The sequence below is a fragment of the Bos taurus genome, chromosome 8 (genome assembly GCF_002263795.3).
Source record: "Bos taurus isolate L1 Dominette 01449 registration number 42190680 breed Hereford chromosome 8, ARS-UCD2.0, whole genome shotgun sequence".
Taxonomy (NCBI): domain Eukaryota; kingdom Metazoa; phylum Chordata; class Mammalia; order Artiodactyla; family Bovidae; genus Bos; species Bos taurus.
In genome coordinates, this window is record NC_037335.1 from 84,891,069 (window position 1) to 85,034,242 (window position 143,174).

The window sequence follows — 143,174 nt, forward strand, 5'->3', positions numbered from 1 at the left end:
GTTTCCCCATCTATTTGCCATGAAGTGATGGGGCCAGATGCCAGGATCTTAGTTTTCTGAATGTTGAACTTTAAGCCAACTTTTTCACTCTCCTCTTTCACTTTCATCAAGAGGCTCTTTAGTTCTTCTTCACTTTCTGCCATAAGGGTGGTGTCATCTGCATATCTGAGAACACCATGAACGTATGAAAAGGCACACTTTCATACCTATCAGAAAAACCCAGAAGGCTTCCAAAGTTCCCACGGCTTACTGTTCATTTCAACTGCTTTTCGTTTAGATCACCAAGGTCTAGGTAGTCCAAGAAGAGCCTGCTCTTAGAACTTTCTTTGCATTCATCACATGAACTCATCCACTAACGAAAGCACACACCCAACCTTGAATTAGTGTCTCCTTTCTGACATCTCCCCATGACATCTATTACTTGTCTGTTTCTTGCTCTGGCATATGAGCTCCTTGGAGGTAGGGATGGTGTATGCCTTGTCCATTACTATAACATATGCACTAGTTGTTTGCCAACACATTGGATAATCTAGATTAAATGAACAAATTCCTAGGAACACACAGCCTACCCAAATTGAATCATGAAGAAATAGAACATCTGAATAGAACTAAAGAAAAACTCATAATTTAGCTTCACTGAATTCTATCATACATTTAAGGAAAATTACATCAATCCTTCTTAAAGTCTTCCCAAAAACTGAAGAGGAGGGAATATTCCTAATCCTTTCTATGAAGTCAGGATTACCCTGACAAAAGCCAAAGATTCTGCAAGAAGATTACAAAACAATATTCTTTATAAACATATGTTGAGGATGGAGAATCCTCAACAAACTACTAGAAAACCAAACTCAACAGCATATTAAAAGGATCATACACCCTAACCAAATAGGATTTATTCCCAGGATGTAAGGATGGTTCAATATCCTTAAACTCAATTTTAAAAAATCAGTGTAATACAGACCACATTAACAGAATGAAGGGGAGAAAAACAACCATATGATGATCTCAACTGATGCCAGGAAAAAGCATTTGACACAAAACAAAACAAAAAAATAAATAAACAAACACACAAAAAATCTACAAAGAATAGAAAGAAACTTCTTCAATATAGTAAAGGCCATACATGAAAAGCCCAAACCAAACATCATACTCATACTTTCACCTACAAATGGTGAAAGACTAAAAAATTAAAAAACTTTTCCCCTGAGATCAGCAACAAGGGAAAGATGTCCACTTTCATCAGTTCTATTCAATGTGCTATTGGAAGTTTTAGCCAGAGTAACTGGGCAAAAAGAAAGAAAGAAAAATAAAAAGCATTCAAATTAGAAAGGAAGATGTAAAATTATTTCTGTTCATAGATAATATGATCTTATGTCATGTAAAATCATCAATATTTAAGAACTCTGAGGATTCTACAAATAACAGAATTAAAAAACAAACTCAGCAAACATAGAACATACTGCTGCTACATTACTTCAGTCGTGTCCGACTCTGTGCGACCCCATAGAAGGCAGCCCACCAGGCTCCGCCGTCCCTGGGATTCTCCAGGCAAGAACACTGGAGTGGGTTGCCATTTCCTTCTCCAATGCATGAAAGTGAAAAGTGAAAGTGAAGTCGCTCAGTTGTGTCCGACTCCCAGCGACCTCATGGACTGCAGCCTACCAGGCTCCTCCGTCTATGGGATTCTCCAGGCAAGAGTACTGGAGTGGGGTGCCATTGCCTTCTCCAGAACATACTGAATCAATACCAAAAATTAGTTTGTTTCTATATACTAAGAAAGCACAATCCAAAAAGGAAATTGGAAACACAACTCCACTTACAATAGCATCCAACAAATAAAATACCTAGGAATAAACTTAGCCAAGGAGACAAAACACTTATACACTGAAAATGATAAAACATTGCTGAAAGCAATTTAAAAAGACATCCCATGTTCATGGATCAGAAGACTTACTGTTGTTAAGATGTCAATACTACCCAAAGTGTTCTACAGATGCAATGCAACCCTTGTCAAAATTACAGTAGCCCTTGTGCAGAAAGGAGAGGCCAATCCTCATGGCTCAGATGGTAAAGAATCTGCCTGCAATGTAGGAGACCTGGCTTCAATCCCTGGGTTGGGAAGGTCCCCTGGAGAAGAAAAATGGCAATCCACTCCAGTATTCTTGCCTAGAGAATCCCATGGACAGAGGAACCAGGCAGGCTACAGTCAATGGGATCACAAAGAGTTGGACACAGCTGAGTGACTAACACACAATCCTCAAATTAATATGGAATTGCATGGGGCCCAGAAAAGATAAAACAAGCTTGAAAAAGAAAAGCCAAGTTGGAGGTCTCATCCTACCAAATTTCAAAGCTTAATACTGAGCCATACTAACCAAAACAATGTGGTACCGGCATAAAGATACACAAACTGATGAAATACAATAGAGAACCCAGAAATAAACCCTGGTCCATATGCTCAAATGATTTTTGACAAGGGTGTGATGACCATTCAGCGAGGAAAGGACAGCCCTTTCAACAAATGGTGCTGGGAAAACTGGATATTCACACATCAAAGAATTAAGATGAACACTTACTTCACATGTCCTATACAAAAATTAATTGAAAATGGACCAAAGTCCTATACTTAAGAACTACAACACTTTTTTTCTTTTTTATATTCTTAGTTTATTTTTTAGATTGCATATGTGAGTAATAACATACAGTGTTTGTCTTTCTCTGACTTATTTTACTAAGGACAATTCTTTCAAGGTCCATCCATGTAAAACTACAACACTCTTAGATGAAAATATATGGAGGAAAGCTTCATGATATTGAATTTAGCAAAGATTTTTTGGATATGACATCAAATGCATAGGCAACAGAACAAAAAATAGATGAATTGGGCTTCATCAAAATTAAAAACTTAAAGTGCACAGGATGGGAGAAGATAATTGCAAATCATATATCTGATAGGCAATTAATATCCAGAATATATTAAAAAATCTTCTGCAACTTAGCAAAAAGCAACCAACTCAAATCAAAAATGAAGAAAGGATTAGAATAGACATTTTTCCAAATAATATATATATATAGCCACTAAGCACATAAAAAGATACTCAATACCACTAATCATTAGGGAAATGTAAATCAAGACCACAGTGATCATAGAGTTTCAGTGGAACTAAATTTTTGCCATTAAAAATTGGTATTATATTGGACTATACATTGAGAAATCAATCAAAATAGAAAAAAATGTACTTCAAAAAAAAAACCCACAATGAGACACCAGTTCCCACACATTAGGATGGCTATAAAAAATAGAAACAAACAAACAAGTAAAACCCAAATCAGGAACAATATGCTGATGAAGATGTGGAGAAATTAGAACACTTGTGCACTGTTGGTGGACATTTAAAATGCTGTAGCTGCTGTGAAAAAACAGTATGGTGGTTCCTTAAAAAGTTAAAAATAGAATCACCACATGATTCAGCAATTTCACTTCTGGGTATACACACAACAGAAGTGAAAGCAGGGACTTGAACAGATATTTGTATACCCGTGCTCTTAGCCAAACGGTCGGGACAACCTGTGTCTAACGACAGTGAGCAAATAAACCAAATGTGGCATATCCATACAACGAAGTATCTTAAAGTCTTAAAAAGGAAGGAAATTCTGACACATGCTATGCCATGGATAAACTTTGAGGACATTCTGCTCAGTGAAATAAGCATCACAAAAGGACAAATAATGATGCCACATATGAAGTCCCTAGAGTAATTAAATTCATAAAGACAGAAAGTAGAATGGTAGTTATCAGGGGCTGGAGGTAAGGGGTATTGGGGAGTTAGGGTCAGAATTTCACTTTGGAAAGATGAGAATGGTTGTAGAGATGGATAAGGTTGATGGCTGCACAATATTGTAAGTATACTTAATGCAACAGAACTGTCCACTGAAAAATGGTTAAAATGGTCAATTTTATGTTGTGTACATTACCACAGTGGAAAATCCTGCACCTGCATGCGGTACACTTTGTTGAGTAGTAGGTGAATGAATAAACACATACTGGAAGATGCTGCTTTTCCACTGGCTAATAAGGTGAATAAAGCACGTCTTGTCCTCAGATGCTTTCTGCAGAGTATGCAGCACTGCAGTCGTGCTTCACCAGAGCGCCAGGGTGGAGGGGCAGTGCGTGGGCCATGTAGTTTGGCAGCCCACCCCCTCGCCCCTACAGTATGGCAGGGGTGAGTCGTGAAGTCTTGGACGCTTGCACAGACTCACGGGTGATGTGCCGTGAGGAATGGGGCAAACTTGGGGGAATGGGTGTTGAGGCAAGGGGCAGACCACATGGAGGGCCACTGATCTTAGGGTGGAAGAATACCAAGGTCACCCCCCATTTTTTCCTAGGTCCTTCCATCTAAGTTCCCTTTGTTTTCCTTCCCTAACTCACCACTTCTAGGCCTCTGCTTTCAAGTCACCTCAGAAGCTCTCTGCCTCTGCCCAGCCCTGACACTGTGCCAGTTTCCATAGGGCACTGTGGTGCCCAGCCCACTATATGTGTTGCTGTTTCCCTTTACTGCCATATGAGCTTCACAACACTTGGGGCTGCTAAGTGCTCAATGGCTACAACACTGCTCAGCACACAGCAGGTGTTCAATATATGTTGACATAAATATATTTTGAAATAAATGACAGAGAGGGAGGACACAAAGATAAGGCAGGCTTTCTGACAGAGGATAAGAGAGAAGTCATAGGGAGAAAGTCTCTTCCAAAGAGAAGAAGAGTCTGGGACCCATAATTGGCAGGCAGCCTTGGAAGTGCTTTGAGTAATAGGAAAGTATCTCAATAGACACTTCCAGATACAAGAGGTTATGGATGTAGACAGGGCAGTGCTGGAGGGCAGGGGGTGGAGATGGGTGGGGTGGGGTGGCCAGAGCCATCCCAGAGGTCGGTGGTGAATGATTGGGGGCGGAGGACGGGCTCCCAAGCCTACTGCATGTGCTCGGGGTGCCCTGGGAGGCGACCAAGGGGTGGCAGTGCAGGCTCAAGCCCTGGAGAAGTCTGGGCTCCTGGCTTGCTCCTTCCTCTCACTAGTCAGCTGACTTTCTCCATTCAACTGCTCTGAGCTTCAGTTTTCACTTTCAGAAAATGGCATCAATACTATACCATGTCTATTAGTTGCTCAGTCGTGTCTGACTCTGCGACTGCATGGACTGTAACCTGCCAGGCTCCTCTGTCCATGGGATTTTCCAGGCAAGCATATGGGAGTGGGTTGCCATTTTCTCCTCCAGAGGATCTTCCCAATCCAAGGATCAAACCCCTGTCTCCTGCATTGCAGGCAGATTCTTTACCATCTGAGCCACCAGGGAAGCCCTGTACCCTCTCTACAACACCTGTTTATATACCTATCTCTAAAGTGGCAGCAGTCACACCTAAGGTGTCAATGTGAGTGCTGAGTTTGTAATAATCACTACCCAGGGGATATGCTAAGTGCTTTACAAGCAGCTGGGTGAGTTCTGGTCCATGTCTGAAGAACTAAACACAGTGTACTGTACCTGGTAAGCATTTGATAAATGCTGGGTACCTATTATCATTATTTGTAAAGTAGGAAATGGAACTGTTAGAGATGAGGACTGCCCACAGTCAGGTTGGCTTCCCCTGGACCACAGTCAAGTTGGTCTCCAGAAGTTTCTGGCTCTAATAGATGACAAGTGGGGGGAATGGGGATATTGCTGGTTTAAGTGCTTCAGTACTGACATGAAAAGTGAAAAATAGTGAAATTGTTCGTCCTTCAGTCGTGTCTGACTCTTTGTGACCCCATAGACTGTAGCCCACCAGGCTCCTCTGTCCATGGGATTCTCCAGGCAAGAATACTGGCGTGAGTAGCCATTCCCTTCTCCAGGGCATCTTCCTGACCCAGGAATTAAACCTAGGTCTCCTGCATTGCAGGCAGATTCTTTACCACTTGAACCACCAGGGAAGCCCATTCAGTGCCATGGGAGAAGGTAACTCAGCAGTGCCCAGGCCAGGCTCTTTGGGCTTCCTTGCAGACTTTGATCTACTGGCTGAGCACTGTTTACTTGCACCAATTCACATCAGGGTGTTAATTGTGGACAATGCTTAATAGTTACTCCCTTTCCAGGGCCATCCAGGCTGTCATCAGAAGGATCAGAAGGAAGGACTCTGGAAGGGAGGATAACAGCTGGAATTCAGATAAGAAGGTAGTCCAGATCCTGGGCAGCTCACCAATGTGTAAGAGTGTGTGTGTATGTGTGTGGGGGGGAGATAATTCCTTTCTCCTTACTTCCCCTTTCTCCAGCTTCTTTTCCCCACTCTCACCTAGTCCCTCCCAGCTAAGGCCCAGCTCTGGGCATTGCTCAGGCTGCAGTTGAGGGGTCATTTGTAGAGGGAAGCTGGGCAACAATGTGAAGGCAGATTTTGACTCAACAGAAGAGAGGGCTTCAACTGAGCTGCCTACAAGTGGAGTAAGTGACTCTTAGGAGCTGTAGGCCTTGGTAGGGTACCTGTCAGGGATGCTTCTGTGAAGTGAGCTGGACCGTTTCCTGCCCCAAATCTGGAATTCTATGCTTGTGGCAGCCTGCATCTCCTAGCACCATACAGAGAGGATGGGGAAGGCCAAGAGAGTGAGGGAGCACAGACAGGTTCCTTACTTTGAATTAGGAGCCAGCTCTGCTCTAGCATCCTGAAATGATCTCGGATCCCCAAAGTATACAGCAGCTGGGTAGCAGGCCGGGGACAGTCTGCTATAGAATGCCTTGGGAAAAGATTCCTCAGAGCCAGGGCCTGAACCCCTCACCCTCCACCCGCCAAAGACCCTGACCGTCATAGGTGAGATGGATGACCATTAGCCCAGAGCAACATGGCAGTCCTCTCCTCCTATATCCTTGTTTCTCGTCTTCCTATATCCTTGTTGCCACCAGCAGAACTCAGCAGTTTGGGACACAGACAGGAGGCCTGGGGCCTAATGTCCTTCCTGTGCGTTAGGTCTCCCAGGCCTGGGGGCTCCCACCAGGGCTCCTGGGCAGCTCAAATACCAGGTAACCTCTTCCTCTTCACAGAGCTGACTCGTGCCGGCATGCTTCTGGATCCTTTGAACTATGTCCTCCTCTGAGGGCTCAGCATCAAGGGAAGTCCACAGATCTTGTGAAGGAGGGAGGGCAGTCCCCAGCCAGGAATAAGGGAGAAAGGGAAGTTGTATTCCAGCCAGAAACTCAGTTGGGAAGGTAGGAGGGAGGAGGCAACAGGAGGAACAGCCCCCAAGCTGCCCCCCTGCTCTGCTGCTTATCAGAAGAAACTTAAGAGTCAAGTAGTTGCTCCTCTGCCTTCTTAACCAGGAAGGACGTCTTCCTTCTCCTCCTCCAGGGTCTCACCCCACACCCAGGGGTCTCCCAGACCTGCCTTCCCCTTGCATCCTCGGGCCACCTTCTACTCGGGGAATCCCCTGACCCACCTTCTTCCAGGTGACTGTCTTCCAGCTCACCTTCTCCCCTTCAGGGGTCTCCTAGCCCACTTTCTCCGTCTTCCCAGCCCACTCTCTCTCCCTTCAGGTCCCCCGACCCACCTTCTCCGGGCAGGGTCTTCTGGTCCCTCTTCTCCCCCAGCACGGTTCCCCCGGACCACTTTCTCCCCCGGCAGAGGGGTACCCTGGCCCGCCTTCCCCGCGGTCCCCGGCCCGCCTTCCCGCGGCGGGAGCGGCGGCCCTGGCTGGCGGGCGGAGGCGGCGCCACCCGGGGCGCTGACGTAGAGGCCGCTCGGCGGCCGGGGGTCCCTTCGGTGGGGCCGCGGCTCCCCGCCCGCCGCCCCCGCGCGTCCATTCCCTTTTGTGTCCCGCGCGCGGCCCGCTCCCCGCGCACACTCGCGCCCTGCGCCCCGCGGGCCGGCGGGCGGCTCCCGGCGCGGCCCTGCACCGCGCGCCCCGCTTTGTGTGGACGCGCCGGCCGGGTGCGCGCGGGCTGTCGTGCGCCCCCGGCCCCGTCCCCGGCCCCGGCTCCGGCCCCGGCCCCGGCCCCGGCCCCCGCCCGGCCCGGCCCGCCCGGCCCGACCCGGGAGCGCAGCGCGGGCCGAGGGGCGGGCGGGCGGCGCGCGAACATGGCGACGGTGCCCGTGTACTGCGTCTGCCGGCTCCCCTACGACGTTACCCGCTTCATGATCGAGTGCGACGCCTGCAAGGACTGGTTCCACGGCAGGTGAGCGCGCAGCCGCCCGGCCCCGGCCCCGGCCCCGATCCCCGGCCCCCGGGCCCCCGGCCCCCGGCCCCGGCCCGGTCCGGTGAGCGCCCTGCAGGCCCCCGCCCGCCGCCTCCCGCCGGCCGCGCGCCCTTTTGTGCCCGGGGCGGGGGCCGGGGGCCGGGGCCGGTCGGGCGCCCCTCACTGCCGCCGCGCACAAAGCGGGTCCGCGGGGGGCGGCGGGCGGGGGCCGGGCCGGGAAGTTGGGGCGCCGAGCAGGCCGGACCGCCTGACAGCGGGCCCGCGGAGGCCGGGCTCCCGAGGCCCAGGCCCGGCGCCTCCCCCGCGAAGTTGCAGGAACTTTCCCCGCGCGGGCCCGGGAGACGCGCGAGTGGCGGGCTCGGACGCCGGCGGGGCTGGGACGGACGTGGGGCCCGGCCAGGTGGCGGCGGCGCGCCCACCCTCCGCCGCAGCCCGGAGCTCCGGCACCTTGTCCGGGAGGCAGGGACCCCTGCCCGGCCCCAGCGGGGCTCCTAGACACGGCCGGCCTGCACATCCCCGGCAGGCGTGTGGGTGACAGAATGGTGGGTCTGTGTGGGTGTTGTGGCTTTGCCGCCTCCTCTTTGGCCGTCACGTTTCCCCGTTCCCCTCCTCTGTGTTCCAGACACAGGCCCACCCTGGTTTTGACTTGACCTTCTGCTCTCAGAGGAAGATGGGGTGGGGGGAGGTGAGGCTTGGCCTTTGCCCGTGACCATGACCTGGCCCTGTGCCGAGTTTTCAAAAGCCAGAGGCCCCTTCCCACCCAGAAGTAAGTGGCGGAGGAGGAAGAGGAGGTGATCCTGGTGCCCAAACTGCTCCAACAGGTTCTCCTGTGTTTGGGCCTCAGCGGAACCGCCAGAGGCTGGCCAGGGTAGTGTGCCCTCCTAGGCTCCAGTCTTAGACCCAGCAGGAGCAGGGCTGGGGGCAAGAGGCTGTGTGTGTGCTGGTACGTGGTCCCTCAACTTCCAGGGAGACGAGCCCCTCACCCCCTACCCCGGTTTTAACTGTGGATGGGCGAGTGGCCCTTAAAGGTAGGTTGTGTTATCTACTTCTGACAGTTTGCATGTGTGGGGCTAGGCAGCCAGATGTGACAGGGCTTGCTTAGGTTGGTCAGTGCCAAGCCTGAGTCCTAGCTCAGTGCCTGTGCCAGGGACACCAGTGAGGAGGGCTGAGCCGCCATGGGATAGGAACTCCCACTGAGATCGTGGGGATCCTGGGCTGCCTTCCCAGGACTGTGGAGACCCTGCAGAGCAGTGGAGGCTGGAGTATGGGCATTGGGGTCTGCCCAGAACAGTGCTGTTATGCACACCCACCAGTTGGCATCCTCTCAGAGTTCATGGCTGGATCAAGGGTGCAGGCTGCCATATGATTGTTCATGGCTCCTCAGGTCCAGAGATGCTGAGAAGCTGGCCGGGAGTGCCCTGAAAGTGGTGGGACCTCTCCCTCCTCCCCTACCCCTACCCAGGGCCTGCAAGCCTGCCCAAGGTGCCCAGGCTGGAGGAGTGTGAGGGCCTGGGAGGACCCTTGTGTGGCTTCCCTCCTTTGAGTTGGGCAGGCAAAGCCAGTTCTGAGCTGGACTTTGAGAAGGGGCGTAGTGAGTGGGAGGAGCGGAGTGGGTAGGGAGAGACCTGGGAATGAGAGCGAGCAGGGGAAAGGGGCTGAGGGCTGGGATGGTGGCATTTACTGGATTGGCTTAGGTAGAGACAGGGAGAAAGATGTGCCCTGACACCTCAAAGGGGATGTTTTGGGGAAGTCTTCTCTCTTTATTTCTTATTTCTCATGTGAAGTCTTTGATTTAATCTGATATACACACAGATCATTTGACCAGCACAGATTCGTTTCCACCTATGTGGGGTCACCCTACGGTCTGAAAGGGGCTGTGCTTCCCTCGTGCCATGGGACACATCTTCTCTGTGTGTAATCAAGGGTCCTTTACAGAAGTGAGTGAACCCTGAGGGGCCAGAGCACCTCCTGTAGTGCTTCGTCCCCTGAGTAGCTCAGGGGAGGTGCTGTGTTGGGAGAACATAGGGTCAGAGTTTGGGACCATTGTTGGCGAGGTTGGACAAGGCTATATGCGGCCCTCACACCCCTGGGCAAACCTCCCACCTCTCCTGTCATGACCCTTCTCCACTGTGACAGAAAGGTGTATGACATGATCCACAATGTTTCCAAATCTCCAGATATTCCTGGATGGATAACCCTCTACTCTTTTCAGATCCATGTACCATCTGTACTGTTGTTCACTTCATATTCAAACATCTCAACTCACTTTCTAAAAGTTTGAATACTTTGTAACTTTTTGTGTTGAGAGAATTTGAAGAGTTACAAAAAAAGGTACAGTTTCCCTGTACCCCACACCCTGCCTCCCCTGAAGTTAACATCTTATCAAATTATGTTACAAGCATAGAAACAGGCAGAAACACTGGGGCCACACTGCTAACCAAACTTCAGGCCTTGGGCAGATTTATTTAGTTCCAGGACCCCACATTGCATTTCACTCTGGTGTCTCCTTACTCTCCTGAATCTTTCTGTTCCAAGGAAACTTCGTATCATTCCCTGAAATAGAACATTAGTATAACTTGCTGTAGACAGTACTTGTAAAAATAAACATAACTGTGAAAGTAACAGGCTCCCTCTTGTTCCACCTGTGACCCATCACATCCCTACAATGAACCCCGCTTTGGATGGATTGGAAGGGGGTCTCTGAAGTTACTTTCACTCCCAGTGGCCTACTCTTTGCTGGTAGGACTCTAGTAGCAGTGCCGGCTGAGATCATGGTTGAGGCAGTCTCCTTCCATAGGGGAAGAACCTGCTCCCAGGATGTGTCCACCCTGGCAGGAAGCCTGGAGAACCCTGACTACCCCTTCTGGCATTCTCTGCGGCAGTCTTTCTGCTGGACCGAGCTGGTACTTGGGCAGCCAGGAAGGCAGGAGCTCGTGTTCCACCCTATCTTGACCATGACTGGTCACTCCTGGGGCTAGGATAACGTGTCAACCCAGTCTGCCTTCCTTGCACCCACTGCAGTGTCACCTGGAAATTGATTGACTGGGAAGGGATAGATTTTGTGGCTGGGTGTCCTCAGAGCTGTCTTATCTGTCTGAGCAGATATGGCACCACTCAGGCATTGGGAACCTTCCTCCTCAATTGGGGTGCCACAGAGCCAGAAATGGGGGCCAAGAGATGGGGGGCTTCTCCTGCTTGTGCCTCCTGCCAGACCCTGTGTGTCTGCCTTTGGCAAGTCGTCTAACTCTAGACCAGTAAGTAGCTCTAGGGAGTGACCTGGACATCTCACCTTTTCACCATCTTGACGTGAAGAGTCTCTGTGAGATATTAGAGATCCTGAAGCTTCCTGACCCTCTCTAAGTTCCTGTTGTATTGAGCTTGAAGGGTTTTTGGAAGCATAATCAGTAAAGTTGATTTTAAAGAGTTTGAAAGCTGAGGTGCTGTGCCAGTCCTTTAGAGGCGGAAGTTCCATTTATTCCTCAGCAAGTACTATGGGGTGCGTGTTCTGTATGGGGTGCAGTGCTAGCTTTGTGGTTTCCTGGGGTAACAAGGCAGATCCCCTTGCCTCTTACAGGTTTTCTTCTGTGAGAGTCAAACTTGTGGGCTGGGAGTTCCATCCCAGCCTGGGGAGTGTTTCAGAGCCGGAGGAAGCATTGTGTGGGGCAGGGAGGTGCATCAGGGCCAGCCTGCAGGTGTGGCTGGAGACAGGAACCACTCTGGGGCACTGAGCAGAGCAGTGGTAGGAGGGGACTGAGGACTTGACAGGGGTCCTCTGGATGCTGTGCACGCAGCTGGGGAAGAGGACGGGGACAGGGGTCCCTGCCCAGATGAGAGGGGACAGGCAGGACCTGGGGTGAGGACTGGGGTGGGGAGAAGGGGTTGAATTCTACAGGTACTCTAAGGTGGGCTGGCAAGACTTGCCTGCTATAGATCCCCTCTGATTGCTGTGTGTTTGTCCTGCCATCTGGACTCCACGTGCCCTCCTCGCCAGGGCCCTATCTCTGTGCCCATCCTCCCCAGGACTGGTTGACCTTTGTGGGCTTTTGCCATGTCTTTCACCCCACCCAGCCTTAAGCTTTTTAGGGCAGATCCTCTTCCTGGGTCCTTGGCCCTCATGGCTGCTCAGTACCACAGAGTGGGATGGTGGGTGGCTCTGTTGGCCAGCGAACTGTGTGAACTTGGAGAGAAAGAAGGGCTTGCCAGGGCTCAGGCCTCAGTGCCACAATCTGGGAGAGCAGAGCTGACAATTAAATCTTCTAATGTGAGATCCCTTAATATAGTGGGAAGTGCCATTCACATGGTGACCGAGTTGTGGCATGTTTGACGTGGTTAGGAATAATGATTTGTCATTTTAAAATGAAGAATTCTCACTGAATGAGCTTAAGAAGTTCCAGAGGAGGTTGGGGGAATGTCCTGCCAAATTATAGAGGGCAGAACAGATATCCCCTGTCCATTGATCCTTTCCAAATGAGATGAAACTCAAAGGAAGCTACTTGGAGCTCATGGTAATCACCAGAATGTTTGCTTTTGTTGAAAATATCGGCCTGGAAGCATGCTTGATGCGAGCCTCTGCACTGCAGCCTGCATTTGTTTGGGGCCTCTTGGGCTTAGGTGCGGCTGCAGATGGCCTGAGTTCGGGCAAAGTTTGGGATACTTGAAGCGGACCCTGCCACGCTCAGTTACCATCTGTGGGTCCATCCCCTCACCTCTGTGATCATGGCACCTGGCCATGTGCAGGGCCTTTTTCCAAAATAATGAGAAGTTTTGCTGTTAGGAGGGAGTGTTGGCCAGAAAATAATGTTCCACAATAGAGTATGCTAGAAGAATCCAACTGCTAAGATTCCTGTGTGGGTAAAGCAAAGCTGTTAAGTGACTGGTGTGACTAGTAGCACTGCAGGGCTCACACTCTGTCTGGCCTTTGTGGTGTCAGGATTAGTTCCCAATCATCCTTTTTTATTGGATGGTGGTGGGCCAGGCAGGCCACCTTGGCCTCCTACTTCTAGCACAGGGAGAGGGCCCTTGTCTCCTCACCCACTGCTGGTGTAGGCATCTCTGCCAGGGGTGGGGGCAGAAGTGGCATTTGGCATATTCTGGCTCAAGTGTGCTGAAAACTCCATACCTGTCCATGGGTTTGAAAATGCAGTGTGGATAGAGACATCTTCGCAGCGGAAAGGCCACATCCGGTGGCAGGTAGGGAAGCTGGGCTCTCTGCACACCCTTGGTGCCTCAAGTGTACCCAGCAGCACCCCCGGCCTCCCACTTAGAGCCACGTCTCCATCTCTGCACCCTGCCTCCATGTCTCACTCCAGCTCCATTCCCTACTCCTGTCTGTCTCAGTTCTCAGCTTTTTGGCTTGGTGGTGAGGCTAACAGCGCTCTTTGGAATGGGTCTTGGCCCTGTGCTTTAGGGCACAGGGTCTCTTCACTTCCCTCCAAAGTGTTGGGTCATCTGTGGACAAACGTAGTTAGAATTCCAGCCAGTGACTGGCTTTGCCTCTAAGCATAAGAACTGAAGGTCCTTGTGGTGTTTGTCCAGGCAAATGGAGAAACAAGCCTTTCATCCTTTTTTAAAAATTAGGGTGAAATTCACATACCATGAAATTAACTGTTTTATAAATTTAAGTGTTAGTCGCTCAGTCGTGCCTGACTCTTTGCGACCCCATGGACTGTAGCCCACCAGGCTCCTCTGTCCATGAGATTTTCCAAGCAAGGATACTGGAGTGGGTTGCCATTTCCTTCTCCAGGGGATCTTCCCAACCCAGGGACTGAAACCGGGTCTCCCACACTGCAGGCAGATTCTTTACTGACTGAGCTACAAGGGAAGCTCCTAGTGCACAGTTAATAGCATTTAGTACATTCAGGACATTTCGCAGCTGTCACCTCTGTCTAGGTTGTGAACATTTTTATCACCCCCAAAGAAAACCCATTAGACAACTTCCCCATTCCTCCTCCCGTCAGTCCTGGACAACCACCCATCTATTTCCTGTCCCTATGGGTTTATCTATTCTGGACATTTCATATAAATGGAATCATACTATATGTAACCTTCTGTGTCTGTCTTCTTTCACTTAGCATAATGTATTCTTAGGATCATCCGTATTGTGGTGTGTATCAGAACTTCGTTGACTTTTTATGGCTGAATAATACTCCAGTGTAAGGATATACCACAGTTTGTATATACATTCATCTGTTTAGGGTTATTTGGGCTTTTTCCACCTATGGCTATTGTCAGTAGTGGTGCTGTGAACATTTGTGTACAAATATTTGTTTGAAGACTTATTTTCAATTGTTTAGGGAATTGCTGGGTCATATGATTAGTCTATGTTTAACTTTTTGAGTAACCAGCAAACTGTTTTTCCATAGCATCTGCACCATTTTACGTTCTTAACATCAATGTGGGAGCAATCTGGTTTCTCTTCATCCTTACCAACACGTTGTTTTTTATTTTTAAAATTATGGGCGTCCTAGTGGGTGAGAGGTGGTATCTCATTATGATTTTGGTTTGCATTTCCATAATGGCTGATGATGTTGAATATGTTCTCATGCACTTGTCCATTTACATATCTTCTTTGGAGAAATGTCTGTTGAAACAGGTTGCCCATTTGAATTTTTTTTTTTTTTTAATTTTAAGAGTTCTTTATATATTCTAGACAATAGACCCTTATCAGATACAAAATTTGCACGTGTTTTCCATTCGATGGGTTGTCTTTTCACTTCTGTGTTAATGCCCATTGATGCATAAATATTTTTAATTTTGGTGAAGTCTAATTTGTCTTTTTCTTCTGTTGCTTGTGCTTTTGGTGTTATATCTAAGAATCCATTGCCAGATCTGGAGGTCATGAAGATTTACCCCTTTGATTTCTTCTAAGAGTTTTACAGTTTTAGCTCTTATATTTAGTTTTTGACTCATTGTCAGTTGATTTTTATATATGATTTGAAATAGGGATCCAACATCATTTGTTTGCATGTGGGTGTCCAGTTGTCCCAGAGCCATTTGTTGGAAAGACTGTTTTTTCCCTATGAAAGTCTTGGTGGCCTTGCTGAAAATCGTTTGACCATATCCACGAGGATTTAATTCTGTACTCTCTTCCATTCCACTGGTCTGTGTGTCTGTCCTCCTGCTAGCACCACGCTGTTTTGGTTACTGTAGCTTTGTAGTAATTTGGAAGTGGGAGACTTCCAACCTTGTTCTTTTTAAAAAAATTTTTTTGAATTTTTGGGACTCCTTGCAAATTCCATATGAATTTGAGAATTGGCTTCTCCATATCTGCAAAAAGGGCTTTTGGAATTTTGACAGGGATTGCGTTGAATCTGTAGATTGCTTTGGGTAGTATTGACATCTTAGTATTATATCTTCTGATGTATGAGCATGGGGTGTCTTTCCATTTATTTAGATTTAGGTATTCCCTGATTACTTCCAGCAATTTTTTGGTAGTTTTCAGTGTGCAAGTTTTAAATTTCTTGATTAAGTTTATTCCTAGGTACCCCATCTTCTTGGATGCAACTATAAGTAGGATTGTTTCTCTAATATCTTTTTTGTATTTGTTGCTAGTGCTTTTACACATTTTAATTTTTTTTTTTTTAAATCACCTTTTAACATGTGGTGGTGAAATTTCCTGAACCAGACATGCTTGGGTGCAGGTGCTGAGGTATGCACATGCTCAGCTGCTCGCCTTTGGATGTCATGTGTCCAGAGTGTCTGCATGCCCAGGGAGGAGTGCTACTTTCCTTTTTAATCTTAAGTGTTCATTGAGCCTTCCCTCTGTCACATCCTGGGTTAGGCATTTTTCATACACATGTGGTGGGGGTGCTTCTTGTGTTGTCTGGGGATTGCCATACAGGTCTCTGTATCCTTTATGGTGACCGTTAAGGAAGTTACAACTGAGTAGTCAGGGCTTGCTGCTGGGTTTGTAGTGTATGTGGCCTTGCTGACCTTCCCACTGCCTCTGAGTGCTTGGTGGTGGTGGGCCTTTCTGATTGAGAGGCAAGCAAGCTGAGGCTAGAAAGATCAGCTCTCTGAGGTCAACACTACCACATGATAGGCTGGGACGACAGCAGCTCCCTCTACCCATGCCCCTTCATTGATGTTAATGACAAGGTTCAGTGCCTGGGACCCCAGAAGGTGAGAGTTCCCAGCAGTTGTGAAGCTGTGGGTTGGGTCAGCCCTGCTCCTTGGGCTGAGCAGCACATGAGGGCAGCGAGTAAGCTCCTGGGATGGTAGTGCAAGCTGCTGACTAAACGATGAGCCTTACGCTGGGGTAGGCTGCTTGCCCAGGAAACTTTGGGCACAGTCTGGCTGGGTGCATCTGGGTCTGGGTCCCTCCAGTAGGGTGCCGTTTTCTGCTTCACATAAAAGTGCAGGGTGGAACTCATTTCTTGTGCTCTACACAGCATGGGCTGGGCACAGGTCCCATGGTGCTGGATAAGTGTGAGTGGCTGGATAGGCCTTGGAGACTGCCCTGGGGCCAGGTCTGAGCTCATAGATGCCTCCCCCTGGGACAGCCAGACTTACACTGGTAATCCCAGACTGATGCATGATCAGCCCAGCTACATGGACTCTGATACTTGAAAATCTTTTTGTAACTTTGTGACTTTGCCTCTCATTTTATCCAGCCCCTAAGAACTGCCCCCAGATCAGAGTCTGGATGTGAATTCCAGCAAAGTTGGGCTGGAAGGGGAGTGAGAAAGTGCTTTCTGGGAACAGTGGGGGCACATAGGCCCTTCCCTGCCCAGGCTCCATCTCACCACCCTCCTGGGCTGACTTGCTGTCACCTGGAGAGATGACACAGGAATAGGTATTCAGCCCCCATCTCCTGCAGAAGAGGCTGGGGCCTGGGGCCCTGTGCAGTATGACTCTAGGCATCCTGGGACAATCAAGAAACTGCAGCCTGATCCAGTCTGCCTGCCAGATGAACAAGGCCCAGAGAGGTGTGCAGTGAGCTCCCCAAGAGGACTCCCCAGACCCTGTGGGGAGGGAGATCCCATGACACCCCGTGAAGCAACACGGGGGGTGTGCATCAGAGCTGGGATGGGTTCTCACTAAACATCCTTCTGCTGACATTTGCAAAACTCCAGGGTTAGCTGCCTTTGTTGGTACTTATGGAATCTCTTTCCTGGAAATTTAAGATAACTGTGGCTAATCTCCCAGCTGTTTTGGAGCTATTGCCCATAAAAAAGGGGGTGCCTGGGGGTGGTGATGCCTCATTGCTCCCAGCAAGATACTTTCTGTCATCCCCTTGTTCTTTCAGCAGCTTCCCGAGGGCACCACACTTGGGTCTGCCTAGGAGAATCTGGCTTGGAGAGGGCCAGCAGCCAGCCTGGGTCACTGGCTGGTAAGTGGCACGTGGGGCTCTGCCACCCCGCCCTCCCCTTGGCAAGGTGAAAGTCTGGCAGGCACTGCTTCACCCGTGCTGTTGGAGGGTGAAGTCTTAGCTGCTGTTCGGTCTTGTGGTTCTCATGATGCCCTGTTGTCGTGGTGACCTTTTGATCCCAGTCTGGGTTCTTATGTAGCCGACCCCCGTCCTGTCCTGGTACTGCCCCTGGACCTCTCCAGCGTCCCTCTCAGAATCCTGGGCCCCTGTCTGCCAGAGCCTCTGCCCCCTGCCCAGTGTGTAAGCATTAGGTACTTGCATTTCGGTCTCTGGCTCCAGAAGTGGAGGTGGACAGGGGAACCTGGGCGTGACTCACTAAGTGGGGGTGGGCATCTTTGTGAGTCTAGGGGCCGTGTTGTATTATATCCTCTCACTTCACTGGGCCACTGCTAGGTGTGAAGACTTGTACCTAGGTTGCCTCAAAAGCTGTGCTTTCCCAGACCCTGCACGCCATGTCCCAGTCCTGCCCATCCAGTCCCCTTCTCCAGCTTCCCAGGGCACGTGGTTCCTTTCCTTTGCTCCACAGACAGCGTGACCCTCTGGAATAGAAGGTGGGTGTTGGTGGGACCAGAGAGCACCATGTGGCTGTGCTCCACCTGGCGCTCAGCGGCCGAGGTCCAGAGGTGCAGCCCTGCCTGATCCTTCTGCAGAGCAGCCGTGCCAGCCTCAGGGCTGTGAAAAAACCAAGTGCTGGGTTGAAGCTTGGAGAAAGAGGCGGACAGATCTGCATTCAGTTTGAGAAAAAACTTTTTGATAATTGAAATTGGCCCTAGACTGGACTGTCTGGGGAAATATACCATGCACGTTAAAGCAGGATCTCTCCATCTGGGCTCTGTGGACACTGGGACCAGAAAGTTCTTTGCGGGATATGGAGCAACCCTGGCCTCTGCCTACTAATCCAGGAGCACCGCCCCTCAGTTGTGACAGCAAAAGTGCCTCTAGGCATAGGCCGATGTCCTTCGGGAGATACAGTTGTCCCTGGTGGAGGAGAAGAGGTGACTGAACATCTGCAGAAACATATTCACTTTCGTTGGCTGAAAAATGGAGCTTCTGACCCCTTTTCTTTATGTTTATTGTGATAGGAATAACTGCATTTATTCACTTAAAAATAGTTATTTGAACAAATTTGCAAGTGGAATACTAGGATCTGGCTTTTTAAAAAGGAGTGTGAAGGAATCGGTAGTGAAAAGTTATCTTCTCTCCAGAACCAACTCGATTGCAGCTCTTTAAGAAAAGCTCCAGGGAGATTTCTGTTTATACAGCATTTGTGTGGCGCAGCCGCCCCCCTCCCTTTCCTCAGGCACACAGGCGCATAGGTGCATGCTGTGGGCACGGTTCTGCCTGGGACAGGGGTCTCACCGAGGGCTCTGTTGTGCTGTCTGCGCTCAGGGATGCATTTTCCTGACTCCTAGGTCCTGGTTGGCGTTAAGCTTTCTTCTCATCTGTAGCAACTGCAGTTTTGCGCAGGGAGCATCCTGGTACATACAGTTATGTGGTCACATGTACAACTTTATCTGTTGGATAAATCCCAAGATATAAGGCTGCTGAGTTGAAGGGGAACGCATTATAGGTTTTAAAATTGCCAGATAGGTTGTACAGATTTCTCTACACACTAGCAACACATTTTCTGAACTTTTTGATTTTTTTTTGTCAACTCTGTCTAGAAGGTGAAAAATTGTTTATCTCACTGTGGTTTTAGAGTGCAGTTTTCATACATTATTACTTCAATTTCTAGTTGTCTAGTTATTAACTCACTTTTAAATTCTTTTTGCCCTGCAGTTGTAGGATTTTGGAAATGGCCCTGATGCTTTCTAATAAAGACAAAAAGAGCAGATTGAATCTGAGAAGTAAAATGAGAGGCAGCCTTCTTCTGTTGGGTCAGGGCAGGGTGGGATGGGTGTCACTCCCATGCTCTCCGTCCTCCTGCTCCAGTAGTACTCTGAGCCCCTGCAAACCTTTAGGACTGGCAGAGGGTGAAAGCCCACTTGTTTGCTAAATATCCCCTCTCCCTTCCTTTTTAAAGTAATTTTATTTATTTATTTTGCTGTGCTAGGTCTTTGTTGCTGCGAAGGCTTTTCTCTAGTTGCAGCGAGCAGGGGTTACTCACCAGTTTCAGTGCATGGGCTTCCCATTATGTGGCTTCTCTTACTGTGGAGCACAGGCTCTAGGGCGTGCGGACTTTAGTCGTTTTGGCTCCCGGACTCTAGAGCACAGGCTCAATAGTTGTGATGCACAGGCTTAATTGCTCTGTGGCATGTGAGTTTTTCCTAGATCAGGGATCGAACCCATGTCTCCTTCACTGGCAGGTGGATTCTCTACCATTGAGCCACCAGGGAAGCACCCCCTGCCATCTCTCCTTTCCTTTTGAGTCTTATTGTGAGGTCAGCCTCATTTGCTTTTATTTCTTTAAGAACTTTTATTTTAGACTTGTTTTAGGTTTGTAGAAAATTTGCAGCCTTGGTTGAGTTTGTGCATACTCTGGCTTAGTTTCCCTGATTGTTAGCGTCTCACATCACTGCCCTACCCTGGTCACAGAGCAGGAGTTCATGTTGTTCCATTGCCATACACTCCCAACTCCTGGTCCTCCCCACAGAACCAGGTTTGCTTTAGGCCTTGCGTGCCTTGTTGTGGCCTCTCAGATCCCTTTGTCCTCTGATCCTGACACTGAAGACCCTCCAGAGTTTGTGTACCTTTGAGGAACCATGTCTCCGGCTTGTGTGACTTCCTTGTGGCACCTTCACACACCCCTAAACCTGGGACCCCAGCCCCAACATGGGCACTCTAACTGCTCTTGGGGCTGTCTGTGATCCTGTGAGAGAGCTGGGCATCACTCAGCAGCCCCATGGTGGTCCCTGCAGCACAGACATGGGGTGTATTCCACGTGGTCCTGATCACAAAGGCTGCCATTAAGGATCATGGTGCTGCTCCCCTTTCACAGTTTCTTCTAGATCTCAGACTTGTTTTGTTTTATTAGATTTCAAACTACTCTTTGGAAAAGAAAGATGTAATTAGGGTGGTCTTTTGCACCTCCCCTCTGAAAAGCTGACTGAGAGAGTGGCCGCTCCCCAACCCTTGTGCTCTGCCTTGGGGACCAATGTTACCACCATCCAGACACTTCAATGGCTCCTGCCCTCTGGACACACCATTGGAGTAGGGTGTGCGAGTGGGGGTGTCCCAGGGAGCATTTGGTCCAGCCCTCTCTTTTGCAAACAAAAAATGAAGCTCTTTCCAGACCCTGGGGCGTTCCCACAGATGGGCTGGAACCCTCCTGGTTGGTTCTGCCCTGGGGAAGGCCCCCTGCCTCCAGTGCTAAGAAGCACACGTTTGAGTGCTGGAAGCCCTTTATCCTCTGTGACTTCAGTGAGTGATTGATGACTGTGAGCCCCTATTCGCCTTGTGGTCGGGCTGCCTATCTGCAGTGGGAGGCTGTGACCAACTGGCCTTGAGTTTCTGGGGTCAGTAGGATGTGGCCCGATGCTGTTCTGGTAGAGGCCTGCCCGCTGCTGGGTTGTCCTTCTGGAGCCTCCCCTCTCTGCCTGCCCTCCTGCCCTGTCCGTGGAGCCTCTATCACCTAGGAGGCCTGGGCAGCTCCCCGAGGTCCCTTGTTGGAACGATGGATCAGGATCCAGCCTATCTTCAACATCCCCTGCCACCCCAGAGCTGGTCACTAGAGGCCTGAGGGATGGCAGAGCTGGGCCTGGTTGTGTCCTTGCCACTTCCCTGCTGACGCTCTGGGATTCCAGGATTCAGTTCATTTTTAAACTCCTGGGGCAGTCCCTGTACAGATGGTCCCTGTGCTGGGGCCACGGGTCTGGATGATGGCTCACGGTCACAGCACCCTGTTGTACCGGGGGTCCTCTGGGAGCGGACAGTCACCTCGCGGTGCTGGCCTGTTCACCGTGATCTGCACGCACTGCGAGTTAGTGAAGGAAAAGGCTCTTGGCAAAGCCACCCAGCAGCAGTTGGCAGCCTGCCATTCTGACCAGTCGCTTGGCAGGAGAATCTTAAAGGCCTTTCCGGAAATGTCCTGTCTGTAGGGCGGAACTATGGACACGGCCTAGTGTGCTTGTGCTTGCTGGTATCGTCAGCGTCGGATGGACAGAGGACCCTGGCACCCCTGTACAGTGAGATCTAAGGTCTTGTGTGCCTCATCTCGTCTGCAGGGCCTGTTCCAGGAGCCAGGTGAGGCCCCTGACTTAGGCTGGATGTGGTCAAGCGCAGCCAGTGTCCTTTTGCCATGCTCACTGCCCAGTGGCTATGATGGCTGCTGTTAAAGTGTCCCTTGAGGCCCAACTTGTACCATCCTAGACCCATGGCCTGGTCCCCTCTGGGATAGGGTCCATCAAAAGGCGTACCATAAGATGCTCATCTCAGAGGGCTGCAGCACACGTCTGCTCCAGGCCCACACCTTTTTTTGTGCCTTCTGAGAGTCTTGAGCAAGGGCCCACTGGAGCCCATCCAAGTTTCCATAGCCTGATCTTTGCTTTTCTTGTCCTCTATGGTAAACACATGAACACACACAGACACCAAAAAAAAAAAAAAAAGCAAAGGACAGATATTAGAATGTTCCACCAGGATAGAAGCACACCAGTTAGTCCTCCATCCAGATGTGGCCACACTACAACCAGAGCACATCCTTCATCTGTGCTGTCACCTGGAGGGTCACAGCACAGAGCTGGATCCCAGGCCCTACACCTAAACACCTTCCAAGGGATATGTTAGGGGCTGAGGACAGGCACCTCACCTCCCTGGGCCTAGAGTGTTATTTCTGTTGATATGACCTTGGATTGCATTTGCTCTCAGGTCAAATTTGTCTTCCCAGCCACCTTGTGAGTCTCTGAGGATTTTATCCAGATGGAAAGCTGTAATTCCCAGAGCTTGTGTTTGCTGTATATCTGCATACAATTGGTTTCCTTAGAAACTGCTGGAATAAATGCTCCAGAACCTGCTTCTGATTTTTAAAGAGAACATGCCATTTATCTGGAATATCTATTAAAAATTCACCGGGACAGGTTTAAAAATATATAAAGAGACATTTTGAATATTCATTTAATATATCAAGGATTCTAGACTCTTATTAGATTGAGGGGATGATTAAATAAATTATAATGTACTCACAATAGGAAATTATTCAGTCTCAAACAGTAGATGTTTATGACAAGATTTTAATGATATGGGAAAACATTTACGCTATAATATTAAATAGGAAAATAAAACAAGATGCTATATCATCTATATAGGATGTTAGTTGGTATGAATCAATTAAAACAGAAGACATGCTGGAAGAAAATGTTAAGAGGGTTGAGAGTGTCTTTTTTCCTGTTGCTTTCATACTCATCTGTACTTTTCATCTTGTTTTCTAGGAACATAAGGTTACTTTTATAAGCAGAACTAAAATAAGCATGAAAATAAGGTTGTCAGAGTGTAGAGGTCATCCTGCCCTTCCTCGCATTTTACAGGTTTTGGAGACTATAGTAAGGCCCCTGTATATGAACAAGCTCTGTTCTGAGAGCAGGTTTGTAAGTCCAATGAATTTAGCCTAGGTACGTGACTAACACAATTGGCTATATAGTACTATACTATGATAGGTTTATATTACTTTTCACACAAATAATACATAACAAACAATCACAAAAAATAAATACCATATTTTAAATCTTACAGTACAGTACCTTAAAAAGTACAGTCGTGCCAGCTATATTGCCGCTGCTTTTACGCTTGCTTCCAGACACCTTGGGCTTGAAACAGACACTGTGCTACGGAACTCTATACAGTACTGTAGTGAAGTACACAAAAGTACAACTGCTTGTAGAGAATGCACGCACGTGACACTTGTGTGATTGTACGTGAGAATGCACATTCGCATCTTTGAAAGTTCTCGAGTTGAAGGTTCATATGTAGGGGACTTACTCTATAGGTTTTATAGACATTTGGGAATGAGTGTCTCCCAACCTCACAGCCACCTGGAAGCTAGGCTGAGGGCAGCCTTCTGTAGGACCCTTGACTCTGAAGGTCCTTCAAGCAACCTTTCTTCTGATGCTATTCCCCCTAGCCCCCAGTAATGCACAGTAGCCTGGCCTGCAAGCTGTCTGCTGAGAAGGGGCTCCATCTGCCACCCAAGAGCCCCATCACCCCCAAGCATCTTTCTGCAAGTGGAACTTCAAGCCTCATAGGACCCTGTACCCACTTTGGATCTCCCAGGGATGGGGCCTCAGGCTAATGGGTTGAGGTAGGCCCCTCAGCTAACTAGGCGCAGTGACTGAAGCCCTGTGACCACTTCCCAAAGCAGCAGGACCATCCTGTCACAAGCTGCTCTTATGCTGGAGTGTCCCACTCTAGATGGGGACCCAAGAGTGCAGCCAGCTTTGGAGGGCAGAGCCTGTAAGCCAAGCTCCTTCTGGTCTGTCCTCACATTTCTCTCCTTTAGACTAACTAACTAGGCTAAGCCCCTAGTTACTGCGCTCCATGTGAGGGATGAGCAAGTGGGGCCTCAGTGCCCCAAAATGTGGTTTGCAAGGCTGATGGGGGTGTGACCCAAGAGGGGGCCCTTGGGGAGATACCAGCGGACACCAGCCTTATCAGACATGCTAAAGGCACAGAGCTTTAAGCCATTACTTAGACATGCCAGATAGTTACTCATATATACTTGGATACTGCTGTGCTGCTGCTAAGTCGCTTCAGTCGTGTCTGACTCTGTGCAACCCCATAGACGGCAGCCTACCAGGCTGCCCCGTCTCTGGGATTCTCCAGGCAAGAACACTGGAGTGGGTTGCCATTTCCTTCTCCAATGCATGAAAGTGAAAAGCGAAAGTGAAGTCGCTCAGTCGTGTCCGACTGTTCGTGACCCCATGGACTGCAGCCTACCAGGCTCCTCCATCCATGGGATTTTCCAGGCAAGAGTACTGGAGTGGGGTGCCATCGCCTTCTCCACACTTGGATACTAACAGATACTAAATTATTAGAGTAACCTAGGGCCAAAGGTATGGAGAGCTACTTTCAGTTGGATCTACTTTAGGAATAATAGCAAAGAATTCTGAAAATACAATGTAAGCCTTTAGGATTTGGTGTTATAGAAAATATTTCCTGACCACATTCAGTGTGTGACCATTCATTTTCAAAACGGCGATTCTGGAATGCCCTGAGAACATGTTCATCTGTGTGTCTGTGCACATGTCCTTTCTGAGTGTGCCAGGTGGCATTTTGCAGTGCACAAGGAAGAACATCCTACAGATGCACCCACTGGGCACGTGTCCTTTCCAAGTCTGTGTGTCCACACAGCTGGTTTGCACCAAATATGTGCATATTCAAAGATGCCCTATTCTTTTTTCTTAAACATTTTACAAAATTCAGTTTTATTCTTTCCAACTTTATTGAGTTATAATTGACAAAATTGTAATGTATTTAAAGTGTACAATGTGATGATCTAATATAGGTATACATTGTGAAAAGATTCCTACAATTGAGTCAATTAACATATCCATCATCTCACATAGTTAGTTCTTTTTTTTTTTTTGGTTGGAACACAAGTTTTAATCTCTTGGCAAATTTCAGTTATATAATACAGTATTATGAACGCTAGTCCTATGTTATACATTAGATCCTCAGACTTTGCCCTTTACCAGCCTCCCCCACTCCCCACAAAGATGCCTTGTTTTGGAGGGATGGTAGACCTGGGATTCCAAGATGACCCCATCAAACAGAAAGTCCACGTCCCTAAGTCAACTCACTTTCTCTACTTCACCGAGCTCATATTACTGTTAGTTTTACTGCCATCACACAGGTGATACTGTACTGTTTCAGATTTGATAACTGGTTTCTGTTTGAGTTGTGTCTGTGGCAGCCAGCAGGAGTGGACGTTTTCCCAGTTGCTCACTTTCCGACCGTCCATCCTTTTGGGTGAGCTGAACCCAGCTGTTCCTGACTTTTCTTTTGAGCCAGGCTCCTCCTCTCCTGTTTTCTTGAAGCAGAAGAGGCAGAACCAGGTTGAGTGGGTGGCTATCTTGGGGGGCAACCTTGAACAGCTGTGGGTGAGGAGAAGTCAAGGAGCTTTGCTTGTTTCCCAGAACAGGATGGAAGGAAACTGCGTGTAGCACTGGGTCAGCAACCCAAAGGGGTCTGGAGGTGCCCACTGAGAACCAGAGCAGAGACCACCCTGTTGGGACTGGTAGCCTTGTTGAGCCTTGCCTTCTCCACCTAGCCCAACCCTGTGTTGCACCTGGCAGATACTGGGGCTCTGGAAATGATGAGCAGGCTGTCAGGTGTGGCTGAGACCTCTAGAGAAGTGAAGTGAAGTGAAGAGAAGTCGCTCAGTCGTGTCCGACTCTTTGCAACCCCATGGACTGTAACCCACCAGGCTCCTCAGTCCATGGGATTTTCCAGGCATGAATACTGGAATGGGTTGCCATTTTCTTCTCCAGGGGATCTTCCCGACCCAGGGATTGAACCCGGGTCTCCCGCATTGTAGCAGATACTTTACTGTCCAAGCTACCGGGAGAAGGTGATGTCAAATACTTTCCCAGCCCTAAAGTCCTGCACTTCTTGAATGTGATTGTTTTCTATGCTTGGATGGGTCTATCCTGGGGAGAGAGAGGGTTTCAGACCATCGCAGCTGGCCCCTAGAGCTTTGAGGAGCTGGTGGGCAGGGCCAATGGGTAGAGTTGTTCTAGCTTCTTGGGGGCTTCCCTCCCGGGGTGATGCTGATGCCGACAACTGAAGGTGTGTCTCTGGACGGAGTTAGGGAAATTGTGCCTGAGAGTCTCAGAATTTCTGCCGAGTCCTAAAAAAATTAAAAAGTGCCTGGCTCTGAGGTGCTGGGTGGTGTGCAGCAGGTGTGCATTCTGGGACCTTTGTTCTGGTTCCTCTTTGCTCCTGGACCCCCACCTGCTGGCCACGGGAAGGGGGAAGATGGAGCTCTGGAAGGAAGGAGAGCAGAGGCTGCCAAACCTCAGTTTCCCCACCTGCAGAGCTGGAAGCGGCTGCTGCTGGGTGTGTGGGGCGGTGGACATGCAGTGCCCAGCATGGTGTGGCTTAACAGCTCTGCTTATATTGGGACGTGAGAGATGGCTGAGTGTTCTGAGGTCTGCTGGGGAAAGGCCTCTGTTGTCTCTCGGAGGAACCTGGCACATCCTCTCAGGAGTCTGGGACCTAGCCTGTAGGTGACATTTCAGTTTCCCAGCTGCTGAAGCCCTGTCATTCGTCCCTACCGCATTTGTGGACTCTTTCAACCGCCCTTTCTATTCAGTGTGGGAAATATGCATATAGCCATGAGTAGGGGGTTTTAGGAGAAGGCAATGGCACCCCACTCCAGTACTCTTGCCTGGAGAATCCCATGGATGGAGGAGCCTGGTGGGCTGCAGTCCACGGGGTCGCTAAGAGTTGGACATGACTGAGCGACTTCACTTTCACTTTTTACTTTCATGCATTGGAGAAGGAAATGGTAACCCACTCCAGTGTTCTTGCCTGGAGAATCCCAGGGACGGGGGAGCCTGGTGGGCTGCCATCTATGGGGTCACATAGAGTCGGACACGACTGAAGTGACCTAACAGCAGCAGCAGCAGCAGCAGCAGGGAGTTTTAAAGAACTCCTCTCTTCCTAGCTCTCTGTTTCTCTGATTTTCTGACTCCTTCCCTGTCTAGGAGGGCACCTCAGCCTGGCATCTTCCTCCTCTAAGCACCCAGAAGGGGGATGACCGATGTGTACCGTGGTGCTCAGGAGCACCCTCTAAGTTTCAACACTTCATGCAGCTCAACTCACAGGCACCCGCATTTCATCTTTCCAGAGGGTCAGCCGGTCTGCCCCTGTGGCCTTTGGCTGCTCAGCCTTGGTGAGAGGCCTGCTGCCTGTCTCATGACCACCAAAGTCCAAAGGCCCCTAAGAGAAGACAGGAGAGCCTGATCCCTTCAGGCACAAAACCCACTGTGAACCCTGTTTATTCTGACCGGTGAGAATCAGGCTGACTGATAATGATGACGCCAATTCCCTATGAATGTGGCTACGCTTCGTGGGAGCCTTGCCGACTTCCTTGTTGCCAGATCGTTGACACTCGGCTCCCATCCCACCAGAAAGGCCATGACGAGGGGCATTGGGTATTTGCAAGGGATGGTCAGCCAGCAGGGACCCCATGAGCTGGATGGAACTTCCGCAGGTGGTGGTGATGAGCAGGGAAAGCCACCAGTCTCAGTCCGAGTGCTGTGCCCTGCTAGTCCTGGCCCTGGCGGCTGTCCTCTGGAGGAAGGCACGGCCCTGCATCCTGGCTCTTTCTGGGAGGCCCCGCTCACCTTTCAGGCTCTGAGAAGGCCCAGCCGGGTGGCCCTGAGGCTTGGGGTGGGGTCCCCTTGGCTGGGAAGATGGGCTGAAGAGGAGCACCACAGGCCTTTTAGGCCAGGCTGGTTCCACAGCTGGCAGTCTTGGCTGCCATGTGCTCAGGTCTCATCCTTGTTTTGTGTCCCCAAGAGTGGCACCCTCAATGCTGGCCCCTGTGGGCCTAGGCCTCTCTGCCCCAGGACTGGCTGTGATCCAGAGAAGAGCCCAGGAGGGTGTCCTATTGACCCAGAGCCCCAGAAATTACAGTTGTCCTTCGGAGAATTCTACCACAGGCGTGTGCTGTTGAGTGTGTCCTGGTGGGTCAGCCGCCTCTGACCCCAGGAGAGGTCCGGCACAGAGGCCCCTGTGCAGGGGACTGTGATCATCTCCAGGAGGGCATTTCCCTGCGGCCCCACTCTGCCCCTCCACTGCTGGGGGTCCAGCACGAGCCTCCACCTTTCCACACGTGTGCTTCTTGCCTGTGCCCTCAGAAACTGTTTTTATTGTGCGTGTTCTTCATAAATGATTTCATTTGTACCAGTTTTGTTCTGCAGCCCTTGCCTCCCTTCAGTCCAGGCCTCAGCAAGCCAGCCCTGCTGGACACCCTTGGTTGTCCCAGAGCCCAGGGTGAGGTCTGCTGACCAGCCCCCGCCTGAAGGTAGAGCCGCTTAGACACCTGTTCCTATGGGCCCTGCGGAGGATCTCAAGGGCAGTTTCAGGGGTGGCTTGTGGGGCTGGGGCTGCCCTCAGGGTTACTTTTCATGTCCGGTACATTCACCTTCCTGGGGCAGTGGCAGGCAGGGGATCAGGTGGCACTGGGCTGGCCTGGGAAGCAGACATGAACTGCCCCGGAGCAGGCTCACGGGGCACACACTGCTGCTGCTGCCCCTCCACAACTCTGGCTCAGCCTTTCTAATCTGTAAGTCCAAGAAGTGAGTTTCTAAAGGGATCAAGGAGGAGTTTCAGACAAATTCTGAGTGAGCGATGGTCAAGGTTTTGTAAGGAGATGGGGGTGCCCAGAGGATAAAAGGCCAAATAAAAGAAGTGTCTACATTCATTGTTTGAATGCCAGTGTTTCAAAACAAGACCCAGTGCCAGTAAACAGCTCACGAGGGAGCCAGCCTGCCACCTGAAGTGTTTGATGGTCACGCCTGCATTTCACCTTTCCTGGTCTCCACCAAAGCATGCAGTGTCTCAGCTGAGACACATGGGGTCCAACCATCGTTTCACACCTTGTGGGGTTCAGAGCCAGAAGGGATTTAGACATGCAGGTAGGGGTGCTAGATAAAAATAGCTTGAATTTCTATTTATCAGAAATTCATATCTGACCGGTGTCCAGTATTTTCATTTGCTAACTCTGGCCACCGTGTAGCCCAGACCTGTATCTTTGTCAGCCAGGAAAGGTGGGACTCCCAGGCTCCCAGCACTTTGCAGGGAGGGAACCTGGCCACTGGGGTGCCTTGTGTCCCCCAGATTGATCCAGCCTGCTTTACCAGTGAGAGGAGAACCTTGCAGAGGTGTGTGTGTGTGTATGTATGGGGTACATGTGGGGGATGCAGTGTACATGTGTAGAGTGTGTGTGTGTGTAGTCTGTGGCATGTGGAGTATGTGTATATGTGTTGTAGTGTATTTGTGTGTGGATTTATGTGTGTATATGTGTATATGTATTTTTGTATATGTGTGTGGTGTATTTGTGAGTGTGTTTGCATGTATATATGTATGGTATGTGAGTGTGTGTGTGTGTGTGGCAGCCACAGAGCAATGGAGTAGCATATGGCCACCTGTGTCAGCACCCTGAGAATTTGGGAGGGCCCTTGTAAAATGTTGAGGCCATGGATGCTGCACATGCTTTCTCCAGAGGGGAAAAAGCAGACACACTAGGAGGAGAGTCTAAGAATTTTCCAGAGCATCACCTTGTGAATCTCTTAGTCAGAAATCTGTCCTCACTGTGGGAGCCCAGCACAGTGCTCCACTGATGTGAGACCGCCTGGCCTTCCTATGGGGTGGGATGGTTTTGCACCTTCGGATCTGTACAGCCTCCTTCAGCACCTGGCCTGAGTGAGCCCCTCACCTGTCCCCGCTTCCCACCTGTAGAGTGAAAGTGGGAGGGCCACTTTGAAGGTTGTCATGCAGATTGAGTCCCAGGCCAGCAAGCACGCTGTGATCACATCCTGTGACCTGTCAAACCCAGGCCAGTGTGGACAAGGTCTCAGCCCCCCAGCCTGGAGGCAGTCAGCTGGAGCCCCCTTGGCTCAGCAGGGAAAGTTTCAAGTAGCATTATGTCATGAAAGAGTTAAGTGTTGCTCGGGCCTGAGAGAGGGAAAGACTGTCATGACACCACAGTCATGCTGAGTTTACAGCCAGGCTCTGACTGGTGGAAAACACACAAAGGGGGTCTAATCCTTTCTTTTTTTTTTGTTTTGATATGTTTATTTGGTAAAAATTAGAGAAGAAATTAGGCAAATTAGGCAAATGGACTTTAAAAACCAGAGTTTGGGGTTACTTGGCATTTTGGAAGGGGTAATTGATGGCTGGCAGGAGAATCGGCATCCTCATCCCTTTCACTGTTGCCAGGAGGGTCTGCATGGGCCTGAGAGGACCCGGGAGGTAGCTCAGTGCCCAGTGAGAGCCCCAGTGCCTAATGGGCACACCAGAAAGGCTCCCAGGAGGGTGGGAGCAAAGCCAAAACATTGTTTTTGGAGGACGAAGGAGGGATTGTTTGTTCCCTAGGATGTTCCAGGTATCGAAGCAACTGGTCCCCCCACTCCCTATGAACATGATGGCAGCAGTGGGAAGAGGTTCTTGGAGAAAGGGAAGCAGGGCTTTGCAAGTGGCACCGAGGTGGATGTTGGGCTTCTCCAGCTATTTACTTTCCATCTTGCCCTGGCTTTGCTTCCTAGAGCTGAGCTAGGCCTTTCTTAGATTCCGCACAGCCCTCAGTCTCCATCTCTTGGCCTTCCTTCCATTCTCCTCTCACCTCCCTGCAACAGTTTTTCTCTTGTGTTGGGCCTTCTCATTCTCTTTCATGGCCCTTAACTTTGTTTTCACGTATTCCCATGTCTTTTTCTTTGTGTGTTACATTCTTGGTGACTCCAGTTCACCAATTCTGTGAACCCTATGAACACATTAAAAAAATGTGTCTAGTTGGTTGCTTAAGCTGTTCATGGAATTTAAAATTTTAATATCATTTTTCACTTCTAGAAGTTGGAGTTTTTCAGATTTGTCTGATCATTTTTTTCCCCAGCATGTGTGAGTGTGTTTCATGCTTTTGAATCTTTTTTTTCCCCCTCCAATTATTTAAAATTGTTTTATGTGTTCTATTAGATGACTATTATATAATGTACTCGGGGGTTTAGTCCTCCTTTCCCTCAGGGTAGGTCATCGCCTGTGTTTAAAATTCTGTTCTCCCGAGGCCTCGGGGAGCTGCTGTTCCCCCCGCTCCAAGGGGCTGTGAGGCTGGCACCTGCCCCCCAGTGTAGTTTCTAGGGGCTGTTGGAGCATCTGAGATGGCCCCCTACAGTGTACCCCCTCTCCCTTGCTCGCTGGGCTCTGGAAACGCCACGCCTGTGCAGCGGCTTAGCCAGCTCCTGTCTGCTATTCTGTGGGCTTGGGCCGGTCCTGTGTTGATTTGCCTCTCTGGCAAGGCCTGAAAGGGACTGGAGCCGTGACTGAGCGGTGCAGGACTGTGAGAAGAGTTACTGATCAGTAAAGACACCTATAGCGTCATGAGGAGAAACGAGGCCCAACAGCAGGCCCACCCATAGTCTACCATGGTCTGCAGCCCTGTGTTTGCTCCCCTGGCCTTCAAGGCCGCGGGTGCCATTTCCACAGGGTTGGAGACATGTCCTGATGTTGTAAACGTTTCCCTGTGTTTTTCCGTGTCCTCAGTTTCCCCAGGGTGTGGCTCCCCGTGAGTGCCTTGGTTAGTGGCATCTGTGCTTCAGGCCTCCTGTATGGGATACCCAGTACATCAGAAACATCCTGGGTTCTTTGGAATCACCTCTTGGGGGGCAGTCCCAGCAGTGAACTTGTTTGATCAAAGGAAAGGACCTGAGGCTGGTAGTATGGCTCACTTGTTGCAATATTGCCCCCTCAGGGGCACACAGGAGTGGTTCTTGTGCTGTGACGGACTGGTGAGGCCATAGGGAGATAGAACTTTCTAATTCTTCCAAAGCCCGGGGCTGGGGGCCCTGCCTAAGAGTCTTTCCATCAGGGAGGAATGAAGGACCGACCCCTGAGTCTCCTGGACCAGCAGGGGCACCGATGTGGGGAGGGAGCTGAGACATGGAGATGGACTCCCAGGTCTGTGGTTTCCCTTCCCAGGGGCCCAAGGCTGCAGAGGCAGTTGGCCCAGGTGACGGTGCTGATGCTGGGAGCCTCATAGTGGTGCCCTGGGTCATGGTGCCCAGTTAGGACAAGGCCCAGTCTAGATACTTCAAGGCCGCCGGTGCCATTTCCACACGGTTGGAGACATGTCCTGATGTTGTAAACGTTTCCCTGTGTTTTTCCATGGCCTCAGTTTCCCCAGGGTGTGGCTCCCCGTGCCTGCCTTGGTTAGTGGCATCTGTGCTTCAGGCCTCCTGTGTGGGATGCCCAGTACATCAGAAACATCCTGGCTTCTTTGGAACTTTTATCTGATGGCATCCCCATGGGGTTGTATGTTGGGCCTGGCCTAGTACACTCGCCTTCAATGCTCACCTTGTCATTGCCCCATTAGTCAGCACCTGGAGGCTGCCCAGCGGCCACCTCTGAATCCCCAGGCCACAGCCAGTTCTGGTCCTGATGGGCTCAGAATCTGGGGTGGCCCATCCTGCACTCACTCAACCCTGCTAGAGTGTCTGTGGCTATCTCAGAAGCCTGCTGGCCAAGGGGGCATTTTTGCTGTTTGAGAGGACACTCTGATCCTGACCTGGGAGCGTATGGGGGAGCATTTGCGAGGGGGCAGGAGAAGCTCCTGAGATAAGGAGGCCCCTCTGAGGTGGGAGACAGATGGTGCTCCAGATATGAGACCAAGAGGCAGATGGTGGGTGGTGGGTGGAAGAGCCCCTTCACCAGGTGGGTGCTGAGGGTCAGGCATAGTGGGGGCCTCAGCCTGGAGCCCGGAGCCCTGAGCTCTCCTCCTGGCATCAGGGAATCAGGGAGAAGAGTGAGCTTAATGGGGGTGAACAGGAGGCCTAGGCCTTGCTTTTCAATCTAGAGAGATGATTTACATTTGTATCAGGTTCCAAAATTAAACAGCAGCATGTTTCACTATCTCATTACCCAGTAAGTCAGCATTTCTTATATCCTAGTTTTTGTCTATTTGCTTGCTTATTTTTAAGTTGTTTTAGGTAATCTGTGAGATATATATTGTTTCTGTAGGTTTTTATTAATATTTCCTTCATAAGATTTTCTCATAAGATTTTCATAGCTTTTCTCCAGCATTCTCACTGGATGGCTCCCCACATCTCTCTGGGATTTTTGTTAGTAAGCATGTGGACACATGTGGAACTTTTCCATGTGATTAAAAAAAAGACTTTTTAGAAGTAATTTTAGATTTACAGGAAGATTGTGTGGAAAGTATAGAGTCCCCATGTATCCCTTCATACCCACCTCCAGCCTCCCCTATTATTAACATCTTGACAGTGTGATATATTTGTTATAATTCATGAGCCAGTATTGATACTCTATTACTAACTACAGTCCATAGTTTACATTGAGATTCTCTCTTGGTATTTTACACTCTATGGGTTTGGACAAATGTATAATGACATGTATTCTCCATTATAGATATAATATAGAGTATTTTCACTGCCTTAAAAATCCTCTGTGATCTCTCCCCCAATCCATACTCCCTGGCAACCACTGATCTTTTACTGTTTCCATAGTTTTGACTTTTCCAGAATGTCATATAGTTGGAATCATACAATATGTAGTCTTTTTAGATTGGTTTCTTTCACTTGGTGATATGTATTTAAGTTTTCTCTATGTCTTCTCATGGCTTGATGGCTCATTTCTTTTTAGTGCTAAGTAGTATTCACCATGGCATGGATATGCCACAGCTTATTTATCTGTTCAACTACTAAAGGACATCTTGTTGCTTCTAAGTTGAATAAAGCTGTTAAAAACACCCATGTGTAGGTTTTTGTGGGAATGTTAAGGTTTCAATTTATTTGAATAAAAACCAAAGAGTGCCATTTCTGGATTGAATGATAAGAGTACACTGAGTTTTTTTTTATTGAACTATTTGTTTTGTATTGGAGGTTAGCTGATTAACAATGTTATGATAATTTCAGATGGACAGCAAAGGGACTCAGCCACACATAAACATGTATCCATTCTCCCCCGAACTGCCCTTCCATCTAGACTACTGCATAACATTGAGCAGAGTTCCCTGTGTTGTACAGTAGGTCCTTGTTGGTTATCCATTTTAAATATAGCAGTGTGTACATATCCATCCCTAACTCCCAAACTATCCCTTACCCCTGGTAGTCATAAATTCTTTACGTCTGTGAGTCTGTTTCTGTTTTGTAAGTAAGTTCATTTGTATCATGTCTTCTTGAATTTACAAAGGATGTCATATGGTATTCTGGTTCTCTAACCTCTCTTCACTCAGTATGATAATCTCTGGGTCCATCCTTATTGCTGCAAATGGCATGATTTCATTCTTTTTAATGGCTGAGTAATATTCCACTGTGTATATGTACTACATCATCGTTATCCGTTCCTCTGTTGATGGACGTTTAGGTTGCTTCTGTGTGCACCCCTATGTTTATTGCAGCACTGTTTACAATAGCGAAGGGTACACTTAGTTTCCAAACAAACTGACAAGCTGTTTTCCAAAGTGGCTATACCTTTTGCATTCCCACCAGCAATGAATGAGAGCACCTATTGCTCTACATCCTTACCAGCATTTGGTGTTATCAGTGTCCCGGTTTTCGACCATTCTAACTGGTGGAGCTGTATCTCGTTGTTTTAATTTGCATTTCCCTGATGACATATGATGTGGACCATTTTTTCATGTACTTATTTACCAGCTGTGTACCTTTCTTGGTGAGATGTCTATTAATGTTTTTGATCCATTTTTAAATTGGGTTGTTTTCTTTTTTTTATTTTTTTCATTTAATTAATTTATTTTAATTGGAGGAGAATTACTTTACAATATTGTGGTTTTTGTCATACATTGTTGAATTTTTAATAGTTCTCTCTATATTTTGGATACTAGTAATTTTTCATATATATGCTTTTCAAAGACTTTCAGTTTGTGGCTTATCCTTTCATTCTCTTAAAAGTGTCTTTTGCAGAGCAGAAGTTTTTAATTTTAGTGAAGTTCAGTTTATCAATTTTTTCTTTCAGAATCATGCTTTTTATTGTATCTAAAAGTTGTAACCAAACCAAGGTTATCTAGGTTTTCTTGTATGTTATCTTCTAGGAAAGGTATAGTTTTGCATTTTATACTTAGGTCTCCCACCCGCCTCCTTTAAAAAAATATTATTTGTTTATTTTTGGCTGCACTGGGTCTTCCTTGAGACATGTGACTCTTGCTGTGGCCTGTGGGCTTCTCTTTAGTTGTGGCACGTGGTCTCCAGAGCATGTGGGCTTGGTAGTTGGCGGCACATGGCCTCTCTAATTGAGGCACGTTGAGACATATGACTCTTGCTGTGGCCTGTGGGCTTCTCTCTAGTTGTGGCACGTGGTCTCCAGAGCATGTGGGCTTGGTAGTAGGTGGCACATGGCCTCTCTAATTGAGGCACGTGGGCACAGTTGTGGCACACAGGCTTAGTTTCCCTTTGGCATATGGAATCTTAGTTCCACAACCAGGAATCCAGCCTTCATCCTCTGCTTTGAAGGGTGTATTCTTAACCACTGGACCGCCAAGAAAGTCCCCCACCCCCTTCTTTTTGCATGTGGGTGTTCAGTTGTTCTAACACTGTTTGTTGAAATGACCATCTTTCTCCCATTGTATTACCTTTGTTTCTTTATCAAAGATCAATTAACCATGTATATGTGGGTTTATTTCTGAAGTCTTTCTTTTGCTGAATTGATCTGTTTATCCATTCTTTCACTGATACCACACTTTTGTTTAATAGTAGAAGGTCTTGAAGTTGGGTAATCAGTCCTCTAACTTCTTTCTTCTCCTTTAGGGTTGGCTATTCTGTTTAAAATTTAGAATCAGTTTGTCAGTATCCACAAAATAACTTGCTTTCTTTTTGATTGAGATTGCATTAAATCTGTAAAGCAAGTTGTGAAGAACTAACATCTTGACAGTGTTGATTCTTTGTGTCCATCAGTATGGAGTACTTTCCCACTTATTTAGTTCTCATTCATCAAAGTTTTATATTACAGTTTTCCTCATATAGACCTGTACCTGTTGTGTTAGATTTATATCTCAGTATTTATTTTTTGGGGGTGCAAATGTAAATTGTAAAGTGTTTTTAATTTTAATTTATCATTGTGGTATATAAAAAACAGTTTATTTTTGTATATTAACATTGGTATCACACAACCTTGCTCTAATCACTTATAGTTTCAGAGATTCTTTTGTTGATTGCTTAGGACTTTCTACATAGACAGTCATATCATGTGTAAACAAGGATAGTTTTATTTCTTCTTTTCCAATCTGCATATTTTTATTTCTTCTTCTTGTGTTATATTATGAGCTATATTTTAAGAGCTTCTAGTACCATGTTGAGTAAGAATGGTGGTAATTAATATTTTTGCTTTATTCGTGATCTAGTTTCTCATATTAAGTATGATATTAAGTTTTGGGGGTTTTGTTTGTTTGTTTGTTTTTTGTTTATTTGTTTTTTTAGGTCTTTTTTTTTACCAAGTAGAGGAAATTCCCCTCTATTCCTAGTTAGCTGTGAATTTTACATGAAGGAATGTTGGATTTTGTCAAATACTTTTTCTACAGCTATTGATATGATTATATAATTTTTCTTCTTTAGCCTGTTTTGTGGTGGACTGTGTTATATTTTCAAATATTAAACCAATATTACTTATAGGGGAAATAAATCCCTCTTGGTCTTTTTATATACTGTTGAATTTGTTGCTAATGTTTTATAGATTTTTGCGTCAATGTTCAAAAGAGATATTGGTCCATCATTTTCCTTTCTTTAGTCTTTGTCAGTCTGCTATTCCTTTCTCTGTCTTTGTCTGGTTTTAGTATTAAAGTAATGATAGTCTCATAGAATGAGATTGGAAGCATTTCCTTTGCTTCTAATTTCTAGAAGAGATTGTAGAGCATTGGTATAATATTGTCCTTAAATGTTTGGTAGAATTAATCAGAGAGCCCATCTGGGCCTAATGCTTTCTGTTTTGGAAAGTTTTAAAATATTGATTCAATTTCTTTAATATAATAGTTATATAGTCATAAGCAGATTATTTCCCCTTGTGTGAGGTAGATTGAACTTTTCAAAAAATTGGTTCATTTAATCTAGGTTATCAAATTTTTGAGCACAGAGTTGTTCATAATATTCCTTCATTAACCTTCCAGTATCCATAGGATCTGTAGTGATGGCCCCTCTTTCATTTCTACATTGTGTTGTCTCTCTTTTTTCCTTTGTTAACCTGGCTAGAGGCTAATCAATTGATTGATTTTTCCCCAAAACCATACTTTGCTTTCTTTGATTTTTTTCTATTGGCTATTTTAAATTACATTAATTTTTGCTCTTATTTTTATTATTTTTTTTCCTATACTGACCTTGGATTTAGTTTTCTTTTTCTAGTTTCCTCTAGTGGAAGCAGAGATAACTGATTTTAGATCTTCTTTTGTAGTATTTGCATTCAGTGCTATATATTTCCCTCTAAGCACTACTTTTACTACATCCCATAAATTTTCTCAAGTTGTGTTTCATTTTCATTTAGATAGAAATATATTAAAATTTCTCCTTAGACTTAGTCTCTGTGTTACTTAGAAGTGAGTTGTTTAATCTCCAAGTATTTGGAGGGAGGGGAGTTTCTAGATGTCTTTTTTTTTTTTTTACTTGTTTCCAGTATAATTCCATTGTGGTATGTGAGCATTCTTTGTATGACTTCTAGTCTTCTAAATTTACTAGTGTGTGTTTCAAAGCAATCAGGGCAGAAAAAGAAATAAAAGGAATCCAAATTGGAAGAGAAATAAAATTCTCTGTTTGCAGATGACATAATCCTCTACATAGAAAACCCTAAAGACTCCACCAGAAAATTACTAGAGCTAATCAATGAATATAGTAAAATTGCAGGATATAAAATCAACACACAGAAATCCCTTGCATTCCTATACACTAATAATGAGAAAATAGAAAGAGAAATTAAGGAAACAATTCCATTCACCATTGAAACGAAAAGAATAAAATACTTAGGACTGTATCTACCTAAAGAAACTAAAGACCTATATATAGAAAACTATAAAACACTGGTGAAAGAAATCAAAGAGGACACTAATAGATGGAGAAATATACCATGTTCATGGATTGGAAGAATCAATATAGTGAAAATGAGTATACTACCCAAAGCAATCTATAGATTCAATGCAATCCCTATCAAGCTACCAACAGTATTTTTCACAGAGCTAGGACAAATAATTTCACAATTTGTATGGAAATACAAAAAACCTTGAAAAGCCAAAGCAATCTTGAGAAAGAAGAATGGAACTGGAGGAGTCAACTACCTGACTTCAGGCTCTACTACAAAGCCACAGTCATCAAGACAGAATGGTACTGGCACAAAGACAGAACTATAGATCAATGGAACAAAATAGAAAGCCCAGAGATAAACCCACACACCTATGGACACCTGATCTTTGACAAAGGAGGCAAGAATATACAATGAAGAAAAGACAATCTCTTTAACAAGTGATGCTGGGAAAACTGATCAACCACTTATAAAAGAATGAAACTAGAACACTTTCTAACACCATACACAAAAATAAACTCAAAATGGATTAAAGATCTAAACATGAGACCAGAAACTATAAAACTCCTAGAGGAGAACATTGGCAAACACTCTCTGACATAAATCACAGCAGGATCCTCTATGACCCACCTCCCAGAATAGTGGAAATAAAAGCAAAAATAAACAAATGGGACCTAATTAAAATTAAAAGCTTCTGCACAACAAAAGAAACTATAAGCAAGGTGAAAAGACAGCCTTCAGAATGGGAGAAAATAATAGCAAATGAAGCAACTGACAAAGAATTAATCTCAAAAATATACAAGCAACTCCTGCAGCTCAATTCCAGAAAAATAAACAACTGAGTCAAAAAATGGGCCAAAGAACTAAACAGACATTTCTCCAAAGAAGACATACAGATGGCTAACAAACACATGAAAAGATGCTCAACATCACTCATAATTAGTTCAGTTCAGTTCAGTCGCTCAGTCGTGTCCGACTCTTTGCGACCCCATGAATCACAGCACGCCAGGCCTCCCTGTCCATCACCAACTCCCGGAGTTCACTCAGACTCACGACCATCGAGTCAGTGATGCCATCCAGCCATCTCATCCTCTGTCGTCCCCTTCTCCTCCTGCCCCCAGTCTGTCCCAGCATCAGAGTCTTTTCCAATGAGTCAACTCTTCGCATGAGGTGGGCAAAGTACTGGAGTTTCAGCTTTAGCATCATTCCCTCCAAAGAAATCCCAGGGCTGATCTCCTTCAGAATGGACTGGTTGGATCTCCTTGCAGTCCAAGGGACTCTCAAGAGTCTTCTCCAACACCACAGTTCAAAAACATCAATTCTTTGGCACTCAGCCTTCTTCCCAGTCCAACTCTCACATCCATACATGACCACAGGAAAAACCATAGCCTTGACTAGACGGACCTTTGTTGGCAAAGTAATGTCTCTGCTTTTGAATATGCTATCTAGGTTGGTCATAACTTTCCTTCCAAGGAGTAAGCGTCTTTTAATTTCATGGCTGCAGTCACCATCTGCAGTGATTTTGGAGCCCAAAAATATAAAGTCTGACACTGTTTCCACTGTTTCCCCATCTATTTCCCATGAAGTGATGGGACCAGATGCCATGATCTTCGTTTTCTGAATGTTGAGCTTTAAGCCAACTTTTTCACTCTCTTTCACTTTCATCAAGAGGCTTTTTAGTTCCTCTTCACTTTCTGCCATAAGGGTGGTGTCATCTGCATATCTGAGGTTCTTGATATTTCTCCTGGCAATCTTGATTCCAGCTTGTGTTTCTTCCAGTCCAGTGTTTCTCATGATGTCCTCTGCATATAAGTTAAATAAACAGAGTGACAATATACAGACTTGACGTACTCCTTTTCCTATTTGGAACCAGTCTGTTGTTCCATGTCCAGTTCTAACTGTTGCTTCCTGACCTGCATACAGATTTCTCAAGAGGCAGGTCAGGTGGTCTGGTATTCCCATCTCTTTCAAAATTTTCCACAGTTTATTGTGATCCACACAGTCAAAGGCTTTGGCGTAGTCAATAAAGCAGAAATAGATGTTTTTCTGGAACTCTTTTACTTTTTCCATGATCCAGTGGATGTTATGCAAATCAAAACCACAATGAGGTACCATTTCACTCCAGTTAGAATGGCTGCTATCCAAAAGTCTACAAGCAATAAATGTTGGAGAGGGTGTGGAGAAAAGGGAACCCTCTTACACTGTTGGTGGGAATGCAAACTAGTACCGCCACTATGGAGAACAGTGTGGAGATTCCTTAAAAAACTGGAACTAGAACTGCCATACGACCCAGCAATCCCACTGCTGGGCATACACATTGAGGAAACCAGAATTGAAAGAGACTCGTGTACCCCAATGTTCATCACAGCACTGTTTATAATAGCCAGGACATGGAAGCAACCTAAATGTCTATCAGCAGATGAATGGATAAGAAAGCTGTGGTACATATACACAATGGAGTATTACTCAGCCATTAAAAAGAATACATTTGAATCAGATCTAATGAGGTGAATGAAACTGGAGCCTATTATACAGAGTGAAGTAAGCCAGAAAGAAAAACACCAATACAGTATACTAGCACATATATATGGAATTTAGAAAGATGGTAATGATAACCCTGTATGTGAGACAGCAAAAGAGACACAGATGTGTAGAACACTCTTTTGGACTCTGTGGGAGAGGGCGAGGGTGGGATGATTTGGGAGAATGGCATTGAAACGTGTAATATCATATGTGAAATGAATCACCAGTCCAGGTTCGATGCAGGATACAGGATGCTTGGGGCTGGTGCACTGGGATGACCCAGAGGGATGGTATGGGGAGGGAGGTGAGAGGGGGGTTCAGGATGGAGAACATGTATACACCAGTGGCAGATGCATGTTGATGTATGGCAAAACCAATACAATATTGTAAAGTAATTAGCCTCCAATTAAATATTACATTTAAAAAATGTGTTAGTATGTGTTTTATTGCCCAGAAATGTGATCTCTCTTGGTGAATGTTCTATGTGACTTGAGAAGAATGTTTATTCTGCTTTTGTTGGATGATGTATTCCTTAAATGTCAATTAGATCAAGTTTGTTGTGGGTGGTGTTCTGTTCAGTTATGTCCTTACTTAGGTTTCGGACTGTTGGATATGTCAACTACTGTTAGAGGATGTGAAAATCTCTAATATAATAATGAATTTGTCTATTTCTCCTTCAGCTTATCAGTTTTTGCCTTTGGTATTTTGATGCTCTGTTATTAGGCATAGACACATTCAGGGTTGGTATATCTTCCTGGAAACTGAACCCATTTATCATTATGTAATGCCCTTCTTTATCCTGATGATTTTTCTTCCTCTGAAGTTTATTTTGTCTGAAATTAACTTAGCTACTCTGGCTTTCTTTTTCAGTAGTGTAAGAAACAATATATATTTCTTCATCCTTTTGCATTTTCCCCTTCATCTAAATTTTTTTTACTTATTTCCTAATAGACTTTTAATTTTTAGAGCAGTTTTAGATTCAAACTGAGCAGAAAGCGCAGAGAGCTGCCATACTGCCCCACCCCCACATTGTCCCTTTACTTTTAATCTCTCTCTTAATATTTAAAGTGAGTTTCTGATAGAAAATACATGTTTTATTACCGCCCCCCCCTTATTTCTCTTTTGGTTTGTATATTCAGACCATTGATGTTTAAAGTAATTATTGAAAATGTTGGATTGATCTATTTGTTGTCTTTTTCTATTTGTTGTCCTTGCTATTGGTTTTTGTCTTCCAGTCTTTTTTTTACCTTCTCTGGTTTTAATTGAGCATTTTATATGATTTTATTTTTTCTCCTCTCTTAGTATATACTTCTTTTTAAACTTTTTTTTAGTGATTGCCCTTGAGTTTGCAATATATATATTTATGGCTAAGCCAAGTCCACTTTCAAATACACTCTACCACTTATGGATAGCTCAAGTTCCTTATGACAGTGTCCCCTATTCCTCCCTCTCATCTCCTGTGATGTGGCCATCGTTCGTTTCTCTTATCCATAAATTCATTGTTGCTGTTATTGTTGTGAACAAATAAGGTGGGTGTGCAGTCTTCAGTAGCTGCAGCATGCACGCTTCAGTGATTGTGGTACAGAGGCTTAGTTACTCTGAGGCATGTGGAGTCTTCCCAGACCAGGGATCAAACCAGTGTCCTCGCACTTCTATTGTTCCTTTCTTGGGATTTCCATCTCTGAGCTTACATGGCCCATGTGTTCTTACATGTTGTCCGTTTATTCCATTAAAACCCTTAACATAGTAATCATGTGCTGTGCTTAGTCGCTTCAGTTGTGTCCAACTCTTTGTGACCCCACGGACTGTAGCCCTCCAGGCTCCTCTGTCCCTGGGGATTCTCCAGGCGAGAATACTGGAGTGGGTTGCCATGCCCTCCTCCCGGGGATCTTCCCCACCCAGGAATTGAACTCAGGTCTCCCATATTGCAGGCAGATTCTTTACTATCTAAACCACCAGGGAAGCCCATATAGTAATCATAGTTATTTTAATTCCTTATCTGATAATTCCAACATCCCTGCTTTCTATCTCTCTCATATCTCATGCTTTCTCTGTTTCTTCAGACGGGTTTTTTTTTTTTGCCTTTAATATGCTAATTTTTTTGTTCAAAAAAACATTTTAAAGACAAGAAAACTGTCCCCTCTGCAGTGATGCTTACTTGTAACCACTGTTCCCAGTAACCTCCCTCCCGTCTCTCCTGTGTGTGGATTTCAGGATGACTCAGTGTACTGCTTCCTGTATTAGGGCATAAGCGTGTCACTGTCGGTACAAACCTTTGGATACATAATGATCTGATAGGTGGAAACTGAACAGCTCCCCTCTTGTTGGGTACTTTAGTTGGTGAGTTTTTTTGTCTCTCCTGACCTGGGGAAGCTGAAAAGTAGACTTTCTTGCTGTAGTTTATGGACATGGAGGCTGAGAGAGGCCCAGAGGGGCAGCCCCTTCAGCCACCCTCCTCCATCCTGCTCACCCTGATGCTGCTGCAGGCCTGGGTTAGACTAGGACTCTTGGCATCCTGGTGTCGTAGCTTTCCACATACTAGCTGTGCTGTTAGTTCGGCAGGTCAGTGTCCCAGGGTAGCTCCAGGCCCAGAGTCTCCTAGGACCGATGCAGTCCCTTTGCTGCTGTACTGCCTTTCAGCCAGAATGTGTGCAGACCCCATGCTGGTGGGGAAGGAGGGATTGCTGCCCCAGACATCACTGAGGCCTGGTCAAGGACATCACTGGAAGGCCTCAGAGGCTAGGGGCACCTCTCACTACCCTGACACTGGGCTGTGCAGGAGGGCCTCAGCTGGGCTCAGTTGCCCAGAGCAAGGGGGTACCTTTTGACCTTGTGTCTGGGGTAGGGGTGGGGCTTGCAAACTGCCCACTGGACCACAGGTGTGTGCAGGGCCCATGATGTTGGTCCACACAGGGTTTTCAAAAACAGTTCCGTTAGCTACAACATACTAAAATCATGAGTTCCCTGGTGGCTCAGACAGTAAAGCGTCTGCCTGCAATGCGGGAGACCTGGGTTTGATCCCTGGGTCAGGAAGATCCCCTGGAGAAGGAAATGGCAACCCACTCCAGTACTCTTGCCTGGAAAATTCCATGGATGGAGGAGCCTGGTAGGCTACAGTCCATGGGATCGCAAAGAGTCATACACGACTGAGTAACTCCACTGGTTCGCTGGTCACATAAAGATGCGCATTCCTAGGTTTTCTTGAACAGTTGGGAGATCTGACAGCTCAGTGCGCATCCACAAGGTGCCCCCACGGGCCTGCTCGGCCTTGGGCTGTGGTGTCCTCATCTCCATTGCTCGCTGAGCTGAGCTGCACCTGCCCGCTTTGCCTTGTGGCCCGCCTGCAGTGTCCACTGTGCACAGTCAGGGCCCACTTGGCGGGTTGTTCTGGATGACCTTCAGATCCCCGCCGTGCAGACATGTGGTGGGTGTCTGAGGGCCGGCCGCGTGGAGACCTGTGAGCGCCAGGCTTCTGTTGTGTCCTTAGAGCTGTGTCAGGGAAGGCTGTCCCTGTGCACTGGGCAGCCTGCTTCCCGCCGTGTCCCAGAACAATGCTAAACGAGATTTGTAAAAGGAATTAAAGCGGAGTGGGCAGGCCTGCTGACCATACTTGGCCTTACTGTCCTTGTCTCACAAATGAGAGGCTGGATGGGATTGATTTTTGCTGAGAGTACCTTCATTTCTGATGCTACAAGAGCCTTTAGTTCCTACCTGCTTCAAGCAGCTCTCAGAAAGTTCTGAGCACATACCATAAGCACACGCCAGCACTTGTTTATGACCCACATTCTATGCAGATTTATTTTCAAGAGTCAGAAGAGTATTTCTTTGAAAGTTTATTTGTATATACTTAAGAAATTCAAATAGCTCTGATGTGAATCAAGTCAGTTTATTGGGATTACAGTTGTTTTTTATAATGTTTAAACGGAGATAGCAATATGTACACACAGGAAATGGAGAAGGCAATGGCACCCCACTCCAGTACTCTTGCCTGGAAAATCCCATGGACAGAGGAGCCTGGTAGGCTGCAGTCCATGGGGTCTCGAAGAGTCGGACACGACTGAGTGACTTCACTTTCACTTTCCACTTTCATGCACTGGAGAAGGAAATGGCAACCCACTCCAGTGTTCTTGCCTGGAGAATCCCAGGGATGGAGGAGCCTGGTGGGCTGCTGTCTGTGGGGTCACAGAGAGTCGGACATAACTGAAGTGACTTAGCAGCAGCAGCATAGCACACACAGGACAAAACTTGTCTTCAGTGACAAGTCTGTCTCCTCCCTACTGACCACCAGGCTTCTCCAAAGGTAGCCACTGGGGTTCTGTTTCTGAGTCTTTCCAGAACATTCTGATTACAGAGGAGCATGTGTTTGCATTTCCTTCAGTTCAGTTCACTTCAGTCGCTCAGTCATGTCCAACTCTTTGCGACCCCATGAACCGCAGCACACCAGGCCTCCCTGTCCATCCCCAACTCCCAGAGTTTACCCAAACTCATGTCCATTGAGTCGGTGATGCCACCCAACCATCTCATCCTCTGTCATCCCCTTCTCCTCCTGCTCTCAATCTTTCCCAGCATCAGGGTCTTTTCAAATGAGTCAGTTCTTCGCATCAGGTGGACAAAGTACTGGAGTTTCAGCTTCAACATCAGTCCTTCCAATGAACACCCAGGACTGATCTTCTTTAGGATGGACTGGTTGGATCTCCTTACAGTCCAAGGGACTCTCAAGAGTCTTCTTCAACACCACAGTTCAAAAGCATCAATTCTTCTGCGCTCAGCTTTCTTTATAGTCCAACTCTCACATCCATACATGACTACTGGAAAAACCGTAGCCTTGACTAGATGGACCTTTGTTGGCTAAGTAATGTCTCTGCTTTTTAATATGCTGTCTCGGTTGGTCATAACTTTCCTTTCAAGGAGTAAGTGTCTTTTAATTTCCTTCAGTGCCCTCCAGAATGAGTGTGGGCCGTGCCCCCTCCTGAAATTTGTGCTCTTTGCTGCACAGTATATCTTGGAGATTGCTCAGATAGCAAGTGTAGAGTTTGTATTTCTTGGCACTCCAGACATTTGCCTAAGTCTCCCCTGGATGGGGACCTGGCTGCTGCTGCAGTCAATGCCCTGTGCACACCTTCGCTCGTGTACCTGTGCATTCTTGGGAGAGAATCGCAGACAGGATGCATACGTTCTCAGTATTGGCAGCTCCCATCCTACAGGCTTTGCCAGTGTGTGTTTTCGCTGAGACGTTGAATGCTTGTCTGTCTGCAGTGTCACCACACCAGGTACTCTCCAGCGTCTTAGGGCTGTGCCAGGCAATAGGTGGGAAACCTTGCATTTGGGTTTGCATGTCTTACTACAAGTGCTGTTGCATTCCTTTCCATATGTTGAAAAACCACTTTGTCCTTTTCTGTAAATTGTTTACTTAAAGCCATGATTTGAATCACTGGTCAGGCAGTTTCACTATTTTTTTTTTTTCCCTGCAAAAAGTCTTCCTACTGTTTCCACCATTCTTGACATGTGGTCCAGACCTAAACTGAGGTCTCCCTGAGGCACATAGCACTCCACAGAAAGCTGTCATTGATTTGGGTACTTGGTATTTTTTACTCCTGGTGCTGCTGTTCATTGTTTGGAGTTATTTGGATTTTTGTGTCCCTGAGGCCAGAAGCAAGGCACCCGTTCAGGGCCGTGGGGAGGTGTTCCCCTCAGCTGCATCTCTGTGGGGTGTGGGAAGGGCCAGGTTTCCCTTGGGGCCCGTGACCAGCTCTGCTGTGGCCTTGGTTAATTAATTAGTGTCAGGAGCCTCTGTGTCCTGCTTGCTTCTCTCCAACAAATACTTACCTACCCAAAACCTGCAGATGTGGTTTTGTACTTTTACATGCTCTAGGGGTAAGGTTTTAAGAAGGCAGCCCTTAGGAGGATTGTTTCAGCTAACTCTGCATGAACATTATGGGACCTTAAGTGCCAACCTCCCTCTGGTCCTCTCCTGTTCTTGTTTGCGCAGGGTCGAGGGGTGTCTGCTCAGTGCTGGTTCTGTACTGGAGTCTCTGGGCTGACTGGAAATCAAGGACTTCCCTGCTTTCTCTGGGACGGGGCTGCCTGTAAGTTTCTAGGTCATGGAATTTTAGCGCTGTTGGGACTTTGGAGATGCGCTGGGCAAAGCAGTTTGCTTAGTGCTGAGTAACAGGGTTCATGGAGGATAAGTGACTTATGTCTCACGTGGAGGGGGTCTGCTCCATCTGTGGTTTCCTCCAGTCAGTCGCTCTGGGGGTTTTCCTTTAGCAAATATAGTCAAGAAATGAGGTTGAACAGTGAATTCCTAGGTAAAGCTGGCACCTGGGCGGAGACCATGGCCGAGGGCCAAGGATGCTGACCAGGAGTGAGCCTGGGACTCATGCTGTGCATGTGGCCTGCTTTTCTGCAAGGGGTTATAGCCCCAATGAAGGAAGTTATAGCTCCGATGGCTCACAGAAACCCCAGGTGAGAGCTGAAAAGAGCATAGGCTTGGCCCCACCTGGCTTCCTAAAATAGGCCCTGTTCTCGCAGCTCCTAGGCCCCAGCTTGTCTTTAGAAATGGGCCTGATCCAGTAAGTTAGGTGGGGCTTGGGGTCCAGATCTTCAAAGCCTTCCCAAAAGTTGTCTAGACATATTGCCAAGACAATATATTTGCCAGAACATGTTGTTAAGTGGAAATCCCAGGGCAATAACTGGGTCAGCCCTGGACACTGAGGCTGTAGGTCAGACATTGCAGGGGCAACAGAGTGACCTCCCCCCCCCCACAACAGAGTCCCTTCTTTTTGACCTGATAGTGGGCCTGTCCCACCCAAGAGACTCCAGTCTGCATGTCCATGGGGGCACAGCTTGACCCTTGGGGGCACAGCTTGACTCAAGTCTGTGATCTATGCCAACACTCCCCATGGGGCATTTGTGTCAGAAACGCAGCTCAGGTGTGGTCGTGCAGAAACACCAGGCAATCCAGAACGCAGAGTACATAGGAGACCACCAGCCTGGAGCCTGCAAAAGGCCACAGCACCAGAGAAAAATAGCACCCCTACCCCAACTAGGACTTCCCTAGTAACTCAGCTGGTTATCCAGAATCCACCTGCAATGCGGGAGACCTGGGTTTGATCCCTGGCTTGGAAAGATCCCCTGGAGGAGGGCATGGCAACCCACTATAGTATTCTTGCCTGGAGAATCCCCATGGACAGAGGAGCCTAATGGGCTACAGTCCATGGGGTCTCAAAGTTGGACACAACTGAGCACCTAAGCACACACAGCAGCGCCCCCATTTCAGGAGCCAGAGGCTGGGCAGCTGGTGCCATGTGTGATCTGGGGTCAAATACAAACAGCTGTGAGGAATGTTGTTGAGACAACTGGGAAAATATGGATATGTAGACACGTGCTTTAGGATATGTCTTATGGTGTTAACTTTGATGTTGTGGTTATGGTGGAGACAGCTCAGTTCTTAGGAGACTGCAGGGTGATGAATTAGGGGGCCAGTCCTCACGTCTGTAACAGATTTTCAAATGTTTCAGAAAAAAAAAAAGAAGGAAACTACAGAGATATAAAGCAAATGAGGGGAATTGTTAACCATTGGAGAACCTGAGTGAAGGGAAGACAGGTATCCATTGCAATTTTTCTGTAGGGTTTACAATTTCAAAATGGGAAGTGGGTTGGGAGAGCCCTCTCAGGTGATGGTGACATGGAGTGGACAGCACACTGTCGCCTGTCCGCCTCTGCCTGTGTCTCTTACCTTCACCAGGGAGGGTCCTGTCTGTCCCAGAGTGGAACCTGTGTGTAGACTCCCCAAGGCTTCACTCTGCCTCACTTGGGACGCTTCCCAGGCCCCTATGCTTGCTCCTCTCTGTCCTGTGAGCCCTCTCACTGCCCCTCGCACTGCCTTTGTGCCTATACCAGATGAAGGAGACTAGGGACACGAGTCACTTGCCTCACGGTGGCTGGCCGAAGAGGTATGTGAACATGGAGGACCTTGACCTCCACCTCCACCCATTAGACTGAGCGACATCAACTTACAAGGTCATGACCCACCTTGCTTAAACCTTTGAACTGGGAGAGAGGGGTTTCTTCCCCTACAGTGGTGCTTCCTCCAGATTGCTGTGGGTGGTGCTCTTGGGTTGGCCTGGAGAATGAGGGAGACTCCTGTCCAGCATGTCTGCCTATGGCTTTTATCCCCCCATCATGGCTTTGTCCCCCATGGCTTCCATTCCCCCATATCTTCCATCCCCTTGGAAGCTTATATTCCCCTGGGTGCCCCATCCTGCTGAGGGAAGTGTGGAAAAGTACTAACAAAGACATTACAGCCAGGAAGGAAAAGCTGTGGGCATGATGGGGTGGGTCTCAGCTGAGCAGAGGCCACTGGCCCCTTATTCTCTCCTTGGAGACAGGCAGGGCTGGGCTGCAGTCCATTCACCTCTGAGTCCTGGAGGAGTGGACATGACACATCTGGGAATAGGAATAGATGTTGACATTCTTTCCATGCAGATTCTTTGTTTTGCGCTGGAGTTTTGCTCTTTCTCAGCCACTTGCTGACAGAAGGGAGAGCTTGTGTCATGATCCATCGCTCATCGGGAGAAATTGATGACAGTGATGATGATGGTGATGGTGTTGATCATGATGGTGATGACTGTAGTGACCATGATGGTGATGACTGTAGTGACCAAGATGGTGATGACTGTAGTGACCAAGATGGTGATGGTGATGGTGGTGATGATAATGGTGATGGTGTTGATCATGATGGTGATGACTGTAGTGACCATGATGGTGATGACTGTAGTGACCAAGATGGTGATGACTGTAGTGACCAAGATGGTGATGGTGATGGTGGTGATGATAATGGTGATGGTGTTGATCATGATGGTGATGACTGTAGTGACCATGATGGTGATGACTGTAGTGACCAAGATGGTGATGGTGATGGTGGTGATGATAATGGTGATGGTGTTGATCATGATGGTGATGACTGTAGTGACCAAGATGGTGATGGTGATGGTGATGGTGGGTGATAGTGGTGATGGTGTTGATCATGATGGTGATGGCTGTAGTGACCAAGATGGTGATGGTGATGGTGGTGATGATAATGGTGATGGTGTTGATCATGATGGTGATGACTGTAGTGACCAAGATGGTGATGGTGATAGTGATGGTGGGTGATAGTAGTGATGGTGTTGATCGTGATGGTGATGGTTGTAGTGATGATGATGGTGATTATGACTGTGAAGGTGGTGATGACTACAGCAAGCAGTAAACTGTCTTTGCAGGCCCTTGCATTGTGCCAGGTATGGCGCTGGGCATTGTACATACAGTCCTTTCTAAGCTTACCTGCCTCCTCAGCAGGGGCTAGGAGAACAATTGTCCTTCATGTTCTGGAACCTCTTTTCATTTCTTCTGAGTATTCATCCCTCCCCACAGCCCTAGTTATCTGTGACTGTGTAATAGCCACCCCCAAATGTAGTGGCTTCTGACAATGCCTGCCTGGGTTTTTTCTACGAGTCTACATCTGGGCTCAGCAGACAGACCTGCCCGCACCAAAGCTCTGTCACTGTTCTGTAACTGGGTCCCCACAAGGTCCGGATGGAAGCCACATGGTCTGTGTGACCCTTGTTGGTGTTGTTCAGTCTCTAAGTGATATCCAGCACTTTGCACCCCTATGGACTGCAGCATGCCAGGCCTCCCTGACTATCTCCTGGAGTTTGCCCAAGTTCACGTCCATTGAATCAGTGATGCTAACCATCTCATCCTCTGCCACCCTCTTCTCCTTTTGCCTTCAATCTTTCCCAGTCAGGGTCTTTTCCAGTGAGTCGACTCTTCACATCAGGTGGCCGAGATATTGGAGCTTCAGCATCAGTCCTTCCAATGAATATTCAGGGTTGATTTCCTTTAGGATTGACTGGTTTGATCTCCTTGCAGTCCAAGGGACTCTCAAGAGTCTTCTCCAACACCACAGTTTGAAAGCATCAGTTCTTTGGTGTGCAGGCTTCTTTATGGTCCAACTCTCACATCCGTACATGACCACTGGAAAAACCATAGCTTTGACTCTACGGACCATTGTCAGCAAAGTGATGTTTCTGCTGTTCAATATGCTGTCTAGGTTTGTCAGAGCTTTCCTTCCAAGGAGCAAGCGAGCATTTTTTAATTTTATGGCTGCAGTCACCATCCACAGTGATTTTGGAGCCCAAGAAGAAAAATATCTGTCATTGCTTCCACTTTTTCCCCTCTATTTGCCCTGAAGTGATGGGACCAGATGCCATGATCTTAGTTTTTTGATTTCTGAGTTTTAAGCCAGCTTTTTCACTCTCCTCTTTCACCCACATCAAGAGGCTCTTTAGTTCCTCTTCGCTTTTTGCCATTAGAGTGGTGTCATCTGCATGTGTGACCCTTGGGGGTCCTGATATACTGAGTCCTCAGGCTGACTACCCTCCAGAGTTGGGAGTGAGACCCTCCTCTGTGGCTCAGTGTCTTCCGCTGCCCCCCCAGGCCATGGCTGGCACTCTGTCATCCCAGGCACCCAGGCAACCCACTGGCAGGCTCATCCAGCTGGGCCAGGTCTGGTGGTTTCCTGTTTCCTGTTCCTCTTTATGAACTTGTCCTTTGAGGGCTCAGCTGCACCAGGGGTCCAATCCTTATTGCACTCCCAGCTCCTTCTGTGGCAGAGTGTTTGCTACCCGCTTCTGCACAGCAGGCTGGCTGACTGGGAGCTGTGAGGGCTCCTGAGGTGCATATGAGGTGTGGGGTGCAGACAGACCTGGCTGACCTCACCTGCTCTTGCCCCACTTCTATGTGGTCCAGGTGAATGTGGGCCTCTCTGGGCCTTCGTTTTCCCCTCGCACACCATACCTGAGGGTCTTAGGGTGAAACCACAAAACCTGTGGACAGCTGCTGCCTGGGAGCATCTTGGGAGCACCAGGCACACTGTCTTGAGCCCCTGTATGGCTCTGAAGGGGTCAAATCCCTTCTCCCACTGTGATTTCTCCCCTGTCGTGTGGAGGTTGTGTGGCTCCTGGACTAGTGGCTGGGCACTCAGTGAGTGGTTGCTCACGTGATTAGGGTCTAAAGGACCACCTTAAGTTTGATGATATGTGGCTGGTGACCATCTTGAAGCAAAGTTGTAACTGCGTTGTGATCCCTATGGCTTTGTCATGTGGAAATGTGCCAGTGACCCATTTCTGGGCGCCTTCTGGAGACTGCAGGCAGAAATGTGGGAGAATGCAGGAAGAAGGGGATGGCCCTCAAGTGGGGCTGGCTTGACATGGGATGAAGTCATCATGAGGGGAATTGCTGGGCACCCCCAGGCCTTCTGGGGCTCCCTGGCCCGCCCAGGCTTCCATACAGTATCCACCCACCCTGCCTCTCCCTGTTGTCTGCAGCGTGGACTCATCCCTCTGCGAGGCTCCCAGGGGAAACCCAGGGGCCCTGAGATGAGTGTCCTAGCCTTGTGGCAGGGTGGACAGCTCAGGAACCCTTCTCAGTGGGATACCAGGACCTGAGAAATGTAGAGGAGATGAGCTAGGAAGGGACATCGTTCTGATCTTCTGAATAAAGCAAGACTTTTGCTACTTGTTATGGAAAGAAATACACACTCATTTCAGTGATTTAGGGAAGTACAGAAAAGTGTAAAGAGAAAACAAGCATGCCATTGCCTGGCACCAGGGTGGAGCCCTCTTGTGTCACTGTGTGCCAGGGCTATAGTTTAGTGTCTGCACATTGTAAACACGTAAACTCAAAAATGTGTAAAACCTGAGTTTTGGTGACTGTGTGATATCCTGCTGTGTAAGCAAAGCATGACCTGGGTCTCTGACCTCCTGGCTGGAAAAGTTTACTGTTCTTAATTTTTCACTATTGTGAATAATCATGGGGTGGACCATCTTGCATGTGAATCTTGTGTGCATTTCTACTTTCTGCCTTATACTAGGTTTGAGATTGTGGAATTACTGGCCCAAAGGATGGAAACCTTTTTTAAACCTGGGCAACACGACTGTATCTGGGGAGGCTTCTTCCCATGTTAGTTTCTCCACGGGCAGGATGAGTCCAAGTGGCCCCACATGCCGTGACCATTATTGACAAATCAGCTGTGCCACCTCTGACCTCCTCGGTGCTTCACAGTGCGGGGGCTCCACCTTCCCTCTGGAATTAAAAGGGGCCACCTCCTTTTTTTGAGGCTCCTCCTCTAACTTAAAAAAATCAAAACAGTGTTACAGAAGTTGTGATTTACGGTAAATCAACATCCTTGACAACACAATAGGAAAAAACCACAATGCAGTCTAATTTTGGATTCATGAGAAAATTCCAACCTTGATTCTCAAAGACTGAGCAGAGGAGAGTGGTGGGGTGTCCAGGCCGTGCCAGGAGCCTGTGCTCTGGGGAGCTCCTCTGGCAGGGCCGTTACCATGAGGTTGTACCCTGCATGCTTGGGGGTAGGATTCTAGAACGTGCTACTGAAAGTCACCCTACTGGCTGGCAGAGCTGGGATTCCTGTGGGATGGCCATAGAAGAGCTATTCCTCTCTTGATCCCCCTTGGCCCTTGGTCTCACAACCGGAGCATCTCCAAGGGGTAGGTTTGGATTTTGTACAAAGAACAGGGAACCCAGGCTTCCTTGCAAGCAGGACTTCCTGGAGGGTGGATGGCTGCTTTGGCATTTCTGACCTGATTTTGCCACCTTTGCAAGTGTCTGAAATCTGCAGCATCAAACTCCTCAGTTCTCTTTTTCTTGGTTATCTTTGGTGTCTTATCTCCCGCTCACTTCTGTCTTTGAAAATTCTGTTGTCTTTCTACTTACTGGGCTCTGGGGACCAAATGAACTTAACATTTGTTTGGGGTAGACTTTCTGACATGCTGGGGTCCCTGGGAGCTCAGATCAAACCAGTTCCCAGCCTCATCAGGTCATGAGCCCCTGAAAATGCAGTAGAAACATCACTCATTCATTTCAGCCTTCTCCTAGGGACCTGGGGTCCTGGGTCCTGATGACCTGGATTCTCTCCAATGTAGGGAACGTGGGGTCAACAGGGTCCATGTTGATGTCTTAGGTGGTCCTGGCAGTCTGTGCTTCTGCCTGCTGCCTACCACCTGGGTGGACCACAGCTTTCCACCCTGGGCACTGGGGCTGGGCAGGCTGGATTTGGCCCTCACAACTTCCTGTCCTTTAAGAAATATGGCCTGTGGGGTGCTTGGGGAACCACTATTCTCATCAGATGGAGAAGGCAATGGCACCCCACTCCAGTACTCTTGCCTGGAGAATCCCAGGGACAGGGAAGCCTGATGGGCTGCCGTCTGTGGGGTTGCACAGAGTTGGACACGACTGAAGCGACTTAGCAGCAGCAGCAGCATTCTCATCAGAGTTCAAAAGGACTGTTGCTGCTGCTGCTAAGTCGCTTCAGTCATGTCCGACTCTGTGCGACCTCATAGACAGCAGCCCACCAGACTCCTCCATCCCTGGGATTCTCCAGGCAAGAACACTGGAGTGGGTTGCCATTTCCTTCTCCAATGCACGAAAGTGAAAAGTGAAAGTGAAGTCACGTAGTCGTGTCCAACTCTTTGCAACCCCATGGACTGCAGACTACCAGACTCCTCCTTCCATGGGATTTTCCAGGCAAGAGTACTAGAGTGGGTTGCCATTGCCTTCTCCATTAAAAAGGACAAATGCTACAATTATCTGGCTGCCTGTGTCTTTGCCAAGGTGTCAGAGCTGTTGAAATTGTCGTTCTGTTTTTGAACGGATATCCTGGATGATGTTTGTCCCCATCTAGCCTCTGAGGTCTATGTACGGTTCCCCTGCCTTGGTCCCACAGCACCTTTCCCAGCTTCTGGTCTTTTCCCTCTTCTGCCCTGAGCTACCTGCCTCCACTTCCCCTCTCTCTCGCTCCCCTCCCCTACCTTACCCTCATGCTCTCCCCAGTGTGCTCCCCTGGCCAGCTCTGCCCAAAGAGCTGACCCTCCCAGGCTGCACTTGGGACTGCCTTGAGTGGTTGTGATGATCCTGGGGACATGGATGCAGCTGGGCCTGGCCATGTCCAGGACCCAGCTTGTAGCTGATGCCCCTCATCCTCCTTTTTCTCTTGGACCATTGGCAGGTAACTTTGAACCCTTGCTTGGGCCTGGAGTGTGTGGCAAGCTCCAGTGCCTACTTCCCAGGAGGGCAATACCCACCTTCCATTGAGAAGCCCCTGAGTCTGGGGCTGGTTGCTGCGAGGACCCTTCTCACCCGCCTCTTTGGCTCACTGTGTCCGCAGAGAGCCTTTGCTGCAGTCCCACAAGGGGCAGGGACAGGTGAGGACCTTGGGCACCTTGCCGTGGATGCAGGAGGACTAGAAGGCTGGGCCTGCTGAGCCCCCAGTGTCCATCCAGAGAAGTCCTTGGGTGTCCAGCTCTTGTTGTGAGCCAGCAGGGGTCTCCAGTGGGGAGAGTATCTTCCGTATTCAGTACAGTCTGGCTGCTTGGGTTCAGGTGGCCCTTAACAGGGTGCCTGTAGAGGGCATGCATGTGCAGACACGTGCATAATTGGAATTTTCTTCAAACTGATGCTCCTTGGTGGCTCAGCAGTAAAGAATCCACCTGCAGTGCCCAGAGCTGCAGGAGATTCAGGTTCGATCCGTGGGTTGGGAAGCTTCCCTGGAGGAGGAAATGGCAACCCACTCCAGTATTCTTGCCTGGAGAATTTCATGGACAGAGGAGCCTGGCAGGCTACAGTCCATAGGGTCACGAAGAGTCAGACAAAACCAAAGTGACTTAACGTCCATGCTGGATGCTCTTTAACTATTGATACTTGCCCACTGTACTTAAGTACAGCAAGGCAGGGGATTGGTGTGTATTAATGTGAAATGTGTGCTTCTTTTTTTGTCTTTAAATGATGACTCATCACACTAGCAGCCACTTAATGTGAATACATCTGCATTTCTCTTCTCACCATGGATGGCGTTGATCACGCACACTAAACGATCACCTAGGTGATTGATCCAGATGCATGTTGGGGTGACAGTCTCCCTCAGAGTCGCAGTGTCTTTGCTTCTGGCTTTGGGGCAATAAAAATGCTTCTGATGTTTCTCTTGTTCTGATTTTTTATAATATCTCAAATAATTTCTTTGGAGCACTCAGAAAGGCTTAACTTTGGGATAATAAAATAAACGAGCTGCTTTCAGTAAGCAACCCTGACAGAATGGCAGTGAGCAGGTGTGGTCTAGTGCTCTGCACACAGGATCTTGAACTGGGCAGTGGGTCGCTGGATCTTTAAGACAGGATTGGGGTGGTTCCCCCCTGTACACGGTACATCCAATGAGCTGAATCTGGGGACTTCATTTCCACAGGTGGCCTTGTTAGGGTCATGGACACATACAGGGCGGTGATGCATCGCTCTGAGGGGGGTTGCTGCTGGTATTTCCCATTAGGAGAGGGCAGGCTTGCCTGGGGTCACCTCCCTGGGAGCCCCAAGCCCTGGGTGGCTCTCCTGGGTGAGGGGCAGCCCTCAGGTGTGCCCAGCAGAACGGGGCCCACCTTCCTTGTCTCTCACTTTCCCTTTCAGTCCCAGGACCTTCCTGCACAACACAGCAAACAGCCAGACCCATCCTGGACCATGTGAGCCCTGTGCCCCCCAGATGGTGGTGTTCTAAAGAGCGAGCTCCCAGGGCTGCGGTGGGAGTATCCGCATGCACAGTGCACATGGCTGTGACCTCTGGGTCTCAGTTTCCCCATCTGTCACAGAGGCCCCTGCTGTGGGCCTTCCAGAGCATGATGAGGCTTCAGGGATGTGTGGGACCAGTAGGTGGTATTTGGGGGAGCCAGTCTGAGGAACTAGGCCTGAGAAATGCCAACTGGGGGGTTTGTATTTTAAGGTGCTTTGGTTTCCTTCCCTTTGATTGACTTGAAACTCAACCCTTATGAGGCCTTTGGGTGGGAGTGGTCCCCCCTGTGCCCTTAGAGCCTACGTTGGAGAAGCCCCTTGGGCTTTCCACGGTATACCTTACTCCCGACCTGTTGAATGGGCCCTGTGTCATCTGACCTGAGACCTTCTGCCTGCCTGCAGGGTCAGTGCTGGCACATAGAGGCCTTGCAGCAGAACCATGACAGCCCTTCTCGTTTGTCCTTGGGTCCTGGGGCAGGCAGGGGTTCCCAGTGGGCTGTGGGTATGCATGACTTCTGCTGGGACAGAGGAAAGCCCTTCAGGGCAGGTTGCCATCCTCAGCGTCTGTGAGCTCCAGGAGCTGCCAGTGAGAAGTAGCCTAGAACCACTGCCCGGTGTGGACTTGCAGTATGCACTGTTCATCTAAACTAATGACACAGCCAGCTATTTTACCAGCAAAATGGGTTTATTCAGGCACAACAAAGAATTACGGTTTGAGACATGGTCTCTGGTGAGCACAGGCAAGTCCAGGGAACAAAGGAGAGGACCATTCTTTTGTAGAGGAAAAGGGGGCGTTGGGAGGAGCTGCTGTTAACAGAGTCCATTGGAGGAAACTGGGAATTGGAAGTGCAGTGGCGCTACCAGTAGGTCTCTGTCTTTCTACATTTACCTCTGCTGGGTGTGACCATCTGAATGGAATCGCAGTATGTGGCTTCCTCTATCTGGTTTCCTTTCTCAGCACAATGCTTTTCAGGTTCGTCTTTGCTGTAGTGTGTATCAGCACTTCGTTCCTTTTTAAGGCTGAATAGTACTTCGTTGTATGGCAGCATTGCAATTTGTTTATCCATTCATCAGTTAATGGACATTTGGGTTGCTTCCATCTTTTGTTTATTGCGACTACCGCTGCTGTGAGTATTTGTGTACAAGGATTTGTTTGAGAAACTGTTCTTAGTTCCTTTGGGTCTATACCTTTGAGTGGAATTGCTGGATCATCTGATACTTTTATGTTTAACTTTTTGAGGAACTGCCATACTGTTTTTACATAGAAATTGTATCATTTTACATTCCTACCTGTGAGATGTAAACCACTGTGAAAGTCACACAGTTGTGTCTGACTCTTTGTGACCCCGTGGACTGTAGCCCGTCATTCTCTTCTGTCCATGGAATTCTCCAGGTGAGAATACTAGAGTGGGTTGCTGTTCCCTTCTCCAACGGATCTTCCTGACCTGGAGATTGAACCCGGGTCTTCTGCATTGCAGGCAGTTTCCTTACCGTCTGAGCCACTAGGAAAGCCCTGTGATACGAGAGCGTTCTAATTTCTTTGCATCCTCACCAGTCTTTGCTCTTTTCCCATTTTCTTTTTTTCAACTACAGCCATCCTAGTGAATGTGCAGTTGTATCTCTTGGTTTTGATTTGCATTTCATGGCATCCAGATGACTAACGATGTTGAGCATCTCTTCATGAGCTTGTTGGCCATTTGTATTTCTTTGGAGAAATTTCTATTTGGGACCTTTGACCATTTTAAAATTGATGTGTCATTTTTGTTGTTGAGTTGTGAAGTTCTTTATTCATTTCAGTGATAGACCCTTATTAGGAATATGATTTGCAGATATTTTCTCCCATTCTGTACAGTGAAAAGCCTTTTCACTTTCTTGATGTCCTTTAATGCAGAAAAGTTCTAAATTTTAATATTGTCCAATTTATCTCTTTTTCCTTTTGTTGCTTGTACTTTTTTTTAAACTTTTAGTCTTTTATTCACAATGTTTGGGCATATTAATTTTACCTTTTTTTAATGCTATTTTTAAAGCAACAGAGGAGGTAAGAAAATATCTTTTACTCTTGGAAATATTTTTAGCATGGTCTTCTTTAGTCGCTAGATCAGATCAGATCAGATCAGTCACTCAGTCATGTCCGACTCTTTGAGACCCCATGAATCGCAGCACGCCAGGCCTCCCTGTCCATCACCAACTCCCGGAGTTCACTCAGACTCACGACCATCGAGTCAGTGATGCCATCCAGCCATCTCATCCTTTGTCGTCCCCTTCTCCTCTTGCCCCCAATCTCTCCCAGCATCAGAGTCTTTTCCAGAGTCAGTTCTTCGCATGAGGTGGCCAAAGTACTGGAGTTTCAGCTTTGGCATCATTCCTTCCAAAGAAATCCCAGGGCTGATCTCCTTCAGAATGGACTGGTTGGATCTCCTTGCAGTCCAAGGGACTCTCAAGAGTCTTCTCCAACACCACAGTTCAAAAGCATCAATTCTTCGGCACTCAGCCTTCTTCACAGTCCAACTCTCACATCCATACATGACCACAGGAAAAACCATAGCCTTGACTAGACGAAACTTTGTTGGCAAAGTAATGTCTCTGCTTTTGAATATGCTGTCTAGGTTGGTCACAACTTTCCTTCCAAGGGGTAAGCGTCTTTTAATTTCATGGCTGCAGTCACCATCTGCAGTGATTTTGGAGCCCAAGAAAATAAAGTCTGACACTGTTTCCATTGTTTCTCCATCTATTTCCCATGAAGTGATGGGACCGGATGTCATGATCTTCGTTTTCTGAATGTTGAGCTTTAAGCCAACTTTTTCACTCTCCACTTTCACTTTCATCAAGAGGCTTTTGAGTTCCTTTTCACTTTCTGCCATAAGGGTGGTGTCATCTGCATATCTGAGGTTATTGATATTTCTCCCCGCAATCTTGATTCCAGCTTGTGTTTCTTCCAGCCCAGCGTTTCTCATGATGTCCTCTGCATATAAGTTAAATAAACAGGGTGACAATATACAGCCTTGGCGTACTTTTCCTATTTGGAACCAGTCTGTTGTTCCATGTCCAGTTCTAACTGTTGCTTCCTGACCTGCATACAAATTTCTCAAGAGGCAGATTAGGTGGTCTGGTATTCCCATCTCTTTCAGAATTTTCCACAGTTGATTGTGATCCACACAGTCAAAGGCTTTGGCATAGTCAATAAAGCAGAAATAGATGTTTTTCTGGAACTCTCTTGCTTTTTCCATGATCCAGCAGATGTTGGCAATTTGATCTCTGGTTCCTCTTCCTTTTCTAAAAGCAGCTTGAACATCAGGAAGTTCACGGTTCACATATTGCTGAAGCCTGGCTTGGATGTCCAATTCTCTTGTGACTCCATGGAGATAGCCTGCCAGGTTTCTCTGTCCGTGATATTTCCCAGGTGAGAATCCTGGAGTGGACTGCCATTTCCTTCTCATTGTTGCTTGTACTTTTGATGTCCTATTTGTGCCCAAATCCAAGGTCATGAAGATTCACCCTTGTGTTTTCTTCTAAGAGTGTTATAGTTTTAGCTCTCATATTTAGATTGTTAATCCATTTTGAGTTAATTTTGTGTGTGGTGTGAAGTAATTGTTCAGTTTCACCCTTCTGATATCTAGCTGTCCTAGCACCATGGTACAGCTCCCTGGGGTCTGCAGGGGCCCTGCCCATGGCTGCAGACTGTCTGTGGTGAAATGATGGGAGTGCCTGGGCTGTGAGACACCCCATCTCCCGCCTCCTGCCTCAGCCTCTCTGGACTCTGTGGTGACAGGTAGTGATGGCTTTCTTAGAGGCAAGCCTAAAGTCTGGCCAGTCCCCTCTGCCTCTCCCAGTCACACATGGTGAGGCCTTCCTTGACCCTCCCTCTCCATTTTGAGTCCCCCATCCCATACCTGTGAGTTACTGTCGTCACACATACTCTGCCCCAACTGCCCTCATACCACCTTCTCTTTCTCCCAGGGTGTTGCCGAGCTTTGCAGGGGAAGCACTTAAGGAGTTGCTGACTGCTGGTGATAATCTATTTCTCCTCCATTTCAGCTGTGTTGGAGTGGAAGAGGAGGAGGCCCCAGACATTGACATATACCACTGCCCAAACTGTGAGAAAACCCACGGGAAGTCCACCTGTAAGTATAGCACCATTCTGCTGTCCCTTGGATCTGACTATGGGGGTGAGGTCTCTGCTTGACCTTGATCCCAGCCCCAACTGGACCCTACCTTGCTGGAGTCAACTGCCCTGTGTGGTTGCAGCCAGGGGTCTCTGGTGCCTAGGGACCTCCTTCTGTCTCATTTATTGCTCCTCATGGCCTTAGTGGGCTGGTTGTGGCTCCTCCTGATCATCTCCTGCCTGCAGATGCATCTAGGGCCCCTCATGACCTTTGCAGAGAGCCCACCAGCCTCCAAAGGCCAGGACAGGGGTTGCAAACTCTAGCATTCGCAGTGACCAGGCAATGCGAGATGGGGACATAGCGTGGGAGATGTCCAAGGAGCCATCCATCACAGCTCTGCCCAGCTGGCCGCTTCTTATCTATGTAGCGCTCTAGGAATGTGCATTATTGGGAACCTGTTCTCCTTCCTATCTCCAGAACTCCTTGCTTGGAATCTTAGGTGATCCCCTTTCTCTATCTTTTTTTCAGCAATGCAAAGCATTTTATTTCTTGTCAGTTCTACATTATTAATAAGTAAGAGTACAGAGAGGACAACTAATAGTTTTTTTTTTTTTTTTTCCTTAATTGAAGTATATGGCCAAGGAGTTTTGTATTTTTGAAATGCAAAAGAATTCCCATTCTCACACTACTATTTGTACATCACAATGACTTTATCACCCTCCCCTTCCATGTGGCCCTTTCAGGGTGTGGGGGGCACCTAGTGGGTGCTCTCCAAGGCATGGGCTCATCCAGGGTGGCTCTAAAGGGCCCCACATCAAGGCTGGGAGGCAAGTTCCAAGGCCAGGTCCACATGGGAGAAGAACCATGATCTGCCGGGGCTGGAGCCCTGTAGCCCTGGTGGGGTAACCCAGTGGATCCAGTGGGCATAGAGGTATGGAGTCCTGTAGATCCACTGGCACATGGTGGGGTGGGAGCCCACCCGGAGCCCATCCCCAGCGGTCCTATTCTGTAGGCTGAGGCCAGCAAAGCAAGCCCAACCTAGCCCCTTGGGAAGCTGGGTGAAGAGTCGTCTTGCCTCACCTCGACCTTTCTTGGGCCTCTCTTTTTGCCTAGCCTGTGCTCCATCATCACTGAGTGACCATAGGAACTGTATTTATTTTGGCTTTTGTGCCCTACTTTCCAGCACATTGTGGGCATGTGGTAAATGCATGAGAAGAAGACAAGAAGGCCTGGTGGCTTCTGAACTTCCCAGGCATGAAGGTTCTCAAATTCCTAACTTACCCTCACAGCCCTAGAGGCTGGCAGCACTGCTGCTCGCAATATGTCTGCCCTAAAGTACCCGATCCTTCTGGTAATGGCTTCACAGCAGACACAGGAGGATGCCTGTCACCCCGTGGCTTAGTCTACATTTCTAATACCTCATGAACTTCCAGGAGGCTAGGGTAGATGAACAGGGTGTGCACCCGGGTCGGCACCTCGTGGCCCCGGGAGTGGGATGGGGGGCCGATAAGGGCTGGAGCTGGGAGACACCACCCAGCTGATGATAGGCACTACCCTGGGGTGTGCTCAGGGAGGCTGGGGGGCCAGGATGCCTCTATAGCACTGTCCTAGATCAGCAGTGTGGGACTGCCGCCTGGGGGGACCTGACAACCCTCCCTGACTGTGTGTGTGCATGTGTGCATTGTGTGTGTGCTTGCACATGTGCTTTATAAATTCTGTGACTCAGACTCCACTGATGGGCTGTGTGTCCATCAGGGATGAAAGCACAGATTCTAGCAGCTTCCGCCAGTGGGCATTCCCACACTGCCTATCACCGATCATTTTACATGTGTGTGCCCTGACCAGAGCCTGTCTGTGACACACTGGTTGGTTTTTGCTGCATGAACTCCAGTCACACCTGCGGGAAGGCCCCTTGATGACCCTGTGCCCCCTGGGAACCACCCAAGCCCACGCGCCTGCCTCCTTTCCCTGTCCTGGCCTGGGTGCGGTTTGTGGTGGGCACAGTGACGTGAGGACAGCAGGGAGAGGGCCAGGACAGGGTGGGGCGGGGGATGGAGCCCTGGGAATGGATGGAGGCGGGGCTCCCGGAGCTTCAGCTGGTCCTGAGGCCACACCCCTCGTGCTTTGCCTTGTCTTTGCGAGCTCGCAGGGTTCCCTGTCCATGCTGTTGCCATCTGCCCCTTGGACTGACTTTGGTTTGTGACTCTCAGGCCCACAGGCTCCCATGAAGGCTCATGGGAGGCAAGTGACATGACCCTTAAAGTGATTCTGAATCCTAGTGTTTCCTCTTGTTGGCTCCATGACTGCTTAAGAGGTTTTGTTGTTCAGTCACTCATTCGAGTCCAACTCTTTGCGACCCCATAGACTGCAGCACGCCAGGTTTCCCTGTCCTTCACTGTCCCCCGGAGCTTGCTCAAACTCATGTCCATCGAGTCGGTGATGCCATCCAACCATCTATCATCTGTCATCCCCTTCTCCTCCTGCCTTCAATCTTTCCCAGCATCAGGGTCTTTTCTAATGAGTTGGCTCTTCTCATCAGGTGGCCAAAGTACGGGAGCTTCGGCTTTAGCATCAGTCCTTCCAATGAATATTCAGGATTGATTTCCTTTAGAATTTAAGGAAAATTTTTAAAAATAAATTTATTTATTTTAATTGGACGTTAATTACTTTACAATATTATATTGGTTTTTCCATACATCAACATGAATGCGCCACGGGTGTACACGTGTTCCCCATCCTGAACCCCCCTCCCTCCTTCCTCCTCGTACCATCCCTCTGGGTCGTCCCAGTGCACCAGCCCCAAACAACCAGTATCATGCATCAAAGTTGGACTGGCAATTCATTTCATATATGATATTACACATGTTTCAATGCCATTCTCCCAAATCATCCCACCCTCTCCCTCTCCCACAGAGTCCAAAAGACTTTTAAGAGGTTACTTACTAATTTCTTATCTTTTCCTTCTCCCTGAGGCAAGCATTGCTGTCACACCTTTGGGATGGGGCAAGCTACGCTTAGGAGGGTGGGCTGAGCTGTGTTACCAAATGTCTTAGGGATACATATTGCCCCTGTAACCCAGAGGGGTCTGCTGAGTCCCCACCAGCTTCCAGCTGTCCCCTGGGTACCTTGTCAGAGGGTGTCTTGGGCCACCCATAGGCAGGGAAGGCTCAGCCTTAGAGCTCAGGAGGGTCTTAGACCCTGGGGAGGGAAGGAGCCCACCAGTCAGGGCTGCAGAGGGGTTCAAGAGTAGCCCCTGTGAGCTCAGACCTGCCTCACAGCTTCATCTTTGGCTGTTGTCCCAGCATACCTGCTCCAGCCACAGTATCAGGCATATTCCAGCCTCTACACGAGGTGCTTGAAGCTGCCCAGTCCTGAATAAGGGCCCAGGAAGCCCAGATGGCCCAAGACTGCCACTGGCCCCTGGTCAGCAGGGGCCCCAGGCCCGGCTCCTGGAAGGCAGAGGAGATGCTGCTTCTTTCTTCTGCTGCCCACTGCTGCCTGCATATGTGCTGTCTCTGGGCTATATGCCTCCTCCAAGACTCAGTCACCCCATGTGTCTCCTGGCACAGGGCCCTCCATACTCACGAGGAGCCCAGGAAGCCAGAACCAGCATTAAAGATGAGACACAGAGACACCCACTAACTTGCCTAGAGTCACACAGCTACAGGATAGGTGGGCAAGAAAGATTTGGACTCCTCTCTGGGTCTGGTGGGGCTTCCCTTGTGACTCAGCTGGTAAAGAATCTGCCTGCAATGCGGGAGACCTGGGTTTGATCCCTGGGTTGGGAAGATCCCCTGGAGAAGGGAAAGGCTACCCACTCCGGTATTCTTGCCTGGAGAATTCCATGGACTATGTAGTCCATGGGGTTGCAAAGAGTCAGACATGACTGAGCGACTTTCACTTTCACTGGGTCTGGTGCTGCCACCGGAAGTTCTAGCTCCAGCCCCTCCTTTGTAGGACCTGGCCTGATTTCCATAATATGCACTTGCACTTTGGTCTGGGAGACCAAGCATGATGTATATATCACCTATTTTAGGAGACAGTCTCAAGGAACTATGACTTGATGAGACAGGGAAGAGGTGGCAATTTGGAACAGAGGTCAGCTCAGCCACCCCGCATCCAGTGCCTTCCGCTTCCTGCTTCAGGCAGGTCCCACCCAGGAGCAGTCGTCAGCTCCCTTCATCCCCACAACCACTGAAATGCAGGAGGACTGCAGCCCCTACCCGATCCCTGTCTGTGAAGGACAGACACTCTAAGGGCCCCGCCAGCTCTCCCTCACCTCCAGTCACATCTCTGCCTGAGAATCATGTTTAAAACCCTGCGAGGCAGTCCCCCAGGATGGGTCTCCATGCCTGGCCCATCTTCACTCACTGAGTTATCCATGGCTGCCCTGAATGGGGCCGAAGGTATCAAGGAAATAGCTTCCTTCCCTCTGGGAGCTCGAAGTCCAGTAGGAGCATGTGTTAGTGTGTGTGCATATTTGTCCTTATGTGTGTGTGTGTCCTAGTGTGCACGTGCCTGTCCTGGTCCCGTAAGGGCATGTGTGGTTGTGTGTGGATGTGCATGTGTGTACGTGCGTGAGCATGTGTCACAGCCCAGGAGGCACAGGTGTGCATTCTCACGTGTAAAAGTCCAAGAAGTGTGTGTCCAGTGCCCTGGGAGCAGGTGTGACAATACGATACCCTGAGGATGGGCAGGCAGTGGTGGGCAGGGAGTGGGGAGGGCAGTGGGCATAGAAGATGGGGCTGGGCTGCTCTGCCTGTGAGTTGTGGGTTGTCATGGCAGCAAAGATCCCAGTGGGGAAGGACAGCGGTCTGTGCTATTTGAGGGCAAGTCTGAGGGTAAGACAGGTGAGAAGGGTCCTGAAAAATGACCGTGGGTGGGAGCTTCTCAGGGGGCGCCTCTGAAGAGTTCTCAGGAGACTAAGTGCTGAGTGAGGTGGGGCCCTAGGAAGCCCCAGCTTTGAGTGCCATCATCTGAGCCAGCAGGTTGGGAAGTATGGGGTAAGAGGTGAGGTGGGGGCTGTGACTCAGGATGTGAGAGGTGGGAGTTCCTGACCATGTGTCAACTCGGGGTCCAGGGAACCCCAGCTTCTTTGCCTCTGAGAGGTCTGAGTCTTGCAGCATTCATGGTGGCTGCCCTCCTGGCTGGGTCTCTGCAGGCATGAGGAGGGGAGGGTGTTGCAGGTGACGACCTGCCTCCTGTTTCCCCCACAGTGAAGAAGAAGCGAACCTGGCATAAACATGGCCCTGGGCAGACGCCGGAAGTGAAACCCGTGCAGAATGGCAGCCAGCTCTTCATCAAGGAGCTGCGGAGCCGGACCTTTCCCAGGTGAGCAGCCTGTTCCTCTCCAGCCTGAGGCTGGATACGCACCCCGCACTGGGGCTCCAGGGCCATGGGCTTCCCTCCAGGGGAAGCAGCAAAGTCCCAGAAACTCCAGGTGCTCCCAGCATGGGAGCTGATCTCTCCCTTCTCAGCACCTCCCCAAATAGGTGATTGTGACCTTCACAGCCCTGGAGGGAAGAGTCTTATCTCCCCCACCTGGTATGGCCCTTCCGACGGCACATTCCTGAGAGAGAGCCACTGTCCCCACTTTATGGACCAGGAGTGGGGGCTGGTATCCAGCCTGATGTGGATGTGGCGGGTCCTGGTATCATAGCCATGGGCTTTCCTCTGTGCGCATGTCCTGGTGGGGTGTCCCTGGTTCTTCTTAGACTGCCCCTCCCCCTGTACACCCTTGTCCTTGTGAGGGCAGAGGGCAGGATCAGGGTCACGGAAATCACTTCTGGTGAGGGGGGGGCACCCTGACTGTGCGGACATGTGGTTGTATAGACAGCAGCTCTGAACCACCCTTGGCCCTTCACAGCTGGAAGACAGTTTCTGTTTGTCTGACAAAGTCTTTACTCCTTTTTTTTGAAGGATAATTTGATGGACACAGATTCCTAAGTTGGCGGGGTTTTTCTTTTAACATTTTAAATGACTCATTCCATTCTCTACTTGAGTGCAAGGTTTCTGGTGAGAAATTCAGTGCAACTTCTTTCCTTGCTCCTCTATGGATAAGGTATTTTTCCTCTCTGGCTTCTTTCTTATTTTCTTTTTTCCCATCTTTATTGAGATATAATTCATATACCATATAATCCATCCATATGAAGGGTACAATTCAGTGTATTCACAGCTCTGTGCACCACACCAGTTAATTTTGAAGGGTTTCCATCACCTCAAAAATAAATTTATGATCCACATTCCTCCTAGAAGTCCTGCCACTAATCATGCTTTCTATCACTGTAGATTTGCCTATTATGAACATTTCATCTAAAAGAAATTATATAATATGTCATCCTTGTGACTGGCTTATTTTACTTAGCATAATATCCTCAAGGTTCATCCAGAGTGTAGCAAGTGTCAGTGCTTCATTGCTTTTTTATGGCTGAGTAATATTCCCTTTGGATAGACTGCATTTTGTTTATTCATTCATCAGCTGATAGAAATTTGAGTTATTTCTGATTTTTGACTACTGTGAAGAATTCTACCATAAATGTTCTTGTAAAATACCTTGTTTGGACATATATTTTCATTTTTTTAGGGGTAACTTAATATATAATTGTTTGAAGAATTGCCAAGCTGTTTCTTTTTTTTTAATTAATTTTTTTTAATTGAAGGATAATTGCTTTACAGAACTGTGTTGGTTCCTGCCAAACGTCAACAGGAATTAGCCATAGATCTGCATATGTTCCCTCCCTCTTGAACCTCCCTCCTACCTTCCTCCCTACCCCACCCCTCTAGGTGTTATAGATCCCTGGTTTGAGTTCCCTGAGTCATACAGCAAATTCCCACACCACTTTCCATTCCCACCAGCAGTGTCTGAGGGTTTTAAAACATTCTCCGTGTCCTCACTAGAATTTGCTATTATCTGACTTTTTGAGTTGCTTCCCTTGTGGCTCAGCTGGTAAAGAATCTGCCTGCAATTTGGGGGACCTGGGTTCAATCCCTGGGTTGGGACGATCCCCCGGAGAAGGGAAAGGCTCCCCATTATGGTATTCTGCCCTAGAGAATTCCATGGACTGTATTATCCATGGGGTTGCAAAGAGCTGGACACAACTGAGTGACCTTCATTTTCATGGTGGTTCTATCTATCTATACTTGCAGGTGTGAAGTGGTCTCTCACTGTGGTTTTAATTTGAATTCCCCTGATGACTAGTGATGTTGAGAACATGAACCTTTTCATGTTCTTGTTGGGTATCTGTCATTTGCCCATTGAAAGTTGTTTTTTGTCTTTTTGAGTTGTAAGAATTCTTTGTATATTTTAGATACAAACTCCTTATTGGATATATGATGTACAAATCCTTTCTCCAATTTTATGGGCTGTCTTTTCACTTTTTTGCTGTCTTTTGAAGCACAAAAGTTTTAAATTTTCATTCAGATCAGATCAGATTAGTCACTCAGTTGTGTCCGACTCTTTGTGACCCCATGAATCGCAGCACACCAGGCCTCCCTGTCCATCACCAACTCCCGGAGTTCACTCAGATTCACGTCCATCAAGTCAGTGATGCCATCCAGCCATCTCATCCTCTGTCGTCCCCTTCTCCTCTTGCCCCCAATCTTTCCCAGCATCAGAGTCTTTTCCAATGAGTCAGCTCTTCGCATGAGGTGGCCAAAGTACTGGAGTTTCAGCTTTAGCATCATTCCTTCCAAAGAAATCCCAGGGCTGATCTCCTTCAGAATGGACTGGTTGGATCTCCTTGCAGTCCAAGGGACTCTCAAGAGTCTTCTCCAACACCACAGTTCAAAAGCATCAATTCTTCGGCACTCAGCCTTCTTCCCAGTCCAACTCTCACATCCATACATGACCACAGGAAAAACCATAGCCTTGACTAGACGAACCTTTGTTGGCAAAGTAATGTCTCTGCTTTTGAATATGCTATCTAGGTTGGTCATAACTTTCCTTCCAAGGAGTAAGCATCTTTTAATTTCATGGCTGCAGTCACCATCTGCAGTGATTTTGGAGCCCAGAAAAATAAAGTCTGACACTGTTTCCATTGTTTCTCCATCTATTTCCCATGAAGTGATGGGACCGGATGTCATGATCTTCGTTTTCTGAATGTTGAGCTTTAAGCCAACTTTTTCACTCTCCACTTTCACTTTCATCAAGAGGCTTTTGAGTTCCTCTTCACTTTCTGCCATAAGGGTGGTGTCATCTGCATATCTGAGGTTATTGATATTTCTCCCCGCAATCTTGATTCCAGCTTGTGTTTCTTCCAGTCCAGCGTTTCTCATGATGTCCTCTGCATATAAGTTAAATAAACAGGGTGACAATATACATCCTTGACGAACTCCTTTTCCTATTCGGAACCAGTCTGTTGTTCCATGTTCAGTTCTAACTGTTGCTTCCTGACCTGCATACACATTTCTCAAGAGGCAGATCAGGTGGTCTGGTATTCCCATCTCTTGAAGAATTTTCCACAGTTTATTGTGATCCACACTGTCAAAGGCTTTGGCATAATCAATAAAGCAGAAATAGATGTTTTTCTGGAAACTCTCTTGCTTTTTCCATGATCCAGCAGATGTTGGCAATTCTGGTTCCTCTGCCTTTTCTAAAACCAGTTTGAACATCAGGAAGTTCACGGTTCACATGTTGCTGAAGCCTGGCTTGGAGAATTTTGAGCATTACTTTACTAGCATGTGAGATGAGCGCAATTGTGCGGTAGTTTGAGCATTCTTTGGCATTGCCTTTCTTTGGGATTGGAATGAAAACTGACCTTTTCCAGTCCTGTGGCCACTGCTGAGTTTTCCAAATTTGCTGGCTTATTGAGTCCAGCACTTTCATAGCATCATCTTTCAGGATTTGGAATAGTTCAACTGGAATTCTATCACCTCCACAAGCTTTGCTCGTAGTGATGCTTTTAAGTCCAAGTTATTTTTTCTGTTGCTGCTTGTGTTTTTAGACAAAAACAAAAAGAAACTATTGCCAAATTTAAGGTCATTAAGACTTATGCCTATGTTTTCTTCTAAAAGTTTTGTAGTTTTAGCTCTTATATTTAGGACTTTAACTCATTTTGAGTTAATTTTTGTATATGGTATGAGGTAAGGGTTCATGCTTTTGCATGTGCATATCCAGTTCTCCCAGTTATTACAATGATTATTCATTTGCCATTGAATTATCACGGTACCCTTGATGAAAAGCAGTTAACCATAGATGTTTAGGTTTTTTCTGCACACTCAATTCTGTTCCACTGATCCATATGTCTCGTATTATGCCAGTACCACACAATCTTGATTACTGTAGCTTTGTAGTGAATCTTGAAATTGGAAAGTACCTTCCAACTTGTTCTTCATAAAAAATGTTGTGGTCATCTGTGTGCCTTGTATTTCCTCAGTATTTCAAGTTCATCGTGTGGGTTTCTGCAGAGTAGTCAGGTGGTATTAAGAGAGGGATTGTGTGGAATCTGGAGATCAGTTTTCCATTATTTCTTGAATCCCACTCCTTCCTTCAAGATTTGGTTTCCTCCTTGTTGAGTTATATCCTTCAGTAGTTCTTCCAAAAAAGCTCTATAAAAATATTTTCTGTGTCTGACAATATTTTTATTTCATCTTTATTTTTACATGATTCTAATTTTCTAAAATGGATCTAAAATTCTGGTTATAAGTTATTTTCCTTTAACTCCGGAGATATTATAATATTGTGTTTCTTTTGACATTTCTTGCTACTGTTATCAGCCTAGTTGCTGGAGTTTTTGTTTTGTTTCATTTTCATTTTTGGTGAATAATCTGTTTTTCTGTCTGGAAACTTTTGAGATTTTTTTTTTAATTTATTTTTGATATACCATAAGTATACTGTGAAGCTTCTAATGTGCATTTGCTTTTATTTATCCTTCTCAGGATTCAGTAAGCACTTTTAATTTGAGGTGTCATATTTTATCTAAGTTCTGAAACATGTTCTGTTTTCTGTTTTAATAGCACTTCTTCCCCATTCTATCTTACTTTTTGAAATCTTTTTTTTTTTAAATCAAATTCAATGTTGTTTAGCCAGCTACCATTTAATGTATCTGCTGAGTTGTAAACATTTCAATCATCATATTTTTCTTTTCTATAATTCCTATTCCTTTTCATTGTTGCCTATTCTTTCCCCTCCTTCTCTGATCTTTGCTTTATCTTCTCTTTATCCCTTTGAATGGGTTTAATGTATTTGTCTTAAAATCCCCTTTACGATTATCCTATTATCCTCAGTCCTTGGGCTCTACTTCTCTGGGCAGATGAGGCTGCTGGCCCTTCCTCCTGGGGGTTTACCTCCTTGTGTGGGGCAAGATGCCCATGGCAGCCAGTCTGCCCTGGGCTCTGAGGTATCCCCACACAATGGTTCATATTTGCCTCTTGCTGGGCCCCCATGGGTTTTGTAGTTCCAGACCCAATCCATTGGGTATTGTGTGAATCCAGAACTCTCACTAGTGACTAGAAAAGAGCCTGGGATTCCAGCTTGTCAAGGGCAGCCTTCTACCTCCCACTGCCTTTTGGCCTCTGTGGCTGACTCTGCTGTCCCAGTGCTCCCAGAGCTTCTCACAGCAGTTGCCCAGCACACTCCTCCTTCTTCCTCACCCTCTGCTCAGTCCTTCTGGATTATCCCTAACACTCCGCCCAAACCCCAGAATCACTCTTCAGTCCTCACTTAACTGGCCCTTGTTAACACATGGCAGTGGTGCGGGCCCCCCACCTGGAGTCAGATGTCCTCCGTAGAGGCCGTGACACCATGCCGTGCTGGCTGTCCTCCCTGCCTGATCTCCCCTGCTCACGGCTCTTCTGAGGGATTCTGGGAACTCTGCTCGGTCCCCACTATCTGTTTCTCTGGCCTCATAGATTGTCCCTTGGCCAGCGGTTCCTCAGCTTCTTTCTCCAGCCACTGGTCCTTCTGAGCTCCTGACCTGTCTGGATGTGCACCTGCATCCACTGGCCAGTCCCAACAAGTGTGTCCCTCCTCAGTTCTAGGTCTGCTCCAACCCCACTCCTGCCCCAGTCCCTTGATCACAATGACCAGTCCCTCGGCTGCTCACCTTTGCCCAGACATCATCTGATTCTTGAGTCTGCCACCTCCCTCTCACTGTCACCTTCTGGTCCAGGCACTGCACGCTGAGCCTCCTCCTCTGTGGTCACCTGCCCCACCCTGGTCCTGCTGCTGTCCACTGTATGTCTGCAGAGCAGCCAGATGAACCTCTGACTGTCACTGCCTTGCTCAAGCTGTCCAGTGGCTCCCCAGTGCTCTTGGCATGAGGTGGCCTGGCCTACCACTGACTTGGGTGCTTCCCTCTGCCTCCCTTCCCCAGCCACCTTGGTTCTTCTCATTCATCACACTTGTCACATTTTCCTCTCCCCAAGGCCTTTGCTAGTACGTACTCTCTACTCGGAGCCCTGCCCCTCTCACTCCCATTCCCCCAGGCTTCAACAGGCCCAGTCTGATCCTGCTTCCTGTCCTCTCCGCTGTAGCACTGCTCTCAGCTGTGGGTTAATGGCATTTCATGCTTACCTGATGAAAACCCCTCTCCAGCATCAGCCTACAGGGGTCTTTGCAGCTGGGCCCCACAGGTCCCTGGCACCCAGGGTGGCATCCAGCACACAGGAGACAGGAGAGCTGCTGACCACAGCACCTCAGCCACCCTGGGTCCTGTGTTTAGCTTGTCCAGGGGGTAGGTTCTCTGTGAAAAGAGGTTTATCTCCATCAGCTGTGCCCTTAGGATCTAACCCCTGTGCAGCGGTCTGACCTCTGAGCACTCAAGAAGAGTACTATTGAATGAGGGGCGAGTGGAGAGCAGGGAGGTTGAGGAGGGATCTTGCTCACACCTCTCGAGCCTCGCTCTGTCATAGTAAGAGGGACAGGTGTGGCGTGTCCCCATTCTCCACTCGCCACGGCCCTGGACTCCTGGACCTCGAGGGTCTTGTGATGAGTGTGTGTGTGGGACTCTGCCATGTCTACCCTGTAGCTGCCCTGTGACCCTGAGTGAGGCGTTCCTTCTGGGGCGTGGGGGCCGGGGTGATATGGCTAGAGCTCAGGCTCCACGTCTCCAGCCCTGAGGCCCTATCCAGGCCTGTCATGGAGGCTGGGACCTGGGCTTGACGTGACCTCCGACTTGTACTTCCCTGCAGTGCAGAAGATGTGGTAGCCCGCGTGTCGGGCAGCCAGCTCACACTGGGCTACATGGAAGAGCATGGCTTCACCGAGCCCATCCTTGTCCCCAAGAAAGAGGGGCTGGGCCTGGCGGTCCCAGCCCCCACCTTCTACGTCAGTGACGTCGAGAACTACGTGGGTAAGTGTCCTCTCCTGCAAGTGAGTTATGGGTTCCCTGAGCCAGGAGTCCCTGTATACACTGTGAGCTGGTATGACTCTGGGTCCCTTCCCAGGCTCCATAAGGGGGGTTCTTCTTAGAACGAGACCCCATGCCCCAGCAAATGATGTGTGACCCAGGCCTCCTCCCTTCTCAGTTACTGTGCCCACAGAATGGAGGCTGCATGGCGTCCCCTGGCTTCGTTATTGTTGGGCGCTAATGATAGTCATGCCTGGGAGGGCCTCGACTGTGTGGCCCTCTGCCCCTGAGCTTTGTGCCACGTCCTCCCCAGCTGACCTCCCTCGTTTGCCCCAGGCATGCCTTCCCGTGGCCCCAGGGCTTCCTGTCCTTCTGGACCCCTTTGGGTTCTCGCTGGTACTTTCGGTGCCCTGTCTTGTGTTCCCCGCAGCTTTCAGTGCTATGGACCCACTTGATCAGGACACCTCTGGGTGGGGCAGGTGCTTGTACATGCCGGCATCATCTGACACAGAGAGGCCAGATGTAGCCTCTCTCCATGTAGCCCAGCATCATCTGGCACAGAGAGGCCAGCATGCGCTTGCAGTGACCTCGGAGGGGCTGGTGGCCACACTGCCCTGGCTCTGAGGCTTTCATGGTTGCCAGGGCTTGGGGTGGTCACAGGGATGCCTGGGTGACCAGTGCGGAGAGGGGAAAGGAAAGACCCTGAAAAGGCAAATGGCCTGGCCTGCTCTGGCCACATACCAGATGGGAGGGTACAGGTACTTGAGGCCCTCAGACAAGTTCTTCAGTCTATGAGCTCTTGAGCCTCTGCATCCCTAATGCTGTGAGTTGTGGGTGGGGGGCAGATGGGTATGAGAATTCAGGGGGAGCGTCTGTACAAGCCACTCAGGAAATCAGTGGCATTCTGGAGAATGGGGCTGGGATGGGAAACACCCTTTCTCTGGAGCCCACCAGGAGAGAGCCCAAGGATGACCAGCTTGTGCTAGGGAGGAAGCAAGGACTCACATTTTCATTCTGGCAGTGACAGCTGTCCAGGGGAGTTTGTGCCATGTCGTAGCACCTATAATAACAGATAATATTTAGTGAGTGCCTACCAGGTGTCAGGCATTTTTATAAGCTATTTTTACATAGGAGCTAGTGTTGTCCTGCTCACAACTCTGTCCCTAGGCCCCAGGATCAGCCAGCTGCAAAGGGTAGGGCCAGCCCTGCCTCGGATGCTGCTTCCCCTGCTGCCCGATCAGCTGTGCCTGCAGGAGTGGGAAGAGGCTTACTGAATAAGGGAGGAGATGGTCCAGAGGTCTAAAGGTCTTTCTTTCACTTCTTGGGGGTTTTTTTTTTTAATGCAACTTTTCATATACACACAGAATAAGAGAAGTAAGCAGTGAACCCCTGTGTATCCAGTACTGGTCAGAGAACCCACCAGCTTTGAGGTGTTAATTCATCTCCCCAACTCTGTCTTCCTCCAATTATTTGAAAGCAAATTTCTGGTACATAACATCATTTTACCCATGAAGATTCCAGTACACAGCACTAACAGTTTTCAAAAATGTATAATCACAGTTCCATTATTTCCCTTTATTACACTAATAATAATTCCTCAGAATCACCTAAGGCTCACCTACATTCTCCCCACATGCCTCAAAAACACCTTTTTTTGTATTTGGATGTTTGAATCTGAATCTGCACAAGACCCTCACACTGGATTTTAGGTTTTATATCCCTTTAGAGGGCAATGGCAACCCACTCCAGTGCTCTTGCATGGGAAGTCCCATGGGTGGAGAAGTCTGGTAGGCTGCAGTCCATGGGGTCACTGAGAGTCGGACACAACTGAGTGACTTCCCTTTTACTTTTCACTTTCATGCATTGGAGAAGGAAACGGCAACCCACTCCAGTGTTCTTGCCTGGAGAATCCCAGGGACGGGGGAGCCAGGTGGGCTGCTGTCTGTGGGGTCGCACAGAGTCAGACACGACTGAAGCGACTTAGCAGCAGCAGCAGCAACAGCAGTAGTCTCTTCTGTATCAGCCCACATCCTTTTCCCATTCCCTTGGTCTGTTGGAGAAAGACTCTCCTGGAGAGTCTTTCATGTTTGACTTGGGAAAATCTTATATTGGGGATTTGGTTAACAGCATCCTTGTGGTGTCATTTAACGTGTTCTTCTGTCCCAAGTAGTTCCTGTAACAGGTGGTTGGAGGTTGCTTAGATTTGAATTCATGTTGTTGGCAGGACTCCTTAGGGTAGGGGTGCTGCCACCCACTTCTTTTCAGTGGTCTAGGCAGTGCAGCCTCAACTGTCCACAGAAAGCTCCATCAGCCTTTCAGCTCATTGGCTGAGCCGTGGTAAGGACTGTTGCAAAGGAAGAGTTGACTACTTCTGTCCTTTTCTCTTCTTCTATTGTGAGTCTTCTGTAAAGAACTTTTCCTCTTTACTTGGTTATCCAGAATGCTATGTCTATCACTAAAATATTTTTACCTTGAACTTGCCCCATCAACTATAGAAAATGTAGGAAAAATGCTTTTCCTTTTATTTATCAACCTTCAGAATGTGGAGTTGATGTCCTAGAAATGCAGTTTTTTTGATTTAAAAAAATTTTAAGTGTAAATATGTCCCATGTATTATTTTGGACGTATCTACACTAAAAACACCTCCATTGTTTAGCTGAAGTTTAAGTTCATGTGGTGTCCTGTATTTTTATTTGCTTATCTGGCCAGCTTAGCTGAGGGTCCTGATTGTGCCACCCCACTGCACCAGGGGATCTTCATGGTCACCCAAGGGAAGGAGTGGGCAGGACAGGTGGGAGGAGGGTCAGATCTCAGAGCCTAGAGCCTCAGCTTTCCGCCCTTCCCTCGGTTGTCTTCAGAGGGTGAGTGAGCATTCTCTCTGCACATCCTGGCCCCCGACCTCATGGGAGGCCACGTCACCATCCTGGCTGCACTCACCCTCCCCTGCTGCCTCCCCAGGCCCGGAGCGAAGTGTGGATGTGACAGACGTCACCAAGCAGAAGGACTGCAAGATGAAGCTGAAGGAGTTTGTGGACTATTACTACAGCACAAACCGCAAGCGGGTCCTCAACCTCACCAACCTTGAGTTCTCTGACACCAGGTGAGTGGGGCCAGGGCGGAGGGATAGAAACACTGGTTTGGAACATGCTGAAGATTTAAAGAGGAGGGCCTGTGACTGAGGCTGTTGAGGTCAGGGTGGCCTAGTTTATGATGTGTGACTGTCTTGTCTGAGCAGGCATGACCCTGAAGGCAGAGATGTGCCCAAGGCAGCAGGAACACTGAAGCCCTGTTCTCGGCTTGGCTGAAGTGTCACCGCACAGGTGCTGCTGAGCTGGGCGTTTTCGACGCAGTATTGTGCGTTCTGTCCAGGACAGTGACATTTAATAGAATCACAGGCTGTCTCTGCCTTGTCTCATCTTCCCTGGAGATGAGTTATCTGGTCTGACATGGCCCAGCATGGCGAGAAGTTGCTGCACCCTGTTGTCTGTTCTGGAGGGCAGTGGCTTTCCCTTCGCCCGGGCTGTTTATGAGCAATGACGTTTACTCTCAAGGCCCCATCGTGCTCAGTGACACTAGCATGAGCCCACCTGAAAAGTCTCTTTCCAGCTCTCCAAGAAGGGAGTTGTTTCTGGGGTAGATAGTTCTCGGGCCTTCTCTTCGGGAGGAGAGCCCAGTGTTAGATGCCTGCTGTAGCTCCACCTAGCAGCTGGGCTCCTTCTGCCCGCTCTGTGGACCTCGGTTTGCTGCCCGGTAGAATGGGAGCAATGCCATGTAGCCTGAGGTGGAGAAATAGGTGTGGGACTCATATCGCAGAGCACCTTGCCCTGCCTCCCCAGGGGGCATAACAAATGTGCTGATGGTTCCTGTCACTGTGACCGCCCTTCTTGTCCCTGACCCCAGAATGTCCAGCTTTGTGGACCCTCCTGACATCGTGAAGAAACTGTCCTGGGTGGAAAACTACTGGCCTGATGATGCCCTGCTGGCCAAGCCCAAGGTGGCCAAGTACTGCCTGATCTGTGTGAAGGACAGCTACACCGACTTTCACATCGACTCCGGGGGCGCCTCTGCCTGGTACCATGTGCTCAAGGTGAGCGTGGGCCTCTGCTCCCCATGGGGACCCTGTCTGAGCCCGAGGCAAGACCTGCTCTTGACCAGAGCCGGCAGGACCATCTGTATCCCCACAGGCCTTAAAAGTGGCCAGCATCAGGTAGGAGGAGGGACAAGATGTTTCTTCACAGGAAGGACACAGATATTGGGCCCTTGGGGAGTAACTCAGGCCCAGAGCAGCGCATGTGTGGTGCTTTTTCTAAAGATTGAGGCTCATGAAGCAATCGGAGGAGGCCCACTGTAGTGGTGACCAAATGCGGTGTCTGGGGAAGGGAGAATAGTGCTGGGGAGCCGTCCTGAAAGAGGGGGTGAGGGAATATCCCCCACGAGGAGAATGAGGGGTTGGCCGGGGGCCAGGGAGCAAGGCTGCGGTGGCTGGCATCTGAGCAGCAGAGAGAGCTAGGGGACTTCTGGCTGGGAACAGATAGGGCAGCCAGAGGGAAAGGGAGATGTAAAAAGACACACAAAAGGAGACCCTGAGCACTGGGCTCACCACCCCGACCAGACCTGCTGGAGCCTGGGCTAGGATAGGTGGCTCAACTTCTGGTCCCAGCCCTTTGAGGCTCTGAGCAAGTCCTGCCACCCACTCCTGCCACCCTTTGTGCATCTCCTGCCCTCAGCCTGTCTGCCCTGGGAGTGAGGACCTGTCGATCTCCCTAGACCAAGCGTAGAGCTGGGCTGAAGCTGGCAGGGGGTACCATCCTTCCATCTCCAGTGGGACTCAGGCTACTCTCAAGAGAAGAGCTTTCTTATAACTCGTCAGACTGAAGGTCACAACTTTGTTCCCCTTGGCACGTACAGCATCCATAGTGCTGCAAAGATATGGAGTGTGGAGTGGCAGGGGTTGCCCTGAACGTGCTGGAGGCACCGATGCCCAGGATCTTCCTGACAGGCACACTTCTGGATTGCAAAGCACATGTGGCCCCAGTGTTTCAGGGGAGGAATGGTGGGCCTGGGAAGACAATGGTGAAGCTGGGACCCAGCCAGGGACATGGTGGGCATTACCCACCCCCAGCATCCCAGCATATGACAGTTTCTGCCAATGGCCTTTTGTTGGCAGGGGGAGAAGATCTTCTATCTCATCAAGCCAGCTTCAGCCAACATCTCCCTGTATGAGCGCTGGCAGTCAGCCTCAAACCACAGCGAGATGTTTTTTGCCGATCAGGTGGACAAATGCTACAAGTGCACCCTCAAACAGGGCCAGACCCTCTTCATTCCCTCGGGTGAGTGCCTGCCCCTGTGTTGTGTGCCCCACCTCTGATGTTTGGGGGGGTCACGCCCTGGGTGTGTGCTGCCTTGCCTTGGGGTCAGTCCTGCTCTGTGGTCACTTCTGGGGCCACCTCGGGGCCATGAGGCCCTGCAGCCTCCAGCCTGGCTGTGCTTCTGGAGGCCAGGCCTGTGGGATTGCGTGGGGCCCTGAGAGCCCAGCCCAGAGATCCCAGTCACACTGTCAGAGTGGTGTTTGCTGATCTGGACATTTCAAACACAAAGGGGAAAGCAGGATACGAGCAGATAATGCTCTTCACAGATGTCACTTTGCTTCACCTGTAAATACTTCACCTTTTAAGGTGAAGGTTTCTGTAAGGCTTCTTTTTAAAAATAACATAATTACAATACTATCATCGTGCTTTAAAAATGAACAGTTAACCATGCCAGTGTTACCCAATGGCCAATCAGTGTTCAGATTTTCCAGTTGTCATATATGGAGGCCCTCACATTTCCACTGACTTGGGTGCCTCCGAGTCCTTCCTGGTCTAGCCCCTACTCCTGTTTCCTACAACCACAGCTATTTCTCAGAGTCTGAGGGGACAAACCCAGCTCTCCTGGGAGTTGTGGCAGCTCTGCCTGTCTGTCTGTCCTGCATGTGGAAATCAGGAATGCCAGGCAGCCCACCCCTGGGTTGGGTCTGAGCGAGTCTCTTGGGCTCCTGGGCCTGAGTTTCCCTGTCTATACCGCACAGGGCTGGATAGAACAGACTGGGCCAGTTCGAACATAGGCCATCCTTCTGGGAGGGCGCACCCAATCATTACATAGAAGCCAGGGCCGGAGCACCTTCCAGGGCCCTGGATGGATGGGGGCACAGAGCAAGGGCTGGTAGGAGCCTGAGCCCATGCTGGCTGGAGTCAGGCCAGGTATGCCAAGAGCCTGGCGTGAGAACACTGTGAAGAGGTGGCCTCATCCCTGTCCCCACAGGCTGGATTTACGCCACTCTGACGCCTGTGGACTGCCTGGCCTTCGCGGGACATTTCCTCCACAGCCTGAGTGTGGAGATGCAGATGAGGTAGGGCCTCCCCTGACTCCCTGGCTCCACCGTGGTATGATGATGCCTCCCCTGAGTCCTGGCCGGGCCCAGCCCATGGGTGACCCTCGGCACGGCTGTTTGCCTAGCCAGGCGTCCGCTTGGTGGGGAGGAAGGAGGAGATGAGCTGTGATCCTACCAGGGCCCCTGAGTTGCCTGGTTGCTGGACAGCCTCAGGCCTGTAATAGACTTGGGGGGAACTTAAAGGCCGAGCCACCTACTCCTTGAGCACTGACCCAGAGCTCTAGCAGCCATGGCCCATGGGGCTCACCTTCACACCAAGCGGTCATCCTGAGGTGGTCCCCTGGTTCACCTTGCTGTTAAGGCCCAGCAGGGAGGCCTGAGTGGGCATGGCCGCAGTGTAGCCTCTAGCTGTGGCATGGGTTCACCTTCCTTCATTACCTGCTCAGAGCTTCATACACTGAATAGTTCTTTGCTGTGGCTTCCAGAGCATACGAAGTGGAAAGAAGGTTGAAACTGGGCAGCCTGACTCAGTTTCCCAACTTCGAAACTGCCTGCTGGTACATGGGGAAGCACCTGCTGGAGGCGTTCAAAAGTACGTCATCTCCTGGTCAGCGTCTTTGCCTGTGGCTGTGGGCAGTTAGTTGCGGGCGGAGCTCAGGGATGCCGGAGAGTGGTCACAGGTCTGCCATCATGCAGCAGGGCGGCTGGGCCCTGGGGCACAGGCTGAGCGCTGCCCTCATGGGGCCTGAGCAGAAAGTCCCCTCAGCTCCCAGGCCTTGCTTTCCCTGTCTGTGTGCTATGGGGCTGGAGGGGGCTCCTGCCTGCAGGGTTGTCTGGTGTTGCAGAAGGAGCTCTGGCCACATATTTCCAGACCTGGTGTGTGTTCTGCTTGGTCCCTGTGGCCCTGTGTGGTTACTGACAGGGCTCAGTTGGGACATCGAGAGGCCTGGGGTCTGCCTGGCTACCAGCCAAGGGACCCCGGTAGCATCCCTGCTGTACTTGGGGGAGGGAGGATGCCAGAGTCCCCCGGGGAAGGCCGTGGGGAGGGATGGGCTTTACTGGGTCCCTGCCCTCCATGAACATGGCCCTCCATCCTACGTCCTGCCAGTCCTGCCTTTGGGATCAACTCCAGGTGGCCAGCTCCTGCTCAGGTCTCCAGACTTTCTGCAGCCATGTGAGGGATGCAGGAGGAGCATTTGCTTTCATGGAGAGCTTCCTTTTTCAGCAGCACCTGCCTTCCAGGAAGCTGCTCTTTTGTGTTCTGATAAGAGTCTCAAGTAGAGACCTCCTTATCAGGACTCCTTTGTACTTTGACTCTAATTTGAGATCAGAAGGCTGAAAATGGTTCTTAACCTGGGCTGGCTAGGTTTCAGTGAAATTCATCCATCATTTTCTAAACTTCAGCCCTGTACTCCAGGCAGAAGGACTGCCCTGCTCTGGGGTTTCTTGCTGGGGAGATGGAATGGGGTTTGTATGGGCAGAATCACACCCTACGGACCTGGGGACGGCTTGGCTAGGGTGACTGCTGACTAGCTGGGCCTTGCTGGGATGCCCTTGCCTCTCTGCCTTGGGCCTTCCTCTGTGATGGGGCTGACAGCTCAGCAGCCTCAGAGCTGAGAGGGCCCAGGGGTTTGCCACAGGCCAGACATGGTCATCTGGTGGTGTCAGAGCTCAGGGCTGTTCTGCCTCCATGGTGAACTCTCTGCCTGAAGGGGGAATGCTCTGTCCCTTCTGTTTGGGGGCAGCTCTGGCTCCCAAGGATGTGATTGAGGTGGTGCTTGCCCTGGGCCACCCCAGTGGGAAGTGGGCCCACTGCCTGAGCTATGCAGGGGGCTGTGAGCGGGTGGGATCAGCATCGGGGACGCTTGGTTTGGGGCATGACTGTGGTCCCTCACTGTCGCAGGCTGGGGCCCAGTGGAGGGGGAGCCAGCCCACTGCCTGAGGGGCCTGGTGGGTGGACAGTGGGAAGGCCAGTCCTGCCCCTTGCAGAGCATCTTAGATGGGCATCCCCTGGGTTCCAAGAGGAACCGTTGGCAGTTGGGCAGGTGGTGGTGGGCACATGCCTCTGAAAGCTCTGGCCCTGAATATCCCCTACCACCGGGGCTTTGAGTCACCTGCAGGTGGCAGGGGAGAGTGGGTACCCTCCTGAGCAAACCCGTCCGTCTTCCCCCAGGTTCTCACAAATCTGGGAAGCAGCTGCCCCCTCATTTAGTCCAAGGAGCTAAAATTCTCAATGGTGCTTTCAGATCATGGACGAGAAAGCAGGTAGGGAAGTGTGCTAGGCATGACCCAGGGCAGAAGGGAGGGCGGCAGGCGGGGCGTCATCCCTCGGGCTTGTCCTTCCTTCGGTGGGAACTAGCATGTGAGAGGCAGGTGGAGGGCACCTGGCCAGTCACATATCTGTTGGTGGGGGCAGATGCGGGAGAGGGCCCACCACCTCGGGACCTGGCCTGAGCGGGGGGGCTGGGTGGCAGGGAGATTCAGTGAGAGGTGAGGTGGTAGAGATGGCACTGCGTGGACCCTGAAGGCCAGGGAGCAGGGAGGACTCGAGTCAGTGACTGGCTGGAGGGTCACATTCTGATGAGAGTGGAGATGTCCTCGTTGTCCCACTGACTGGTGCAGGCGTCACCTCAGGAGCTGGCTTTGCTCTATGACTAGGACAGTCCCTTTGCCCTACGTGCCTCCATCCCCCCCGACCATAGGAGCACTGCCCTGTGCCCCTCCTGACTCCCTTGAAGCAGCATTTCTGGGTCCCCCCGCTTTGAAAGCATCGGCACCCTCACTAGCATCCATGCAGTGGCTACTTCTCCTCAGGGAGGCTCCAGAAAAGCAACTTCCAACTTCCCTTGGCATCCTGCCTGGATTGTTGGTACAGAGGGAGGGGAGAGGCCTGGTCAGCCTCGGGGCTCCCTGTCTACTGCCTTGGGAACCCCTGCCAGTCAGGGGTGCCAGCATAGTCTGAGCAGATCCCACCAGGCCCCCGGAAAGTCTTGAGGAAGTGGGGAGTCCAAGAGGGGAGCACTGTGCGTCTCTCACGGGTGAGCTGGGTGGGGTGGGGCAGTAGGTACCCTCCTAGGGCCGTCCTTCGGTTCTCAAAGCCTGGAGTGGGGCAGGGTGTGCCCCCTGACTCACACCAGTTGTCTGGCCAGGTGAAGTGGCCTCACGCCCAGGAAGAAGGGATAGCCTACATTCACGTCACAGCTGGTAGTGGCACTGGGCACCCCCTCCCCTCTGGGACTTACTGTCCATCTGTAAGAGTGGGATCGTGGCAGAGCCTCCTCGTTGGCACAGTGTCTGGCTAGAGTGGGCTAACGCCCTTGGGGCCCCCAGCAGCCAGTCCACGCCTGTGGCAGTGCCTTCCCTTCTGCCTGTCTGGGTGGCAGTGGGGCTGGAGGTCCTGGCTGGGTAGATGGGGGACAGCCTGGAGGGACAGAGGGCATGAGTCAGGAACCACAGAAGCTGAGCCTGCTTGGGGCCCCTGCGAGTGGAGGGGGAGTGGGCATCTGTGCCCAGACTTGGCAGCTGACCCTGTGCATGGGCTGTCCTGCAGGCTTTGGCAGAACATGAGGACGAGCTCCCAGAGCACTTCAAACCCTCGCAGCTCATCAAAGACCTCGCCAAAGAGATCCGGCTCAGTGAGGTAGGGCTCACCCTGGTGGCCTGCTGACCCTGCTTGAGGGATGTCTCTGCCTGTCTTCCCTGGTTATCCTGCGAGGGTCGGGCACATGGGAAGCATCCCCTCCCCCAGCCCTCTGGGGCAGGGTCAGCTGCACGATGATGCTGGATCCTCGGCCCTGGTGGCAGACTCACAGTCTCCTGGTGGGATCCTCGGGAATGAGAGAGTGTGGGGATGCTGTGTAGCCCCCTGTGGGGGGGGATGACTCTGCCGCAAGGACTGCTTCAGCCCCTTGAGGCTCAGCTTGTGCGAGCCTGTCCAGCCCCCAGCCTCCCCGTGCCTTGGGGTGGGACAGCAGTCCCCACCAAGGAGGTAGAGGGGTCAAGTGGCTGCTGATGTGGATGGTGTGAGACAGGTGTGAAATTGTCACACGGATGGTATGGATGGTGTGACTGTGTTCATAGACAGTGTAGGTGGGTGTGAGCCTGTTATACAGATGGTGTAGGATACGTGTGAGCGTGTCACCAGTGATGCAGACAGATGCTCCTTTTCTGCCTGTTCCCCACGGCCTGGGGCTGTGAGACCCTCCTAGCAGGGCACTCTTGGTCACCTCTTCCTGTCCTTTTCCCAGAATGCCTCCAAGGCCTCCCGACCTGAAGTAACTGCGGCTGTCTCCTCAGACGAGGTCTGTTTTGGGGACCGGGAAAAGGAGGAGCCCCCATCCCCCATTGAGGCCAGCCCTCCGCGGTCCTTCCTGGAGAAAGTGTCCAAAAAAAAGACTCCCAAAACCGTGAAGATGCCCAAGCCGTCCAAAGTTCCTAAGCCCCCCAAGCCCCCCAAGCCTCCCAAGTCACTGAAGCTCAAGGATGGGAGCAAGAAGAAAGGGAAGAAGTGCAGGGGCTCAGCATCACCCACCATCCCCAACCTGGACCTGTTGGAGGCCCACACCAAGGAGGCACTGACCAAGATCGAGCCTCCTAAGAAGGGCAAGGTGGGTGGTCTTGACCTCCCTACCTGTAGTCAGTGGGCCTGCAGACACCTCCGTGGAGCGGGCCTGTGGACTGGTGCTGGAGACCCAGGGCAGCTGGGCTCTGCCCCAGCAAGCTTGGTGTAGTGGGCAGCTGGGGAGAAACCCTCATGATAAAGGCAGCAGAGTCTGTCCTGGGTCAGGGTGGTACCATCAAGGGTCACCTGGGGGGACAAGCCGGCTGAGTCTTCCCTGGGGCCTAGACATTGGCTGAAACCTAAAGGTGGGTGAGGCACCCAGTGGAGGGCAATGGGGAGGCAGGAGTGGAGGTGATGATGGGCCAGGCTTCCTTGGGGCCCTGAGCCCCTGTGGCAGTAAGAGAGCAGGCCTGGCCTTGAAGTCCCATCAGTGTGAGTAGAGGGTCTTAGGTATGGACTTTGGGAACAGTGAGTCTCTGAAAGCAGGCCATACTGAATGGTTTCCTGCTAGTGGAACATCATTACCCGATGTTTCAGGGCTTAAGTGGGGCACATGGTTTTTCCTTTTCTCAATGCAAAGAGGGCAGATGAATGTATGAATTAATAGATGGATGAGTGGGTGGAAAGAAGAGAGGGAGGAAGGAAGGGTAGGAGGAGGAAGAGTGGTTGAATGAATGGGTGGGTGAATGATTTATGAGTGGGTGAGTGGATGGATGAATGGTTGGTGAATGAATGAGTGGATGGGTGGGTGGATGGATGGATGGTGTGGATGGATGGTGGGTGGGTGGATAGGTGGATAGTGGGTGGGTGGATAGGTGGATAGTGGATGGTGGGTGGGTAGATAGGTGGATAGTGGATGGTGGGTGGGTAGATAGGTGGATAGTGGATGGTGGGTGGGTGGATAGGTGGAGTGGATGGTGGGTGGGTGGATAGGTGGATAGTGGATGGTGGGTGGTGGATAGGTGGATGGTGGATGGTGGATATGTGTGTGGTGGATAATTGGATGGATGGGTGGATGGATGGGTGGGTAGATGGAAGGATGATGTGGATGGATGGATGGGTGGGTGGGTGGATGGTGGGTGGGTGGATAGGTGGTAGTGGATGGTGGGTGGTGGATAGGTGGATAGTGGATGGTGGGTGGTGGATAGGTGGATGGTGGGTGGTGGATATGTGTGTGGTGGATAATTGGATGGGTGGGTGGATGGATGGATGGTGTGGATGGATGGGTAGGTGGGTGGATGGTGGGTGGGTGGGTTGGTGGATAGTGGATGGTGAATGGGTGGATAGGTGGATGGTGGATAATTAGATGGGTGGGTGGATGGGTGGGTGGATGGATGGTGGGTGGGTAGGTAGATAGTGGATGGTGGGATAGGTGGATGGTGGATAATTAGATGGGTGGGTGGATGGGTGGGTGGATGGATGGTGGGTGGGTAGGTAGATAGTGGATGGTGGGTGGTGGATAGGTGTGAGGTGGATAATTGGATGGGTGGGTGGGTGGATAGGTGGATAGTGGATGGTGGGTGGTGGATAGGTAGATGGTGGGTGGTGGATAGGTGTATGGTGGATAATTGGATGGGAGGGTGGGTGGATGGATGGTGTGGATGGATGGGTGGGTGGGTGGATGGTGGGTGGGTGGATAGTGGATGGTGGGTGGGTGGATAGTGGATGGTGAGTGGTAGATAGATGGATGGGGGATAATTGGATGGGTGGGCAGATGGACGGATGGCTAGTTGGATACGTGGTTGGGTATATTGATGGATGGATGAACTGATGTATGTAGGCCAGCAGGAGGTGGGGACTCTGTGCTGTAGGGACTTTGTATTGTAGCCTGATGGACCCTGCTGCCCTCCCATGTCTGCTACTAGATCATGGCTAGTATTTTCTAGGCCACAAAGAATGTCCTGAGTGTGCCCAACAAGGAGGTGATCAGCACGCAGAATGACGTGGAGCGGTTGGAAATCCGAGAGCAAACTAAGAGCAAGTCAGAGGCCAAATGGAAGTATAAGGTGAGGTGTGTGTGTGTGCAGGTGTGCTGGTGAGTGAGTCTACCCTCAGGGAGGGCTGTTAGTGAAAGAAGGTGGTGTGTGAGGCAGGTGTGGGCTTGGTGGCGCGTGTGGGGTGTGTCAGGGTGTGTGCTGTGAAGGTCTTTGAGGGTCTGGGTGTGCACGTGGCCTCCTGGAGCCACCTTCTGAGGGTTGGTGTGGGCACATCTTAGCCTAAGAGGATGGACGCTGTTGCCCTTAGTGGCCTGCCCTGGTTCTAGCTGGCAGTCCTGGAGCTGGTCAGCATCCAAGGGCAGTTCCTGTGGACCTGGGGCTGTGGTGGGCCTGGGTCCTCGGGTGACATGTCAGAGGAAGGAGGCTGGCCTGTCCTGCTGCCTCTGCCCACTGGGCACCTGTATGGGGTTCAGGGACGGTCCTGGGTTTGCTTTTCAGAACAGCAAACCTGACTCCCTGCTGAAGATGGAGGAAGAGCAGAAGTTGGAGAAGTCTCCTCTGTCAGGGAACAAGGACACCAAGTTCTCCTTCTCCTTCTCCAACAAGAAACTGCTTGGGTACGTGAGTGCTTGTGCCAGGAGGGGTTGGTTGTACACGCACCACATGTTGCCACACATACCCTGAGCATCTCCTCTCCACATCACACACACACATGCCCTGCTTGTGCACACCTCATACACACACATACACTCGCCTGGAGGACTCTGCAGATGAGCCTCTGTCCTGAGCTAGAGGACAGGCACACCCCTCATGAGGGCCTCACCAGGCTGACCCCTTTCCTGCCTCCTAAACCAAAGAGCTCAGGTAGGTAGGCAGGGAGCAGTGGTGTGTGCGGCAAGGAGGGGAGGGTATGATTGGGCAGATATTAGCCAAGTGCTGTCCTGGGCTGTCACAGAGGACATCGTAGGGGTCAGGATCTTGGCCTAGGAGTCCAGAGGGCAGTGGGGAGAGGCTGGTATGAGCCCAGTACTCTCAAATCCACCTGAAATTATGGCTGTGATTGGGGCCATGGAAGGAGGATTTGTGGGGCCTGGGGTGCTATGGAGTCCGTGGGTGCCCAAGGGAATTGGTGGGAGGGCTTCCTGGAGGAGATGGCCCTAAGCTGAGAGGTGGGGCACCCAGCCTGGGTGGGTCTGTGTGTGTGAGCTGGTGTGTCTAGGTCCCAGACTGTGTAAGGGATCTCGGTCGGCTGACCAGTGTGGTGGGCTGGCCAGATGGGAGGTGGGTGGGCCAGGAGCCCTGTACCCACCGAGAAGCCCCTCGCTGGCCTTGGTCTGGCAGTTGTATGCTAAATCCAAAGTGCAGCGTGGGTGCCTAACAAACAGGAAGTAGACACATCCCAGTGGGAACGGGGCCACTTTACGCCTGTGGATCTGAGTTTTCTCATCTGCAAAATGGGAGAAGGCCACTTTCAGGCTGCGGGACACAGCCATCAGTGTCTGGTGTGCGCGCAGGGCCCGGCACAGGTGGGCCTGCTTTTCCCAAGAGCTCGTGGCAGTGTGCCAAGGCCTCTTGGCAAACAGATGGGTTGGATCTGTTGCCATGACTTCACGGCCCTGGGCATGTCCTTGACTTATCTGAAGCTCAGCTGGTGGGTCCCGGGGAGCTTTTGACGGCATTAACTGTATGACTGACTGACCGTGCTAGAGTTTAGAAATGGAAGGGAGAAAAGGAGACATGATTCTATAACCATGTGTGTACACGGGTATGTGTATGTACACGAGTATGTGTGTGTACACGTGTGTGTGTGTTGCATGATGTAACTCATGCCCACACCCAGCAGGCTCATTGCCAGCTGTCCTCGGTATTTCCACTGTTGGGAACCGGAGCTGTGCCCATTGGGAATTGCAGACGCCTGTGCCCTGCCTGCTCTTCCCCACTGCTGAGTGTGCACTTGTGCCCTCAGCTGACCCCGGGGGCAGCAGCTGGAGCATCGGACTCTGCTCGTTTGCAGTAGCCCTGTGGCCCCAGGAGGGAGATTTGTTACATTGTTCCTACACCTCAGCCCTGAAATTATTTTTCCATAATAACTGTGTGAATAAAAAACCCAGGCCAGTTGGCACTGGCTGTGTCTGACTCTGAGCTTGTATCAGGCGCAGGGCAGGCTGATGGAAGTCCAGCACTCGTCCAGCAGCGAGGATCAGGGGGCAGTTAGGGGCACAACTTCACACAGCCTGAGAAAGGGCTGGGCATGTACCTCGTGGGTTGTGTGCTATCCTTGCTGGGGTCATGGCATTGGAGAGGAGGCTGTGGGGTTGGGAGGGGTCCAGCCCTTACTGTTGGTCTTCCAAGGCCTGTTGAGGGGTGGAGTGCTGGGGGCACTGGCCAGGCTGTGCAGATGCCCACTGACTGGCCCTTTTCTCCCACCCCAGCTCCAAGGCCCTCAAGCCACAGCCCGGCCCAGGGGTGTTCGGGGCCTTGCAGAACTTCAAGGAGGACAAGCCCCAGCCGGTGCGGGATGAGTATGAATATGTGTCGGATGATGGGGAGCTCAAGATTGACGAATTCCCTATTAGGAGAAAGAAAAATGCTCCGAAGAGGGACTTGTCCTGTGAGTTGGGGGGACACGGGGAGGGGGCAGACCCAGCCCCGTAGGAGCCATCCCGGGCATGTGGAGTGGGCGTTGGATGTGGCTGGACTAGGGTCCCCCTGTGCCCCTCCAAAGTTGCCATTGACTCCCATCTGCTCTGCTTTCAGTCTTACTGGACAAGAAGGAGCCGCTGCCCACGCCCGTTACAAAGCCAAAGCTGGACTCGGCGCTCTACAAGGTAAGCGACTGCCTTCTGGGACACTGGTCACGGGAGTGAGCAAGATAGCCATCTCTGTGTCTGGCTGTTCTTGAGGCAGTGGCCCGCCTACCACTTGGTGGGGCATCTCTGACTGAGCCTTCTGGGTGGAGTGCAGAGGGGGACGTTTTCCTGGGGAAGCTGGCTGGGCTCCAGATGTGGGACTGTGAACCCTGGGGCCCTGCACAAAGGGGCAGAAGCAAAGTCGGGACTCGTGGAAGGTCTACAGGTGTCTGAGTGGTGGGGCCTCTGGAGCTGCGCTCCTCAGTCAGATCCACGAGTTTCCCTGATGCTTGAGGATGGTAGTACAGAGGGTAGCAGGCCAGGCTGCTGGGGGGTGGGTCTTGCACTGAGGTATGGTGGTTAAGTTAGATGGCCTCCAAGGCCACGCGTGTTCAGCCCAGGATGTGATGGCCATCTCCCAGGAAGCCAAGTTCCAGGAAGACGGGTGATACCATACCTGCAGAGCCCAGGGTGTCCCTGCGGAGCCACCTGCCAGGGGCTGTTAACAGGTGTCCTTCAGGCGCAGGTTCACCCACCTGATCCCTGTCCAACCACGGCAACTCTTCTTGTATCTGTGCTCAATACTGGAGCTCTCACATAAGGTTCTGTAAACCAGGGCTCATCTGGCACAGTGCTGCAGTTGGGGCTGCAGGCTCCCAGCACAAAGCTCAGGCGCCCATGCTCTGCAGTGTGTGTCTGGTCAGTCAGCCTCCCGGTGCTCAGCACAAGGACAAGCTCTTTAAAAACCTCTTTTTCTCACTGGAGTGAAACAGTCCCATCCCTACCCCCAAGCCCTTTTCTGACTGGCTGCTCTGTCCCTACAGCAGAGCGATGACTCCTCTGATGAGGGCTCACTGCACATAGACACGGACACCAAGCCCGCCCGCAATGCCAAAGTGAAGAAGGACAGCGGGGGTTCGGCCGCGGGCATCCTGGACCTGCTTCAGGCCAGCGAGGAGGTTGGCGCACTCGAGTACAACCCCAACAGGTAGGTCTAGTGCCCTCAGGGAACTGGGGGGACTGGGTGCTTCCACAGAGTTGGGCCAAACAGGGCTCCATCAGCCCATGTCCTGGAGGCTGGACAGTCAGAGTGGGACCCCTGCCTGGCAGAGGTGGTGCCAGGTGGCCAGGGAGGTGAGCGGGGGCTGGCTATGTAGGTCCTTCGTGTTGCAGAGCTCCTGTGTGAGGAGTCTGTGGGGCCTCCATATCTGTGTGCCTGCGGGAAAGCAGGGCCAGGCTGGGTACCTGGAGGGTATCAGGGTTTTTCCAGACTGGGACGTCCAGCTGTCTCTGCCTCGTCATTTCCCAAATGCCATAAAAATGACCTAAGAAAATTCCACAGTGTCTGCCTGGTGTTAGGGTAAAGAGCATTCATGGGCCTCTCTGGGACTCCAAGCTGGCTTCCCTGCAGAGCCGTCATCTGCAGCAAGGGAGATGATGGCTTCAGAGCTTGGGATGTGAGAGCCCATTCCATGAGAAAGGGCTGGATAGGCCAGGGTCCCAGATTCCCACCCCAACTGGGAGTGTGTGGGAGCTAAGCCAGGCTACCCTTGAGACCTGTTTGAGTCCACATGTGAGGCCTCAGGAGCCCACTCACTGCTGGTGTATATGCTGCCCTTTCCTGGAGGCCCTGAGCTTCCAGGCGATCAGGCAGGCCAGGACATGTGTCTGCTCAGCTCAGGTAGTCCTCCCTGCCTAGGCCTGCCCAGTTTCAATCCTTTGATTTGAGAGAAATGGATTAATTCTCTTGGGCTTTTGCATTGGATGGGAGGCCATGGGGCTTGTTTTTCTCATGATTGTCGTTATTTAGTTGCTCAATCATACCTGACTCTTTGTCACCCCATGGACTGTGGCCCACCAGGCTCCTCTGTCCATGGGATTTCCCAGGCAAGAATACTTCAGTGGTTTGCCATTTCCTTCCCCAGGGGATCTTCGCAACCCAGGGATTGAACCCGAGTCTCCTGCCTTGTAGGTGGATTCTTTACCACTGGGCCACCAGGGAAGCCCCTTTTCTCAGGATGGTCCCAGTTAAATTCCTTTTTGGTCCCAATTGGCCCCAGTTGGCTCTTGCTTTTAAGCATCATGGGACATTTTTTTTTTTTTTTTCCACATGGAATTTCTATAAGTACCACAGACAGACCAAGGGACGGGGGCCTGTGTCCCCTGCAGCCTCCCCATTCTGGAAGTGTCTGCTACCATGGTGAGGGCTGGCTCCCCTCCTAGTTCTTGAGTCATCAGGAGATTCCTGCTGCATTGATGGGGAAACTGAGGCTGAGAGAGCTTAGGTGACTTGCTCAAGGCCACACAGCTAGGAGGCAGCAGAGGCAGGACTAGCGTCTCCATTTGCTAATGATGGAGCCTAAGCGTGGGGGTTCTGGAAGGCTGACCTTGCTAGATGGTGTCATCCAGCCAGGGGGGGTGACTTGGCCTGAGGGAGGCAGGGCTTACGTGGTCTGCTCGGGGTTTGGTCCTCCAGATCTGCCTTTCAGCCCGTGCTACCAGGATTAAGGTCTGAGGGCTACCTGGGCCGGTGGAGGCACATGTCTGCCCCATCTCAGACAGTGGGGCCCCAGCAGGAGGATTAGGGCTTGATTGAAAAGCGTTCTTCCTAAATCAAATGGTTGTATTTTCTTTCACAGATTATCATTTTTTGTGCAGTGTTATGCTCACAGATAGCCATAGGTGCCTTTTCTCATGGGAGTGGAGTATGGTTGGAGGCTGCTACAGAGCTGTGGGGTACAGATTTCCTGTTCAGCATGAAGTGGTTTCTGTAGATAAGGCAGACCCAAGCCCCTCAACTGCAGAGATGCCTCGGTGGTGGCAGGAGGGACCCTGGCCTGAGACCCCTTTGCCGGGAGGAGAAGCCTGGCTGTGAGCCCCCTTCTGCTGGAGGGGCTGGTGCCCGGGCTGGCCCCACATCTCTTCAGAGGTGCCTCTCTTCTGGGAATGCTCTGGCTAGCTGGCACCTCAGTGACGGAATGATGCTCACCCAGGTCCCCTGTGAGCTCCATGGAGAGCTCCCCCCAAAACTGGATGAGGGCAGATGAGGCTGGTGCCAGAACTCTGCCCGGAGCTGGGACACAGGGCCTGCAGCCTGGGCTCCTGACTGAGCAAGGGCATGGCCTGTTGGGAGAGGGTGGCCAGTCTGTGGACGCGCTGTGAACTGATCTGTAGGTACACACGTGTGTGCTCACACACGCCTGCACACGTGCACGTGTGCCTGCCGGGGCTGGCCTCCTTGGCCGCCGCAGGCAGTTCCTTTCCCAAGTCTCCCATTTGGAGTGTAGGTCAGTGTTTGATGGTCCATTTGCTCTGTTTTAAGTATTTGCTTTTTTGGAAAAAACAGCTGAAGAAAATGGAGGAAAATATGTTAATTTCTTGTGGATGGTTTGCTTAGTGTTTACCGCCGGGGGGGAAGGAGAGGATTTTGGTATGATAATTGGAGGATTAAGGTATTATTTTCCATGCACACTGGTTAGACTTTGCTCCTTGATTTGCCGGCCCACGTGGCCAGTCTGCAGCCCTGGGCTCCAAGACCCCTCCCTCTCAGTTGCAGCTGAGCTGGGCTGGGACCACGACGTCCAGATGGCACAGGCAGGCGGCTGGCTTCCATGCTGGCTCCCGGAGGACCCTCGTGGTGGGTGTCCTGGCCCCCACCCTGCCATCCCTGCAGGAAGCCTGGCGTTTGTCCAGGCCATAAGGCTGGGTGAGGATGCCTGGGACCTTCAGGGCCTCATCTGCAGAGCACTGGAGAGCCTGGTGCAGAGCGTGGGGGGCCATCTATCAGCTCTTGCTGGCTCTCGTACTTGGCCGGGCTGGGGGTGGGGGGGGTCCATCCCTGCTCAGAAAGCATCAGTGATGATGGTATAGCAATGATACTACCGCTCCCAAATGCCATGTGCTCCTGACTGGGTCTGGGTATCCCTCTGCCTTCATGGCACGGGACAGTGGGGGTTGGGAGGACACTGGGGCAGGTGGAAGGTCTGGTGGAGAGCTCCTAACTCTCCACAGCGGTCTGATCATACTTGATTTTTCCCACTGTTTGTGGCTTTGGAACCATAATCCATCCGCTTCTAGCAAAAGCCCAAAACACTGCGGTCCAGTACGTCTTGGGTGGGGCTGGGGGAAGCGGTATTCATGGAGGACTGCCCAGAGAGGCGCCCGCCCGTCGCTGCCTCCTGGCTTAGGGCAGAGTCCCTGGCCTGGAGCCCAGCAGTACCCCTCGCAGGATGACTTTTGTCCAAGCTTGTCTCGGTGGGCCCCCAGGAACACAGGGGACCACCCTCTGTGTCTGTGCTTCCTGGGGCCAGCTCTATCTCCCTTTACTCTCCAACCTCAGTCTTGGGAACTTTATGTCTGAGCAGGGATTTCTTCTCATTTTAATGTCTTACTAGAGATGCTTCAAACACTTCTTGGAAGTTGGGGAGGGGGCAGGGACCATGCAGAACCACCAGCGTGGTTCTGTGGGTACACTTTTGGGTGCTGCTTTTGTGTTCTGGCAGCCCTGTGGGTGTGTCCATCCCCCAGGGGCACATGGGGCAGGCTGGAGGGGGCCTGAGTGTCACACATGCAAGACGGGCCCACTGCTGGGCCTCCTGGGCCTCCTGGGTCTGTGACCAGGGAGGAGAGCCAAGGGTTGCGCCATTCCAGGCCCTGCTTCCTCAGGAACCAGGGGGCAGTGAGAGGTATGGCCAGGCTCCCCAGAGGCTGGGGTGGACTCTCCTGACCCAGGTGGAAAAATGTCTGGGGTGATGGGCAAGGGTGAGGGTGTGGGTGCAGATGCAGTCATAAAAAGATGGTGTGGGTCACCTGGGGAGATCGAGTGCCATGGGAGGGAGCGGGCTGAGCCGCTCCATCTCAGGTGCTGGATGAGATGTGGGGGAAGCACCCACGACTGGGGCTTAGTGCAGGAGCCCATGGTGGGCGCAGGGGTGCACAGAGAATGGAAGAGGGAGGGAGAGGTGGCCTGGGTCCTTGGGGGGATCCTGCTTATTGACCTCATGATGGGAGAGATCAGGAGCACCTTTGTCTGCCTCTCCCTCGTCCCCTCCCTCCACTTCCCCCTCCCTTTTTTCTCTATTTATGCCCCTCTCTGTCCCAAGGCCTCCAGCTCTCCCTTCGATGTTGGGGGATGGGGGGCAGAGGGTAGAGGAAGCGGGTAGCTGGTCCTTTCCATGGGGAAATGATCAGCCCCCACCGTCCTCCCCCCACGCCCTCTGCTGGCTGCTGAGAGGGAGGATGTGTGGGCCATGGGCTGAGTGCCTGTCTCTCTGTGCCTCCAGCCAGCCCCCCGCCTCCCCCAGCACACAGGAAGCCATTCAGGGAATGCTGTCCATGGCCAACCTGCAGGCTTCCGACTCCTGCCTGCAGACCACGTGGGGTGCTGGCCAGGCCAAGGGCAGCTCGCTGGCCGCCCATGGTGCCCGGAAGAACGGGGCTGGTGGGAAGAGCGCAGGCAAGCGGTTGCTGAAGAGGGCGGCCAAGAACAGCGTGGACCTGGACGATTATGAGGAGGAGCAGGACCACCTGGACGCCTGCTTCAAGGACTCGGACTATGGTGAGTGCTGCTGTGCAGGGAGAGGTGCCTGTCCTGGGTGCTGGGAGCCAGACCCTCTTGCGGATGTAATTCACAGGCCTTAGATGTTTCCCTTTAGAAGCATGCAACTCAGTGGTGCTTAGTGTATTCAGAGGGATGGGTCTGCTGCCGTCAGCACCCCCAACTGGAGAACATTTCATCAAAGGAAACCCTGCCCTCTGTCCATTAAGAGTCAATTTGCCTCCCCTGATTTACGCTGCTGCTACTGCTGCTGCTGCTAAGTCGCTTCAGTCGTGTCCGACTCTGTGCGACCCCATAGACGGTAGCCCACCAGGCTTCCCCGTCCCTGGGGTTCTCCAGGCAAGAACACTGGAGTGGGTTGCCATTTCCTTCTCCAGTGCATGAAAGTGAAAGGTGAAAGTGAAGTCGCTCAGTCGTGTCCAACTCTAGCGACCCCATGGACTGTAGCCCACCAGGCTCCTCTGTCCATGGGATTTTCTAGGCAAAAGTACTGGAGTGGGGTGCCATTGCCTTCTCCGTGATTTACACTGATTTATGCCAACTCATAGATTTTTCTCATCTGGATGTGTCATGTGAACAGAATTGCACAGTACTTGGTCTTTGGTGCTTGGCCTCTTTCATTAGCATACTCTTTTTTTTTTTAAACTTATAGTAACACATTATTCATTTATTTATGCATTTTTTTTTTTTTGGCTGCACTGGGTCTTCATTGGTGCGTGTGGGCTTTCTCTAGTTGCGGTGAGCGGGGTCGACCCTTCCTTGCGGTGCACCGACTTCTCATTGTGGTGGCTTCTCTTGTTGAGGAGCACAGGCTCTAGGCATACAGGTTCAGTACTTGCAACACACAAGCTCAGTAGCTGCGGTGTGTGGGCTCTGGCACGTGCAGGCTTCATTGGTTGTGTCACACGGGCTTTGTTGCTCCAGAGCATGTGAAATCTTCCTGGACCAGGGATTGAACCTGTGTCCCCTGCATTGGCAGATGGATTCTATACCACCAGGGAAGTCCTCCTTAGCATACTCTTTAGGCTCCATCCACATTGTAGCACATGTCAGCTTTGTTCCTTTTACTAGCTGGATAACATTCCACTGTGTGGACACACCACATTTGTTTATCCCTTTGTCCATCCCCAGGCACTTGGATGGCTTCCACCTTTCGGCAGTTGTGAATAGTGCTACTGCGGGGGGTTTTGTGTGGCCTGTATCTGTGGTGTCTGCCTGGGTCGCTGCCTAAGGCACCTTCTGAGAAGGTATAGCCACTATGAAGTGGCTATACCATTTCATAGACACATTGAGACCACATCCATTCTGCGTCTGTGTAAACAGAAACCAAGGCCCAGAGTGGCTCTGTGGCCTGAGTCTGAGGTGGGCAGTAAGTTGGCAACTGGGCCATAGCTGTGGCCTCTGCTCAGGGGCATGGCCACTCACCTCACACCGTAGCCCCTCCAGGCCCAGCGCTTCAGGTTCCAATACGATCTGAAGGAGTTGCTGTTGGCTGCCTGGGAGGAGACTTGGAGCAAGGACCCACCTCCATGCCTTGGCCCACTGCCCGGGATGTCCCAGTCCCCACGGGCTGCGGTGTGCTTCTCAGGGCGAGGGGCCATGTGCTGCCCGCATGGCGCAGGGCCTGTCTTCAGTGCAGTCCTGATGGTGTGAGGCTGCACCTCTGTCCTAGAGAGCCCTCCCGCGGTGACGCTGGGCCTGTCCTATCTGGTGGACACTTCCAGGCCTCACTGGCGGGGGCTGTCATGGTCTGACAGTGGGGTGAACTCCATTTTGGGGGCGCCCTTGGGACATGGGTCAGGTCCTGGGGGTTAAACTTATTGATAATAGGAGGAGGCACCCAGTGAGTCACCCAGGACTGCTGTGTGGGTCTCCCTGCTCTAGAGACTTGTCGAGGAGAGTCTGGGGTCCTTCAGAGCCAGCTGGCTCCATGGACATCAGAGGTTCCCTTCTCTGACACTAACAGAAGAGATGTCTTGAGAACTGGGCATTCAAGTGGGTGTGGCGGCCAGGCTGGCATAGGCATGGCTGGTTGGGTGGCCATGGGGGCTGGATGGAACCCATTGTCTGGCCTCTCTGGACCCCAAGGGGTGCCTGGGCTGGACGATTTCAGAGGCCACCTGTGCCTGTGCATGGGGCAGCCACTCCGGGAGGGCTGGTACTATGGAGCCTGAAGACGGCCCCAGGGGTGCCAGTCATAGGGTCTGCCAGCAGCCTGCCGCTCCCGTCCTGCTGGGGCCACACCAGCAGCTCAGTCCTTCCTCCTCTTTCCACCTCTAGTTTACCCCTCCCTGGAGTCGGATGAGGACAGTCCTGTTTTCAAGTCCCGGTCCAAGAAGAGGAAAGGCTCGGATGACGCCCCCTATAGTCCGACAGGTAGTGCTTGGGGCTGGGAGGGGAGCTCTGTCCACACGGAATGCCAGCAGTCGTGTTGCACACCCACTGGCTCTGTGGCTCAGACAGGGTGTCTGTTGAGCCCCGACTGGGCTCCACTTCAATCCCAGGACCTCAGCCAAGTGCTCTCGCAAACACTCAGAGGCATCCCAGCTCCTGCCAGTAGGGCAGTGCAATGTCCCTGTGGTGCGCTGGCCCTCTGCCTTGACTCTCCTTGACGAGCATCCCTGGGCGGGTCCCGTTTGCCCCCGGCCCCCCCCATCATGGCAGCCAACAGAGTGGGGTCTGGTTCCCCTAACACACTCCCTTCCTGACCCATCCTGTCCTGCTGGTGGAGGGCAACCACCCCCACACGAGGTTGGGGCTATTGCTGACCTTCCCCCAAATGTGACTTGTCCCTGGGATTCAGGGACAGATTAGGGCAAGGCTGGGAGATCCAGGAGGGTGCTCAGGCACTGGGTGGCGACTCGAGGAAGGCTGACCTTCTTTCCTACAGCGCGGGTTGGCCCATCGGTGCCAAGGCAAGACAGGCCTGTGCGCGAGGGGACCAGAGTGGCCTCCATTGAGACTGGGCTGGCAGCTGCCGCAGCCAAACTGTCGCAGCAGGTGAGGAGAGCGTCCGCCTGGGCTTGGGCTCCCCAGTGCCTTTGCTCCCCCCACTCTCATGCACGGGGATCACCCAGGCTGGGGCTGTCACGGCCTGGTTCCTTCAGGCTCCCAGGTCCATGCTAGTGGGAAGCAGAGAAGCTGGAAACTGGTGTCAGAAGTCCCATGGTAGCTCACAGTGGGGTGGTGGGGAATGGGGGGTTCGGGAGATGGGGGAGGGGCCCATACTACATGTCCTCCAGTAGGTGAGCTCAGATTGGGCGGGTCTGTCCACACTACAGCTGAGTGCTGATGCTGTGTCCTGGACGTCCCCATGTCCAGGATGGCTGGCCTCACAGAGCGGGGCCTGGTGGTCCCTCCACAGACCCCAGAACTGTTCTGCGGGGCTCGTGGTGGCTGGAGATGGGCTTGGGCATGGTCCAGCCCTTTCTGCTCCTGCAGTGCTGACTTGCTCAGCTCCATGGGAGAAGCCTTGTCCACAGTAGACCAGGCTGCTCCCAGGTTGCAGTCTGCTCCCCAGGGTCTGGGTCTGGCCAGCCCTGTGCGGTGATGCACCTGCATGCTTTGTTCAAAGGAGGAGCAGAAAAGCAAAAAGAAAAAGAACACCAAAAGGAAGCTGGCTCCCAACACCACCTCCCCCTCTGCCTCCGCCTCTGCCGGCACCACCTCAGCCAGCACCACCTCGGCCTCCACCACCTCGGCCTCCACCACCTCGGCCTCCACCACCCCGGCCTCCACCACTCCGGCCTCCACCAGCACGGCCAGCAGCCAGGCCTCACAGGAGGGCAGCTCACCTGAGCCCCCGCCAGAGTCCCACAGCAGCAGCCTGGTCGACCATGAGTACACAGCAGCTGGCACCTTCACTGGGGCCCAAGCCGGCCGTGCCTCTCAGCCCATGGCCCCCGGGGTCTTCCTCACGCAGAGGAGGCCCTCCTCATCATCCCCCAACAACACCGCTGCCAAAGGTACCTTGCTTGCTGACCCTGAGTTGCCTGTGAGTGACCATAGGTCTCTGTCCCTGCAGCCATGAGTTTCTGTGGCCAGGCCCTCAGTCAGTGTGTGAAAGAAATGGCTCAAGACTGAGACCTCTGGTTACTCGCTCGGGGGTGGGGGACTGGTTCTGGGTACCTTGGAGCTAGGTCCATTCCTTTAGACTACCAGGGCCTTGGCTTTGGGTCCTGGCTTGGAGACAGAGTGTGGTTGATGGTTTGTTGAGGGTTCACTGGGAGTGGCCTAGGGTGACCCAGGCTCCTCCATGTGATTTAGGGGTGGGACAGTTGGCTGGGTCCTATGGTACCCCCACTGTCACCCCAGGCCCACTGTGCCCCGGCCGTGAGCCCCAGCCAGCCATGGACATGGGGGGGGGGTAGCTCCAGGTTGCCCTAATGCCATCCCTGGACTGTCCCTGCTGCACACGCCATGCCCCAGCCCCTTGTCGACACAGTCTCTGAGTGGGGCATTTTGTCGACAGTTGATGGTTTTGGAGGGATGCAGAGCTCACTGTGCTTGGGCATCGCACGCCCATCTTACAGAAAGGATGTGGGCTCAGTGAGGGATTACAGACCCCCCATATGCTGCTCCTCTCACTCACCTGTCTTTTTTGTGTCTCCACCTCCACCAGGAAAACGTACAAAAAAGGGCATGGCCACTGCCAAACAGAGGCTTGGGAAAATTTTGAAAATTCATCGGAATGGAAAACTACTCCTTTAAAGTTTGGAAAGCCAGGATCCTTCTGCTCCACTCAGGACCCCCGGAGCCCCGCTAGAACATCAGCCCCCAGGAGGGTGGCCTTGCTGCCTCACCCAGGGAGGGCCTGGCCTCCTCCCAGCAACCACCCCCCTCACATGAGCATCTGTTGCTTCAGCAGGCGGAGCTTGCCAATGTGGACAGACGTCCTTTCTCAAGTTGCTTAGAGTGACCAGTTCCCGAAACGTGGCCCTGCCCGTTTGAGGACCATTCCAGTTTCAGGACAGCCTCCAGGCATCCCCGAGCATGGGTGTGATTGCAGGGCCTCTGCAGCTCTGCTGGGAGCATGAGTCCTTCAAGGAAGGAGGAGTGAGCCAATGCTCACCAGGCCCAGAGTCTGAGCTGGCCACAGACTGGTAGCCTCCAGAGGCTTAAAAAAAGGCAAAGAACACTAGAGAGGAAGAGGAGGAGAAATCGGGGTGTGTATGTGCCCCCCTTTTCTTCCCAAGTGATTCTCAGACAAGTCCAGAGAGTGTTCGGTCCGGTTAGGAGAGGAGCCTCTGTGCTCTCCAGATAGTGGGTGGTGGGCCGGATGGTGGGTATTGTGCCCTGAATGTCTGGGGCATTTCTTGGGGCCGGCTGGGGCTGGCAGCAGGGTCAGTGTGTCAGTGGGGGCGAACTGGAGCCATCATGGGGTCCCCGGGGAAGGGCTTGGGCCCAGCCACAGTGTGGCATCCCGGGGGCCCAGGCTAAGCCACGTGGGTGGGCCTCATCCAGCCTGACCATCTATACTCCGAGAAGCACTTCCCAGCCAAAGCACTCCGCCATATGCCTGGTGGGGCAGTTGGTGGCCGGGTGGCCGAGGACTTGGGGCCAGGCACTTCTATCTTGTCACTTGTCGAGTGCACGGGTGGCTCCTGGACCACGCGTCTGCCCATCGACATGGAGGGGCTGGATTTGTTTCTCAGGCAATCCTGTATTTTAATTTTAGATGTATTTCCTGAAGCATATTTTTCATAGAATGTAGCGTGTAAATAGCTTTTTAAATAACTTCTTTTTTATAAGAGTAAAAGTATCTTTAGGAATTTCTTTCTATAGAGTCCTTCATTAACATTTATACGAGTTTTTTGCCGAGTATGATGAACAGTTGGGTTTCCGATGCTTTTCCTTTTCCTTCTTTCTTTGTATTATTATGGTTATTATTATTTTTTCTTTTAGGAACTAAGGTATTGCCTGAAAAACAAGTGATGTCTGTGCAGCCTTATATCTGTCTTGACAGAAGCAAACAGTACACAAAAGATCTATTTCAGACACATTTGAAGAGGAATCTTCAACTTGAATACCAGCTCTTTCTTTCCTTCTTGTTGATGAAGGGGGTGGGGTACAGTTATTTTACTAGCACCTTGTGAAGTGTTTCTGTGTTTTGTGATGCTGTAATTTATTAATGTTTGTAGCTTTTTATATTTGTACATTTCTTATGAGCTTTGTTTATATGCCCATCCCTGGGTGTTCTGTCCATGAGGAGAGGCAGCTTTGTGTGGGCCTTGCCATCCTTGCTCATCCTGTTTGGGGGACACAGCCCCGGGGCCCAGAGGCTGGAAGGGGCGAGCCTCACGGGGCCCTGACTATTCTGACCCAGCGTTTTGAAGGTTTCCTTTCCTGTCCTTGTTGAACATTTATATAATCTAACCTGGCCATCAAGCTGTTCTCTCTCTTCCTCTCTTTTATTTTTTTAATTTTATTATTATTATTTTGGCAACATGTACATTTCTAACAAAGTTTATTGTGGCTATTAAAGTGTTTTATTTCCCAATTCATATTACTCTTGTATCGAGTCCATGAGGTCTAAGGTAACTTAGATCAAAGTTTTAAAAGAGTAAAAATATTTCCGGTTTTGTACAGAACCACGTCTTTGTCGTTTTTGCCTCGTTCGCTGTTGTCCACTCTGCAGTGAAGATGGTGGGGGTCTTGGACACTGGGGAGAGGAGTGGACCAGTGTGGTGGGCTGCGTTTAAGGGTGGGCAGTCAGGCCAGGCCCCCTACCCAGGCCCAGGCCCTGGCTGCCAACATTCCCCTTGGAAAGCCCTTGGATTGCCCACAGGGCATAGGTACTTCCCTGTACCCCAAAGCTACAGCACCCTGAGCCAGCCTGTAGGAGCAGGCAGAAGAGACCCTTGGTCAGAGTGGGCAGCCTTTGAGACCCTGGCAATACCAGCCCCAGCACCAAGCATCCTTAGGTGCCCGTAGAACATTCTTGGTGTCTTAGTGTTCACAGGCGTGCAGTTTAGCGAGTCCAGTGACAGGCACCCGAGAATGTGTGCAGGATTTCAGTCTAAATCTGATGTTATTTACAACAGATGAACAAAAGCAGATCCCCCATCCCACCCTAACAGACGCACAGTGAAGGGCACAGTGAAGATCAAAGATTAGGGAGAAAGAGCAGCTAGCCGGAGGGGCCCGCCACAGAGGAGACTTTGGGCCCACGCTGGGGCTGCCCCAGCTGCCTGGCATCTCAGACTTTGCTGGGCCTTGGGATAAAGTGTTCAGCTGCACAGCCTGAATCTGCTCTGCTGGGGCCTCTGCACACTCCCAGGTTAGGCACTCACCCTGTCTGGCAGCTCTCCTGTCCTTGCCCAGATCCAGCCAGATTCTGCCCTGAGGATCCTCCAGGGGTCCCCACACCCTCATCCCATAGCCGCCAAAGGACTGGGCTGAGCCCTGGGTTGTTCTGTGCATCCTGCCCGCCAGGACTGGCTCTGGCTGCCCAGCCTCTGAGTTGGAGTCCTTGAGGCTGAGTTATCTGGGTGCTCCTTGGGTCTCCCCACCCCAGCATGGCTGTGGGGATTGTGTCTTCAGAGGGCCACTTGGGACCTAGGGCCCTGGGCTTGGGGAGGGCTCCCAGAAGGTGCCCAGAGTCTCTTCCCTGGCCCTAGGCCCTGTCCTGGGCTGTACCCACATCATCCTGGGGCAGCCTGGCCTAGTTGAGCCCTGGGCCCTCGCTCTAACCCCAGCAGTCCAGGTGTCCGGGAATGACTATAGGTGGACCCAGGCTGTGCATTTCTCGGTATGCCTGTAGCAGGGGCAGCAAGGGGCCTGTGTTGCTCCATGCTTGGTGCTCACTGTGGCCCTTCCGGGGTCTTCTCATCTTCATGCAAGGCCACTGAGAAAGCTCCCTGCCTGGCCCCACGGACCCAAGCCCTCATTTGACAGATAAACTAAGGCTCAGACTGAAGCCCTCTGTGGATGAGACTTGAGTGCTCCGGGATCGTCCCTTGCTCAATCATTATTTCTCAACCTCCTGGCAACAGGTGGCTGGCCATGTAAGTGGAACACCACCATCGTATCAAGGCAGCCCCAGGGGGCCACAGGATGCTGGCAGCAGGGTCCTGAAGAGCCATCTGACCAGCAACAAGCTTCTCAAAAGGAAACAAAGGGTTGCATGTTAAGCCTGAGATGCTGGAGCTGTTTGTTTGTTATTGCAGGCTGCCCTAGCTCTGCCTGTGACTCATGAGTGGCTGGGGTCCTGTGCATTGAACATGGCATAAATAACAAATTGCCTCAACTCAACTTACAAAGTTGAGCTGAATTTTACAGTCATTTTCCTGAGCACCCATTGAGTTCCAGGCTCCATGTTGAGAAACTTACAGAGGCTTCCTCAGGGTCGATTTCACCAGGGGAAATTCTGCCTCACCTGCGGCTCACTGTCACCTGCTCCCTTGTGCGGTGGGACAGTCTGTGATGAGACATCCATCGTGTCGTCTTATACTCCGGGTGAAAGAAGGGAGTTTGGGAAGTTCCCTGGAGCAACCCATGAGATGAAAATGTCTTCAGCAACACAAGCAAAGGCCTCAGGGCAGGTGACCAGACCTTAGGGTGATCAGATGGTGGGAGGTGGGGTAGCAGCTGGCTGAGCCACAGAGGGTGTCCACACAGTAGGGATGTGGCAGGCCCTGGGGAGCCCCTGCAGGTGAGCAAGCAGCCTGCTGCAGGATAGGCTGAGGAAAAGAGGATTACTTTCCACCCGGGGTCCTGTCTCCCTAGGGTCCCCCTCCTTCTAGGGCTCCCTCCCCTTCTGACATCTGCCCCCCTATTCCCTCCACCCCTTATGCCCATCAGGCACATGTTACCATTGTGCAATTGGAGAGGGAGCTCAGCACCACCAACAGCCCAGTCTGCTTTGCATGGTGCTGCCTAGATGCTCAGAGCCTTAAACCAACCCAAGGTCCAGTCCCCAAACTTGCAGGAAAGGGTCCCGTGTGGTGCCTTGGGGCAATACTGAGAGTGACCACCAGGGGGCAGGGGAGGGCCAGGAACGACCTGTCCTCCTGCGATAGCAACGTGAATTCATTTTGTGCTAGGTGTCCTTCAGGCAAGACCCTGGGGCTAAGGGCAGAAGGGACTGATGTGGGCAAAGAGAAGTCATCAGCATACTGTGAGGGTTGGGAGGGAGACGATAATAATCAGTTCACCTTGGTCCTGAACTATTTAAGCGCTGGGTGTGCCAGGGCCTGTTTAAGTATCTGGCATATATTATTAGCACATTCACGCCTCACAACTACCCTCTGATGAAGGTCCTACAACTGTCTCTGTCTTGCCGAGGGGGAAGCTGAGGTACAGACTCTCACAGCTGGTGGAGCTACGGTGCAAGTCAAGTCTAGGCAGGACAGTTATAGGGCCCTTGAGCTTGTGAGAGACACCCTGCTGCAGACTCCCCAAGATGCAGAAGAAAGAGCTGTGCCAGAGCAGAAAGGAGCTACCATTCAAAGGCCCTGAGGTGGGGACAAGGTGAAGTGTCATCTTTGAGGATGGCTGGAGTAGAGGATGAGTACAGGGGAGGGGACAGAAGTCAGGCAGGGCAGCAGTTTTCTTGCCTGACTCTCCGCTCCATCACGGGGGTCTCTCCCTTTCCCAGGCTGCACAGAGACTTTCGAATCCCCCCTCCCCAAACCTCACGTTCCCCGCTGGACCCAGCCCAGCCTCCCTCTGTGCACAGCCCTGAACAAGGAGCCCTCTTTGCAGATGAAGACCCTGAGGCAGGTCTTCTGTTGGACACATGGCTACCGGGGGTCTCTGCTTCCTTGCCCATGGTTCTGAGAGGCTGCACAGTGTGTGGGAGAAAGAGTGAAGAGTGCTTACCATCCAAGGTTTAAAGAAAAAGATGCTGCTGATATAAAACTTAAGACTGTGTTCCCAGCCCTGTGGAAAAAACCTCCTTAGCAGTAATGATAATGGTACATAAATTCATGTCAAAGGCATTAGATGCTGGTGCTAAATTCCATGGGTTTCATGTTGTGATTATGCTGCCAGTGTGGTACACTTTCCTGAGTGCCTACTGTGTGCGGGACAGAGTGCCATGTGGTTTCCCAAGGCTTGCCACTTACCACCTACCCCTACACCTCAGGTTTGGGTCCTGGAGCTGGGAGGCCTTTCTGAGGAGGTGACCTTTGGGCAGACCCCAGAGATCGTGGGGGAAGAGTGCCGAGGCCAAGGGAACAGTAGAGCAAAGGCCCAGGGGCAGGATCAAGCTTTGTGAAGAACAGTGGGGATGGTGTGAGTGGAGAGCTTGGCAGGGCCAGGGTTCCAGCAAGGCTTCTTCTGCCCCAATCCTTGGTCCAGGCTGTGTCCCCTGCCCCTTCCCGACCCAAGGAGCCTGTGGAAGGCCTCACCTTGCCTGGCTGTGGAAACCTGGGGCTGGCTTCACCTTCTTCATCTTGAGTGACTGATATCTCAAACCCACACAGAAATTCTATGGGGCCAACTTCTCCCTATGGGTCACCATTCCCACCTGACCTTCTGCTGGACCTTCTCTTCCACCTGTCTGACCTGACAGCCTGTTGGCTGTGTTATCTCAGGCAGGTCACTTCCCCTCTCTGGGCCTCTTCTTCCATCGGCCTTCCTGATGAGGAGGAGATGGATGAAGCAGGGAGCTGGAGACAAAGGGGTGGAATGTCCCCACCTGGTCTCCCCCAGATCTTCTCTGCTATGGCCCGCAGACGCCTGCCCACTCGGGAGGGAAGCTGCAACAGGACACAAGACACAGCCAGGCCTCAGGTGGCCAGGCCTGGCCCGAGAGGTCTGCCAATGGACGTGCCATGCACACCCCAACTTGCAGAGGTGTGTGGAGCAGAGGCTGCGCCCTGGGCTGGGTGTGAACCCAGGTGATTGTGTCCACGCTCAATTAAATGTTTACTCACTTCCAGCTTGCAGTCTCCCTCCCATATTTTGGAGTGAATCCTTACTTCTCACGACCCAGGGCTTTGCGTCCCCAGAGTGCTTTGGATGGAAGGACGCCGGGCGGGGCTGCGTGAGGAGAGGTGGTGGGAGGGGTGCTCTGTGGGCTGTCGGGCAGCCTGACAAATGGGCTCCCTCCTTAGACGCTAGCCCGCCTTTCCCAGGCCGAGTCCCATCGGCTGCCTCATCCAAACATCCCAGGGGATGCCACCTCGGCAGAAAAATGATGCTGTTCCATTAACATCTGACACGGATTTGCAGGCCCCAAACAGACGAGCGTGCATGTAAACACCCGGCCTAGCTGGGCCCTCGCCCGGCTCAAAGCGGGATCCTCGTAATTAATTGTCCGCCTGCCGGCCCACCGGCCTGAACCCACACTCCAGCCAGTGTTATTTCAATCCCTCCTGCCACCCCCGCTCCCAAACTGCATTCACCAAACGGCGGCTGTGCCGGAGCTTGTAGGAAGGAGAATGGAGATGGCCTTGGCTCTGCAGACCTCGACTTCCTCTCTGCAAAACAGAGGCGTCGTCCTGGCCTCCTCGACAGTCAGGGGAATGGGGCGCCTGTGCCTGGCTCAGGCTGGGCCGAGCATCCGCACACCCACAGGCACACTGTCTCTGCTGCCTGGTCCGAGTGGATCAGGTGCTAAGCGAGCGGCCTCCACGGGTCAATGGGGTCTCCACGCCCCGGATGTGCGCTCAACGCGCCTGGCATTGCCGCTTATCTTTTCTACTCATTTTGACTGATTTAGTAAGTGTGTAAAGCCACATGTGTTACAACATGTGATTTTTTAGCCTGAAGAGGGAGGATTTTTGTAGACTGCTGTTCTAGAATGTGGTCTACAATCAGTGTGTATAGGTACACCACAAATACTTCTGCTTTTCAAAGAGAAATACCATACAAATGGGCTACACATTTTATAGAATAAGCTTTGGTCTGCCACATTTATCTTTCCTTCCTTTTTCCCTTTTTGGTTCATTTCTCTTAGAGTTTAGGAAAACTGCATGATTTTGCCTGTGATGGGGCCTCCTTGCTCTGCACCTGCAGCTGACGGAGATGCCACCTCTGGGAGCTGCAACATGGGGACAGATATCTTACCTCTGATGGAGTCATAGGGGTAAACCAATGCCAGGCTCACCGATGGGTTCCTGCAATGGGTTCTGAGGTCAGTATCTTCTCTCAAATGTCATTTACTTCATCTTCAAACCTGGGGGAAAACCCAGTCTTATTTTCTTTTCCTTTTCTTTTTAGACCACCTAACTGTGACCCCCTGCGATGAACTGTAATGGCCAAGAGTTAAGATCCTGAGTTTATCCTCCATCGACATACAGGAATTTGTGACCCATATCACACAGAAGTTTATTGGTGGCTGTCTCTCAGTGGTTGTGGATTAAGCTCTGGAAAGTTTATTGGTGTCTGTTCTCTGCTCTTTCCACGGGGTTACCAGGAGAAGTGTTAGGGTAAGGTGTGTGTGTGTGTGTGTGTGTGTGTGGTGGGAGAGGTTCCTTGAGAAGGAGACATCTGGGGGTGTGTGGCAAATGTGAATAAGGATGCTTTTGAGGGAATTTTTTTCTTTTTTCCTCTCTGTTTCATCTGTTCTGACTCAGACCATAAAGTTTTCATGATTGCAGCTTTAGGATGTATTTCCAATCTATCAGACCTTCCCTTTGCTTCTTGAATTACTGTGCTACAATGTGTGAAGCAGTTTTGAAGGTGGGGAAAAGGGGCTTGTGCTCCAGTTACAGTCTCCACTCAGGAAGGAGGGGCTCCCTCCCTGTCTGTTCAAACCCTCCCTCCTCCTCTCCCCAGATGCTGACATTCTCTGGGCTTAGCTCTCCAGGCTCCACTCTGCAGTCTTCTGGAAGACCCTCAGCTGTGCTCACTCAGCTGCTCCAGACTCATTTCTCACTGCCTTGGGCTTCAGAGGTCCTTTCTGTCCTTCTGCCAACACACTTAGATGGGTTGGTTCTGGCTTCGTCAGGTCTCATGGCCCTGCTGGCTGCATCTTAGCCTTCCCCAGAATGCCTTATACTAGACCTGCGTTGACTCTGTTTCCCTGATTCCCTTCTTCACAGTCCCCATATTCAGCCCCAAACACTACCTCCTCTGGTCATTCTTCAGCTTAGCCACTAACTGCCTGCAGTATCCCCACATCCCAGGCCTTCTATTCTTTCATGGCTCAACTCCTACAGCCCCATCAGGGGATGCTCTGTGTGGTCAAATGGACCCCCTCTTGACCTATTTCACTCCAGAAGGTAGTTTATGTCCTTGATTTGGGCCCTGGAGCCATGGGAAGCCCCTGGTCCAGGGCAGGCAAGGGCACCAGCGACTGGTACATGGTGGGAAAGCAAGGTGGATCAGGGACCCCAGAGAAGGGAGGGAACAGAGAGGTGGGAGGGAGACAACAGGGGACTTTGAGAAGAGGGATATTCAAATAGGGGGAGGGAGTTTACAAGGAAGAGAGCTCCAGATAGAGAAACTCATGGAGTGTGTGGAACAGGGCTATTAATTCCTGCCCTGCAGGGGTGGATTAAGACAGACAAGCAGCCAGGGCAGCCCTTCTGGGACCTGGGGTTATCACTGCTTCCTCTTGTAAGGCTGCTGGTGATTCATGGCCTGAGGGCTGATGGGCAGGTGGTCAGGGGCATGGTTAGACTAGCAGGGAGGGGTCATGGACATTCCTATTGTGGTGAACTGGCCTGACCTGTGCAGGCAGGACCAGGCTCCTGGGAGCCTGGGTGGCAGAGTGCAAGATCCCCTAGCTATAGCCTGGGAGCCCACTTCAGACAAGTGCTGTCTGGCCTTTAACCCCACACCCCTGATACCTCTGGTGGGGCACGCACATCTTCCTGGATTCTCTGTCTCACTCTTAAACTTGGCTGAACTCAGAGATCTGGAACTTGCCTTCTTAGGCTGGCTCTGGAAGGCCTGGAGAGGAGGTGCTCTGGGGCCTATGCCATAAACCAGGTCCAAGAGAAGGAGCCCTACAGCTCAGGGGCAGTTTTCCCTGTCTCCATTTTCTGGTAGTCCACTGGGTGACTGAAGCCAGGTGGTGCAAGTGACATGGATGTTCTTGGTGGCCCATTTAAAAGTGGGGGCTGCTCCTAGAAAGCATAACTCAGGCCTATAAGGGAAACAGATCATGCTCTGCTGGGAAGTCCTGTGGGGCCCAGGTAATGGGAGCACTGTGATTTGAGAAATGTGGTATAGGGACATATCACTGTGTTGGAGGCTCCCTCTGGAAGCAAAGGTGGAGAATGAGAGGAGGAAAAGGGATCAAGAAGAAGGGAGGTGGCCACAAAGCCTGAGATGGGACCAAGGCCAGAGTCATCAAGAGGACAGGGTGGTTTCAAGAGCCACCTGGCCCTCCCAAGACCCTCAAGAAGCTTAGAAAATGTCTAGTTAAGAGAGATGAGATCAACTGAGAAAAAAGACCTTCCACCCTTTGGACCAGTGCTGACCAATAAACTATTTTCAATGAAGAAACTGTTCATATAGTACAGTTAAACACTTGAAATATGGCTAGTGTGGCTGAGTTTTGAATTCTTAATTTTTATTTACTTTTAATTACTTTTAAGTTTACATTTAAATGGCTATGTGAAACAATGAAATGGAAAATGGAAAAAACATAAAGAAAATTAATGAACTCCCAACTTGGTTCTTTGTAAAGATCAATAACATTGATAAATCTCTAGCTGGACAGATAAGAAAATGGAGAAGATACACATTTCCAATATAAGAGTGAAAGGGTGGTCATTACTGCTGATCTTTCAGTCATTAAAAAAAACAACAAAAGCATATTATGATCAACTTTATATAAATTTTTGACAAGTGCCATAACATGGACAAATTCCTTGAAAGGCACAATCAACCAAAATTGATGTAAGAAGAGAATATCTGGATAGTCTTCTGTGTGTAAATTTTTTTGAATTAATAATTAAAAAGCCCCCATTCAAAAAAAAAATTTCCAGGCCCAGATTGCTTTCTAGTGAATTAATTTATCCATATGTATATGGTCTATTGATTTCCAACAAAGTTACCAAGGCTTTGATATGAATTCAAATTCACTATGAAAAGAAAATTCACTATGAATAGAAAACTCTTTTCAACAAATGAAAACTAGACAAACTAAATGTCTACCAGGAAAAAAAGGGCTTTGATCCTTATCTCATTCACACTCAAAAATTAAGGTCAAAAGGATTAGAGACCTTAAAAAGATAAAACACATACATCATTAAGAAAACATAGGAGAAAACCTTCATGACATTGAATAGGTAAAGGTTTTTTAGAATGGACAAAAAATAAAAATTGGCAAATTGAATTATATCAAAATAAAAATGTTTTGTTTTCTCTAAGTTTCCATTTAAAAAATAAAAACCAAGCCACATGAAAGATATAAACATCCAGATTCAAGAAGTTGAGTGTTTCCAAACAATATGAATCCAAAGAAATCCACACCAACCAGACATGTCCGAGTTAAATTTGTGAAAAGCAAAGACAAAGAAAAAATTTTATTTATTTGGGGGCCACACTGCATGGCTTGTAGGATCCGAGTTCCCTGACCAGAGATTGAACTCAGGCCTCAGCAGTGAAAGCACAGAGTCCTAACCTTTCGATCACCAGGGAATTCCCTAAAGAAAAAATAATTTTAAAATTCAGAAAAATAAATACAATAAAGAAAGCCTAAGAATTTCCCCAGTGGTTCATTGGTTAAGAATTTGCCTTGCAATGCTGGGGATGCTGGGGATGCTGGGGATCCCTGGTCAGGGAACTAAGATCCCACATGTCACAGAGTAACTAAGCCCATAAGCCATAGCTAGAGAGCCCTTTGGCAGCACTACTGAAGTCAACGTGCTCTGGAGCCCATGTGCTGCAACTTCTGAGCCTGTGTGCCACAACTAGAGTCCATGCACCATGATGAGGCATCCCAGGTGCCACAGCTAAGACTTGGTGCAGCCAAATAAATAAATATATTTTAAAAGTTTAGATGGAAGAAAGGCTTCTGCACATCACTCAGACTGGTAAAATAGCTATACCACTAGGCTGTGATGAGCAGTATCTGGTGTGGTGATACCTTGAGCAACCACTAATGAAACTATACAGATCAGTGTATTTAATTATTTAAAACTATTGTAAATAAGTCTGGTTAGCCTTATTATTTAAAAAAGTAATCTCAGAAATGTTCAAATAACCTATAGGAAGCCAAGAAAAAATAAACAGAGGGATAGATACAAAAGGAACAAACAGAAAATAATAATAAAATGACAGATTTAAGCACTAACATGTCAATCATTGCTTTAAATGTAAACGATACAAGTACATCAATTAAGAGACAGATATTGATAAAGTGATTAAAAATGTTCCAATTATAGGCTCTCATCAAGAAATTCACTTCATATATGTTTCTGGTGAAAGGCTGACCATAAACATTAGAAGGTAGGGATGAGAATATTCTATGAAATTAAGAAACAATTTACCTAAACAAGATACCTCCTTGAATACAAGACCACCTCACTTCTGGTAGATGAAACATCTGGAAGCAGGACCAAAGTTTTGTTCAGAAAACCTTTCTGAGTTTATCACGTTAAATATACAAATGACTGATATGCATTCGTTTGCACTGGAGGACAAGACAGCAGATACCATAAAATATTGATCAGAGCCGTAAAAAGAAAAAAAGAGGAAAAAAGAAGTCTCTTTGAGACACTAAATTTAAATAATGTGTTTTTTCAGGTTAATGGGAACTGTATACATATTGACTTCCTATAGGGTCATCTATAAGCCAATAACATATTCAGTATAATCTTTCCACCATAATGATTTGGGTTTCAGAGAAGCTGATCTTTCTTTTTTTTCTCACAGCAAACAGAGTAAAACTTATCTCATGAATTAAAAAAAAAATCACTTCAAACATAATGGCATAGATAGGTTGAAAGTGAAAGAATGGAAAAAGACATATACATTCCAAGCACCAATTTTAAAAAGGATGAGTGGCTATGTTAATATCACATAGAGTAGAATTTAGAGCAAAGAAAATTCCTAGAAACAAAGAGGAACATTACATAATAATAGAAGCACCAGTCCACTAAGAAGATGCAGCAATCCTAAATATTATGCATGAAACAACAATTCTTTCATGTGAGTTGATAGAGATGAAAGGAGAAATAGACAAAGCCATAATTATGCTTGAGAATTCAACATCTCACTCTCAGCAAGTGAGAGAACACAGAACATATCACCAGGCAACAACAGAATACACATTCCTTTCAAACAGCCATGGGAAGTTTACCAAGATAGGCTATAATCTAGGCCATAAAACAAACCTCAACTTATTTAAAAGAACTGAAATCATACAGAGAAATCAATAAGGTAAAGACAAAAGGAACATCTCCAAACACTTGGAAAGTAACCATCAACATATTTCTAAATAACCCATGGAGCAAAAAGGGAATTTCAAAGAAAACATACTAATAAATAGAACTGGATAAAAATCAAAACATGGCATATCAAAAATTGTGAGATACAGCAAAAGCCATGCCAAGAGGAAAATTTATAGCCCTTGTTGTTGTTCGGTCTCTCAGTTGTGTCTGACTCTTTGCAACTTCATGGACTGCAGCACTCCAGGTTTCTCTGTTCTTCACCATCTCCCTGAGCTTGCTCAAACACTTGTTCATTGAGTTGGTGATACCATCTAATCATCTCCTCTGTCGCCCCCTTCTCCTCCTGCCTTCAGTCTTTCCCACCATAGGGGACTTTTCCAGTGAGTCAGCCCTTCGCATCAGGTGGCCAAAGTTTTAGAGCTTCTGACTCAACATCAGTCCTTCCAATGAATATTCAGGACTGATTTCCTTTAGGATTGACTGGTTTGACCTCCTCACAGTGCAAGGGACTCTCAAGAGTCTTCTTCAACACTACAGTTCAAAAGCATCTTTTCTTCAGTGCTCAGCCTTCCTTATGGTCCAACTCTCACATCCATACATGACTACTGGAAAAACCATAGCTTTGACTATATGGACCTTTGTCAGCAAAGTGATCTTTTTGCTTTTTAATATGTTGTCTATGTTTGTTATAACTTTTCTTCCAAGGAACAAGCATCTTTTAATTTCATGGCTACAGTGACCATCTGCAGTGATTTTGGAGCCCAAGAAAATAAATCTATCACTGTTTCTAATTTTTCCCCATTTATTTGCCATGAAATGGTGGGATCGGATGTCATGATCTTAGTTTAATCCTAAATGCTTATGTTAGGAATGAGGAAAGTTCTCAAAACAATAATACATGCTCAAACCTCAAGAAGTTAGGGGGAAAAGAGCAAAATATAGCCAATGCAATTTAAAGGAAGAACTAATAAAGATAAGAGCATAAATTTATGACATTGAAAAGAAATAAAACAATACAGAAAATTAATGAAAAATATCATTAAAATTGATAATCTTTTAGCAAGACAAAGATAAATAAAAGACCCAAATCATTAATATCAAGAATGAAACAGGAGATATTACAAGAGATCCTGCAGCCGTTTAAAACATAGTAAGGGAATAATACAATAAACTCTATGAGAATAAATTTGACAGCTTAGAAAAAACCAATTGACTAATTCCTCAAACATTACAACAACCAAAATTCAATCAAGGTGAATGAGACAAACTGAATAGTAATGTAACTGTTAAATGAATCAGATTTAAAACTCCTGAAAAAGAAATCTGCAGGCCAAAACTACTTCAGTGGAAAGCTCTAGAAAACATTTAGAGAATTATCACCACTTCTGCAAAATCTATCTCAGAAAATACAAAAATGGGAACACTTGCCAACTTATTTTATTAGACCAATGTTATTTTGATACCAAAACCAGAGAAAGTACAAGTAGAGAGAGAGAAATAGAATGAAAAACTAATATGTTTTGGGAACCTAGAAGCAAAAGTCTTCAGCAAAATATAAGCAAATCAAATCCAGGAGTATAAAGCAAAACCTTATATACTCACAGTAGAATTTATTTCGAATTCAAGGTTGGTTTAATATTTTATAAATCAACCAATACCATCAGCATCAACTGGTCAAAGGCAAAAAAATATGATTATATCCATGGATGCAGGAAAAGAATGTGACAAATCCAATAGCCAATTATTATTTTCAAAAGCCTCAACAAACTTAAGTAGAGAGGTAAACTCATTCAACTTGCTAAAGAAAATCTACCAGAATACCTACAGCTAATATCACGCTATACTTAATGTTAAAGAACTAAATACTTTCTTTTTAAAAAATTTTATTGGGGTACAGTTGATTTTGGCTTCCCAGGTTGTACTAGTGGTGAAGAACACGTCTGCCAGTGCAGGAGACATAAGAGACACAGGTCTGACCCCTGGGTCAAGAATATCCTCTGGAGGAGGGCATGGCAACCCACTCTAGTATTCTTGCCTAAAGAATCCCATGGACAGAGGAGCCTAATGGGCTATAGTCTATAGGGTCGCAAAGAGTCAGATATGACTGAAGCGACTAAGCACACACAGAACAGCTGCTTTACGATTTTCTGTTAGTTTCAGGTGTACAATAAAATGAATCTGTTGTCAAATACATATATCCACTCTTTTTTGGATTGTTTTCCCATGTAAGGGCTAAATTCTTTCTTTCTGAATTTGGGAACAAGGGAGAGATGCTTGTTCTCACCACTGTTATTTCACATAGTGCTAGAAGTTCTAGCCACTGTGATACGAAAAGGCACACAAATTATAAAGGAAGAAATTTAACTGTCTCTATTTGCAGATAACATTATGGTATATGTATAAAATCCAAAGAAATCTACAAAATATGAGAACAAGCTCTTAGAGGTAACAAGCATGTTCAGCAAGGTTAAAAGATAAATGATCAAAAAACAAAAGTTTACTTTATTTCTATACACTAACAATGAACATTTGAAAATTGACATTAAAGCCATAATACCATTTATACTTATGCCAAAAAAAAAATCAAACCCTTAGGTGCAAGTGTAACAAAACATGTACAGAATCTGAAAAGCTGACAATTATAAAATGTTGATGAAAGAAATCAAAGGAGACCTAAACAAATGCAGACCCAAACCATGTTCATGAACTGCATGACTTAACATGGTAAACAAGTCAGTTCTCCCTGTATTTGGAGATTTGTGACCTTATTTGGTGATATAGTCTTTTTTTTTTTTAATTTAAAAGATCTAATTGGCTTTATTGAACGACTCATGAATCAGGCAGCATCTCATCTAACACGTCAAGGGGAACTGGAGATTACTTTATAGCCATGGTCTGCAAGACCCAAACCAATCAAAATCAAATGTCAAAGAAAGACCCCATTGAAAGAGCCGCCTTTTTACACCAAGTGGCTTGCTCAGTGATCTCATGTAATCGAGTCTCAGTGGAGACAGTTTTTACTGAAGTAATCAAGTCAAAATGAGGTGACTGAGGTGGGCCGTAATTCAAAGAAGTGAACCTCAGTCTAAATGTAGCACCTTGTACAAATACGAATTCAAAACAGATTATAGATTTAAATGTGAAACTAAATAAATTTTAGGAAAAAACAGGACAAAATCCTTGGGACCTAGACTAGGCAAAGACTACTTAGGCCTGACATCAAAAGAATGATCCATAAAAGGAAAATAAATCAAAAGTAAAAAATTTTGCCCCTCTGTGAAAGATCCTTATTGAGAGGATGAAAAGATAAATTGCAGACTGGGAGAAAAATTTTGTAAGCCACATACATGACAAAATACTAATGCCTGCAATACATATAGACCTCTCAAAATCTAACACTAAGAGACAAACAATTCCATTAGGAAATGGGAAAAACACATAAACAGGCATTTCACCAGAGATGATTCACAGATGGCAAATAAGGTTGTGAAAAGATACTCAAAGGCAGTATCACTAGGGAACTGTGATATTATTACATGCCTATCAGAACAGCTAAAACAAAAAAGTGTGACAACACCAAATCCTGTGGGATGCAGAGAAACTGGATCCCTCCTATGGTTCTGGTTGAAATGCATGATGGTGCAGCCCCTTTGTAAAATACTTGGGCAGTTCCTTTTAAACTTATTAACGGAGTTACTAGAAGACCCAGCGACTGTACTCTTGGGCATTTATCCCAGAAAATGAAAATGTATTTTCACACAGAAATTTGGACAGGAATGTTTATTTGTAATAGCTGAAGTTTGGAGAGGATCCAGTGACCCTCAGTGAGTGAGTATGGAAACACTGGTACATCCATAGCATGAAACACACTGCTCGGCAAGAAAAAGGAATGAATATTGACACACACAGAAATATGGATGAATCTCCAGGGAACAAGGCTGAGTGAAGAAAAGCCAACTTCAAAAGGACACATACTGCGGATTCCTTTTATATAACATTTATTAAATAACATAATTATGGAGATGGAGATCTGATTACTGGTTGCCATGAGGTAGGGATGGGATGGGAGTGGCTATAAAGGAGTAGCATGAGGTAGTCCTACGGAGTATCTTGATCTGGGTAACAGTTACGTTAAGCTACATGTGATAAAATTGCATAGAGCTACACACACACACACACGCATGAGTGTATCTATAACTGGAGGTATCTGAATAAACTCCATGGATCAGATCAATGTGAATCTCCTCGTTTCGATTATGCACTATTGTCATGCGATATCCTACGTTTGCGGGGGAGTGAGGTGAAGAATGTATAGGACTCCTCATACATTTTTATGCAACATGCTTTAAATCTATTGTTATTTCAAAATAAAAAGGTATAAAAGAAAGGAAAGCTAAAATTCAGAAGGGAAAAAAATCTAAATAGAATGTGTGTAACCAAAACACACAAAGAACTCTTACACATCAGTAGTAAGACAAACATCAAAAATAGGCAGAAGAGTTGAAAGATCCTTTTCAGAAGAAGATATTCGGATGGCCAGTAAGCACTTGGAGAGGTCTAGAGTACTGAAGTGGGTTACCATTTCCTTTCTCCAGGGGATCTTCCCAATGTAGGAGAACTCATGTCTCCTGCCCACATTTCCTGCATTGCAGGCAGATTCTTTGCCACTGAGCCACTGGGGAAGCCCGTATTATTCATCAGTCAGTCAGTTCAGTCGCTCAGTCATGTCCGACTCTTTGCGATCCCATGAATCGCAGCACGCCAGGCCTCCCTGTCCATCACCAGCTCCCAGAGTTCACTCAGACTCATGTCCATCAAGTCAGTGATGCCATCCAGCCATCTCATCCTCTGTCGTCCCCTTCTCCTCCCACCCCCAATCCCTCCCAGAATCAGAGTCTTTTCCAATGAGTCAACTCTTTGCATGAGGTGGCCAAAGTACTGGAATTTCAGCTTTAGCATCATTCCTTCCAAAGAAATCCCAGGGCTGATCTCCTTCAGAATGGACTGGTTGGATCTCCTTGTAGTCCAAGGGACTCTCAAGAGTCTTCTCCAACACCACAGTTCAAAAGCATCAATGTTTTGGCGCTCAGCTTTCTTCACAGTCCAACTCTCACATCCATACATGACCACTGGAAAAACCATAGCCTTGACTAGACGGACCTTTGTTGGCAAAGTAATGTCTCTGCAGGGAAATGCAAATTACAACTGTAATGAGCTGTCACTCACTAGGTATCCATTAGAATGCAGATATTACTTTGACAATATCATATTTTGAAGAAAATGTGGAGCATGTTGGAACTCGTATACACTGCAGGTAGCATATCAAATGGGTCACCCTGGGTGAAACATCTTGGTAGTTTCTTGTTAAGTTGAACACATAGTTACCCTAAGACCCAATACCTCAGTAAGGTTGACTTAGTAACATGTTACATGTCTCCCTTCATCGGAGGCTGAGATCCTGCTCCTTTAACAACCCCCATTGGCTCAGCTTGGCTGAATGGCTCACTGTGTACTTCTGGAATGGAAACTTCCATGTGAAAGCATTTTTCTTCTTGTCTCCTTTAGGTGACTACATACAAACCACTGACCCTCCTTGGTCCTGGTTGGCCTTCTCTCAGGGTACACTCCTCTCACAGGGCCTTCCTTCACTCCTGGTCTGTCGCCTCCTACTTTATCCTTCTAGTGTCTGGTTCAGGGAGTCCTTCCTTCCAGAAGCTTCCCCTGATTCCCCAGGCTGAGTCAGGTCTTCCGTGGGTCCCCCCGTGTCCATGCAATGTCACAGCACTGACCTACTGCTCTGTCTCCCCCTCTCCTGGGATTCCCTCTGGGCTAGGACCTCTGTCCCTGGCTGGCACAGGGTCTTCACATGCTTACTGCTGGGCACGCAGAGCCTGCCTCCTGCTCCAGGCTTCTACTCCACGTGGGAGACAGAAACCTGCATCCTCTCTCCTGAGCACCCATACCTGTGATTGGAAATGCAAGTCCGACAGGTGGGTTGGGCTGGTACTCGAGTTCAGGGCTGATTCGTTAAAAGGTTTTATGAAAGCATGCTAAATAGACCGTGGAATTGTGAGAGTAAGTCCTTCTCTGGTGGAAATTACTCAGCCATTTGGTTTTTATTTTTGCAAACGCAGTTCGGCCCTTTTGAACACTCACTTGATACGCCTTTGCTGCCAAAGCAACAGGAAGATATGCTTTGAATTCTCTGTAAAACCCCCATGTAAACACCAGGCTTACGGGTAATTGCAACAGAGCACCGGCTCCACTCCGGGAGCTTTCACATGGCCTGCCTTCCCCGACTACTGCGGGTAAACACACATTACCCTTGGGAGCCCCTGCCTGCCCCCAAAGCACCCACCCCCCAAAAGCTTCAAGGGTCGAAAATGAGACAGTTTGGTCCCCACCCTAGTCTGAGAGGCAGGGCTTCTAGAAGGGTTCTCTCTGTGGGGAAAGGAGGCGTCCACCTTCCTGGGGCTTCTGGCCTCGGGAAGCACTGTCTCCCCACCTCTGCTGGTTAGTTCTGTTACCCCTCAACTCCAATCCACGAAGTCAAGTCCTGGGGATCCTTTCCTGCCTTGGCTCAGGTCTGAACAGCTCTTGCCCAGCTTCTGGATGGTGTCCAGCCTCCAGGCCCACTCCTGCAGGTCTATCTTGCAGCTTTCCCCAGCTGGGCCTGCCCCCTCCGACCTCAGCTTGGAGGACACTCCAGCCTGGTGCTCCCACGATGTGCCCCCAGCCTGCTTGGCTCTCCTTGCCCAGCTCCCGGGGAGGCTGTTGCCTGGAACTGGCCATTTGCAATTCTTTGCAATCTCACCTCCTGCTATACCTCAGCACAGCCCTTCCAGTGCTCCCAGTTACATGACTTTCTCTTGCTTCACAGCTTTCCTGAACTTTCTCAGGGTCCTGTGTGTGTTCTGCCTGCATATCCAGGCCCTGGGTTGGTCCCATGCCTGCCTGAGAAGCCTTATCCAGGGTTCAGTTCAGTTCAGTTCAGTTGTGTCTGACTTTGCGACCTCATGGACTGCAGCATGTCAGGCTTCCCTGTCCATCACCAACTCCTAGAGCCTGCTCAAACCATGTCCATTGAGTCAGGGATGCCATCCAACCATCTCATCCTCTGTCATCCCTTTCTCTTCCCGCCTTCAGTCTTTCCCAGCATCAAGGTCTTTTCCAATGAGTCAGTTCTTTGCATTAGGTGGCCAAAGTATTGGAGCTTCAGCTTCAGCGTCAGGCCTTCCAATGAATAGCCAGTATTGATTTCCTTTAGGGGCCAGGGTTCAGTACTGTTAAATGGAAGTTTCAATCAAAGTCCCCTGATACATTAAGTAGGACATTCCAGAGGCAGATTTGGAATTTTTGAAACTCTGACCAGCACGGTCCAGGGAATGGGGTCAGGGTCCTGTGGGACCTATAGAGACTTGTCTCTTCTGTTGAGAGACCCCTAGCTTAGAGGAGCAGAGAGGGTCACCAGGGGTTGCTGGACAAAGCCTTATCTCTGGGCCTGCAATGGCAACTAGCATGGGGACCACACTCTGTCTCCTGGAACCTAGGCCATACTCTGGGTGGGTCTGATGGTTGCCCTGCCACACACTCTATGTAGCATCAGGTTCTAGATTAGAAATGAGAGTAACTGTATGATGGCTCACCCTCTAGGACCTGGAGAAGTCTGGATAGGCTGGTGTCCATCCCGGGCAGGCATGGGGGTGCACGAGGCACATGTAAAGGGATGGAGGGGGCAAGTGTGCCTGTATGAGATGGCCTCAGGGAGCTATGTGTTTGTACCCCCATAACATTGTGAGGAGCTGGACACCAGAACCCAGAGAAGAGTCCTTCCCTTTTGTTATTCACTAGTCACCCCTCCTCGTCCACCAGCACCTTCTGCTGGGCATTGCTCTGATCCAGTGTGAATCCTTGAGGGGCCCATGCTGGTGGGGAGGCTGATGCAGATATGCATGCAACCCCAGAGGAACTTTGGAGCTTCAGAGTCCAGCAGAACCCTTGGCCCAGCCCAGGTAGGACCTGAGAGGGGGCTGGCCAGGTGGGGGGTGGTGCAGTGGGTGATACTGTGCTCCAGGTGGGGGACAACACAAAGGCCTCGGTATGATAGTGGTGTAGGTGGGGGCTGCATGTGGCCAGGGGAGGGGCCTCTTCTTCCTATGGCGCACAGGCCCATGGAACTTGGAGGTCAGAGGGTTTGAAGGCCCCCTAGTCCAGCCTCCACCCAAGACTGGAAGCTTTGTCCTGCTCCAGGGTGACCTGCCACAGCCCCACCCCTTCCCAGGCATCTCCTCCCATCCTGCCTGAGCTGGGAGGACATGCCTCCCACAGAACCACTGAGATCTCAACTGGGCAGATATTGAGGCAGAGATAGTGCAGAGATGGGTCTTGAGAGGCAGGAAAGGAACTGCTAGTATTTGGGTGTCAGGCCTCTCTGTGGCTTCGGGGGTCACAATGGACTCAGTCACTCAGCCTCATTATGCCTCAGTTTCTTCATCTATAAAAAGATGGGGCTGTTCGTCTTGAACTTGTAGGACTGTGTTGAGTATTAAGGATAGTTACATGGGAAATTCTTACCACCTCTGAGCATGTGATGGATATGAGTTAGTGACACAATTATCGATTCTAGAAATGCCCTCACTCTCGAGCCAGGGCCCCACCTCTAAGGTACGTGGGACTGAGGGGCTTGAAAAGTCATGGGTACAGCTGGCTGTGGGCACTGGTCCTGGTGACTCTTATCCTGAGATGCAGGGGCTCACTTTCATTCTCAAGCATTCAGAGACTCTGACCTGCCTGGTGGCACTGGGTGGCCCTCAGCCCCTGATATTACAGTGTTCTGGAATCTTTGCAGCTCAGGGCAGACAAGGCCTTAGGGAGCAGACTTGACTCTATTATGGGGAACCCCAGTCACCTTATTTTTGTTATAAATGTTGCCAGGAGCAAAACTCAAACCAGCTAGATAGTTGTGCTGGGGAAGAATGGCTGATTTTCTGGCTGTGGGGCTGTGGCAGTCCATGTCCTTCATCTTGGCCTACAGATATCCCATCATCCATTACCATCGACAATTGTCCTTCATTCCAGTGAAGAGATGGAGGCCCAGAGGAGCTGGCTCCTCCTCAGTCAGCCTCAATCAAGGGTCTGAGTGCAGCAATGAGTAGGAGGAGCCCCCAGGAAATGCCAGAAGAGGGAGGAAGGGAGGCAGGGAGGAAAGAGCCCAGCAAAGCATGTGTCTTCTGGCCAGCACCCTTGTAGGTGTTCACGTACAATTCCAACCTCAGTTTCCCCACCCGAGTGAGTTGGGCACATCTACTGCCACTCCTGTCAGCAAAGGGGCACTTGATCCTGGTCCATCTCTCAAGGACACAGAGAATCTGGCTCCCTGTCACATCTCCATGCCTAGCACTTGGTTTGGCCCAGAGATGGAGCCCACACATTCCATGTGGGGCCTAACTTGGAAGACTCAAATGACTGCAGACCTCCAGAACCATCTGGAAGATTCTTCCTCACAGGCCCAGCACATCCAAGAGAAGACCTCACTTTTTGATGAAATGTCAGAGGATTTGTAGCCATGTTGAATACTACCGTTTAAGTGTTGGATGCTGGTCTGGGAGTTTTTGCAGGCTCAGGACGCTGCTGTCTCCAGCCAGACCCTTGAGGAGGTGGGTGGTACAGGTAGATTTAACTTGGTTTCCTTCTGAGCTCTAGATCCCTCCCCCGCCCCACTTCTGTAAACATTGAATTTCATTCTTGCATGAAAAACTTCTTCATTCTGACAGCAAATGTTTACTGAGTTCTAGTCATGGTGACCAAGCTGGATGTGGCCCCTGTTTCCTGGAGTTCACGCACAGGGCTCAGAAACCAAGGACCCAGCAACGACATGCTGGGCTTGGGTCGAGTGAGTGAGGGTGCTGTGAGGAGGTGTCCTGTGGCAAAGAGCCGGGGAAGGCGACTCTGAGAAAGTGACTTTCCATCTAAGATGGCAGAGCAAAGAAGGCCTGAGGTGAGTGAAAACCTGGGCAAGGGCTCTCTAGACTTTGCGACCAACTTGTGCAAAGGCCCTAGAGGGCAGCAGAGCTGGGAGTATCTGAGGGCTGAAAGAAATGAGTCAGGAGAAGGAGAGGGTATGAGTGCAGAGGTATGGAGCTGTCATGAGGGCCTTGCAAAGTCTTGAGTCTTGAGGAGGAAATGGGATGGAGGAATACATGAACAGTCCACGGGGCTACCTCAAACCCAAACCCTCTTTACCCACAGGCCACATTCGATGTCTGCAGGGCTGGCCCCATGGGGACTGGGCCAGCCCTGTGGCCAGATGCTCTCCTCCTTCTCCCGCTCCCACCCTCTGTTCTGGGGTCCCTGTCAGGGAGCAGGGCACAGGCGGTGTGGATCAAAAGCCCCCTGGGGGCTCGGCCTTGCCCATCAGGCAAACATCACATTGCTCTGGAATGAGGTGATTTCGAGCAGCCGATGCGAGGAAATGGGTATTTATGTAACGGTGGGCATGGTTTTTATTTTCCCTAATTTTCAGATTACTTTCGATTAGGCCTCTTCGGAGTAGAAAAGGCTTGAAGTGAAATAGATCCTGCCTAAATCATTATGGCCCGCCCGGCCCCGGGCTGCCTCTGCAGACAATTACCCCAGACCCTGGGGTTAGGGGGCAAACTCCAGGCCGGGGCACTTCCTCGGTGCTCGCAAGGCAGGGAGAGCCCAGGTCTCAGCCGCACGGCCTTTTGTGCTGTGTGGACACACAGCGGCCATTGATTCCACTGTCCCTCTGGCCAGAGGGGTTGGGGGGAGGGAGAAAAGAGAAGTTAATTCCCACCAACATCTGGACTCTATCTCTTCTCCCCACCCCCAACTCAGGACAAGGCGGGGGAGGGGGAGAAGGAAAAAGGAAAAAAATGCCCAAGCCAAATTCAAATGCTTTCATAAATTTTGCACCAGAAATGTTTTGACGTGAATATTTTTGTCAGTCTCCAGCGTTTGCCAAGAGAAACTCAACTCCACACGACAGCTCGAATATACTCCATAGATGACTCTGGAGCCGCTGGGAGGCTGGGCAGGCTGGGCCCCCAGCACCTGCAAGGCACGCGGAGCCTGGCGCCTGGCCTATGGTGGGCAGAGGGGGAGGTGCTGGGGACCCGAGGCCCTGTGGGTGGGTGCCCTTGAGCAGCACTGGCCTCTGCTGGGGGAAGACCTGGTGTGGCACCTGGAGGCCAAGGTGCTCTTTCTAATGTCCACCCATGAGGTAGCAGAACCACCCAGTGCAGCTGAGCCCAGGGCAATCAGCTGCAAACGACGCCTACAGGAGGTAAACTGAGGGACGGATTGACAGCGTGTTGATACCTCTGGAGGCAAGCATACACATATGTTAAAAGTGGGTTTCTTCTGCAAAATTGAAAAAAGCGATCATTTTTCATTTTCTTTTTTTCTCAACTATATTTTTCCCACTTTCTTACAATCAATGTAAATTATTAAAAAATTCATTAAAAATCTCTCTCTCTCTCTCAAACAATGTATATAGAATTGTCATATATCTAATGATTCCACTTCTGGATAAATATATCCCAAAGAATTGAGATCAGGGTCTTTAAGAGATATTTTCACTCCCATATTCATAGCAGTATTATTCACAAGCCCAAAGGGGAAACAACTCACTGATGTATGAATGGATAAACAAAATATGGTATAGCCATACAGTGGAATACTATTCAAACTTAAAAACGAAATTCTGACACAAGTTAAAGCACAGATGGAACTTGAGGATATCATGCTAAGTGAAATAAGGCAGTTACAAAAGGACAAATACTGTTTGATCCCACTTATACAAGGTTACTAGAGTAGTTACACTCAGAGACAGAAAGTAGAAAGGTGGGTGCCAGGGGCTGGGGGAGAAGGGACTGGGGAGTTAGTGTTTAACAATGAGTTACAGTTATGCAAGACGCAGATGTTCTGGACATGGATGGTGGTGATGTTTGCACAACACAGTGAAGGTACCTAGCATTGCTCAATTGTCACTTAAAATTGGTTAAAATGGTCAACTTCTTCTTATGTATATTTTACCACAATTAAAAATAATTTGACAATGTGATCTCCACCTTGCCAAATCAACTGTCCCGTCTGGTGTAGTGGCTCTATCCAAAGTTGTCCCCTGGGGGCGGTGGTCTGGCTGGGATGCGCCCCCATGCTTGCTGGCCCTGTGGACTTGTTTTTTCTCATCTGTAGATTGGGACGTTGCCTCTCTTCAGCATGAGACAATGGAACAGATATCCCGTCAGGTGTCCAGGATCAACATGGGGGCACTAAGGACTGAGCTGAGTGGACGTTGTCTTTGGATGTGCCTGGCTTCCGGGAGTTGGATCCCCCCTGCTGACACCTAGTGCATCAAGAGCTTTCTAGAGGGGGTGAAGGAGGTGGAACCCAGGGTTGGATTCTGAGCCTGCAGGTGGGAGGAACATGGCCCCAGAGGTTGATGTGGCCCACAGTGGGCCAGCCCAGCCCCCTCCTCACTCTAGGGCTCTCAGGTGGCTGTTGGGAGTTGGTGGAGGCAGTGGCTAAAGGCAAGCTACATGCCTCAGTCTCCCCACCTGTAGACCGGGAAGATGATGCTAACCTCAAGGGCTGCTGTGAGGAGTAAATGAGAGCAGGTTTTGCCACGCAGGAAGCATGCAGTACCCAGTGCTGGGTTATTAGGCTAGTGCTTGCCACAACCACAGAAAACTAAACAATATGATCACATGGACCACAGCCTTGTCTAACTCAACGAAACTATGAGCCACGCTGTGTCATGGTGGAGAGTTCTGACAAAATGTGGTCCCGTGGAAAAGGGAATGGCAAACCACTTCACTATTCTTGCCTTGAGAACCCCATGAACAGTGTGAAAAGACAAAAATATAGGACACTGAGTGATGAACTCCCCAGGTTGGTAGGTGCTGAATATGCTACTGGAGATCAGTGGAGAAATAACTCCAGAAAGAATGAAGAGACAGAGCCGAAGCAAAAACAACACCCAGTTGTGGGATGTGACTGGTGACAGAAGTAAAGTCTGATGCTGTAAAGAGCAATATTACATAGGAACCTGGAATGTTAGGTCCATGAATCAAAGCAAATTGGAAGTGGTCAAACAGGAGATGGCAAGAGTGAACATCGACATTTTAGGAATCAGTGAATTAAAATGGACTGGAATGGGTGAATTTAACTCAGATGACATTATATCTACTACTGTGGGCAGGAATCCCTTAGGAGAAATGGAGTAGCCATCATAGTCAACAAAAGAGTCTGAAATGCAGTACTTGGATGCAATCTCAAAAATGACAGAATAATCTCTGTTCGCTTCCAAGGCAAACCATTCAATATCACAGTAATCCAAGTCTATGCCCCAACCAGTAATGCTGAAGAAGCTGAAGTTGAATGGTTCTATGAAGACTTACAAGACCTTCTGGAACTAACACCCCAAAAAGATGTCCTTTTCATTATTGGGGACTGGAATGCAAAAATAGGGAGTCAAGAAACACCTGGAGTAACAGGCAAATTTGGCCTTGGAATACGGAATGAATCAGGGCAAAAGCTAATAGAGTTTTGCCAAGAGAACACACTGATCATAGCAAACATCCTCTTCCAACAACACAAGAGAAGACTCTACACATGGACATAATCAGATTGATTATATTCTTTGCAGCCAAAGATGGAGAAGCTCTATACAGTCAGCAAAAACAAGACCAGGAGCTGACTGTGGCTCAGATCATGAACTCCTTATTGCCAAATTCCGACTTAAATTGAAGAAAGTAAGGCAAACCACCAGACCATTCAGGTATGACCTAAATCAAATCCTTGCGATTATACAGTGGAAGTAACAAATAGATTCAAGGGATTAGATCTGACAAAGTACTTAAAGAACTATGGATGGAGGTTCGTGACATTGTACAGGAGACAGTGATCAAGACCATCCCCAAGAAAAAGAAATGCAAAAAGGCAAAATGGTTATTTCAGGAGGTCTTACAAATAGCTGAGAAAAAAAGAGAAGCTAAAGGCAAAGCTGAAAAGGAAAGACATACCCATTTGAATGCAGAGTTCCAAAGAATAATAAGGAGAGATGACAAAGCCTTCCTCAGTGATCAGTGCAAAGAAATAGAGGAAAACAATAGAATGGGAAAGACTAGAGATCTCTTCAAGAAAATTAGAGATACCAAGGGAATATTTCATGCAAAGATGGGCACAATTAAGGACAGAAATATCATGGATTTAACAGAAGCAGAAGATATTAAGATGAGGTGGCAAGAATACACAGAAGAACTTTACAAAAAAGATCTTCATGACCCAGATAATCATGACGGTGTGATCACTCACCTAGAGCCAGACATTCTGAAATGCAAGTCAAGTGGGCCTTAGGAAACATCACTATGAACAAAGCTAGTGGAGGTGATGGAATTTCAGTAGAGCTATTTCAAATCTAAAACATGATGCTGTGAAAGTACTGTACTCAATATGCCAGTAAATTTGGAAAACTCAGCAGTGGCCACAGGACTGGAAAAGGTCAGTTTTCATTCCAATCCCAAAGAAAGGCAATGCCAAAGAATGCTCAAACTAATGCACAATTGCACTCATCTCACACACTAGTAAGGTAATGCTCAAAATTCCCCAAGCCAGGCTTCAGCAATACGTGAACTGTGAACTTCCAGATGTTCAAGCTGGATTTAGAAAAGGCAGAGGAACCAGAGATCAAATTGCCAACATCCATTGGATCATCAAAAAAGTGAGAGAGTTCCAGAAAAACATCTACTTCTGCTTTATTGACTATGCCAAAGCCTTTGACTGTATGGATCACAACAAACTGTGGAAAATTCTTCAAGAGATGGAAATACGAAACCACCTGACCTGCCTCTTGAGAAATCTGTATGCAAGTCAGGAAGTAACAGTTAGTACTGGATATGGAACAGACTAGTTCCAAATAGGAAAAGGAGTAGGTCAAGGCTGTATATTGTCACCCTGCTTATTTAAATTCTATGCAGAGTACATCATGAGAAATGCTGGACTAGATAAAGCACAGCTGGAATCAAGATTTTTGGGAGAAGTATCAATAACCTCAGATATGCAGATGGTACCACACTTCTGGTAAAAAGTGAAGAAGAACAGAACTAAAGAGCCTATTGATGAAAGTGAAAGAGAAGAGTGAAAAAGTTGGCTCAAAACTCAACATTCAGAAAACTAAGATCATGGCATCTGGTCCCATCACTTCATGGGAAATAGATGGGGAAACAGTGTCAGACTTTATTTTTTGGGGCTCCAAAATCACTGCAGATGGTGACTGCAGCCATGAAATTAAAAGACGCTTGCTCCTTGGAAGAAAAATTATGACCAACCTAGATAGTTTATTAAAAAGCAGAGACATTACTCTGCCAACAAAGGTCTGTCTAGTCAAAGCTATGGTTTTTCCAGTAGTCATGTATGGATGTGAAAGTTGGACTTTAAAGAAAGCCAAGAACTGAAGAACTGATGCTTTTGAACTGTGGTGTTGGAGAAGACTCTTGAGAGTCCTTTGGACTGCAAAGAGATCCAATAAGTCCATCCTAAAGGAAATCAGTCCTGGGTGTTCTTTTGAAGGACTCATGCTAAAGCTGAAACTCCAGTACTTTGGCCACCTCATGCAAAGAGTTGACTCATTGGAAAAGACCCTAATGCTGGGAAAGATTGAAGGCAGGAGGAGAAGGGGAGGACAGAGGATGAGATGGTTGGATGGAATCACCAACTCAATGCACATGAGTTTGAGTAAACATAGGGAGTTGGTGATGGACAAGGAGGCCTGGCATGCTGAAGTCCATGGAGTGGCAAAGAGTTGGACACGACTGAGTGACTGAAATGACTGACTAACTGCCTCAGTACTCAACATGTGCAAATGAGCAACAGTATTGGCTACAATAATTTTTATCTAAAGATGGGGATCCCATGTGCTCATTTGTTGTTTCTTCCAAACTATTGAGTACCTCTCCTGTGAGTCTGAAATTGGGACGGGGCTGGCCCTTCTTGGGGGCTGCAGTTCAGCTAGGAGGAGAGGAACAATGGGATGATCCCAGACAAAAAGGTCAAAGGGCAGGAGGGAGCCTGCTGAGAATATATACTCACAGGCCCGAGGGACGGGATTCTTGAGAGGTACCTTCTCAGGGGAGAGGAGGAATGGTCAGGGCAGGAGGTGATGGTGTTTACCAGTCCCTGCACACGTGGGATGGGCAGACTCTGTGTTTGGCTATCTGTCATGTCTGGCTTCCAGCACCTCTCCTTACTATCTCATAGAACCTAGACACAACCCCATGCGCTTGGGCCACATCCTACCTGAGATGGGTTCTGTGTGGCCTGCAGGCTGATGCCAGACTTGACTCACCAGGAGATGGGATGGCTAGCTGTGGTGTTAACTGGGACTGCCTCCAAAGGTTGTGGCTGACTTGTACCCCATGGCCCATGGGGCCCTGTGGATGAGCAAAGGTGATGTGTCTTTTCTGGGTCTGAGCATTTGACTGTAAGGGAGGGTGATTCTACAGTGCTTTCTCCTTGGTGTGGAGACATCTGGGATGGAGGCGGCTCCTCCAGCCACACAGAAAGAGTCCTCTCCATGAGTCACACAGGACAAAAATCATGGTAAACAATGGGAATGAGGGGCTCCTGAAGATTTTGTGGGACACAGACAATGAGTGAGCAAGCTGGAAAAAAAAGCTCTCTTGTTTCCAGCCCCTGGGATTTGAGGCTGTTTTCTAGTGTTGCAGAACCAAGACTGTCCTGTGTGCTATAGATATTTTACATAATTATCCAGATGTCTGAATTTTTAGAAAAAACTGGGAGTTCTGGCCACATGAGGCTAAATTTCCCACATGGCCCTGAGTGGATGGGCTGAGTGACAGCTTTATTGGAGGGCAAGACTGTCCCACTCTGCCTCAGTTTCCCATTTACTCACTCACGCTATAGGCCTCCGTCACTCTGAGTCTCCCACTACTGTGAACCTCTGCTCCAAAGAGATGCTTGGAGACTCAGACATCCTCATGTGGGAGGGAAAACTACCCTCTAGGGACCTTGGCATCCAGTGCTTGGCAGCTTGGGATGGTAGATGCTTATACTGTATTTGCTACTAACGAATTCCTGCACTCAAGAAATGACAAAATCAGTGGAAGGGAGTTGCCCTCACGTGGAAGTCTGACCACACCCATGGCCATCTACTCTACTGTCACCCTGTGCAGATTCTATTCTAAGGGCTCAGAGGAAGATGGTAGACACTGGGAATAAGAGGCTCCTAGGTGACCTGATCAAAGCCACACAGTTAGTGCAGAGAGGATGCGGCTGGCCAGAAGCCAATGCTTACATTTGCTCACAGGATTTCCTTGTGCAGCTCCCCTGGGGAACGGAAAGCACTCCTGCTTCTCCACCTACTTTCCTCAAAGGTCATCAGGCTTTGTAAGGTCTCCAAAAACTTAGTCTTACTCCTTTCCAGAGGAGAAATCACCTCTGTGCATTCCGTCAAGTGGCTGCTTGTCCAGTTACAAGCAAATCCCTTGCTTTCCCTTCTGGGTGATCACTCTGCTTTGAGAGCCTATTTTCTTACACTTCCATCTTAACATTTCTGGAGGAAAAATATATCAGACCAAGAGAATGTGCCTCTTTCAAGGTGTCCATGTGAAACACATTGAAGGAATCAGGTCAGCCACCAGTAAATCTCCCCCAAAGAAGCTTATAGACTATGCACCACAGCAACTCAGCAGAGCTCAGCTATAAGTCCATTGAGGCAGATTCTGATCCTCCTTTTACTGATGAGGAAAACAAGGCACAGAAAGATGGAACAACTGGACCAAAGACATACAGTGAGTTGGGGGGCAAAGACTTGAGCTAAACCTTCTGCTTTCAAATCCTGCATTTCACCACCTCTGGTCTGATAAATTCTCCTTCTATTCCTAGAAATCAGAGGAAAAGATTCAAGCAAACCTGGATTTTGTTATAGACTATTCCATGTACTGTAACTGTGAGACATGGGCAAATCTCAATGCCTCTCTGAGCCTGGGATTCTTTGTTAATAACATGGGCTAAGCACACTCCATTCACAACATGGGCGGATTAGCTCTGACTGTGGGAGGCTCATGTGTGATTAGTTCTATCCTATCACTCATAACCCTGGGATATTTCTAGAGCTACTCCACTTGGAACGCAGAGTCCCCTTTGTGAAATGCTGGGATTTCCATCTGGAAACAGAATGAGTATTTCCTCTTCACCTGAAAAATTAAGACTGCAAAAATAGGAGAAATTTCTCCCCTCCTTCAACTCTTTTCTTTGGGGATTAAATTATCCTTCTGTTTACTTTGGAAGTATACATACCCAGCCTAAGAGGACAGTTTGTAAGGAGGCTGGATCAGGAAAGGCAGTCCACTGGCACCGTCAGGCACGGATAACAGCCAGGCTCTTTCATCTTTCCTTCCTTTCCTTCTCCTTCCCCTTCCTTCTTCCCTTCCTCCCTCCTTCCCTCCCTTCCTTCCCTTTCCTGATTATATCTTATTGGGCAAAATATATATAACATAAAATTTACCTTTTTACCCATTTTAAAATATACATAATTCTAAAGTGATGAAACTAAGTGTATTCATAATGTTGTCTAACTATCACTACCATCTGTGGTGATAGCTAGTGGTAGTGATTTTTTAAAACTTTTAAAAAATCGTCTCAAACGGAAACTCCATAGCCTCTAAGCAATAACTCCCCAATTCCCCACTCTGCCAGCCCCTGGAAACCACCTTTCTATTCTCTGTCTAGGAATCTGATATAAGTAGAATCATGCAATATATGCCCTTTTGTGTCTGGCTTATTTCACTTAGCATAGTGTTTTCAAGGTTCCTTCATGTTGTAGCGTTATTAGGATTTCATTCCTTTAATGGCTGAATAATATTCCATTGTATGTACATATCACATTTGTTTATCCATTCATCTGTTGGTGAACACTTGGGTTGTTTCCACCTTTGTGCTATTGTGAATGATGCTTCTAGGAACATGGGTGTACAATGTCTGAGTCTTTGCTTTCAGAAGTGGGAATGTTGCACCATATGGTGGTGCTGGTGGTTTAGTTGCTAAGTCGTGTCTAACTCTTGCGAACCCATGGACTGTAGCCTGTTAGGATTCTCTGTCCATGGGGTTCTCCAGGCAAGAATATTGGAATGGGTTGCCATTTCCTTCTCCAGCATCATACGGTAATTCTATGTTTATCTTTCTGAAGAACTGCCATACTGTTTTCCAGTATGGCTGGACCATTTTACATTCCTATCAATAATGTGTAATATTTGCGATTTTCACATCCTATCAACACTTGTTATTTTTGCTTTATGTTTTTTTGTTATTGAGTGGTAGGAGTTGTTTTTATATTTTAAATATTAATCCTTGATCGGATATCTGATTTGAAAATATCTTCTGTTTTCTGGGTTGTCTTTTCACTCTCCTGGTTGTGATCTTTGATGTACAAAAGTTTTTAATTTTCATGAATCTGATTCATCTACTTTTCTGTTTTTATATTTTGTTTTTTTAATTAGAGGATAGTTATTTTTACAATATTGTGATGGTTTTTACCATACATCAACGTGAATCAGCATTAGGTATACATATGTCCCTCCCTCTTGAACCCGCCTCCCACTTTCCCCTCATCCCACCCCTCTAGGTTGTCACAGAGTACTGGCTTTGGGTTCCCTGCATCTTACATCAAACTCCCACTATCTATTTTACATATGGTAATGTATATGTTTCAGTGTTATTCTCTTTTGTTGTCTATGTTTCTGGTGTCAAAACTAAGAAATCGTTGATAAATCCAATGTTGTGAAGATTATTCCCTATTTTTCTCACTATGATTTCTATAGTTTTAATGCTTATGTTTAGGTCTTGATACATTTTGAGATAATTTTTGTATATGGGATAAAGTAAAGGTAAATTTCATTATTTTTCATGTGGATATGTAGTTTTCCCAGTACCACTTGTTGAAGAAACTTTGTTCCACTGAATGTTCTTGGCAACTTTGTTGAAAATCATTTAATCACATATATGAGGGTTTATTTCTCTGGTATTCATTCTATTCCATTGGTCTATATGTCCATCATGCCAGATAACATTATTTTAAAAAAATATTTTTTTATTTATTGGCTATGCATGGTTTTTATTGCTGCTCGGGCTTTTCTCTGGTTACAGAGAATGGGGGCTACTCTCTAGCGGTGCATGGGCTTCTCAGTGCAGTGACTTCTCTTGAAGTCACTTGCAGAGCACGGGCTTTAGAGCACAGGCACGATAGTTGTGGCACACAGGCTTAGTTGTTTCAAGACATGTGGGATCTTCCCGATGCAGGGACTGAATCAGTGTCTCCTGCATCGGCAGGTGGATTCTTTACCACTGAACACCAGGGAAGCCCAGATCACACTGTTTTGATTATTGTGTTTTTTTAAAAGTAAAATTTGAAATTAGAAAGTACGAATCCTCCAACTTTGCTCTTCTTTTTCAATATTCCCCTGGCTATTTGTGTTATTTAAGATTCCATATAAATTTTAGAGACAGTTATTCAGTGTCTACAAAAAATGCTGTAGATATTTTTTATAAAGATTGCATTAAATTTGTAGGTCACTTTTCGCAGCATTATGATCTAGACAATATTAAATCTTCCAATTCATGAACACAGGATATCTTTAGCTCTATGTCTTCTTTAATCTCTTTCAGCAATGTTTTGTAGTTTTCAATGTATAAGCCTTTGGTCAGTCAGTCAGTTCAGTCGCTCAGTCATGTCCGATTCTTTGCGACCCAATGAATCGCAGCACACCAGGCCTCCCTGTCCATCACCAACTCCCGGAGTTCACCCATCGAGTCGGTGATGCCATCCAGCCATCTCATCCTCTGTCGTCCCCTTCTCCTCCTGCCCACAATCCCTCCCAGCATCAGAGTCTTTTCCAATGAGTCAACTCTTTGCATGAGGTGGCCAAAGTACTGGAGTTTCAGCTTTAGCATGAGTCCTTCAAAAGAACACCCAGGACTGATCTCCTTTAGAATGGACTGGTTGGATCTCCTTGTAGTCAAAGGGACTCTCAAGAGTCTTCCCCAACACCACAGTTCAAAAGCATCAATTCTTCGGTGCTCAGCTTTCTTCACAGTCCAACTCTCACATCCATACATGACCACAGGAAAAACCATAGCCTTGACTAGATGGACCTTTGTTGGCAAAGTCATGTCTCTGCTTTTGAATATGCTATCTACGTTGGTCATAACTTCCCTTCCAAGGAGTAAGCATCTTTTAATTTCATGGCTGCAATCACCATCTGTAGTGATTTTTGAGCCCCCCAAAATAAAGTCTGACACTGTTTCCACTGTTTCCCCATCTATTTCCCAGGAAGTGATGGGACCAGATGCCATGATCTTAGTTTTCTGAATGTTGAGTTTTGAGCCAACTTTTGCACTCTCCTCTTTCACTTTCATCAAGAGGCTTTTGAGTTCCTCTCCCCTTTCTGCCTTAAGGGTTGTGTCATCTGAATATCTGAGGTTATTGATATTTCTTCCGGCCGTCTTGATCCCAGCTTGTGCTTCATCCAGCCCAACATTTCTCATGATGTACTCTGCATAGAAGTTAAATAAGCAAGGTGACAATATATAGCCTTGATGTACTCCTGTTCCTATTTGGAACCAGTCTGTTGTTCCACGTCCAGTTCTAACTGTTGCTTTCTGACCTGATACAGATTTCTCAAGAGGCAGGTCGGGTGGTCTGGTATTCCCATCTCTTTCAGAAGTTTCCACAGTTTATTGTGATCCACACAGTCAAAGGCTTTGGCATAGTCAATAAAGCAGAAATACATGTTTTTCTGGAACTCTCTTGCTTTTTCCATGATCCAGTGGATGTTGGTAATTTGATCTCTGGTTCCTCTGCCTTTTCTAAATCCAGCTTGAACATCAGAAAGTTCACGGTTCACATATTGCTGAAGCCTGGCTTGGAGAATTTTGAGCATTACTTTACTAGCGTGTGAGATGAGTGCAATTGTGTGGTAGTTTGAGCATTCCTTGGCATTGCCTTTCTTTGGGATTGGAATGAAAACTGACCTTTTCCAGTCCTGTGGCCACTGCTGAGTTTTCCAAATTTGCTGGCATATTGAGTGCAGCACTTTCACAGCATCATCTTTCAGGATTTGAAATAGCTCAACTGGAATTCCATCACCTCCTCTAGCTTTGTTCGTAGTGATGCTTTCTAAGGCCCACTTGACTTCACATTCCAGGATGTCTGCCTCTAGGTGAGTGATCACACCATCGTGATTATCTGGGTCGTGAAGATCTTTTTTGTACAATTCTTCAGTGTATTCTTGCCATCTCTTCTTAATATCTTCTGCTTCTGTTAGGTCCATACCATTTGTGTCCTTTGTTGAGCCCATCTTTGCATGAAATGTTCCCTTGGTGTCTCTAATTTTCTTGAAGAGATCTCTAGTCACTTTGGCAAATTTATTCCTGAGTATTTTATTCTTTCTTGATGCTATTGTAAATAGGATTATTTTAATTCCATTTTCATTGTTACTGTATAGAAATGCAACTGATTTGAACCTATTGATTGGGTATCATGCAAATTTATTGAATTCATGTATTAGCTCTGATAGCTGCAAGTGTGTGTCATATTTGAACAGAAATAATTTTACTTCTTCCTTTCCTATTTGGATAACATTTATTTCCTTTTCTTGCTTAATTGATCTGACTAGAATTACAGTATTCATTGTTGTTGGTCTTATTGAAGAATAAATGACATACAGGGGATTCCCAGGTGGCTCAGTGATAAAGAATTTTCCTGGCAATGCAATAGATGTAGGGAAATGGGTTGGATCAGGAAGATCCCTGGAGGAGGAAATAGTAATCCAGTCCAGTATTCTTGTCTGGAAAATGGCATGGACAAAGGAGCCTGGTGGGCTACAGTCTTGAGGGTTGCAAAGAGTCAGATGTGACTGAGCACAAACACTTACGGATGACATACAATATTATATTAGTTTCAAGTACAACATAATGATCTGACTTTTAGGTTGATGTAGTCCCATTTGTTTATTTTTGCTTTTGTTGCCTTTGCCTGAGGAGACAGATCCAAAAAAAATACTTTGCTAAGATCAAGGTCAAAGACAGTACTGCCAAGGTTTTCGTCTAGGAGTTTTATGGTGTCAGGTCTTATGTTTAGATCTTTAATCCATTTTGGGTTTATTTTTGTATATGGTATAAGAAAGTGACCCACTTTCATTCTTTTGCGTTAAACTGTGTCTAGCTTTCCCAACATCATTTATTGAAGTGACTCTCTTTTCCTCACTTTTTATTCTTGTCCTTTTGCCATAAACTAATTGGCCGTACAAGTGTGGATTTGTTTCTGGGCTCTCTGTTCTATTCCATTGTCTATTTTTGTGTCAGTATCATGCAGTTTTAAATTATTATAGCTTTGCAGCATAGTTCAAAATCAGGGCGCATGATACCTCCAGTTTTGTTCTTTCCCCTTGAAATTGTTTTGGTGATTTGGGGTCTTCCATGATTCCATAAAAATTTTAGGATTATTTATTCCAGTTCTTTACAAAAATATCACTGTTATTTTGACAGGGATTGCATTGAATCTGTACGTGGCTTCGGGTAGTATGGACATTTTAACAATAATTCTTCCAAGCTATGAGCACGGTATATCTTTCCTTTAATTTGTGTTGTCTTCAGTTTCTTTCATCAGGGTCTTAAGGTTTTCAGACTATAGATCTTTCATTTTCTTAATTTAGTTTATTCCTAGGTATTTAATTAGTTTTGATGCACTTGTAAATGGGATTGTTTTCTTTTTCTAAATTTCTCTTTCTTACAGGTCATTATTAGTGCACAGAAATGCAACCAATTCATGTGTATCATTTTTGTATCTCCCAGTATTACTTAAATTATTAGTTCTACTAGCTTATTGATGGGTTTTTTTAGGATTTCTATATATAAAATCACATGATCTACAAATAGTGAGTTTGGCTTGTTCATTTCTTTTAAAAACATTTTTTCCCTTTTTAATTAATTTATTTTTATTGAAGGATAATTGCTTTATAGAATTTTGTTGTTTTCTGTCAAACCTCAACATGAATCAGCCATAGGTATACATATATCCCCTCCCATTTGAACCTCCCTCGCATCTCCTGCCCCATCCCACCCCTCTAGATTGATACAGAGCCCCTGTTTGAGTTTCCTGAGCCATAGAGCAAATTCCCATTGCCTATCTATTTTACATATGGTAATGTAAGTTTCCATGCTACTCTTTCCATATATCTCGCCCTCTCCTCCCCTCTCACCATGTTCATAAGTCTATTCTCTGTCTGTGTCTCCATTGCTGCCCTGTAAATAAATTCTTCAGTGCCATTTTTCTAGATTCTGTATATATGTGTTAGAATATGATATTTATCTTTCTCTAACTCACTTCACTCTGTGTAATAGGTTCTAGGGTCATTCCCCTCATCAGCACTGACTCAAATGCATTCCTTTTTATGGCTGAATAATATTCCATAGTGTATATGTACCACAACTTCTTTATCCATTCATTTGTTGATGGGCCTCTAGGTTGCTTCCATGTTCTAGCTATTGTAAATAGTGCTGCAATGAACAATGGGATACATGTGTCTTTTTCAGTTTTGGTTTCCTCAGGGTATATGCCTAGGAGTGGGATTGCTGGGTCATATGGTGGTTTTATTGCTAGTTTTTTAAGGAATCTCCATACTGTTTTCCACAGTGGCTGTATCAATTCACATTCCCACCAACAGTGCAAGAGCATTCCTTTTTTTCCACACCCTTGCCGGCATTTATTGTTTGTAGACTTTTTGATGACGGCCATTCTGACCGGTGTCAGGTGATATCTCATTGTAGTTTTGATTTGCATTTCTTTAATAATGAGTGACACTGAACATCTTTTCATGTGTTTGTTAGCCATCTGTATGTCTTCTTTGCAGAAATGTCTGTTTAGGTCTTTTGCCCATTTTTTGATTGGGTTGTTTGTTTTTCTAGCATTAACTTGTTATGAGCTGCTTGTATATTTTGGAAATTAATCCTTTGTCAGTTGTTTCATTTGCTATTATTTTCTCCTATACTGAGGGTTGCTTTTCACCTTGCTTATGCTGTGAAAGTGCTGCACTCAATATGCCAGCAAATTTGGAAACAAAACAGTGGCCACAGGACTGAAAAAGGTCAGTTTTCACTCCAATCCCAAAGAAAGGCAATGCAAAGAATGGTCAAGCTACCTCAGAATTGCACTCATCTTACACACTAGTAAAGTAATGCTCAAAATTCTCCAAGCCAGGCTTCAGCAATATGTGAACCGTGAACTTCCTGATGTTCAAGCTGGTTTTAGAAAAGGCAGAGGAACCAGAGATTAAATTGCCAGCACCCACTGGATCATGGAAAAAGGAAGAGAGTTCCAGAAAAACATCTATTTCTGCTTTATTGACTATACCAAAGCCTTTGACTGTGTGGATCACAATAAACTGTGGAAACTTCTGAAAGAGATGGGAATACCAGAGAACCTCACCTGCCTCTTGAGATACCTATATGCAGGTCAGGAAGCAACAGTTAGAACTGGACATGGAACAACAGACTGGTTCCAAATAGGAAAAGGAGTACATCAAGGCTGTATATTGTCACCTTGCTTATTTAACTTCTATGCAGAGTACATCATGAGAAACGCTGGGCTGGAGGAAGCACAAGCTGGGATCAAGATGGCCGGAAGAAATATCAATAACCTCAGATATGCAGATGACACAACCCTTAAGGCAGAAAGGGAAGAGGAACTCAAAAACCTCTTGATGAAAGTGAAAGTGGAGAGTGCAAAAGTTGGCTCAAAACTCAACATTCAGAAAACTAAGATCATGGCATCTGGTCCCATCACTTCCTGGGAAATAGATGGGGAAACAGTGGAAACAGTGTCAGACTTTACTTTTGGGGGGCTCCAAAATCACTGCAGATGGTGACTGCAGCCATGAAATTAAAAGATGCTTACTCCTTGGAAGGAAAGTTATGACCAACCTAGATAGCATATTGAAAAGCAGAGACATTACTTTGCCAACAAAGGTCCGTTTAGTCAAGGCTATTGTTTTTCCTGTCGTCATGTATGGATGTGAGAGTTGGACTGTGAAGAAAGCTGACCGCCTTTCAAAAAATTGATGCTTTTGAATTGTGGTGTTGGAAAAGACTCTTGAGAGTCCCTTGGACTGCAAGGAGATCCAACCAGTCCATCCTAAAGGAGATCAGTCTTGGGTATTCATTGGAAGGACTGATACTGAGGCTGAAACTGCAATACTTTGGCCACCTCATGTAAAGAGTTGACTCACTGGAAAAGACTCTGATGCTGGGAGGGATTGTGGGCAGAAGGAGAAGGGGACAACAGAGGATGAGATGGCTGGATGGCATTACCAACTCGATGGACATGAGTTTGGGTAAACTCCAGGAGTTGATGATAGACAGGGAGGTCTGGCGTGCTGCGATTCATGGGGTCACAAAGAGTCGGACACGACTGAGTGACTGAACTGAACTGATAGTTTCCTTTGTTGTGCAAAAGCCTTTAATTTTAATCAGGTCCCACTTGTTTACTTTTGTTTTTATTTCCATTACTCTAGGAGGTTGGGTCATAGAGGATCTTGCTTTGATTTATGTCCTCAAGTGTTCTGCCTATGTTTTCCTCTAAGAGTTTTATAGTTTCTGGTCTTACATTTAGGTCTTTAATCCATTTTGAGTTTATCTTTGTGTATGGTGTTAGGAAGTGTTCTAATTTCATTCTTTTACATGTAGTTGTCCAGTTTTCCCAGCACCATTTATTGAAGAGGCTGTCTTTGCCCCATTGTATATTCTTTCCTCTTTTGTCAACAATAAAGTAACCATAGATGCATAGATTTATTTCTTGGCTTTCTATCTTGTTCCATTGGTCTATATTTCTGTTTTTGTGCCAGTACTATACTGTCTTGATGACTGTAGCTTTGTAATATAGTCTGAAGTCAGGAAGGTTGATTCCTCCAGCTACATTCTTCTTTCTCAAGACTGTTTTGGCTATTCAGGGTCTTTGGTATTTCCATATGAGTTGTGAAATTTTTGTTCAAGTTCTGTGAAAAATGCCATTGGTAATTTGATAGGGATTGCATTGAATCTGTTGATTGCATTTGGTAGTATAGTCATTTTTACAATATTGATTCTTCCCACCCAGGAACATGGAATGTCTCTCCATCTGCTTATGTTATCTTTGATATTTTTCATCAGTGTTTTCTGTGTACAGTTCTTTTGTCTCCTTAGTTAACTTTATTCTTATTTAATTCTTTTTGTTGCAATGGTGAATGGGATTGATTCCTTTATTTCTCTTTCTAATTTTTCATTGTTACTATATAGAAATGCAAATGATTTCTATGTATAGATTTTGTAACCCTGCAACTTTGCTAAATTCACTGATTAGCTTTAATAATTTTCTGATACTGTCTTTAGGGCTTTCTATGTATAGTGTCATTTCATCTGCAAACAGTGAAAGCTTTACTTCTTCTTTTCTGATCTGGATTCCTTTTATTTCTTTTTCTTCTCTGATTGCTATAGCTATCCAGAACTATGTTGAATAATAGTGGTTAAAGTGGACACCCTTGTCTTTTTCCTGGTCTTAAGGAGAATGCTTTCAGTTTTTCACCATTGAGAATAATGTTTGCTATAGGCTTATCATGTATGGCCTTTACTATGTTGAGGTAGGTTCCGTCTATGCCCATTTTTTGAAGTTTTAATCATAAATAGGTGTCGAATTTTGTCAGAGGCTTTTTCTGCATCTATTGAGATTATCATGTGGTTTTTATCTTTCAATTTGTTAATATGGTGTATCACATTGATTGATTTGCATATATTGGAGAACCCTTGAATTCCTGGAATAAATCCAACTTGGCCATGGTGTTTTAGTTTTTTGATGTATTACTGAATTCTGTTTGCTAAATTTTTTTTGAGGATTTTTGCATCTATGTTCATCAGTGATATTGGCCTGTAGTTTTATTTTTTTGTGTTGTCTTTGTCTGGTTTTGGTATCAGGGTGATGGTGGCCTCATAAAATGAGTTTGGAAGTGTTCCTTCCTCTGCAGTTTTTTGAAAGAGTTTTAGAAGGATGGGCATTAGCTCTTGTCCAAATGTCTGATAGAATTCTCCTGTGAAGCCATCTGGTTCTGGGTTTTTGTTTTTTGGGAGATTTTTGATCACAGCTTCAATTTCAGAGCTTGTTATTGGGTTGGTCATAATTTCTATTTCTTCCTGGTTCAGTCTTGGAAGATTGAACTTTTCTGAGAATCTGTCCATTTCTTCCAGGTTATCCATTTTATTGCCATATAGTTGTTCATAATTGTCTCTTATAATCTTTTGTATTTCTGCATTGTCTGTTGTAACATCTCCTTTTTCATTTCTAATTTTGCTGATTTGATTCTTCTCTCTTTTTTTCATGATGAGTCTGGCTAAAGGCTTGTCAATTTTGTTTATCTTCTCAAAGAACAAGCTTTTAGTTTTATTAATATTTTCTATTGTTTCTTTCATTTCTTTTTCACTTATTTCTGCTCAGATCTTTATAATTTCTTTCCTTCTACTAATTTTTTTTTGTTCTTCTTTTCCCAGTTGTTTTAGGTGTAAAGTTAGGTTGTCAATTCAATGTTTTTCTTGTTTCTTGAGGTAGGATTGTATTGCTATAAACTTCCCTATTAGGACTGCTTTTGCTGCATCCCATAGATTTTGAGTTGTCATGTTTTCATTGTCATTTGTTTCTAGAAATTTTTTATTTCCCTTTTGATTTCTTCAGTAAACTGTTGGTTATTTAGAATTGTGTTGTTTCATCTCCATGTATTTGTATTTGCTACAGTTTCTTTCTTGTAATTGGTATCTAGTCTCATAGCATTGTGGTTGGAAAAGATGTTTGATATGATTTCGATTTTCTTAAATTTACTGAGGTTTGATTTGTGACTCAAGATGTGGTCTATCCTGGAGAATGTTCCATGTGCACTTGAGAAGAAGGTGTATTTGTCTGCATTTGGATGGAATGTCCTGAAGATATCAATGAGATCCATCTCATCTAATATATCATTTAAGACTTGTGTTTCCTTATTAATTTTCTGTTTTGATGATCTGTCCATTGGTGTGAGTGGGGTGTTAAAGTCTCCTACTATTATTGTGTTACTGTCAATTTCTCCTTTTATGTCTGTTAGTGTTTGTCTTATGTATTGAGGTGCTCCTATGTTGGGTGCGTAGACATTTACAATTGTTATGTCTTCCTCCTGGATTGATCCCTTGATCATTATGTAGTGTCCTTCCTTATCTCTTGTAATCTTCTTTATTTTAAGGTCTATTTTGTCTGAATGAAGATTGCTACTCTAGCTTTCTTTTGCTTCCCATTTGCATGGAATATATTTTTCCATCCTCTCACTTTCAGTCTATATGTGTCTTGAGGTCTGAAGTGGGATTCTTGTAGACAGTATATAAATGGGTCTTGTTTTTGAATCCATTCAGCCAGTCTGTGTCTTTTGGTTGGAGCATTTAATCCATTTACATTTAAAGTAGTTATTGATATATATGTTCTTATTGCCATTTTCTTAATTGTTTTGGGTTGATTTTGTAGATCTTTTCCCCTCTCTTGAATATCTTGACTATAAAAGTCCTTTTAACATTTGTTGTAAAGCTGGTTTGGTGGTACTGAATTCTCTTAACTTCTGCTTGTCTGAAGAGCTTTTTATTTCTCCATCAATTTTGAATGAGATCCTTGTTGGGTACAGTAATCTTGGTTGTAGATTTTTTCCCTTTCAGTACTTTATATATATCCTGCCATTCCCTTCTGGCCTGCAGAGTTTCTGCTGAAAGATCAGCTGTTAAGCATATGGAGTTTCCCTTGTATGTTACTTGTTGCTTCTCCCTTGCTGCTTTTAATATTCTTTCTTTGTGTTCAGTCTTTGTCAGTTTGATTAGTATGTGTCTTGGCATGTTTCTCCTTGGGTTTATCCTGTATGGGACTCTCTGTGCCTCTTGGACTTGATTGACTGTTTCCTTTTTCATGTTGGGGAAATTTTCAACTATAATCTCTTCAAAAATTTTCTCACACCCTTTCTTTTCCTCTTTTATTCTAGGACCCCTATAATTCTAATGTTGGCGCACTTGATATTGTCCCAGAGGTCTCTGAGGCTATCCTCAGTTCTTTTCATTCTTTTTACTTTATTCTTTTCTTCAGAAGTTATTTCCACTATTTTATCTTCCAGCTCACTGATTCGTTCTTCTGCTTCAGATATTCTGCTATTGATTCTTTCTAGAGTATTTTTAATTTCAGTAATTGTGTTGTTTGTCTTCGTATATTTATTCCTTAATTTTTCTAGGTCTTTGTTAATTATTCTTGTATTTTCTTCATTTTGTTTTCAAGGTTTTTGATAACCTTTACTATCGTTATTCTGAATTCTTTTTCAGGTAGTTTGCCTATTTCCTCATTTATTTGGAATTCTGTGTTTCTAGTTTGTTCCTTCATTTGTGTAGTATTTCTCTGCTTTTTCATTATTTATTTATTTATTTTTTACTTACTGTGCTTGAGGTCTCCTTTTCCCAGGCTTCAAGTTTGAATTCTTTCTTCCTTTTGGTTTCTGCCCTCCTAAGTTAGTAGAGGAAGGAAATAATAAAACTAGAGCAGAGATAAATGAAATAGAGAATAAACAAATCAATGTTGGCTAAAAATTAAGAGGGAAATCTTACCACATGTGACAACATGGATGAACCTTGAGGACATTATGCTACAAAAGAAGCCAGTCACAAAAGGACAAATACTTCATGATTCTACTCTCATGACATATCTAATAGATTCATAGACTCAGAGAATGGAGGCTGCCAGGGGTGGGGTGGGGAGAAATGAGTTTCTATTCAACAGAGGTAAAGTTTTGAGTTATGCAATTTAAATAAGTTCTAGAGATCATCTGTAAAGAGCCTCCAGATGAGGGTGAAAGAGGAGAGTGAAAAAGCTGGTTTGAAACTCAACATTCAAAAAACTAAGATCATGGCATCTGATCTCATCACTACATGGCAAATAGAAGGGGAAAACATGGAGCCAGTGACAGATTTTGTTTTCTTGGACTCCAAAATCACTGTGGACAATGACTGCAGCCACGAAATTAAAAGATATTTGCTACTTGGAAGGAAAGCAAACTAAGACAATACATTGAAAAGCAAAGATATCACTTTGCCTGCAAAGGTCTGTATGGTCAAAACTATGGTTTTCCCAGGAGTCATGTACAGATATGAAGGTTGGACCCTAAAGAAGGCTGAGTGCTGAAGAATCGACACTTTCAAATTGTGGTGCTGGGGAAGACTCTTGAGAGTCCCATGGACTGCAAGGAGATCAAAGTAGTCAATCCTAAAGGAAATCAACCCTGAGTAGTCATTGGAAGGATTGATCCTGAAGTTGAAGCTCCAATACTTTGGCTGCCTGATGTTAAGAGCCAATTCACTGGAAAAGACTCTGAGGCTGGGAAACATTGAAGGTGTAAGATGAATAAGATGGCAGAGAATAAGATGATTAGATAACATCATGAACTCAATGAATATGAATTTGAGCAAACGCTGGGAGATAGTTGGAGAAGGAAATGGCAACCCACTCCAGTACTCTTGCCTGGAAAATCCCATGGATGGAGGAGCCTGGTAGGCTACAGTCCATGGGCTCGTGGAAGAGTTGGACACGACTGAGCGACTTCATTTTCACTTTTCACTTTCTTGCCTTGGAGAAGGAAATGGCAACCCACTCCAGTGTTCTTGCCTGGAGAATCCCAGGGATGGGGGAGCCTGGCGGCCTACCATCTATGGGGTC

The 143,174-nt window shown here is 48.3% G+C and overlaps 1 protein-coding gene across 5 annotated transcripts; it reads left to right on the forward strand.

The window, feature by feature from the left end:
* Positions 1–7,729: 7,729 nt before the first annotated feature.
* On the forward strand, positions 7,730–100,645 carry PHF2 (PHD finger protein 2). 5 transcript variants are annotated; one of them, XM_024996275.2, is made up of 22 exons: positions 7,730–8,186; positions 60,427–60,512; positions 65,711–65,825; positions 72,624–72,784; positions 75,740–75,881; positions 76,682–76,868; positions 77,949–78,111; positions 79,082–79,169; positions 79,637–79,743; positions 81,325–81,416; positions 82,702–82,791; positions 83,399–83,758; positions 85,599–85,718; positions 86,148–86,266; positions 88,082–88,260; positions 88,407–88,477; positions 89,323–89,486; positions 93,781–94,055; positions 96,336–96,431; positions 96,946–97,055; positions 97,630–98,020; positions 98,677–100,645. In XM_024996275.2, the coding sequence occupies exons 1-22, from the start codon at positions 8,089–8,091 to the stop codon at positions 98,763–98,765; spliced, it is 3,303 nt and encodes a 1,100-aa protein (XP_024852043.1). In that variant the 5' UTR covers positions 7,730–8,088; the 3' UTR covers positions 98,766–100,645. The 5 variants fall into 5 exon arrangements, with proteins under 5 accessions (XP_024852043.1, XP_024852044.1, XP_059745491.1 ...); XM_024996276.2 differs by having other exon boundaries at positions 89,326–89,486; XM_024996273.2 differs by lacking the exon at positions 7,730–8,186 and adding an exon at positions 17,170–17,538 and having other exon boundaries at positions 89,326–89,486.
* Positions 100,646–143,174: the final 42,529 nt, after the last annotated feature.

Bases quoted from the DNA above. Each gene is read 5' to 3' on its own strand.
- PHF2 (XM_024996272.2), top strand. From the start codon at position 17,306: ATGGAATCTCTTTCCTGGAAATTTAAGATAACTGTGGCTAATCTCCCA. The intron at 65,826-72,623 runs GTGAGCAGCCTG...ACTTCCCTGCAG, and splicing joins CGGAGCCGGACCTTTCCCAG to TGCAGAAGATGTGGTAGCCC. The intron at 97,056-97,629 runs GTGAGGAGAGCG...CTTTGTTCAAAG, and splicing joins CAGCCAAACTGTCGCAGCAG to GAGGAGCAGAAAAGCAAAAA.